Source organism: Marmota monax, unplaced genomic scaffold (assembly GCF_021218885.2).
Source record: "Marmota monax isolate L192 unplaced genomic scaffold, Marmota_monax_Labrador192_F-V1.1 WCK01_AAM20220418_F8-fsc00353, whole genome shotgun sequence".
NCBI classification, from domain to species: Eukaryota; Metazoa; Chordata; class Mammalia; order Rodentia; family Sciuridae; genus Marmota; species Marmota monax.
This window is the reverse complement of record NW_026692700.1, coordinates 398,509-511,246: the sequence shown is the minus strand read 5'-3', so window position 1 is coordinate 511,246 and position 112,738 is coordinate 398,509. Positions and strand designations below refer to the sequence as shown.

Here is a 112,738-nt window from a genome sequence, read left to right as displayed (position 1 = left end):
GTGCGGGGCTGGGCCCACCTGGAGCCAGGGGCCCTGTGTGATGGAATGAGAACCAGGCAGGGACGTGGAGACGGGCAGCAGCTCGAGGAAGAGGGAGAGGGAGGAGCAGTGGTCGGGAGCTTCCTCCTAAGTCCTGTGAGGGTGGATGGGACAAGGGACAAGCACATCTCAGTGTTGTCAGAACAAAAATTGGAAATAACCTAATCACCTACAAAGAAGAGACACATTTGTTGGGTTGGGTCAGGCAGGAGAGCGGTGTGTCCGGAGGAGCACAGGACCCCGGGGTAGTGGGAGGGGGTGGGAAGCAGCCGTGAGGCCCTGGGACGTCCTGAGGGAAGGCCTGGGCCTGGGCCCTGGATATCTCCCAGCACCAGCAGGAGTTCTAAGTGTCCCCGCTTCACTGTGACACACACACACAGCTGGAAGGAGAAGGTCTTGCCAAGCTCAGGTACAAGCCAGCCCTCTGGCCAGGTCTGAGAACATGCCTCTAGAGCCAGAGGTGGCACCAAGGTCATCACCAGGACACCCTCCGTCCCACGCATTTCCAGCAGCAAAAGCAGATCCCAAAACCTCTGTCCAGCCGAAGATGGCTTCTTCCCTTCCACTGGGCGCCCACCACTCAGGAGTGAGGCAGGAGGGTCACAAGTCCAAGGCCAGTGAGTGGGCAGCCTGGGCAACTCAGCAAGACCCTGCCTCTAAATAAAAAATATAGGGGTGTCTCCCAGGGGTCCAGTGGCCTTGGGTTCAACCCCAGCCCTGCAACAACAACAGTGACCAGATCTGAGGACCAATCCCACCACTGACACCTCCAAGCCCAGGCTGAGGGCCGTACCCAGGGGGTGAGGGAGGGGAAATGTGTGATGGCCACACTCATGACAGTGCTTAGTTAGCCCCAGGTCCACCTGCGTGACCTGTGGTGGCCACCGAGGTGTAAAGCGTCCGATGGAGCAGGGCTGGGAACACTGAGGGCAGAGTGACGGCCAGGCCCACGCAGACCTGGAGGCCCACGCAGACCTGGAGGCCCACGCAGACCTGGAGGCCCGGCTTCCCTCGAGGTGAAAGGCCTGCCGCAGTCTCTGGGGGCCCTGAGGTGCCAGGTGAGCCTCCTGCTGCCTGGGACCCGCCTAGGTGACAAGGCCAAGGGAGCCCTGTGGAGCTGCCCTCCTCCCTGTGGCACCTCTTCAGCAGCCGAGCAGGCCCTGTGGCCACTCAGGAAGGAAGAGCCAGCTGCGGTGGGGCCTTCAGTGGAGCGTCACGAGACCCCGACGCTCCTGCCCACAGGGCCACCCCACGGGTCTGCCCTCGTCCTCTCCCCCAAAACTCACTGTCACTCCTTCCACTACCTCCCTCCTTCCACCCCCAGACTGACCAAACCCTGAGCCACGTGGGCAGGTCAGTGGCGCTGCTCTCTTTCTCCATCCCCAGAGAAGGGGATGGAGATGTGCTGCCGAGCATCCTGCCCTGAGGCCACCAGCCCCTCCGCCAGGTGTTAACCTGTGGTGAAACCTGAAGCCCTGGGGCATCACTCCCTCCTCTCCCGAGACTCGGGACACCCACGAGGCCCCCGCGGAGGCACACAGGTGGCCTGGTGCCTGGAAGCAGTGCAAGCCTCGTGGGTCTCTTGGCTCAAGATGGGCTCAGCCTGGGAGGAGAGGCTGTCTGGGAAGAGGGCCGCTCCCACGCCATCCCCGGACCTCCCAGCCCAGGCCCCGCTGTGTCCCCGGCATTTCCAGCTGCCTCTCCCTGGGTGGCCAGAGCAGGCAGCCCCGTGGGCAGCGCCTGCCCCAGCAGAGGGGCACCGCTGAGCCTCCAGTAAAGGTTGTGCCCTTTATTAAGTGACCAGGGACACACAGGACAGCCCTGACCCAGGGGGATGACACAGCATGATGAGATGGCAGGAGGTGGACACAGGAGAGCCGGGTACTCCTGAGGCAGGACATGCGCAGACACGTAGGAGGGTGAGGAAGAGGGACCGTGACAGAGGGACTGCCCTCAGCAATGCTCCAACCAGGCTCAGGGGACACAGCAAAAGCACCCCGCGTCTCCACCCGGGGTCGTGGGATGATCTAGCAGGTACTACAGATGGCCCACGAGGGCCGCGGGTGGCTCAGAGGCAGAGCACGTGCGAGGCCCCGCCTGGCGCTCCCCGGCCCTGTCAGAGCCTCTCTCCGGAGCTCAGGGCTCAGTGGGTGGCCAAGGGCCTGTGGGGAAGCAGGGAGCAGGGAGCGGCTCCCAGTGCTGGGCACACTAGTCCTTTCTGAGATGTGCCCACCTTTCCTTCCAAGGGGCTCTGGGTGGCCGAGACGGGAGTCAGGTGAGGGCTGGACTCTTGGGTCGCCTCTGCTCACCGGGGCTGAATCTTCCCAGTGATCAGATCACTGAGTGTTTTTTGACCTGCCACCTGTTTTGGTCCCAAGCACCACACGGTCAGCTGGTGACCTCCTCCTGGTGCAGTGGGAAGTTCGGACCTACAGACACTAACCACGGGGCACTCTGAGGGGCTGGGGTGTCTTCCCCGGGCACTGGGGGACAGCTGTCCTGGTCTGTCCAGAGGAGGGCTGGTGGCAGATGGCACTGGGTACACACCTCAGGCCTGCTGGATTCCTTGGATTCCTTTCCCTGCATCATCCTGGGGAATTCACGGGCCACCAGTGAGTCTAGTTTCTGTCAGACGGTTGAGGAGATGACGGCAGCACTCCCAGCGCCCAGGCTCGGGCACAAAGCCAGGATGGCCCATGGATGCACCTGTGCTAGGTAATTTTAGCTGTAGCTTCATGTAATGAAAACTCAAAATAGCAATGGCTTATGTGAAATTTTTCATTCTTCTCTCAAACCCAAGAGAGAAGGTGGTCTCTCTAGAGATAGGCTCCTTCTCTCTTTACACTACCTTAGTGCATGACTGTCATCCTTGGGATTACCTCGTGGCCCACAGGACTACTGGGATTCCAGCCATCACTTCTGTCTTTCAGGCAGCAGGATGCGGGACAAAGGGCATTCCCCGCTGTGTATCCCCTAAGCCTGAGTGTCTCTTTAAGCTTTGCATTTAAGTCACCCTACCTGCTTCCTCCTAGTGCCACCCTACCCTGGCCAGCCTACGTGGCTTTCAGCCTTCTTAGTGCTGCGGTTGCATAAGAGATCTATTGGCATGTCCCCGGGTCCCTATGCTGCAGTCCATGACTTAGGATCTGAGCTTGTCCTCTGACCTCTCCAGTCCCACTCCAATGGCTGGATGTCCTTTGTCTTCCCCTGACCCCAGGGCTGCAGCGTGTCCTCCACACTCATGTCCAGCGGGAGCTTTATCCCGGGTACCATAGGCTATAGCAGCCCTTGGGCAACGGCAGACCTCCAGGAAGCAGTGGGGTCTTTAAAAACTGTTTTGTGGGTATCACATGGGCTGTGTTGCGGAGACAATTAATTTCTACCTCACTTTATTTTTTTTTGCAGAACAGGGTGTTGAACACAGTGCACTCAACCACTAAGCCAAATCCCCAGCCCTTTCTGAAATATTTTTGTTTTGAGACAGGTTCTCACTAAGTTACCCAGACAGGCCTTGAACTTGAGATCCTCCTGCCTCAGCCTCCTGAGTTGATGTGCCACCATGGCCAGCTTCCACCTTACATTTAGACACCCACCCACATGAATACCCCTCAGGTGGAAATGCTGGACAGTCCCCCCAACCCCGAAGGCCCCCGTCTCGCAGCCTCCCAACCACTACTCTGACTTCAGTCACTGTAGATGAGTCTTTCCTGTCCTTGATCATATAAAGGAAACCTGTGGCGCATACTAATCAGCAACAGTCTCTTTGTTGCATGTTACACTGTGAGAGTGACGCGCGTAGCTCTACGCAGCTGAAGTTGAATTGCGTGGTCGGACTCTGCCGGCATTTCCAACTGTCCTGCGGTTGGAGGGCACTCGGGCTGTTCTCAGTAGTTCTGGCATTTTGAATAAGGTTTCTCTGAACAGTTTTTAAATAGACATTTATTGAATTAGTGCTGTATGCCAAGAGATACGGTAGATGCTCCTATGTGGGTCATTGTTGTCCAGAGTCACTGGGCCCTAAGACGTGCTGGGGGACCTAGACCATCTGGGGGTGCCTTCTTCACGTGTTTGAGTGCGCTGCCCAGCTCCCCAGCTCTCGCTTCCCAGGATGAAGCTCTGTCCCCAGTCCACACCACTTGCTGTGCCCGGCCCCCCGCACCTGGCCGCCCGTCTGCTTTCTGTCTCTAGGAACGGGGCCGCTCTCGGCCCCCGTGTGAGTGGAGTTCAAGCCGTGGTTGAGCCGTGGTTGGGACTCCTTCCTGCCGCGGTGCGTGTGTGCACCACAGTCGCGTGTCCATCACGGAGGGGACCCTCGGTGGCTTCTGCCTTTTGCTGTGGCCAGCAGTGCTGCAGGAGCAGGGTGAACAGGCATCTGCTTGGCTGGGTACAGACCCAGGAGTGCTGCCCGAGCGCTGGTCCTACGCCTTGCTCTCAGGGGAAGTGCTGCGTGCTTCCTACAGGACGTCCAGCTCCTCGCTCCACCAGGGCTTGGTGCCTGCCGATTTTCCCGTTCTTTGTGCCGGCCACCCTATCAGACGTGACGTCTCCTGTTCTGGTGTGATTTGGCTATGTTTTGTGCTGGGGATTGGATCCAGGGCGGCTCTACCTCTGAGCTGCACCCCAGCCCTTTTTATTTTTTATTTTTCGACAGGGTCCAGGAACAGGATCTTAGACCTAAGAACACTCCCATGCCTACCCTCGTGGGTGTGCTCACTCTCCCCGGGGCAGGAGCTCAGCTTTCCTAGGGACCAGCGGCACCCACGACCGTCCATCCCTCTGTCCAGCGGGAGTCCCCGCTGGTCCTGCCTTCACCCACACTTGCTGTTGTCGAGGTCTCACAACTGGCCTTTCTAGAGGGTGTGTTCACAGGGGGTTCTCTCTGCGCTCAGTCCACCTCTTAGAGGGTCTCTTACTTAGAATCCACTTCAGGACCAGATCCTGCTGGCCAGGGTGCTTAGCAGCAAACCGCAGAAGCCACCTCCAGCTAACCCAGGCAGGAAGGGGGCTGATGGGGGGACGGGGACGCTCCCAGGACTGACGGGAAGAGCCAGAAGTGGGCTAAGGATCAAGCAGGAATCAAGGTCACGACGGCCACCGCTCCTTCTCACCTGGTCCCACTGGAGGTGACGGCCTGGGCTCGGCCGGGGTGGCCCATCCTGGCTCACATGCTGTTGGGGGGCTGCTCCGGCTGAGGTAGCCAGCCGGCAGGGCCCTCGTCTCCAGACGGTCCCTCCTCCTGCTGGACACCAACCTAGCCTTGGTCATTGGTGTCAGTGTTCCAAGACATGACACTCAAGGCCTCTTAAGGCCCAGTCTCATATCCCGTCTCAAAGCCAGGAGAGACCCAAAGGCAGGAGATAGATTCCACCTCCGATGGCATGTGCCACAGAGAATCTGTGGCCATCTGTAGCCGGACACAACCAGCATTAAACATTACAGGACGCCACTTTTGGACAAGGCTCCTGCACTGGGTCCCAACAGACCAGGCTGAAAACCACATGGAGTCACCCACGCTGAAGTTGTGTGTCAGCGACAGCTGTTTCCCTGACCTTCCAAGAAACCAGGAGAGAAAGAGCCAAATTTCTCAAACAGGCCAGTTTCAGTGAGCAACAACAGAAGCCACCTCCAGCTACCCTAGGCAGGAAACAAAGTCGCCTCTTCCCTAATCCTTAACGTAGAACGTGACCCAGGGAGGCCAGGGTGGACAACCTGTTGTTTTTCTCTTGTTCCGGCCCTGCCTTCCAAGTGACTTTGAGGTGACCAGTCTCTGGTCCTCATTCCTGATCTGCCCAGCCCTTCCTGTCTGTAAACCAACCGCCCATGCTCAGCCCACGGCACGCCGACTCTGCTTATGCAGTGGGGTGATGCCCAATTCTGGAAACACAGAATAAAGCCGATGAGGATCTTTAAATTAAATTGTTGTAACTTTGTCATTTGGCACCAGGAAGCTGAGGACCTCTGGACCCAGAATGGTCAAGTTAGAACTGAGCCCACTGCTACCCCCACAGAAGACAATATACTGTCCCTGTGGGCCCCCAGACTCCACCACATTGGAGCTGCCCCTGCCCTATGGAGCCACAAACGCGGGGTCCCCAGAGGCCATCTGCCAGCTGCAACCTGGCCCTTCCAGCTCACAGGGTGGCAGGCTTCCCACTCACAAGACGGAGACAGGAGGGTTTGGTGGCCTCCTCTGTATGCTAACTGAAAACATGTGCCAGACACAATATCAAGTCAAAAATAAAAACAAAAAGAATGGCATTTTGAGCTGTGCACGGTGGCACACGCCTGTAATCCCAGTGGCTCTGGAGGCTGAGGCAGGAGGATCACAAGTTTAAAGCCAGCCTCAGCAACAGTGAGGTGCTAAGCAGCTCAGTGAGACCCTGTCTCTAAATAAAATACAAAAAATCAGGCTGGCTCAGGGTCCAGTGTCCCTGAGTTCAATCCCTGGTACAAAAAAAAAAAAAAAAAAAAGAATGGCACCTTTCAGAACAATCCCACGGACACTCAGGGCTCTCTTGGTCTCCACTCCTGCTCCTCCCCCCAAACAACCTCCACACTCCTCTGAGGAACACCTCTGCCCCAGGGCTGCCCTGGGGATCCCGCGAGGACACAGGATCCCTCTCCTTTGCCTTTTCCTGGTCTGGAAAGGCTGGTTGGAGAGGGGAGCATGCCACCTGTGTTGGCTCCTAGGGTGGGCTTCCTGGACGACCCTCTGTCACCTGTATCTCTCTGAGGCAGGCTCCTCACCGTGTGAGCCTTCACACCCAGGGCTGGGCCACGGCCTCGCACACGCAGGCTCCTGACCTGCAAAGGCTGGGGTCCGTGGGCCTGCTGCTGCCCACCCCTGCAGCCCAGGGAAGGTGGCCGGCCTGGGCCTCGGTGAGGGCTGGACAGAGAAGGTTTGATGTGGCAGCAGCTGATCTTCTGAAAGAATGTCACTGGGGGGAGCCGTGGTGGGGGGGTGGGGGCAGGAGCTACAGCCAAGAATGTGGAAGTTGCAAAACAGCAGAGCTGGCCACCTCACATCTGTCACAGCGGCTGTGTGGGGCGGTCCCAAGTGCACCTCCTGAGACCAGCGCCCAGAGTCCAGGGCAGAGCTCGGGGCGCCAGCAGGAGGGCTGGGGGCTCCATCTGGAAGGTGCTCAGTCGGGACCATGATATTGTCACAAAGAAAGCACACAGGTATCTCGGTCCCCGTCTGGCAAAGAGCTGCCAGAATTTCAAATTTCCTGAGTGACGGGGCAAGAGGCACGAGTTTGGATTTTCTTAATAAGCTGCTCTCAATGTGGCCCGAGCTCACGCTGATGAAGGGAACGGGGGGGCCGTGGTGGGGGGACCCAGCCCCACAGCAGGAGAGCCGGCCCCCGACCTGCAGGCTGGGGAGAAGGCTGGCCTGCAGTGGCCCACGGCCAGGACCGAGGCCATCATGCCGGCATGGTGGGACCCTCTGTGAGGTCCTGGGGAGTTCCCAGGTTGGTGAACGTGCCCACGTGCCTGGCGGGTGGCACACCCAGCGCTGCGGGACCGAGGCCTTCTGCTCCTATCCGCAGTCCCTGTTCCTTTGGCTGCTCTTAGGTGCCCTTCCCCACAGCCCTCGGAATCGACAGTGGCAGGACATGACGGGCTTGTGTCCCTGAGTCCTGCGGACACTCCGGCAAATCACCGAACCTGAGGAGGGGACCTGGGGCATCCTCGCCCTGTCCAGGTAAGGCCGGGAGAGCCAGGCACGAGGCACGCTGCCCACCCTGACCAGGACTTGGCTCCGCAGGCACACCAGGGGCTGGCTGTGCCCCTGCCCCTGCAGGCCCTGGAGCCAGGGCCCAGCCGCCCAGTCAGGAGGCTGACTCCAGGGGAGGGACCAAACGGGCACTTGAATTAGTCTCCTGGGGCTGCCCAAACAAATCACCATAACCTGGGTGGCTTAAAACAACAGAGATTTCTTTTTCACAGCTCTGGAGACCAGAAGTCCGAGATCAGAGTGTCAGCAGGGTTTGTCCCTTCTGCAGGCTCTGAGGGACAGTCTGTTCCAGGCCTCTCCCCTGGCTTCTGGGGACTGCTGGCCTCCAGTGTCCTCCTCTGCCTCCACGTGGCCTCCTTCTGTGATTCTGCAAGTCTTCTAAGGACACCTCTCATGGGCTCCAGGACCTGCCCTAAGGGCAGAGTGACCTCCCCTGACACCCTTAACCTGGGCACATCTGCAAAGACCCTACGTCCAAATAAGGTTGCACTCACAGGTAGCGGGAGTGAGACGTGCACAGTCTTTTTGGGGAGACGCCACTCTGCCCCCGACCAGCCCCTGCTAGATGCTGGTGCTTGGGCAGAGCTTGGTGCCCAGGGGACCTCCCACAGTCCCATCCCTGGCACCCCTGCATGCCAGAACTGGGTGGGGCCTCCAGCACTGTTCCTCACCACAATACGCTCTCCCACTCGCCCCCTGCTGGCCGTGGGTGGGCTGCGGATTCTGGACACCTCTGGTGGTCGGTGGGAGGCAGCTCACCCTGGGACCAGGCTCAGCAAGCTGAGTTGGCCGAGTTGCTTGGCCAAGGCCACTCAGTGGACTGGTGCCAACTTCCACAGAAGGCATCAGGGAGTGATAACTGGTGGTGAAGTTAATCAGTGGAGGCTGTTCTTGGTGAGACTGGGGACAGAGCATTGAATGGATCAGTGACCACAACAACTTCAAAGATCCAAGAGGCCAAAGCAGAGAGGCCACAGAGACAGGTTTGGGCTTCACGGAAGGAAGACTGTCCCAACGGGGGGGGGGGGGGCAGTGAAGTGGCCAGCCAGTGACAGGTCTGGCGCTCTGTGAGTAGGAGGGGGCTGGACCAGGGTGGTGGGGTGGGAAGCGCCACCCTTTAGTGTCAGAGCTGAGCCCCTCCCTCTCCCCGCCAGACTCCTCTTCTGTGAGACTGGGCACCCTGACTCTAAGACCCCAGTCCGGCCCCCTTAGCCCAAAGCAAGAACGCCCAAGTAGCATTTTTGTCATGGTAACAGGTCAGGAGGCAAATGGCCCTTGTGCCCGCTCCTGGGCATCCCAGGTGACGTGGCTCAGCCATGTGTGTTTAGAGGGCCCCTGAGGCCACTGCAGAGGGACTCCAGGCTCCAGACCAGACTTGGGGGCCACAGCTGACTCTAAAGTGCAGATCTGCTCTTGGGATTTGAGCAGAACATGGAGTTTGGCCAAAAGGTAAGTCATTCCTCCTCCCCAGGACAGGAGAGGTGGGTGACTGATTGAGGGTCTGCTTGGCCAAACTCGAGGGGGCTCCTGAAGCCCCTCCCAGACCATCAGCGCATGTCCTTGTGAGACCCAGCGTTAGAGAGACCCTAGTGAGCCCTTCAGCAAGCAGCCCCCACCCTGGTGCAGCTCAGCACCCTCCCCCTCCCCCAGGAGGCTGCTGCTCCCCCCGCCTGGCTTCAGCAGGTCCTGCTGGGTGGGCTTGGGGTCCCCTCAGCCTGACCCCGCCCCCCCACTTGGCTCTGGCCCATGGCCCGGGCAGGGTGGGAGCTGGGTCATGGCTGCCCCCCTGCCAGACCCCACGTGGGACCCCTGAGCCTCTCATGAAGGTCCTGAAGAGCCGTCTGGCAGGGCTTGGCAGGTGTCACCGAGTGCTCTGCTCTCTACGTGACCCCTGAAGTCCTCCATCCTGACTGACCGAGGGGTGGTCACCCAGAAAAGGGGCCAAGAAGAGCCAGCAGCATCCCCATGGCCATCTCTTCACAGAGAGGTCCCCCCCACCTGGCCCCAGAGTCTGGCCTTGGATGTTCTTTCTGCTTCTGGAACGTTCCTCGCCCCCTTCACCAGGCTGTGGCCTCACGTGCCGAGGCCTCTGGGGCCTCCCAGCCCTCGTGGCTGCCTGGATCCCGAGGCTCTTGTGGAAATGGGCCTGAGCCCTGCATTTCCAACTGGTTCCTGGTGACACCGATTCCTGGTTCTCGGGCCACACCCGGGGCCAGGGCTCACCCTCACCACCTCTGGAGCTGTCCTGGGCACACAGCAGACTGTGTCCCTCCACACCTGCCCACAGAGCACGGCCGTCCCGCCTCTGCCCACCAACCGGCCAGCTCAAGGCGCCCTCCCTGGGCCTGCGTGGCTGGACGAGTTGCCGAGCCCTCTCAGGAGAGCCAGCGCAGACCCACCGCCCCACCACACCTGCACCCGGGGGAAGGAGCCCAGAGCCAGAATCGGGCACCAGGTGAGTCACCAGGGAGGGCATGGGCCACCACACTCCTGGGACAACTCGTCTGAACGGGAGCTTCTCACAGCAGGGGACGGCCAGGAGATCCACGAGGGCCCAGCGGAGTCAGGGCCTCGGTGGACGGCCATCGGCCTCCAGACCCGGCTGCCCACTGTCAGGGGCTGACCCCGGGGCTTGGCCTTGGAGCTCTGAAACGACAGGTGCCTTTGCCCACCGTCCTGCTCTGACCTGGTCAGCTCCATTCTGGCTGCCCCCTGACTCTCTGACCCTTTCCCCAGCCTGTCCCCTGTCTACCAAAATGGGGAGCTGGACAAGAGCATCAGCGGGTCGGCCGGGCGTCCGCAATCAGGTCTGCTCCGTCCCCGGTGGAGGAGAGGGCATGATGGCAGAGCCCGGCCCTGGAGCAGGGTGCAGGGCCGTGAGTGGACCTGGGCTCCCCTGGGTTTGCACTTGCTGAGCAGCTGCTCCTCCAGACCAGCCGCCGCCGTCCCTCCCAGGGAGCGGGGTGTAAGCAGCTCTTGCTTCACTCACAGCAGGCCCCTTGTGGGGACGGAGTAGGGTTGCCGTGGCAACGCAGAGACTGGGGGTGGCTGGCCATGGTAACCAGGGCTGTGTTGACCTCCGCCATCTCCCGGGCCGCCAGCTTTCTCGTCTCCCACTTCTTTACTGATGCCGTCCCCGAGCCTGGTGAGACTCGCTTCTGGGGGAGACCTTTGAGGGACGCTGACCTCCTGTCCTCTCAACCCGAGGAACGGCTGCCCTCGGAAATCAATTTCTCAGGAGGCCTAGAAGACCCTGTGCCCACCTTGAAGCCCCAGGCCAAGCCCTGCCTCCTCTGAACTTTTACCCCACATACCAGGGGCCACACCCGTGGCTGTCTGAGAGGGTAGCCAGGCAAGCCAGGTGGCTCTGAGTTCCAGAAGGGTGGGACACAGCTTGAAAGCCACATGGCCAGGCTGGACTCCCGCCTCTTAGCTGTGTGACCGCAGACAGGAGGCTTCCCTGTCTGAGCCTGAGCCTTGGTCTCTGTGAAAGGAGGGTGGCACGGCGCACTTCCCATGCAGACTTGTCACGGTCACTGAAGGCAGGGCAGCTGGAGGCTTCCGGTGGCCCGTTTCTCTTCTGACCACGGGGGTGACCTTGCGTTTCTATGTCGTGGTCCCAGCTCCAACCCCCGGGGAGTCCTCCCTCTTCAGGGCCTCAGGCTGGAATCCCAGGCTGGCCACTGCTTTCCTCTCACCCCTTCAGAATACAGTGTCCATGTCCGGGGTTCAGGCTTGTCATCGGGAGCTTTGCCCTTGTTGGGGTTCATGGAAGAGAAGAGAAGGGGACAGGGCTCCCCTGGCCCTGAGCCCACCCCAGGGCCAGGGAGGCTGGGTGGGCCAGCAGCCCTCCTTGCTGGTCCTGGGACGGCAGGTGGAGGCCAGGCCAGCATCTCTGAGCTCGGGGTCGCGTCTCAGGCAGTGGCTGCCGGGCTCCTCAGTTCCAGGATTTCCTAAAATACTTGGACTCTTCAGCTTGCTACAGAGGGTTTGCTTCCTGTGGGCACAGCAGGGGCTCCTGGGCGGGGGCTGCCCAAGCCTGGGGGCTCAGGAAGTGGCCGGGCCAGGAGGGCCTCGGCCATGGGCCCTGAGAAGGGGGTCTCTGGACTTCCTGAGCCCCCTCCCAGGTGCCCAGGCTCTGCCAGGGCGGTGTGAACCCCCGGCCCAGGGCTGGGCACTCAGGGAGGGGCTGCAGGGGTCCTGGCTGTGCAGACCCTGAGGGGAGGGACCTCGGGGCCTAGGGGGCACCCCTGGGGACATCAGGGAGGGGGTCCCAGGGCCCAGGAGGAGGGGGAACCGGCCCAGCCCTTGACGAGCCTGTAGCCAGCAGAGGGCCTTGGTGGACCCCTCTGGGCTCGCTGGAGAGTGGGCAGGGGACCCAAGAGCACAAGCCGGGGACAGTGGAGGGCAGCACCAGCGTGAGGCCACGAGTCTCCGGGGCCTGCCCACTTCCCTCCAGAGCTCCGCCAGGGCCCTCCTCCCAGCCAGGCCGTGTGGACCCAGGAGGGAGGCCTCGGGCCGTGGGCAGGCAGGCGGGGACGGGCACTGCCCAGGGATGCAGTGCTTCTCTGCTCCGCTCTTGCCAGAGACGGGCCCAGGACCCTTGTCCAGCCCTCCCCTGCCCCCTCCTACCTGGAAGGCTGCCAACCCCTGTGGACTCCCTGTCCAGCTCCCTCCAGGCCAGCCCCACAGGCCCATGGTAGTGTCCCAAGGCCCTTACCCGGGCATTTCCCTCTGCTCCAGCCCAGCAGATGCTTCCCCGCCCGCCACAGGAAGTTCATTTGCCAGGCTGGTTTAGGCTGTAGCAGATCAATTCACAGGAACCGACATTTTTGAGGGGGATATTTTTGCTCATCATATCTGAGAAATATAACAGCTGGGTGAGCTTCCCGGCTGGTCAAGCCTTGAAGTTCAGCTACATCCAAAGGACCGGTTTCTTTCGGGTCCACTTCTTTTACACGCTCGCTGTAGCGGCCACTTTATTCTCACATGGGCCTCCCTCTTGGTGGCAAAGCAGCTGCTTTGTTCCACATCTGAAAGGCAAGAGTGAGCTTTCTTTACAGAGCTCCTATTCCGGTCATCAATTTCTAATACAACAAATCACCCAAGCTTTGGGGCTAGTAAAGGTCCCTCATGGACAGGGCTCAGCAGGGACAGCTCATCTCCACTCTCCATGGTGTCAGCTGGGGCAACTCAACTGGGGCCTGGAGAATCCCTCACAAGTCAGAGCTGGCCGCTGGCCGGGCTCCTTCCCTGCGTGGAGGCCGCCTCGGCTCTCAGTGTGCTGCCTGGGTTCCAGGGCAGCGAGGCACAGGGTGCGGTGTTTCCATGACCTGGCCTCGGACGTGACACAGGACCCCACCCGTGGTCCCTGTCGGGAACAGCAGTCCTCAGAGCCTGTCTGGTGCAAGAGGAGGCCGCAGACCCACCCCCCGTGGGCGGGAGCAGCTGTCCGGCCATCGTGGGAAAGACCATCTTCCCCAACCTCCGGGAAGGCCGTGTCTTCTGTGTTCTCACAGAGCCTGCTCGGGTCCAAGGCCCAGCACTGAGCTGATACGCAAGGCCAGTGGGGGGACGGTATGTCCCTGCTGGAGCCAGGGGAAGAGTCAGCAGGGCTGTGTGGGAGGTGGATTCCACATCAAACCAGCGGGAACCAGATGCCGTGGCGCACGCCTGTGGTCCAGCTAATCAGGAGGCCCAGGCAGGAGGATGGCTCAAGCCCAGGAGGTGGAGGCCAGCCTGGGCAACATAGTGAGATCTGCCTCAAAGACAAACAAATCTATGCTCAAAAAAAAAAAAAGAAAAAAGAAAAGACAGTCATGGGAGCAGCTCAGGATGCAGCGGGTGACCCGGGCCAGTGTCCCAGGCACTTACGACACCCCATGGACCTGCTACGTGCTGACTGCTCATTTGCTCAATTACCTCTCACCACAACATCAAGACCAGGGCTTCGGTTCTCCAGTGTTTGTAACGTGCCCAGAGTCACAGGCCAGGAAACAGTGGAGACAGAGCTGAGGGTCAGCTCTGTGGGAGTCTGGGTCCACACCGTTGGCCTCTCCACAGCGAAGTTCACAGCTTCTGATCTGCAACTCAGTGTGGACCCATGTAGCCTGGTTGTGCTGGCAGCCATTTTGTGACCACGAGGTGATCCGATTTGAGAAGGCAGCAGACACCCACAGGAACGGCAAGCCCTGATCCAGCCTGTCAACATCTGCCCTCCCTGGGGACAGTTCAGTTGAGTGATCCAGCAATCTGTTGGGGACCATGGTCTGGTGCACAGTTACTTATAATTGAGATGATCGTCACCAGCTCAGGAGGCAGCTGGGACGACTTTGCTATCTCTCTGTGGAACCTGTGCCTCTGTCCCCTTGCTTTGACAACCGGCTGCCAGGAGCAGGGACAGGCCTCATGAACACCTCTGTCCCCAGAGCCTGCCACAGTGACCAATGCTCCTTTTTTTTGGTTCGTACTCGGAAAGAAGACAAGAGCAGGTGGCCGTCCATCTGCAATGTGTGGGTGTCCCATCAGCCCCCCCACACACACACCGGGGATCTCATTTACTCATCTTCAAAGCCCAGACCAAAGCCCACCCTGCCATGGCGTGCCCAAGGTGCCACTCGGGGACACGGGGGAAGAAGCCAAGTGCGTCCCCTGGGGGCAGCGGGCTGTGCGGGGGGCCTTGGCCCTGAGGGCCTCCTACAGCCCAGAGAAGGCTGCTGGCCGCTGGTGGCTGCTGCACCCCTGGGACCGGCCCCCCAACAGGGGTGGGGTGGGAGTAGACTCCTCCCCTGGTGGCCCTTCGCCCCGCACACAGCCTCCCTCTTCTGTATGTGAGGCCGACCTCCACAAGTGCCTCTCCCCCTCCCGGCCGGGCCCAGCCTGGGGCTCCAGCCTGGGGCTCCAGCCTGGGGCTGGGGCACAGGAGGCTTTGCCGCACACACCAGAAGGAAGCCCCGAAGCCCCAGGAGTGTCCGGGACGTGCCCGGGGATAGCACCTGCTGCCCGTCCTGCGCACCCTTTCCTGGCCTGCCCTCAGGGCAGCGTGTGGCGCCCCAGGTCTGCCCAGGCCACGGCACCTCCTCCAGGCTGGGAGTCGCGGGAAGTCCAGCCCCAGCCTGGTGGTCACCGTCCTCGCTGGCCGAGAGCGAGGAGCCGCCCAGCCACGGGGGCTGCTTCCGCCTCTTGCTCCGCCGCTGTCCCTGTCTGGTCGGCTTCTGGTGGTGAACGGAGAATCTGCCCAGCTGAGGAAGAAGGGCCCAGGCCTCCTCCACTGGGAGCCTGGATGGCGGGGTGCGGGGTGTCCAGTTGGCCTCTGGGACATCGCAGGTCCCAGGTCTCCTTGGTCACTGCCACTCTGGAACCCATGGTGTCCTGTGTCCTCTGCATCCCAACCAGGTGGGCGGCCGGCTTCACGTCCCACCTGCCCTTTCGTTCTGCTCGGGCTGGGCCCTCTGGGTGGGAGGGGTGGCCACTAGAATCTGGATGTTGCTCAAGACGCTGAGCCAGGGGACAGAGCTGCAGCCCTCTCCTGACCACAGTCCCCTGGAGGAGTCGGTGCCAACGGGCGGTGGGAAACGGCAAGTCCGGCCCGGCAGGCCGCGAGGTGTGCTCTGCGGAAATAAAATCATTTCTGCAAGAAATGACTGGACAGGTTTTGGGCTGGTTGCCCTTGTGACGGGGACGCTCTGACCTGAAATAGGCCCACAGCGTGAGTCCCCGGGGCCAGAGACAAGAGCGCGGTCACCCTAAGTTGGGTGGCGAGAGGCGGGGCAGGAGGGAGGGGTCTGGCAGCCAGGGTCTCTCCTCGCCTCAGGGTCTCCTGGCACTTGCTCACCTCTCTGCCAGGAAGCCACCTGCAGCCCAGAGCAGCTCCCGGCTCCTGCCCTCCAGGGGCCACCCCCGGGGCCTGGGTCAGAAAGAGCCTCTCCTGAGCCGAGGCCGGGGGACAGGCGTGAACCCTCTGCAGTCCCCTGTCGGGAGGGGTCCCAAGGCATCAGACCCGTCAAGAGCCCAGTGAGGCCACCGGTAGAGTCGAGGTCTGGGCTTGGGGCCACAAGGCCACCGCTGGTTCCTGGGTGACCTGCCCGGTCTTCTCCAGCTCACGTCACAGGGTGCTGGCGCTGGCCGGAGGTGCCCCGAGCTGCGCTGGGGAGGCCCATCCTAGGGTCCACGTGCGCACGTGGCTTTGCCGGGTCTCCTGTGGCTGGGCAGGCCCTGGACCCTCCCTGACCTTGGCCCACCTCAGGGGTGCCACACCTCGGATGGACGTGCCACTCCCACCCGCCCCCAGAGGATGCCTTGGCGTAGCCGGGTCACCCAGACCCAGGGCTCCCTGACCGCCGGGCTCTTCCTGCCTGCGGACCGCCCTCCGCGGTGTCGGGTCCGGTTCCTTCTCTGGGCACTTGCAGGCTCCAGCCTGGGGTGGAGGGAGGGTTTCGGCAGCGCTGACGGATGGCCAGGACAGCCTCAGCCTGCGGGCTGCCTGCTCCTCCAGGTCCCAACGTGAAGACCTGGGCTCCCCTTGTGGACAGGAGAGGAGCCACCCTGTCAGACCCCGGGCGGCCGGAAAGGAGGTGCAGCTGCCCCACCAGAGGCCCTGCCCATGGCCCTGCTTGTGGCTCACCGCAGCTGAGGCCGGTCCACACGGGAGGGGCGTCAGCTCTCTCTCCCTTGGGCCGGATGCTAGTCCACCACACGGGGAGACGACGCTGTACTGTCCCCTCATCATCTGGTGGACACTGGGTTGTCCCCTCCTCCGGGCTGCAAGGGGTCCCCCAGGCACAGGGCAGCCTCTCGGGCACCAGGTGGGCCCTGTACCCCCAGCCCCCAGGGACATAGCCCCTCAGTGGAGCAGCGCTGCCCCAGCCCCTGCTGAGTGCCGGACCCGAACCTGCTCACGGCAACGAATCCACTTCCCCCCAGACCCCGAGGGGCGCAGGTCCTTAGTGCCACTCTATGGATGAGGAGGCTCAGGTCTAGAGAAGCGAGGGGTTGGCCGCAGTCATGGTGGGAGGCCCTCAGCCCCCAGGCTCTGCAATGCCGGCTGTGGCCAGAAGGCTGCCATCCGAGTGGCTTCTGGACTCTTGGAGAAGGCCAGCCTCTCCTCCCCACCTGCACCTCACCCTTGGGACGCTGGCTGCCTTCCTCAGGTCACAGAAGCCTGCAAAAAGTATTTTCTTTGATGGCCAATACGAGAGCGGCAGCCCCGACGCGCCTCCCAGGGGACAGGCAATCCCGGTGGCTGCCACCGTCCCCAGCTGCCCAGGAGACGTGAAGGAGAGGCCAGGATGCTGAAGAGGGTTCCTTCCCTTCCCATTAAGGTCATCGGCCTGGGGGACGGAGCCCCAGGGACCTTCTGGGGACAGGACCTCTCAGGCCGATGGACTGTGGCCACCAGGCTGGCAGATGTGGTGGCCTCCAGGGCCCAGACCCTGGTGCTGAAAGACCTAAAGGTATTGGGTCTCATGGGCAGGTCAGCAGGGGCCCAGCCTGTCCTGTGGCCTCCTGGGGGGGGCACTGGCTTCCCTCTAGAGCAGGTCTGTCCTTCAGACCCCCAGGCCCTGGCCGCCCAGTTGGTGCTGCTGACCACACCATGAAGACAGGCCCCATCGGATCCCAAGAACATGACCTAGAGAAGGACGGGAGGGATGGAGGATTTGGACTGAGGGCTGGTGGGGGGGGGGGGCGGGAGGTCACAGGGCTGCGGGCGGGGGGGAGCCAGAGGGGCCGCGGCCTGCTGTCCAGCCCCCCACCTGCCTGTGCGTTTGCCTGGGTTCCGCGCGCTCCTGTGCGCTCTGAATAAAGCCACTGGGGTTGAACTTCCAAAGATCCGCACTCACCAGGGCACCTGCCTCCAGGTGAGGTGTCCCCCCAGCCTCTCCCTTCCCTTGGGCTGCCAGTGCCGCTGCTGCCCGTTCCCAAGGAAAGTGTCCAGGGTGAGTTCTGGGCAGAGAGGCCTCGGAGAATGACAGGTCGGCTGCGGCTCGGAGAACCCTGCCAAGGGTGTGCATCAGGCAGCCCAGGGGGTGCAAAAGTGGACCAGGGTCCAGGGGACAGGCGTGGGCCTGGGCCCTGGCTCCAGCAAGCGCGGAGCCACTCAAACAACCTGCTTTTCCCCGACCCCTTCATAGCCCTCGTCACTGAGGACTTGCTGGGTGCTGGACGCTGTCCTGGGACCTGGCGGGACCCCAGTTTCCACATGAGTGGGCTGAGACGGCGACCCAGAGGCCACACAAGCACACAGAGTCACACAGAGGTTCTGTGGGTCTGAGCCCAGTCCACGGCTGCAGTCCACTGTGCTGTGCATCCATGACACAGCGGGATTGAAAGCCGATAACGGAAGGGAAGGGCGCGTGGTAGGCATTCCATAAACCACAGGTCACGGTGACGCTCCAGGTGCCCCCTGGCCCACCCAGAGAGTCCAGGCTTCTGAGGAACTCTAGGGCAGAGGCTGCAAGACTCCAGTGAGGGAACTGGGCAGGAGGCGGAGGACTGGCCACTGGCCCTGAAGACTTCGGCACGGAGGCAGGGACTCAGAGCAGGGTGCTGGGCGCTGGGTTCTCCCCAGGAGAAAAGGCTGTGGCTACATAAAGGCTTTAGAGTAGGTGCTATTCTACCCCCAGAAAAGCAGTTCTCCCAACGTTTGCCTCTGGATAAGGATCTTCTGGGCAGACACTGATGAACTGGACCGGGGGAGATTTGGTTCCTGGGCGGGACTGTGCTCCTCTCCCCCCTTAAGACGGGGTTTGGAGGCTGAGGCAGGAGGATCGCGAGTTCAAAGCCAGTCTCAGCAACGGCAAGGCGCTAAGCAACTCCGTGAGACCCTGTCCCTGAAAGTACAAACTAGGGCTGGGGATGTGGCTCGGTGGTCGAGTGGCCCTGAGTTCAAGCCCTAGTTCCCCAAAAAAAGGAGGCGGGGGAGTTGGAATTTTTCATTTAAAAAATCAAGGCGTCAGAGGAACGATCCTGCCACAGATGGATGCTGATGCAGGGACGGTGGGCGGGGCGGGCCCTCCCCGCGGCTCAGAGAGGGACAGTGAGCAGCCCCTCCCTGTGCCTGCCGACCACGCTGCTCCCTCCCCACCCTCTCCCTGTCCATTCCCAGGTCCTCCAAGAAACCCCAGCGCTGAGTAAGAGATGGCCTCTGGCTCTTGGCGGGAACATGTGTTTCCAATCTCCCTGCTGTCCAGCTCCAGTACCACTGCTCACCTCGGACCCTGCTGGCCGCCGGCCCCGCCCCACCCGCCCTGCTCAGCAGGCAGGGCCCGGCCCAGCCTGTCCTGCCACCCTCAGGCCTCTGGCATGCTGGCCTCCCCATCTAGGACCCGCCCACCCGCGGCTGGCCCTGAGTCCACCTCCAGCTCTGAGCTGTCAGTCCGCCCAGGCAACCCACCCCAGCAAGGCTTTAGTGCCACCATTGTCACACAGGCTGTTCCCACTCCTTGAAACGACCTCTTTGTCTATCTTCCTGCTCAGGGACGGTTTGTGCTGTAGGATGGGAGGGGCCCCTTTTGTTCCATCTCTGTCCGGCTCCCACTCAGGTCTCCTGGTTAAATGAAGGAACAGATGAGCTACAACCTTTAGATGTATACCATTGGGCCTGGTGTGGTGGCCCACGCCCGTGATCCCAGTGACTGGGGAGGCTGATGCAGGAGGATCACAAGTTCAAGGCCAGCCTCTGCAACTTAGCAAGGCCCGTTCTAAAGTAAAATTAAAAAAAAAAAGGACTGTGGACGTAGCTCAGTCATAAAGTCCCTCTGGGTTCAGTCACCAGAACCAATAAAAAGAAAGAGAAAGGCAGTGACAAGTGCCAACCTCTTCCCGTGTCAGGTGACTCCATCTCCACTGCACAGGACCCAGATCCCACGTGGGCCTCCCTAGTTCTGAGAGGAGCCTGCCTAGCCTTCCTCTGGCCAGGCCTTGTGCACGCACACTCCGGGGAAGTGTCCAGGGAGAGCAGCCAGGCAGGGGCAAGGGACACCTGGGCTGGGACAGAGGCCACATCTAGAGCATCCCTGCTGCCCCAAGGCGTCAGAACTACAGACTGACCTGGTAGCGCACCAATGGGCACCGTGAGCACCCGCCACTTCCCCTGGGAGCCCTGGCTCTGGGCTAGTCCTCCACACCTTCCCCAGGAGCATCGATGGCCACATGGCTCTGTGGTCAGGGAGCCGGGAATCGGGGCAGGGAATGCCCAGAACCCTGAGTGGTGGCCAGTCATCGCCCCGGTGCAGGGTCACCAGGACAGAGTGAAGGAGGAACCAGTAACCTGGGCGAGGCCCACTGCAGCCCAGGGCTGGGAAGGCCAGGAAGCCCAGGGCTGGGGAGGCCCACAGCAACCCAGAGTTGGGGAGGCCCAGGGAGCCCAGGGCTGGGAGGTCCAGGGCCCAGGACTGGGAGGTCCGGGAGCTCTAGGCACTCACGAGTGAGCCGCTGCCCGGGGCTCCTCCTTGGCACTGCGGCTCCCCTTGAGGGGGAGCAAGGTGAGCCGCCGAGGCAGAGCCCAGGAGCAGCCCCCAGCTCCAGAACTGGTGGAAATGGCCCAAGACACAGGGACTCACTTTCCAGACGCTGGCTCCTCCTGGCCTTTCCCCTGGCCCCCTGACCGAGCCCTTGTTGTGACCGAGCCACCCCAAACCTGCTCTCTCTGGCTCCGAGCTCCAGGTTGAGTTAGGGCCTTCAAAGGCTCTGCCCCCCCCCCCCGGCCCCCTGCTCCCCAGGAAGGGCGCTCCCCCACCTCCTCCCTAGTCCTGACGCAGGGTCCAGAGGGAGGGGGTGGGGCTGCGTCTGGAGGTGAGGAGAGCCTGGACCAGGACTGATGGCACTGCGGCCACAGGTGACGTCACCAAGAGCCTGAAGCATCCCCAGAGAAGAGAGAACTGGAGGGAGAGCAGCGGCGGGCGGGCGGAGGGAAGGCCAGGCAGCTCGCAGGAAGAAAAACAGGAGCAGGCCGAGGGGAGGGGGATTCTTGGGCACAGACCTAATCACAGCCCTGAGATTTACTGCTGCCGTCAGCACTGGCCCGCAGCCCACACCAGAAACCAGCCTCCCTCCTGTTTGGATTAGCGATGACATCACGGCCACGGGCCATCACTCCCCAGCACCAAAGGAAGCGGAGGACGGCTGGAAACCCGAGCCTGGGCCAGGCTCGCAGGCCAGGGGAACCTGAAACCACCAACAGGCAGCCCCCAGCAGCCCGCTGAGCCGGCGGCCAGCCCCTGGGCCTGCCCCCTCTGGGCCAGCTGAGACCGCTTCCTGGAGAAAGCCGGGACGGAGGGGCACTGGCTTCCCATCACGGCTGGCTGGCCTTGGTCCCCAACCCGCCCATGAAAAGCAGCACATGACCACACGCCCAGGGCCAAAAGGAAATAGTCTGGGCATGAGGAAATCAGAGGCAGGCGGGGCCTCCCTCCCAGGCCTCCTGCACCCGCCTGCCCGCAGAATGGTCTGAAGGGTCTCAGAGCCCAGGGTGGGGGCGGTGGGAGGAAGGCAGGTGGGGAAGGGGAGGCAGGCAAGGTGGACAGAGCCCTGGGGTGGGACCCCAGGGAGGCCACTGCCTGGGAGCCAGACTCCCTGGACCCTCCCTCACTCCTGGAGGAGGGCTAGGGGCCCTGCCCAAGGCCGAGGCCGGAGCTACCAGCCACTCGGATCAGAGAGGAGGCCAAAGGTGGTGTCTGGGAGGAGGAGCCACAGCGTCCAGCTCCAGAGCTGAAGCTGGGCTGTGCGGATCAGCACCCTGGGGAGGCCACCCTGTCGCAGCCATCTCTCTTGGGGCCAGGCATTAAGGGTTCCTGCTGGCCACCGGACACCTCCCTCCCTCTCATCCTCTCTTTCCGGGGTCAACCAACACAGGCAGTGTCAGGGCTGCTGCCAGGGGCTGTGACAGTTGTGTCCCACACAAGGGTGTCCAGGGGCCCAGTGCAGGCAGGCTGGCTAAGGAGGGCACCCTGGCTCACGGCTGCCCTCGCCCTGAGGGGCGCCTGCCTGAGGAGGGAAGGGAGAGGGAGACTGGAGGACAAGTGCAGGGAAGCCAGGCCCTGCCTCTCCTGCACGCCCCGGGGCAGGGGCAGCACACAGCCATGGACGCAGAGGAAGAGACCTGAAAGAGGTGGGAAGAATGACATCACCTGAAAGCAGACCCCCCCCCTCCCCGACAACGGGGGGCGGCCATTCTGCCTGGGGCTGCCCCAGGGCCGACCCTCCCCTGAAGGAGCTTTGCTGCAGCACGGTTGGGGGCGGGGGGAAGACCCCATCCCCTCCCAGCCACTGCCACCCAGGCACGGTCCTGCTCACCTCTGGGCGACACCTTTGCCTGATGGGTCCGGAGTCACGCAGATACTTTATGTCACATAAATACTACTCTTGGACCCTTTTTAAGGTCTTGTCATATTCCCAGCCTTTCCTCTGCCCCTGACATGGAAGGCAGCACGGGGTGACTCCCTCCGGGGCCTCCAGGTCCCTGACCCTCCTCTCTATGCACTACTGTTCGCTTTTCAAAATGGCGCCTCTGCCCTGGGCCTACTCAGGCCCAGGATGTCTACCCATTTCTTCATGCGTGACTCTCCAGTGAGGGCCGGGCACACTTTTGGGTGCTATTGGCAGTAGGTAGGGTGAGGCCAGGGACGCTATCCAACATCCTACAACACCCAGGTGGCGCCACACCACAGAGCACCATCTGGGCCAAATGCCAACGCACCAAAATCATGACACTTGGCCCCAACTGAAGGGCACTGACCATGAAGTTCCTATTAAAATGTCCTCGAACGTGTCCTCCATGTGCCCAGAGATGAGTGGACTGGACGGTGTGAGAACGGCAGCTGCCTGCAGCCCATCACGTTGACTCACGGTCTTGTCATCCTCAGCTGCCCCGGGTGAACAGCCCACCAGGGCTCAGCGGGGACAGAGACCACCTGCCTACTGTGGCCAAGCTGCTTGGTCCCATCCCCTGGCTGCAGAACCCCCCCAAGCAGCCAGACCCATGGACACAGCCTCCCCTACAGCTCCCCGCTCCACTGCTTCTGGAGCTCTGGACCATGAGCCTGGGGTCCACTTCCGGTTTTGACGCCTGTTACTGACGAGAACGTCTGGCTCTCCCGGAACCTGCCAGAAAGAGTGTGGGGGCTTCGCTCTGCTCAAGCTGTCTCAGGGAAGACGGCCGCGTGCTCAGGGGAGATGGATCTGATTCTGACTGGGAGGGGGGTCTGGAGAAGCAGAGCTCTTCCTCCCACTGGGTGGACGTGGTTGGTCTCAGCCGGGCTCCTGCCCCACCCCAGGGCAGGGGAGGCCCGGAGAGCACCCTGACTCTGTTCACCTGGAAGGAGCAGGCTGCAGGAGGCCTTGGCACTTCCTCCTGGCCACGGTCACTGTTTGCAGGTCCGCCCTGGGACATGCTTGCTGGGTGTGCTCAGACGGGGAGGGACGAACGCACAGTCCTGCAGGGCTCTGTTCTGGGAAAGTCTCTTTGAGGGGGTGAGAGTTCCAGGTGGACTGGTGTCCCTAGAGGCGTGGTCCGAGTGCCCGGAAGCCCCCTCCACAAACCTTTGGCATGTTGGCCTGGCAGCCTGGCGCTTCCCTTCTGTCCTGAGCATTCGGGGGAGCTGCCCCCGGGGACTTGGCCTGGCAGGCTGGGGTCCCCGATGTGGCTCCTCTGTAGCCCTCCCACCAACACTGAGACCAGAGGTGAAGAAGGCTGGACAGGGTGAAGCTGCAGGGGTGCCTCCCCCTGAGCCCTCCTCCCTGGGCTCCTTCTCTCGCCCAGGGGTGGGGTGTCCTGATCCCGTCCTCCCCCAGGTCTGTGCTGCTCTGAGCCCTGCTGGTCCAGGCGCACAGAACGTGAGAACACCCAGAGCCAGCTGGAAGCTACTCCTCAGGGTCAGTAGATTCCTTGGTTTCCTGGGTGGGGAATGGGAAGATTCCAGGAGGGGGAAGGGGTGATCAGGGACAGAGGCTGGGCCCAGAGTGGGACCCCGTGGGCAGCAGGCAGTGGTAGGTGAGTGGGAGGGCCAGCCTGGGTGTCTGGGATGCTCCCTCCTTGTCGGCCCCTGCTGGGGCCACCAGCAGGACTCTACAGCCTGGGGTCAGCCATGCACAGCAATCCACTGGGAAGGGTTGGTCAAATCATCACTCCATGGCAAGGAGGCTGGGAGGTCAGCACAGGGGCGTGTGGCTATGTCCTGCCTGTTCATGGTGCCTGCTCCACCCCCACCCTGACTTCCAGAAGATGTGTCAGGTCTTGCCCCTCCCTCCTCCCTCATAAGAAAGCACACGTCCTCCCTGCCCTCATCTGCCCTCCCGTGTGTCCCCTCCCAGCCTCTGACCATCCCCGGCCTCCACCCTCTTTCCTCCCTTGCCGAGGCCACATGGCTAGCCTCCACCAAGGCAGGACAGTCCTGCCTCAGGGCCTTGGGGTCTTTCCACCTGCTCTTCCAGAACCATAGACTTTGGAGTGTCCTGCTCTTGGGACAGTGTCCAGGGTACAATGGATGCTCAAATTATTTGAGGATGGAGCAGAAGAAGACAGGCAGGGAAGAGGGGAGAACAGACTGGGTGAGGGAGGCAAAGAACAGGAAACTCGGGGTGTAGATGCTATTTGGAGAAGACAACTCGGGAGGGCAGCAGAGGAAGGGGGTACTCTGCTAGCAGAACTGGGGTCAAGAAAAGGTTTGGGGAGAGGAGTGGGGAGAAAGGCTAGCCTGATTGTGTGCAGGTGGGGAGGCCCCGGGGAGGGAAACCCACAGTCCAGGTGAGGGTGGTGGCCAGCCTCTAGGGGAGGGTGCACTTCAGGCCTCTCTGAGCAACGTGCATGGGCCCTGCTCCTTTCTGGGACACCATCTACCCTGCCACCAAGGTGCTCATCACCTTAACATACACCGTATGAGCCACCGGTCTGTCTCCTAAATGGACAGGGGTCTGGGCTCTGTGAAGTTCAACAGCGTTTTCTCCAATCGTAACAAAAAAAGAATGAAAGGAAAATGAAGAGGTTACAGGCAGACAACTTGCAACAACTTCCCAAAAAGTTAGCATCAAACACCATTTCACCAACAGCGCAACTCTATTTTAGGTTAACAAAAGCCAAAAGTGACTTTAGATTTGTCAGGGTGCTAAAAATAATGACTCTGCCTTTTTAGCTTTTCCAAGTTGCCTGTCTGAAAGCCCAGGGAAGCCACAGGAGCTGCTTTTCCATGCCTGCAGCGTTTTCTAGCACCTCGGGGTCTAGCCAGCAACTGCTGTTTTCTAACAGTGTCCGTTTCCTGGGCTTCTGTCCCCCTAGCTGGGTTGCAAACCTGTGTGCAGGCCAGGCTCACTGACAGGTAGACAGGGGCCAGCCACCATCCCCTCTGTCCTCTCCTCCTCCACACCTTTAAGTCCTTGGCCCTTCCTGGAACACAGAACTGTTTGGGGAAAGTCCTTCAGATGTGGGCGAAGGGCGGGAACTCCGAGCAGAGGCTCACAGATCCTGCTAGCTCCTGGGCTCTCCGGCCCTCCCTTCTCTCTTGTTGGCTGGTCTGAAATATGGCCAGTTGAAATCCTGTTTGGTCCACAGTAACCCCACCCCTCACTCCCTCCAACAACTGGCTAGGCACACTGAAAATTCTAAGGCCTCCATTTGAAAAAAATAATCCCCCCGGAGTTCACCAAAACCAGGAGCCCAGGGGGAAGGGATGATGGGGAAAGGCCCTCTCTCCAAAGGACACATCCCTTTGCTCAGTCAGTGGCTACAGTCTGCCCAGGGGGAAGGAGATAAGGCAGTGTAGACCTGAGAGCCAGGCTGGAGGGGAAGGGTGGGCGGTGGGTTGCTGGGGCCCTCGAGGGACAGGTCTGAGTCTCAAGTCCTGGACAGGGCCCACCACACACCGCGAATCCGGCCATTTGGGGGGCGGGGGCTGCAGGGGGGCCGCGCGGTGCGGCCCAGGCGGTGGGTGCCAGGTGCGCAGCGCCGGGTCAGGGCGCGGGGCGGGTGGTGCGGGAGGCCCGCCGTGCCAGGCTGGGCACAACAAAGCCGGGGCTCTGGGGAGGGCCGGGGAGGCGCGGGAGGCGCGGGAGGCGCGGGAGGAGGGGTGCTGGGAGCGCCGGCCTGCACTGGCCGCCAGCCACCGAGAGGAGGAGCAGAGGATCCTCGGAGCGCAATAAAACGCCCGGCTCGGGCCGAGCCCGCAGCAAACACATCCATAGAAGGCAGTCGGGGAGCCGAGCCGGGCCGCCGCCGCCGCCGCCCCGCTTTCTTCTCCGCGCGCCCGCTGCCCCCGCGCCCGGCCCGCGCCGCCCGAGACAAAGAGCAGAGAAAGTTTGCGCGGGCGCACGGGCAGGTGAGCAGGGTGCGCCGGCCCCGCCCGGCCCCCAGCCCGCCGCCGAGAGCAGCCACCGCCGGGGCGCCGGCCCGCCGACCCCGGCCCGCCATGGGCGCCGCGGCCCACAGCCTGCGGCTGGCGCTCGGCCTCCTGCTGCTGGCGACGCTGCTGCGCCCGGCCGACGCCTGCAGCTGCTCCCCCGTGCACCCGCAACAGGCGTTCTGCAACGCAGACGTAGGTAAGCGGCGCGACCCCCGCCCGCGCGCCCGCAGCCCGCCCGCTCCCTCGAGAGTCCCGCAAGTGGACGCCCCGGGCGCACTTTCTCCCCCTCCCGTCTCGCCCTTTCTTTCCCTCTCTTTGCCGAGATGCTTCACGACCTCAAAATTCCATCGAAATTCCGCAGCAGCTCCAGCCCCAGAAAAGGGAGCCAGGGAAGGCTTGGGCTTGGGTTTTGGCAGGCGGCCGCCCTGGGATGCCAGCGCTGGGGGCGGGGGACACGACGGCGGTGGGGGTGACTGGAGGTCTGGGGACCCCGGGAAGAAACTTGCACAGGTGAGATGCGAGCTGGGCTTCCCTGGGCTCCGGACTGGGTGGGGACGGGATTCCCTGCGGGGGCTCCTCCCACCAGCCCCTTTTGGGGGCTCAGACATTAAGCAGGGGGCAGGATGGAAGCCCCTCATGCAGCGGGGTAGGTTCCACAAGCTTGAGGGGGAAGGCGAGAAAGACATAGACCTGGCTCCTTGCTGGGTGCCCTGGCCAGGAGGCCCCACCAACAGGACCTGGCAGGGACCGGGACCCTGAGTGTTTTTTTTTGTGTGTGGGTGACTTTTTTCAGGATGTCCACAAAAACTGAAGGCTTTGGTGACTGGAGGGGCACTGGGATTTGTGCAGCAAATCTCCATCACCCTGGGGACTCCTTGCCTCCAAAGGTGGGGCTGGCGAGCAGGAGGGGCAAAGTGGTCTGATCCACAGAGGAGCAGGAGACAAGTGGGCGAGTGCCGCAGGCGGTGCCACCCAGGCTGAACTTGCTGACCCCTCCAGGCCTGGTGCTAGGCATGTTCAGGTGCAGGGCTCTGGGCCTCGAAGCCCCTCTGCCTTTCCTTTGAATTTTGCTCCTAGTCAAGTGCCCTGTGCCCTTGCTGTGAAGCTGGGCACCTCTCACCTGCCCTGACTGAGGCCAGTGCTTGTCATCTCCTGGTGCCAGCAATGCCCTCTCCATGCCCACTCTGTGGCTCCTGTCCCCACCCCAGTTGGCCTGCCCAGCCTGGGAGTTTTCAGCAGCTCCTGTCTGTGGGACCACGTGGCTGAGCCACCTGGTGCAGGGCGTGGTGAGGGCTTGCAGCGTACCCTCCACAAAACCTGGTGTGGGGGCAATGGGCCTCTTCTCCAGTTTGACTTTGTTGTGCAGCAGGATTTGGGGGTGAAGAGAGGCTCCTCCCCACAAGGGCACCAGGGTGGGCTTCCTTGGGGGTGTCCCTGAAGTGCAGGCCTGTCCTGAGCTAGGCTGCATTTCTGATCAAGTCGTGGGGCCCAGAAGGAAACTGGCCTGTAGGACCTGGGGCTTGAGCAAGAAGCAGCTGAGCTAGGGACCGCCCTCCATGCCCCGGCCGCGTGGGGAGAATTTCCGGGCAGCCACTTCTGTCCTTGCCCAGCTGGTGAAGGCAGCCACTGCGCCGGGCACTGCTTTTGCTTTGGTTTGGACCAGGGCTCTTGCTTGTACCTCGAGGCCCTCTCCTGCCTAGATTCCCTGGCATTGGTGTCAAATTGTTGCATGGAATCATCATAAAGCCCCAACTTGTAACCCTGTCCCAGTACTGAGGCCCAGTCACACTGCAAAGCCCAGCCTGTCTGGCTCCTGTGGCCACTGTAAAAAAGGACCACAACTGGGGGACTTAAAACACGGGGATTTATTTGCCATGTTCAGGAGGCCAGAGGCCTGAAACGCAGATGTTGGCAGGGGGTGTCCCTCTGGGGGCTCCTATTCCAGGTCTCTCCTAGCTTTGGGTGGCTCCTGGCAGTCCTTGGTATTTTGTGGCTACAGACACATCCCGCCAAGCTCTGCCTCTGTCTTCACACTGCCCTCTCCCCTGGGTATGTGTCTGGCTCCAAATCTCCCTCCGGTAAGGACAGCAGCCATTGGGTGGAGGGCCCTACTAAACCCAGTGCCCCAGGCTGTCCTCCTTGCTTATCCAACCTGGGATAAAAAGTGGAGGACACCCCAGGGTAGGGCCCTGGGTAAGCCCTGCTGGTCCATAGTGGCTGTCCTCTAGGATTTTCCTTTGAGGGGCACGGGTTGGTGACTTGCTCAGCAGTGGTAGTTCCTCATCCTGGGAATAGGATTACCTGGGGGGCATCTAAAGATTACTCTGCTGGGATCTCTTTGTAGACACAAAGGGCCTGGTTCAGACTTCCACTTTTGTAGTTTAAAAAGCCCCCCAGGCAGCTGGGCACGGTGGCACATGCCTGTAATCCCAGTGGCTTGGGAGGCTAAGGTAGGAGGATCAAAAACTCAAAGTCAGCCTCAGCAACTTAGCTAGACTCAGTCTTAAAACATTAAAAAAATAAAATGGGGAGGGCTGGGGATGTGGCTCAGTGGTTAGGCACCCCTGGGTTCAATCCCTGGTACAAAAAAGAAGAAGAAGAAGAAGCACCCCTCGGGAGAGTTTGTGCAACCAGGACTCTGACCGCAGGGTGCACGTTGGGAGCTGATGAAGGCCAACGTTTCTGGAGACAGGCTGGCTCCTCTCACTCCTGGCTGGCTGCAGCCTTGCTAACCAGCCTGGGGTCAACACGAGACACTTGGTTTAAGAAACAGAATGCTCTCTGCTGCAGAAGAATTTCTGGGAGGTGTCTCTCTGGCAAGGAGAGGACTGGAAGTGTGGTCAGCAAAGGGACTTCTCTATGAGGTCATGACATTCAGGAAGAGACCATCTGGCCTGCTCCTGGAGGACCCTCAGTCCCTGTCCTTTCCAGGAAGGTCAAGACAAACAGGAGGCTTTGTGTCTCCATAGCAGTGCTGCGCAGGCTCCGGCCTGATTCCCTGTCCTCTAGCGCATCCTTCGCCACCTGCTGCAGGCCTGTGCGGCGACCGTAACTCTAGCCACTCGGGGGGAGGCTGGAGCTGCTGAGCCAGCAGACCCTGGATGCCTCTGCTGATTTTTGGTGTCAAGAGTAAATCCAGGAGCTATTTGGACCTAGAGAATAGAATTCTCCCTCCAGCTGAGAGGCGATGCCCAAAGCCATCTTGCTCCCTGACTGCACCCTCTTCCGCTGGCTGCTCCCAGCTCCAGAAACTGCCTCCTCAAGCCTCTGACGGTCTACAGTCACAGCTGGAGATGGGCTGCAGTCAAGGCCAAATGGCCATATGCTGGGTCCAGGGCACACGGGCCGAGGGCATCCTGACTTTCTATGGGTCTGGGGGGGGGTCCGGTGTGTGCAGTGATAGGACCAGACAGGTAGGTGTGGCCACCCCAGAAAACTCACAGCAAGCCCTTGACAATGACTGTGTCCCACCCTCACTTGTGGAAAGCGAGGGGGCATCTGGTCTCAGCGGAGCCAGGCCTTCCGCGGATGGGGCTGCTCTTTGGATACTGTGGGTGTCTCTTGCGTTGTGTGTCCCCTGCGGGGACGGAGGCCTTCTGCCAAGGCAGCGACTGGGGCCTGAGTCTCTGGAGCCAAGGAGGCGAGGTGTGCAGGGGCCTGGGGTGGAGCAGGTGTGGAAGGCCACCCTCCCCACTGGCGCTCCTCCCGCCTGGGACAGCTCGGGCAGGGCGCCTGTCCGAGCTGTGGGTGGGCTTGGTTACCGCTGTCTGCTCCCCACCTCTGCTCGTCGCCTCACCCAGTCCTGACGAGGAACCCTGAGGCCAGGCCCCAGGCGGAGGTGGGGGGCTCTTGGGGTCAGAAATAGCTGAGAGATGTGCAACAGGGACCCCAGGAAGCCGGAAGGTTCCAGGAGAAAGTGCAGCAGGAGGAAGAAAGCGCAGGGGAGGAGATGAGGGAGGAGGAGGCCGGCAGGCAGCCTGGCAGCGGCAGGAGGTCAGGACCCACGTCTCCTCCCTCCCTGCAGGATGACTGGCACTTGCCCTGGATGATGCGTCCCCTACATGTCCCAGGTCCCCCCACCGGCTCAGCCTGGGCTCCCAAAGATCTGGAAGCTTCTGTTTGTCGTCTTCCACGTGGGCGCAGTTCCTGGGGAAGGAGCCCTGGGTGGGCAGCAGCTGCCCTTTCAACTCACACCTTGGTGGGAGGTGGCGGCACCCTGGGGTGGGAGGACACACACCCTACAGGAAGGGTGGGCCTGGGTGACTGCCTCAGGGACCTCCTTCTTCTTATGTAGGAGAGTCTCGTTTTGTGTGGTGATTGCTTGGCTGCCTTCTGGGGCCAACTACACACAGAGTCCTGTGGCAGGTGCTTCCGATTCTGGAGCAGTGAGTCAGTGCCCGCTCCTGTCTCCTGGAAGGGAGGGCGGGAGAGCGGACCTTGGGCTGTCTCCCCGTTGCCCCTCAGGGCCAGCCTGAAGGGCAGACCGCGTCCAAGGCAAGGGGACCTGCAGGCAGAGGGACATGCCCAGCAAAGACAGGGCCTGGTGGGCTGGGGTCAGGTGGGGCCAATGGACTGGAGCCGAGGGCGTGGAGTGGAGAGTGGGCGAGTGGACGGGAGCATGGTCAGCCTCGAGCCCGGGAGCAGCAGCAAGGCTGGAGGGGTGGCTGCTTCCCACTTCCTGAGAGCTGTTACCCAGGGTGGCGGGCAGGAGGGCCAGGCGCCAGGGCAAGAGCACTATCGGGGAGCAGGGCGGCACCTGCAGCTGCACCCAGGAAGGCCTGGGAGATGGAGATGGGCCTCGACCCGGGGGCCTGGGGCTCAGGGGTGCACCCAGCGGGAGGCCCCGTGGTGCTCAGGGCCAGTGTCCCCTCCTGGTCGGCTGGTCAGGCAGGGTGGGGTCTGGGCAGGAGCTGCCAGCGCTTCAGCAGACAGTGGGAAATGGGGGAGGGGCCGTGAGAGAATGGGGGAGGTACCACGTGGAGGGGGAGAGCCAGCGGGGACAGGGCACTGGCCTTGGCAGCAAAGCGTAGTCGGAGGCTGGCTCTGCACACCAAGTCCTGGCCCGTGACCTGGTCCAGCAGAGGGACGTGGGACAAGGGGCCTGGCCTCCACGTCTCCATCTCTGAAGTGGAGGCAGGAATCAGGCCCCCTAGGGTCATGGATGAAGGTGGGCTCCCAGGGCCCGAGCCTTGCTGTGGTCTGTCCAGGGGGGCGTGGGATCAGCTCTTCCTGCGCCTGATGCTGAGCTGGACTTGTCCCTGCATTCAGGGGACCTCCCAGCTGGGGCTGGGGACCGGGGCGGGGGGCGGGACGTGTTGTCCCACAGGTGGGGAGCTGAGTCTGCTCTGGTGCCTCCAGGGGCCAGGAGGCTGGTCAGGACGAGTCTGTGACAGGAGAGGGAGGTGACAATGGAGTTAAGAGCAGCGACAGTGGTGGTGGCACCGAGTGCCAAGTGCTAGAGGGAGCCACGTCCCACACGTCCCTGGCACTCACGCGTCACCTCCTCTGTTGTCATCCCATTTTACAGACGTCCAGGCTGAGCCCAGGCTCAGCAAGGCACTTGCTCAGGGCCTCGAGGCTAGAAGCAACTGGACAGAAGAGGGTCGTTGAACAAGAGGCTGTGAGGAGGGAGGCAGAGGCTGCTGGACTCCGGTGTGGCCGGTGGGCTGCCAGCCCGCTGTTGGTTCTTACAGGGAACAGTGGGCAGGCGTTTGCAATGGCACCACAGATCTGTGTGTCTGTGACCTGGGAAGTAGCCCGGGCGCACCAGTCCGCAGACGCGGTGTCCCGGTGTCTCAGTGTCCTGGTGTCGCGGTGTCCCGGTGTCGGGGTGTCCCGGTGTCGCCGTGTCAGTGTTGTCAAGTGCAGTGTGCATTTTCAGAAACCGCAACGCCCTGGTGTCCATTTTAACAAGGTTAATTGATCCAACACTCGGTGGAGAAACTCGAGGTTGCTGCTGCCCTGAAACCTGAGCAAACAAGGGTGCAGACGCCAAGCGCCTGTGTGGGGACGTAGCCTGGAGGAGGGCCCCAGAATCCTGGGCTGCGGGGAGATCAGGGTGATCTTTAAAGATCTTCTGTCTAAATGCATTTTCTAAAGCCTCTGCAATCAGCGCGTGTTGTGGTATAATTAAAGTCAAAGGCCGTGCGGGCTGGGGTGTGGCTCAGCGGTAGTGCCAGGGCTTAGCATGAACAAGGCCCTGGGTCAGTTCCCAGCACGGTCCCCAGCCCCCCAGGTAAAGGCATTTGGAATGCACATGCAGAGAGGAGGGCTTCCCGGGATGGCCAGGGGTGCAAGGGCTGACCCAGGAAGGGCCCGGCAGCCCGAGTTCCCCGCCTCAGCAGTGTGTACTGCACCCAGGTTGGTGTGACGGGGTCCCATGCAGGGCAGTCGGCCTGCGAACCCTTGCTGGCTCCTTTCAGAGTTTGGCGCACTGTGCGCACAGCCCTGGCACCTGCTGTGGTGGATCAAGTCTTACTGGAACACAGCTGTACCCATTGGACATGCCTGGTCTCTGGCTGTGTTTTGCCTGCAAGAGTGGAGTTGGGCAGGGGGGCCGGGGTGCTGGAGCCTCGCAGACGAAGCTGGCTGTGTGGCCCCTACAGAAATGCTTTCAGACCCTGTCACCAAGGGCAGGCTGCACAGGTGTGGGCTTCCTGGGCCGTAGGCTGGTACACCCCTCACCACTTCCTGCTCCCTGTTCTAGAGGCAAGCAGGATACCTGGAGAGGAGGGGACACCTGGGTCATTCTCTAAACTGACCTTGGAGATGCTGTGGATTCGCCCACCTGTTCTGGGCTCAGGGGAGGTGGGTGGGCTTCGAGGGGAAAGCTTGCTCTCTGCTGCGGACACACTTTGACAGCCGGTTCTTCACTGCAGAAGTGGACATTTTAGAGAAAAAAGGCGAAGGAGGGGTGTTGGGGAAACGGCTGGGCTCTGGGCCCGACAGGGAGGGTTCTGTCCCAACTTGGTGCCTCTTGGAGCCTGTTTCCCTGTCTGCGAGAGCAGGGCTGCTCTTCTCAGGTTGCACCTGCTCCGTGGCTTCTGACGGGGAGCGAAGGGTGCAAAGCCTGGCTGTGACATCTTGTCCCCATGGCCCAGTGGACTCCAGGGCGGGAGCGAAGGAACGACCCTAGGGTGGTCTCTGCTCTCTGCACCAGTTCTGGAAGGCAGGGGCCAGGCAGCCAGGCGACAGCTGAGAAGTCCAGGTGCTGGGCCTTCAGTGCAGGGGCACCTCCCGGCTCTTCCCTTGTCCCGAGGTCTCTGGGGGGGAGGCCGGAGGGCGGCTCGGGTTTGGACAGGGGGAAGCCATGACTTGCCTAAGGTCACCAGCCGAGCAAGATGCCAGAGTCCTAGGAGATGGATCCTGGCTCGAGGCTCTCAAACAGGATGGGTCCACCCCTTAGAGCTCTGTTGGCCAGGAGGCTGTTGTCCTTGACGTGGGGGCATCTGAACGTGAGCACTTTTTTAAAAAACATTTTTACACCTTTATTTTATTTACTCATTTTTACGTGGTGCTGAGGATGGAACTCAGTGCCTTCACGTGCTAGGCAAGCGCTCTGCCACTGAGCCCCCGCCCAGCCCTTAACGTGAGCTTTGGAGCCTCGGAGGGGCGGGTCGGCAGCCGTCAAGGGCTGTGGAAATGAGACTTCCTGTGTCTGGCAACCCCGTATCTGGGGACTTTTCACCGTTGAGCCTCTAGTTACAAGGTTGTCTTCCCAGCTCACCTTTCTCAGGGGGTGCCAGAGCCCCTGGACATGAAGCAGCGGGGCCGTGGCTGGGCAGGCTACAGTAGTGGACGCTCTGCCCGTGACAAGTGTGTAGGTTTCTAAGTGGAACTATAAGAAGCGTGGACGCCTGAGAGGCTCAGACGGCCTTTGGCAAATGCAGGTTTTCTAATTGTGCTGTGATGAACTCGAATTTGCTGCAGTGTGGGTCTCACCGCCGTCAACAGAGGTATAGACAGAGCTCCAGGCCTGGCTGGTTTAGGCCGATTCCACGCGCAGCGTTTAGCAGAGTGGCCTAATCCAGGCATGGGCTGTGTTCTAGGACCAGGGACTCGAGGGCCCTGGCTTGGCAGACATGTCCTAACCTCAGAGCAGACCTGGAGGCACCACTAGAAGTGGTGTTGGACGTTCTGACAGAGCTGCCGTCAAAGCCCTGCGTGCTGTGGCTTTGAGCCACCCTGCTATGTCCCTCCTCTCCAGAACTTTCTCTTGCTGAATGGTGAGTGTCGAGAGGAAGAGGAAGGAGAATTGGACCCCAGACTTGGTATCTTCAGTCATCAGGGTTCTCCAGAAAGCAGGACCAATGGGAAATATAGATGCACAGACGACGGAATTTATTATGGGCCTTGGCTCTCACGATTACGGAGCTGAGATTCCCACAATCTGCCGTCTGCAAGCAGCAGAACTCTGGGGGCGGGGGCGGGGGGGGCTGGTGGTGTGATTCATTCTGAGTCCAAAGGCCTGAGAGCCTGGATGTCACAGCTCAAGCAGGGAGAGAATTTTCCTCCCATCTGCCCCTCGGTTCTGTCCCGGCCCTGGACAGATGGGACGATGGCTGCCCGTGCTGGGTTGGGTCAGGCAGTCCATGGATTCCAAGGTGGCTCTCTTCCAGAATACCCTTCCCACACACCCAGAAATCCTGTTGGCCAGCTATCTGGGCAGCCCTTAGCCCAGTCAGTTGACGGAGAAAATTCGCATCATAAGGGCTGAGAAGAGGGACCAAAGAAACGGGTGGGTGGAGTTCGGTGGAGAACTTTCTCGTGGGGAGAAGAGCCTCACTGCCCTGGCTCAAGGGCCAGGGACCTCTCCCGGGGCCTGCCCAGCTCAGACAGAGCCTCTGGCCCCGGGCTCAGCTCTCCTGAGACTGAATCCTGAGATGCTCTCACTGTGGCCAAATCCAGCCGTTCACTTCCCCCTCACCCAAGAACAAGCCCCAAGAATTGGTTGCTTTGCCTCTTGGGACCGAAGCCATGTTCCCCAAACTAGATTTCTCCATGGTCAGGTTTGCAGAGGGTGCCCCAGCCCTAGAGCAAGGTGGAGCATGCTTGGTGTCTTGTTCTGTGGGGGGAAGGTGGAGGACGGAGGGGACGGGAAAGAGTCCTCCCCCCAGTTGGACTGGGGCTCTGCAGTGGCGGGCTGGAGCAGTTGGGAAGCAGAAGCTCGTTTCCCCTCCGCCAGACGCTGTCCCCACAGGAGAAGGGGTGGGAGGCCCTGTCGGAGCCCCGACCTTGAAGCAGGCTTCCTGAATGTCCTAGAAGCTCAGGGAAGAGCCAGACTCCGAGCAGGGCGGGGTGGCGCCAGGCTGGGCAAGCGCCCCCCACCAGACCCTCCCTCCACACGGCCCCCATCACCCCAGCTGCTGGTGCTCTCACCTGTGTGTCTGGCTGGCCTGTCGCTGTCCCCAACCTCACCCCTGCAGTGATGTCACAGCCCAGCAGCTCTGCCGTTCCCATGGCCACAGCCTGCTGTAGCCAGCCAGGGGGGGCTGCTGGGCTGCTGGAGAGGGAGGAGGTCAGTGGGCCCCCGAGATCCCTGCAGACCACCTGGGGTACAGGTTCTCCTTGTGTCTGCCCCCTTATCTGGTGTGAGGGTGGACTTTTCTATGCCCGGCTGTTTGAGGAGGTTGTGGGAAAAGGGCCAGTAGGAGGAAGCTGCAGGCCACAGGTCCAGAAGGCCCATCTGGAAGTCCCCACGCTCCGGGGAGCTCCCCCGACGGTTTGATGGGGGCAGGCTGGGCAGGGGAGCTGTCGGGATGGGACGGGGACAGGGACGGGGATGGGGCTGGGCTGACTGTGGGTTTTGGAGGAATGGACAGTGTCAGGATGCAGCTGGAGCCGCTGTGAGGGTGCTGAGCTCGGGGGTGCTCAGTCGGCAAGTGGATGATGGACACTGTCCTTATGTTTAGTGAGGCGCCAGTTGGATCTGCCATAAGAGGTCCCTCTGCGAGCTCGTGTCTGGACCATGTGTGTAGAGGTCAGTCCACCTTGGGGTCTGCCAGTGTGAGGCTGGTGGAGGAGGCCGCTTGCCCAGCTCACCTCCAGAGCTGCCCAGTCCTGGGGGACACTGGGGAGATGGTGAAACCCACAGAGTCACAGGCCCCCAGGATTAGGGCCTGGCTGGGACTCAGATTCTCCCCTGACACCCCCAGTCCAAAACCCAGTGCAGCGGCTTTGGGGGAACCACACACTCTAGGCTCAACCGAGTTGGGAACTAGCAAACACCAGGGTGTGGTCAGCACGCGGGGGCCCCCAGCATGGTTTTAGAGGCTAGAACTCAGAGGAGTGGAGTGAAGCCCAGTTTGTGATATTTATTCTATGTGGGCTTGGCTTGGATGCCTGCAGTGATGGGTCTCTCACTACCTACCCATGATTTCAAGACAGCCCAGTAGGAAGTGCTTCCTTCCAGCTGCCCATGTGCTGCCTCCCTGTAATGTGTTCTCAGACGTCCAGCTCCATCATCTGGAGACACACACAGTAAGTACCGCCCCCAAACGGCTGGCCAGGCTCCTGGGAGTCCCCGTGTGATGTGCACATAGCTGTCACCACCCTGTTTCACAGATGAGCAGACTGAGGCACCCCAAGTTGGGCAGCTTGCCCTGGGTCACACGGCCGTGTCCCTGTCCACCTCAGTGCATTCTGGACTTCTCTGTCCCCAGCAAACGCCTCTGCCTGGCCTCCTCTGAACGTTCCAGGTTCCTAGGACTCCTCCTCCCGTGCACGGCCTGTCCTGTCACTCCCTTCCTGGGCTCTGAGTCCATGGCCTGCCCTGCCCTCCTGACCTCTGCCCCTTCTTTCTGGGCCTCGGGCTCCCCTTGTTCTCCAGGCAGCTCGTTCTTGCCTTTCTCACTGGGCTCATTCCTGATCGTTTCAATGTTGTGCTGCGGTTTTGAAATGCTGACCCCACGACTTGTCACATGACCACTTCCAGGACAGACTCTTCTTCTCACCTTGTGAAAGTCAGTTAGACCTGCATCTGCCTGTCAGTTCCCTGTGGGCTCACCACTGTCTTCACATCTCTGAGGTGCTCTGTGCCTTGGCCGAGCCTCCCCGTGAGCCAGGCACCATCCTCCAAGTTCCTAGGACTGTCTCCTCTGACACCCCATCTCTGAGGCTGCATGGCTGATGCTCCATCTCCCCTGATGCTCCATCTCCTCTGATGCCCCATCTCTGACCTCCATCTCTGACTCTCTGTCTCTGACCTCCATCTCTGACCCTCCATCTCTGACCTTCCATCTATGGTGCTCCATCTCTGACCCTCCCTCTCTGACACTCTGTCTCTGATGCTCCATCTCTGACCCTCTGACCTCCGTTTCTGACCCTCCATCTCCGACCTCCATCTCTGACCCACTGTCTCTGACCCTCCATCTCTGACTTCCATCTATGACCTCCATCTGTGATCCTCTGACCTCCATTTCTGACCCTCCATCTCCTCTGATGGTCACACCCTAGGGACAGGCATGTGCTCTTTGGATGGCCTGGCTGCCCTCGGCACCTTGGTGTCCTCGTGAGGTGTGGCCAGTGCAGGCCTGGCTGGACCACCACCTGCTTGTTCTGGGTGTTCCTTTGAGTGCAGGTAAGGCCCAGGCTGCCTACGTACGTGTATTTGGGGACCCACGGGTGGTTTGGGGTGTGTTCCATACATCTCCTCTTGGTAGATCTAGCCAGGATGTAAGCTGTTAGACATCTTCCCACCTGGAGTTTTGTGGCTGACTTAGTGTCTTCCTGTGGGCCTCAGTGTCCTGTGGGGTCCGCATCTTAGAATGGATGAGCTTCGATGGAACTCAGGTGCCTGGTGCATGGCAGAGCCCGTCAGTGCCTCCGCCCCGTTTCCTCCAGTGTTCCACGCAGCGTGCCCAGCTTCCTGGTGTGGGTGCCAGTGCGGGCCAGTCTCGAGGGGCGGGCTGCTGTCGAGAGAGGCAGCCGTAGAGCTACCACCTGGGAGGACACGGGAAGCTGTAAGAAACCCATTTAAAAATGGGCCTTACCTGCACCCAGATCACATTCTGGGGTCACCTAGTTTCAGGGTCTCTGCTCTATGCATCTTAAAATCCCCGAAAGATCCCCATGTTATCATCCCAAAGAAATTCAGAGTCCTTTTATAACCAAAGGTCAAGTTACACGTAGTCTGTGTGCTCCCGGAAGACGGGGAATGTCCAGCTCCACGCATGAGATCCTAAGCTCTGCCTGTGTGGGAACGGCCTCGTGGTGGACGCCAGCTAGCCGAGCCTTTCTGTAGCTGACTGATGTGTTTCAAAGAGGTGCTCACTGGGCAGCCCTGTGCTAAGTCTGCTTGTGGCTTTGGAGGGCACTGCGTCCTCAGGGAGGGGGACTGGGCTGGGCTGGGGCAGTGTGAGGGGGACGGGGGAAGGCCATGTCCATCTCATGAAGAGGAGCCCATGTGGGCACAGTTTAGATGCTGGGCTGGTGGTGTGCCGGGGGGCGGCAGAGCCTGGCCAGCCCTGCCCGGGATGCAGCGTTCCCGGACAGGATGGGAGGGAGCCACAGGGATGGCTCAGTGTTCCTGGCCTGAGGATGACAGGGGACCTGGTGGACAGAGCACGTCCCTGCCCTGTGGCTTGGAGTGGGTAGGCTCCGTCAGGGGCAGGGCCAGGAACCTGCCCTCTCACTCGCAGCCCAGGTGTTTGTGCTGCAGGCAGCCATGGGCCACATCTGGGGACTTGCTGGTGAGGACCGTGGGCGATCGGCACAGGTCGGCTGGGTAGGCGGAGGCTGCAGCCGTGTTGTGGAAAGGGCTGCCGGCAAAGGGCAGGGCCAGAGGGAGACAGCTGGGGGCCTGGGGGGCTCAGGTGAGAGATGCTCAGGCTCAGCAACTGCTGGGGGAGGCGGGCAGAGCAAGGCATGGCCTCTCTGGGGGACACGTGTGCTGTGGTCTGTGGGCTGGGGGTGCACTTGGGACATGCAGAATCTCGGCCCCACCCCAGACCTGCTGAATCCGAAGGGACTTACCGAGAGTCGAGACCTGGCCTTGTAAAACACTCCGAGGAATGGAATATTTGAACCGGAAGTGGGTGGTCCATCTGATGGACTCTCAGGCCCTGTAGTGCCCCCGGCAAACACACTGTTAGGCAGCTTAGCCTCACTGTGACCAACACAACCGAGAACAACAACCTGGAGGAAGGAGGGTTTATCTGTGGCTCGGGTGTCCGAGGCCTCAGTCCATGGACGGCCACTCCACTGCTCCGGGCCTGAGGCGAGGGGAGGGGCAGCGGAAAGCTGCTCAGCTCATGGTGGAGTCAGGAAGCAGGGAGAGGGGAAGGGCCCAGGGCAGATGCTCCCTTGCAGGGGACCCGCCTCCCCCAGCCACACCCCAGCTGCCCAGTTACCACCAGCCAGTCCATTCAAACTAGGGTGGACCGACTAGACTGCAGCCTCACAGTCCATTCACTTCCCCAAAGATGCCTCTCATGGTCACTGGAGGACCAGGGAGGTCAGAGGTCAGGCAAGGACAGTGAAGCCCAGGCCAAAGTCCACTTGTGCTACAAAAGTGGCTTCCAGCTCTGGCTTCCCCGGCTGCAGATGAGGAGTCTGGGACTAGGGGTCTGCTTGCTCAGAGGTGAGTCCTTGCAACACTGCCCTTGAGCTGTGTGACCTCAGGCAATGTATTCAACCTCTCTGAGTCTCTGCTTCCCCATCAGAAAGCATGGATAGGCCCAGCCTCACCATCCACCCCTGGTGGGATAGCGAGTTGGTGTGGAAGGGTGTGTGTGTGAAGCTTGTGGACCTGAACACACACAGGTCTGTCATCGGCCAGAGTTGTGTGGTCACTGAGGCCGCGTCCTCCTGGCCAGCTACATGTGGCCCTGTCTCTCCCTGTATGTTAACTGGTTTAGTTAAATATCTACAAAATGGCACACGGCCTCAGGGGATCACCCGGGGGCAACGTTGGCATGGGTTCCAGCCAAGAAGATGGTGTGCGTGAGGCCCCTGGAAGCCAGAGTGGGGAGGACAGGGATGAGGGCCACCCGAGGATGGAGAGAGGCAGCCGAGTCCTGCTGCTGTCCCCACGATGGCCCCCCTCCCTGCTGTCAGCTCGCATTCGGGTAGGACATGGCATGGCTGCGTCGATTGTGTGCCAGGGTCAGTGTCTCCGAGGGTCAAGGGCAGATTTAGCCCCGTGGCTGTCACACTTGGGGGACCTGGCAGCATTGTCATAATTGCAGGGCCTGAGTCTTGGTCATGATGGCCACCACTTAGCTGTGTGACCATCCTGAGGGAACTGGCCCTGAGGTCGTGGGCGTGGTCTGCACCATGCCCGCCTTGCTGCCCCTGTGTGGGCAGCAGGTGCCTCTCCTGTAGAAGCGGGGGCCGGGCCTGTTCAGGGCGCCCACAGGAGCCTGCGTCCTGCAGCCAGCCCCGGGCCTCTCTGAGCACGCGCCTGTTCCTGGCGCCTTCCGCAGGCTCTGATCATGATGCTTTCCTGGACTCCACTGGGGCCTGCTGCAGACGCCCGCTGCCCGGGCAGCTCAGAGGCCCTGGGGTCTCCTCTGGGAGGGGGCCTGTGCTCCCTGCTACCTGTGCAGGGGGCGTCCTCAAGGCAGGGTTAGGTTCTGCACCTGCTGAAAAACTGTCCAGGCTGCGGCTGGGTGTGGCTGCTGGGGCCAGCTCCACCTGCTGGGGTCACAGGGCTGCAGAGAGCAGGAGAGAGAATGGGCCCAGGGTCCCGGAGGCTCTGGTGCCCCAGGAAGGCCAGACAGGTGTCCACCCTGCCTTCCTGGTGCCCCGAGGGCAGTGCCTGTGGGGAAAGGGCTGTGGTTTCCCAGACAGGTTGAAGGCAGCAGTGACCGGCAGCCCGTCTGCTCCTTGGCAGGGGCCACGAGGGGATGCTCAGAATATTCCACAGGGATGGGGGGGGCGGGAGTGTGGCCAGGGGACTACCCTGTGCAGGACGGTCAGCCAGCAGAGCACAGGTGGTCTGTGCAGTGGGCCTCAGCCAGAAGCATGACCTCTCGCCTGGTGAGTGTCCTTCCTAGGGCACTGGCAGCCTGTCCTGCAGGGCTGGGGAGCCCCTAGGAGACTGGAGGGTAGACACTCCAGGAGGGGGTGTCCAGGGGTTCCTACCCCTGGCCACCTCAGGCTCAGGAAGGCTTAGTGATCTTCCTGGCCAGACCCAAGTGGACCCTGTCCTGGTCCCACGGTGGTACATGGTGGAGGGCACGGGGGGACAGCAGGGGCCACAGGAGGCTCTGAGAACATGGCAGTAAGGGTACACCTTAGGGTGTCCTGGGTCCCCAATTTCTGAGCTGTGGAACTGACTGATTTCCCGACTTCACCTCAAAGCTCCCTAAATGTAGGTCATGAACTGAGCTTGGGGCGGGGACACTCCTGTAGAAGTCACTGAGGCCACGTCTTAATGGTTGTCACCTGCTGATAAAGGTCGGGAGTCGGTGGCTCCAGGCTCAGAAATAGACTTGGCTCCTTGGGGTGCAATGAGCCCCACTCTCTCAGGGGTCTCCTGAGACAGACAAAGGGACGTTCCCAGCAGCCCAGCTCCCTCCTCGCCTCTTTGGACACCCCTGTGGCCAGTCTCAGAGGAAGGACCCATGAGACCCAGATTCAAACCCAGCTCCTTCGTGAGCGGGAAAAGTCTCCCACCCCATGGAGCCTCGATGACTTCTTGGTTGGAAGCGCTTCCGTTTCTCCTGGGCGTGGCCAGGGATGGGCTTGCTGGGTCACGGGGTGAGTCTGTGCTGACCTTTTAAAGACAGCGCCAGCTGTTTTCCAAAGTGGCTGCCGTCTGCATTCCACCAACCCCTGGAAGGGTCCCAGTTTCCCCAGCTCTTCACCAACACTTGCCGTCGTCGTTGACTGTCCCTGGAACTGTAGTCACCCAGCATGTGAAGTGGGCTTCCGCTGTGGCTTCATTGGCATTGGCCTGAGGACTGCTGCTGTGGGAAGCCTACAGCCGGCATCAGCGTACATCTGTCTCCTTTGGTGAACGTCCACTTGGATCTGTCGCCCATTTGTGAATTAGGTTATTCATCTTCGTATTAAGTTGTAAGCGAGGTTCAGTGTTCTGGGCTGGAGTCGGCTCTTGGGTGCATGATCTGCAGATGTCTGTACATCCATGCGGGATCCTCACTGGGCCAGGAGTGCCTTTCGGAGCCCAGCGGTGTTAACTTTCCTGTGTGTCCATTTCCTCCTCTGCTGCTTGAGCTTCTGGGATTGTATCTGAATGTTCTTTGACTAAGTCAAGGCCTGGAAGGAGCCACCTGTGTTTCCTTCTGAGCACTTAAGCCCTGCGTGAAGGTCTGTGACCCCTTGTGAGTTCGTCTTGTTGTGTATGGTGTGATGAAGGATTGAGATTCCTCGTTTTGCGTGTGCATAGTTACAGTGTGATTTGTTGGGGAAAAAAGAAAAAAACACAAAGGGCTGGGGACACAGCTCAGTTGGTAGAGGGCTTGTCCCCCATGCACAGGGCCCTGGGTTCATCCCCAGCACCACACACACACACACACACACACACACACAGACTGTTCTTTTCCCCATTGAGCCACGTGTCACCTTTGTGGAGACCCAGCTTTCCCTCCTGCTGTCCTGGCCCTGTGGAACCTGACATCAGCCACTGCTCTTGCGTATGATTGCAGTCAGTGGCCCGATTTACCAAGAGGTGCAAGGACACCGCCCCCCCCGAATGTTCAGTCAAAGCCAGCGTCAGTGTGACCAACTGTGGTGCCGTGGTCTACCCGGACAGCAGTTGGCCCAGCTGTGTGACCTGCTCAAGTGTCCTCCTCCCTCCCTGCCTCAGTTTCCCCATCAGTGAACCAGGGATGATAACAGCTCCTTCCCTCCCAGGTTTACAATACAAAATAAATGAACCGTTGGGGTACCAGGTGCCCCCGGGGAGCCCAGGCGGTTAACATTGGCTGGAACATGGATGAGCTGCTACTTCCTGTGTGCCGCCACCTCTTTGGGCTCAAGTTGTTGAGCCTGGTTCCACAGGCTCAAAACGAGAGGGTTGGCCTGCAGTATCCGGGAAGCAGCCGCTGCAGCTCACAAATCCGGCTGCTTCTGGCATCAACGCCAAGTGGCCACAGACCTGGGGACATGCACTTCCTCCCCCAGGTAGGCCTAGCAAGCACAGGCCCTTCCTGGTGCCAGGGAGACCTATGGGAGTCCTCTGATAGTCACACGGAGAGAGAGAGAGCCGGGGACCTTGAAAAGACTTGGAACCCTGCTCCTCTCTCCGTTGGGTTTGTATTGGATTCAAGTACCAATCGTGCACACCCGCACCCACACGCACAGACACGCAGGCGGGTGCACACATCTGTCTGCACACACCAACCTGCACAGACGCACACAGGCGCTGCCTGGCGAGCTCCTCCCTCCCCCGCCGCCTCCTCTTTGATTCACAAGGTCCCTCCCCTCAAGGCCATGCTTCGTCCCTGCCCTCCCCAGGTGAGTGCTTCCGATTGCACCCTCCCACCCCCACCTGGACCCTAACATGTGCCTCGGCCTCCGTCTTGGCACTATTGACATTTTGGCCAGCTCCCCCTTTGGCACGGGGCCCATTCTGTGCCTCCCTGGCCTCTGTCCAGCCTAGAGCACCTCCTCTCCAGGTGTGACCTCCAAAAACATCCTCAGATGTTGCCAAATGTCCTCTGGATGCCAAACCACACCCCATAGAAAACCACTGTCCTAAAGGCTGTGACTTTTCAGTGATTGGGGACAGAGTGGGCCTTGGTGGGCAGAGGTCGGGGAGAGACCTGGAGCGCATGCTTCAGTGTATCCCCGACTAAGACTCCCGTGTGCCCTTGTCTCCAGGGTCTTGCCCACTCTCCTGAGAGCGCTCGGGAAGCTGCGTGTGTCCTCCTGCCCTCGTAGGTTCCCCGTGAACAGCAGTGGCCTCTATGGTCCCCGGTCAATAGAAGCCTCACTCTGGCTGCAGCCGCTTGCCCTTGGAAGAAGAGCTCACGGGAAGGCAGAGAACCTCAGAGAGAGCCCTGCTGCCCGGCTCCTCGCCCCACGACCCAGTCACGCTGCTGAGGCAGAAGCACACGATGCTGAAAGTCGGAGAACGCGAAGACGATAGCCCTCTGCCCAGGAGGCCCAACCTGCAGTGGAGAGCCCAGCAGCTGCTGCACCTGGCCCAGGAGCTGCAGGCGGAGTGGCAGGAGGCCCAGTTCCTCGAGGACCCGGAGCAGCTCTGCTCCACCCACGTGCTGGGGGGGGCCACAGCAGGGTGGGCGGTGGAGAACCAGGCCCAGGCCCAGGCCGAGGCCGACCTGGAGAAGCCTGCCCCGCGAGGAGCAGAAAGGTCCCCGAAGGTGAAGGAAAAGCACAAAGTGGCCCTTCGAGAACCCAAGAGTCACCAGGAAGAGCCGCCCAGGCAGCAAGCCCGACGCCCCAAGCCCCAGAGGAAAGCAGTGGGCTCCGAGAGGCAGGGGGACACCAAACCCCGGGGTCTGGGTCCCACCGAGAAGAGTAAACGGAAACGGGTGCCTTCAAGCAAGACCAGCAGCGGCCGCCAGCCTGTGACCCCTCGGGTGGGCAGAAGTGTGAAGCCACAGCTGGCCACGGGGGGAGAACTCAGGGGCCTGCAGGAGAAGCAGAGAGCCCGGGAGGGGAGGAGGAAGGCGGGAAAGGGCACCACCGTTCACTTTGCCAGAGGCCTGAGGAACATCTCCGAGAACCAGGGTCCCAGGGACAGACTGGAGGAGTTCCAGCGGCTGTGGCCAGCGAGCTCCACCCACAAGAGGGAAGCCGTGGCCCCCACGACTCCAGACAAGTGCATCACCAAGAACAGGTGGCAGAGAGAGCTGGAGTTGGCCTTCGAGCAGCTGTTTAATTCAAACAGGAAGCTCAAGAGGCACTTGAATCAGCACCTGGACTCAAGGTCCAGGACGGACCCTGACCCCCAGGAGCAGGTCTTTTCAGTCATGCAGGGGTGCGATAGTGACACCCCACAAGAGGGGGCGGCCGAAGTGGAGTCGCTGCCTGCTGGTGAGTCCGGGGATCCTGCAGAGGCCGAGGTCTCCCAGAAGTCATCCCAGACCGATTTGAAACAATCACGAAGCACGGACGAACTCCCCAGATGCCATCCGATGGCCCAGCCTGCAGTGAAGGACGGAAGTCAGACATCGTTGGCCGAGGCGGACACGGCTATCGACGAAGAGGACTTGCTCTTTAAAAGCACCGAGTGTGAGCAGGAGGCCTCCGAGCTGGCCACACTGATGGACAGCTGCCCCCAGCCTCACCTGCAGGAGCAGGCGCGCGGAGCAGACTGGATGGCCTTCGCACAGAAGCCGCCGAGGCTGGAGCTGGAGTGGAGGAGGCAGAAGCCCTCGTTTGAGTCCGTGGAGCTCCCAGACATGAGCTTGGAGATCCACTACTCGGCCGAGCTGGAGGAAGAGCGGAAGGAGCGGAGGAGGTTGCGCCTGGCCCTCCTGAAGTCCTACCCCAGCAGTTACCAGATAAAGGGCGGAGTGTCCCCGTCCCCGGTTAAGCTCACCTCCTCCTCGAACAGCAGCATCATCGAAGACGAGGACAAGCAGAACCAGATGATCCGCGACATTCAGCTGCAGATTTCAGAGCAGAACAAGTTGCACGAGCAGTTTCTGGAAAAGGCCAGGAAGCGCTTGCTGGAGTTTCAGAGAATATGTTAAAAGGCGATGGTCCACCCTGCAAAATACAGCACTGATCACGGTTCCGCCTGCCTGTCCCTGAGTCCATAGGGTCTTACGTCGAGGTGGCCTCTGTAGAGGTCAGTGGTGTCCTCACACCATCCTTTGCACAAACGTAGGAAGCTGTGGGGTCCGGGAAGTGAGTCCAGCCTGTCTGGGGCAGACAGAGGGAAGGCTGTGTCCACGGGCCCTGGGCACACATGGAAACTCCAGGGAGATTCTGCCCTTTGGATGTTTTAGCTGAGTAAATGCTGGGATTTGAGGGGCATCCCAGGTCAGGGGGGCCCAGTTTCAAGAGATACATCATTTGGTGCTTAGCCCCTGGCCAAGACGTTAACAGAGCTGACACTAAGACCTCTCAGCCTTTCAAACGACAGAGCCAACTTTGCTTAGAGTCCACCACACGCTTCATTCCTGTGACCTTAGTGGCTGGGGGAGGACGGCAGGAGCGGGCGAGAGAGACTAAGAAAGAGAAGGAAGGCAGCCCGGCCCTGCTGAGTGCGCCCTGCAGGCTGGCTGGGCGGGCATCTGGGTATTTGGTCAGTCTCCTGTTTGTTGGTTTTACCTTTGACCCAGCCAGGGAGACCCCCACAATGGGGAGCGGGCTTGTCTTTTTTTTCCCTGCCAATTGCAGACTTAGGGACAGGGACAGGGGTTGGCAAACTTTTTAGGCCAAGAGCCAGAGAGTAAATGTTCTGGATTGGCCAGCAGCTTCTGCCACTGCTGGACTCTCATGAGGGCACAGAAAGAGTGGCTTGATTTGCAGAGAGTTGTTGGCTGGAGGTGGCTCTGGGGCCAGAGTTTGGTGATCCTGGGGCTAGGACAGTGCTTGAACCTCCCCTTCTCTTCCAAGTGCCCTTGGATACCTCGGCACCTTGGTCTCATTGGTCCACCACCAGCCTTATTGACCTCATGTGTATTTTTCAGTCAAAGTAATGAACAAACAACTGTGAGCCTGTCACCCAGACCCAAGCTCTGGAGTACTTGCTGAGAAGCCACATATTGTGCCTGTGTGCTGCTGTCCTTTTCTCCACCCCTGCCTCCTCCCTAGGGAGGTCCCCACAGGGCTCGGGGTCAGCCCGGCTCTCAGCACGTCCGCGTATGATTGACATTGCAGCGGGTGGTTTGACTTGCTTCTGGACTGTCTACCCGGGGTTGGGTGTCTGTCCCACGTGGTGTCTGGGAGCTCCTCTTTGAGTCTGGGCACAGGGACTGGCATTCATCGGTGCCACACAAAGGTGTGGCTCATTTTCTCTGCAGGGCGGTATCGTCCCGAGGCTCCCCGGGCCTCCTTCCCAGGATCAGAGCTTCTTTTGTGCCTGTTTCTGAAAAGACAGCTGGATCCGCGGTGCCTTTGGATCAAAAAGTTGGGTGCTAAGTAGATGCTTTTGTGGGTTAATCCCAGGTTTGGGCACCAAGTTTTTTAAGTGCTTTTGGGGATTTAGAACACGTCAGTAGGGTGGGCGTGGTGAGATCCCACTCTCTCCATTGCTCCCTAGAAGGGGCTTCCTCTAATGTTCCCATTGATGAATCTTGGAGAGCCATGGGCCTCAGGGTCAGTGCAGGATACACGGAGTGGGTAGTGAAGTGTGTCACCACAGCTGACAGGGACCAGAAAACCCCATGGGGTGCCGGATACCCTCCAGGTGTGCGTGGCTCTGAGAAGCCAGAGCCAGGTTCTCGGAGAGCATCCAACACACAGAGCACTGCTGTGCTCACGGGGATGGCCGCGGTGGCAGCCCACAGATTTTGGGGTTTGGCGGTTTGTATCTTGGTCGTCGTGTCCCCTGTGCCCACTGGAGCTTTGGCTTTACCTGATGCCCAGGCTGGCCCTGCATGGGATGACCTGTTGGCCACATAGTGTCCTCCGTCTGAGACAGAGAGGGAGCTGTGGGGTCCTGGGCTTCATGCATGGCTGGCATGGCCCCGGGCGTTGTGAGGCCGAGGTCCGCCTGGCTTGGCCTGGAAGCCACAGGCTGAGGGTGGACGAGACTTCCTTAGCTGGGTTGTTTTTGTTTCCATTTGCAAAGGCAATATTTGTGGCCCGGGTGTCGCAAGGGAGGGGTCGCCCCTTCCTGGCCACACTGGAGCTAAACTAGGTGACTCATCTTTGCCAGGACTGTCACACCTACACTGTCCCCTGGCGGTGGGACAAGACACCCCGTTCTTTCCCAAGGGGAAAGGGCTGCCCTTGCCTGGGCCAGTGGTGTGGGTGATAAATCAACCTCTTGGGACTTTTCCTCCCCCAGACAGATGGCCGTCCTGTGATTCTCTGGGAGGGGGTCACGGGGGCCTTCCCACCCCATCTGCAGGAGCCCAGGGGGCTCTGTCCCTCGGTCACCTTGGGTGGCTGATGGTGGTGTGAAGGGCCACGGGGCAGCCTCAGCCCCCCCGGGTCCCCACTGCGTGCACCTGTCTCCACCAGGAGCACACGTCCTGGCGAGCACGTGGCCCTGCCGCCCGACAATTGCTTGGTGACTCTGCAGGGTGTGGGTGTCTCTGCTTCCTCCCAAGCCTTGACGGCACCCCTGGGCCCAGGCTCTCGCCACCCCTCTCTCCACCGCTCCTTCTGACATAGCTGCAGGGAGGAGGACACTTCCTGACTCTTGCTCGTGCCTCTCTGGTGCCTCTAAGTCTTCCCCAAAGTGATGGTCCCCGCTGACGGCCTCATGGCAGCCTGGAGCTGGGGATCCAGACTGGGTTCACGTGGCCCCTGCCACTTGCCTGGCCTCCCTAGCTTCTGTTTGGCTGTGACATGGGGCAGTGCTCTGGAAGGCCGGGCCCCCAGAAGGTGTCCACAGAGTGCAGCTGGGTGGCGGGGAGACCCGGACATGAGCTCTGCTGCTCCTGAAGCACCCCTGGGCCTCTCCGTGTTCCAGAGTTCTCTGCTGGGTGGTGCTCACATGCCCGCCCCTGGGAACGGCGTCCCTGTCCCCCCCTCCTTGACGCTCTGCATTACCCGGACAGCTCTCTGCTCACTTCCCTGCATCCCACCCTGTGGGTCCTTCTCCCCAGACCACAGTGACTCAGAAAGGCCTTCACAGCTGACCTGGTGGTGGACGGGGCTCCCTGCCTGCCCAAGAGGTTTGCGGAGGAGCAGCAGCATAGCTGTGTGCCCGCCGAGTTATCCGTCCGCGGGTTGAGGGCAGGTTCGATGCAGGGACAGAAGCCAGGAGAGAGATCTGGGGCCCCCTGGCTTTGAACATGGCCCCACCCCATGTGGGCTGCTCTGAGGGTCAGGGTAGGTCCTCCCTCCTCACCTCTCCTTCCCCACCAGCCGCCTGCAGCCAGTGAGCCTACGCTGGCACCCAGGACCTGACACGTGTAAGAAGATGGGAAAGTTGGGTTTTTAACGTTGGAGGTGGGGCAGGGGCCTCTCGGACCTGCAGTAGTTCCTCTAATGAGCGGAAAATGGCAACAGAGATCAGGTCAAGACCTCTAAAAAGACGCAGGTGTTGAGGGGCCTCCAGCTGGTCCCCTGAAGAACACGGGGTGGGGGGGGGGTGGATGAACGGCTCCTGGAACAGCCCCGCGCCTTCCCAGGAAGGAGACAGGGCTGTGTGTACTGTACCCCCTTTCTCCACCTGCTCAGGGAGGGCTGCACTGAAAAGGAGTGGTCGGGAGCTGGGACAGAGTCCACCCTCCCTCACGGCCGCCTGGGGGTGTGGGCCCTGCCCACGGGCCACATGCCTCAGGGCCCCAGGCACAGGCCAGGGCTCTCAGACGGTCAGCGTAGACCAGGCCTGAAAAAGAGTCCAAGGGTCCAGCCCTCGTGGGTTTGCTCCTGAAAGGAGTCAGCTGATGAGGAATGGTGACCGCCCAGGGCCGAGCTGCTGCCCGTCCCTTCCTCGCCTGCCGTCAGGGAGGGACTGCGGGGGGCGGGGGCTTCCCTGGGCGCCTCTCCAAGCTCTCTCTCCTCTGCCCGCTTGGGCTCGGGGCGTGGGGTTCGCACGGCTGGGCTTGGCTGGTGCTCAGGGTCCTGGCGGAGGACTGCAGAGCCTCAGCTCCTCCACAAAGCCCCACTGTTCTGTCCCAGGAGCACTGCATTTTTTTCAAATGATTCAGCAGCACGTGAATGGGAGGGCTGGAGCCCAGGCTCTGGCACGAGGTCTCGCTGGCCTGCAGGGAGAGGGAGGAAGGGTGGCAGGGCGTGGGCTGGGGTCCTGCCAGGGCTGCGGGAGGCGGGTGGCTGGAGGCTGGGCGGAGTCGCCGCATCTCTTCTCTGTGCAGCTGAATCTTAACAGACGCTCCCTTGCTCCCCACAGGGAGCCAAAGCAAATGGGCAGGAAACGGAGCCCGAGAACTGGTCTCCATGGAGACGGGCGTCCAGGGGACAGCTGCTCACGTGCACACTAGAATCTGGCAGCGGGCAGGCCTGGCAGGTCCCCAAGGGCCATCCTGTGGGTGGCAAAATGGCCCAGGGCCTTGTGCAGATCTGCCCCTGTTCTGCACCTCGCACCCGCACCTCCCTCCCTGCCTACCCTCAACCCATTCCCCAAATCCATCTGCTGGGAGCAATTCCCAACCTAGGCTTCTGTCACCCTGGCCTGAGTCACAGTGGCCAGGTCGTGTCCTCACCCTGGACAGGCACAGCCCTGCCCCAGAGCTGGGGTGCTGTTTAGAGCCTCCTGCGGGGGGCCTGTCTGCTCCGTTCCCCACTCCCCAGAAAGCCCAGTTGCTGGGTCCTGGGGATGGAGCAGATCTGGCGGTATCGGCAGGAGAGTCTGGTCTCAGAGCTGCAGGGAGGGAAGAAGCCCTGGGTCCCACCCATCACTGCGGGGCTGTTTTTAATTACTAAGTGACAGCCCCTTTCCCCTCATTTCCCTAAAAGGAATGGACTTGCAGGAGATCTGTTCCATCATTGACCCAAAAGGGCTGAGCTGTGAGGAGCCGGGGCACGCAGAGCTCAGAGCTCAGGGGTAGTCCCCAACTGTGTACTGAGGACACCTGGGGGTGGCGACACCGGAGGTGGCAGGTGAAACTGGACACGCCTGTGAACTATGGGCACCACGCCTGCACTGGTGTGTTCCTTATGACACCTCCGAGCCGCTCAGCCGCACCTGTGTCCAGGTATGGATCTGCCGAGAGGGGTGTGGCCTTGAGACCTGTGAGCCAGAGCAGGTTGGTCCTTACGACACAGGCCCCTGTCCTGATCACCAGCTGCCCATTCCTGGCAGTGCTGTGGCTATCTCTGTCCCTCCAGGCTGACAAGGTCAGCCTGTCCTGCTCACAGAGGTGGACACCCTCCCGCAGAGAGGGCCCAGTGCTCCTTATGATGCCTCCACAGCCCAGTGAGATGACTTGGTCACACGCCCCTCAGATTCCACAGCCACGGAGAGCAGCAGCCTGAACAATGCAGCCATTTTACTGCGAAGTCAGAAGCTGTGCGACTGGACTTCTGTCCCGAGCTGAGGGGTGGACCTAGGAGTGATCAAGTGGGGCACCATTTCCCTCTCAGACCCTGACCTGGAGGGTTTGTAGGTGGCTGGGGCAGAGGCATCTGAGACGCCCCCCCCCCCAAAAAAAAGAACTGGATCTTTGGACAAAGGAGTTCAAGTTCAGAGATCAATCAGCCTTGGCCAGTCTGGGCAGCCATTGAGTGGTGTGGATGTCCACCCTAAAGGGACAAGAGACTGATCCCAGGTGTCAGGATTTTGCTAGCTCTGTGTGTTTGAAGCAGGGCATGTGGTACCTCTCCTCTCTGGAGAGTTGAGACAAAGGGTATGTAAACTTGCAGTCCCCCAGTAAACCAGCAGCACCCCCACACTGCAAGAACCACCGAATCCTCACCTGGAGTGAGTGGAGGTTAGGTTTCATCTGGAAAAGACTTTTTTAAACTTTCTCTGAAGTGGTGGGCAAGGAAATGGACCAGCTGCCCGGGGTGAACGTCTGCAGCTGGGCCCATGGGGAGTTCTCTGCAGGGCTGGCCCCTGGCGGCTCGCTGCTGCCCCCTGTTGGTGTGTCGTGGGTCTCTGGCTGACTCGCACCCAGCCCAGCATCAGAGGGACACTACCGGTTGGTGATTTGGGCCAGCAGGTTCTTTGGCAAATGTGCTAAGACACATTGGGCTCCTCATCTCACCTCCAAGTGGGCCATGAGTGGGAGGGGGTATTTTCCCCCATGGGCACCCCTCCCAGGGAGCAGCAGGAGATTAAGTAGAGGGTGGGCAGGCTGGGGGGACAGTGCCCTCTGCTGACACTCAGCAAATCCAGCCTCAGGCAGCACCTGCAGGTGGACAGGTGATCAGGGCCCTGCTTTGACTTTCATTTGCACAAGTGTTTCTCTGAGTCCTGGAGATCCCTGCACTTACGGGGTAGACAGGTGGCTTGGAGGGACTGTGGGCCACTGTCCCTTCTTTTCCCCAGAGGCTCAGCCTCAGCCAGCCTCTTTCGCAAACTTGACTTTCCATCACCCGATCTTCTCCACCCGGTCTGGCCGGGCGCCCTGGGGATTGTTTTTGCAGGCTCCTCGAGAGGGGAAGTGACATCATGTGGTGTCCTTAGCCCAAGGGATGGGGGCAGGGGCCCTGCGGTTGCGTGTGCTTTGAATTAAGTCGATGGCTGTATGTTCCAGTAGCCAGCATCTGGCAGCGAACTCGTCAGCCAGTGTTTCACCCTTGATCTGAAACCCAGATGTTGTGTTGACGGCAGAAGGGAAAGAAGAAAAAGCAAGATCTGAGCCTCTTGTGGGGTGGGGAGGAGGCATGATTTGGGGGCACAAAGCAGAACAAGAATCTCAACAAAGGCTCTTGCTCCTCCTGCTGCCTCCTGTCCCCCAGTGGGAGGCTTCTGCAGGGGCAGGACATGGGCTGACCCCAGCACACAGCATGTCCCTGCCTTGGGTTTAATTCTGCCCAGGTTGGGGTCTCTCTGCAGTTCCTTCCCCAGACCTATCCTGTCAATGGCCCGGGCTCAGGGAGCACCTCCCTCTTTTGGAGTGCGCTGCTTTCCTCTGCTGGCTTGGTGGTCCGTCCTGGAGCCCAAAGTGATGACCGCTGCATGCACGTGGACAGACGCTTTTGGAGAGCTCTCTGTCTCCTTCCCTTTCTGCCACTGCAGTGAAACTCTGCTTCGCTGTGGCTCGACTCGGCTGTGGCTCTCAGCACCCTGTTTTCCTCCCTGTCTCCTTTCTGGACTGACGGCTTGTCTGGGGCCAGGTCTGCTGCTAATGCTTTTCACAGGCAAGACCCTCACCAAGCCCCTTCTCTACCTGTCGTTCCCAGATAGGTGCCTGCTGCCCTTGCAGGTCACCATTGAGATTCCTCTGTGTGACAAGTGACAGGTGCTCACTGACCAAAGCCATCAGCCTAGCCCATTTCTGGGGGCCAGTGCCTGGGGAAGGTTTCCACAGAACTGCTTTGTCTTGGCCTGGCTTGCTCCTCATGCTTTCCTTCTCATGGTCTCTCGTTTTGCAAAGTGGGGGGGGGGTGGTTTTCCACCAAGAATTCAGAGAGACCCTGAAGCACCTGAATTCGGGGTCTCCGTGGACGAGCAGAAGCAGCCCAGCTGGGAGTGGAGATTCTTGCAATCTGCTCCACTTCCCTGCAAGCACCTGGTGGCTTTGGTTAGCCTTCTAGTCTTACCTGGGAACTTCAATCAATTCTGACAATTGAAAAAGTTGTAATCTGCAGCCCCAAGTGGAGCAAGCACTCGGGGGGGGGGGGGCTGCATCCCATCCAGACCCTGGGAGTGCATTTGGCACCCCGCGACCCAGGCCCTCAGTGCCTGTGCAGCAGGAGGGCCACTTTCATGTAGTCTCCCGGCCTCCAACCCTCACCACAGCCTTATGAGCTGCAGGGATGGTTGTTAGCTCCCTTTTAGAGGAAGTCAAAGAAACTCTCTGAGGTCACACAGCTAAAAGTCCCGACTCGGGATCCACCCCTGAAACAGCCTCTTTCAAAAACCCCAGTGGCTTTTGTAAGAGGCCAATGCTTGAACCTTCCTACGAGGGAGAGAATGTGGCCTGTTGGCGGTTTGCGCAGCCTTTGGCTTGTTTCTGACTGCCTGTGGTGCATGTATGGAGCACCTTTGGGTGTTAAGCATCGGACAGTGTAGCGGACCACCGAAGCTCTCAAAAGCACCTAAAGCAGGCAGAGTTGGGTACTGTGCTCCCTGCGGACTCTGCTGGTCTGTTCCTGAGCTGACTGTGCTACACACAGGGCACCCTGTGACAGAGTTGACCTGGGTTGCTTACTGGTTCACGTAAGCATTTTTTTTTTGTGCAGCATTGCAATAAGATTTATGGATTAGGCAGGTGGCCACAGGGACCAAAGGCAGCCTTACGTGAGCTGCTGGCCGGAGGTGGTTAGGTTCAGCCCAGTTCCAGCTGAAGGGTGTGTACTGAGTACTGGCTGTCCCACGTCTAGAACCCAGCCTCTACTTACTAGGCCCTCCCAGGGCCCCAAGCAGACAGGCGGACAGGTGTTTACAGCAGAATGGATGAGCAATGCGGAGTCCCCCAAGTGCTGCAGGGCACAGGCCTTCCCAGAGCAAGACAGGAAAGGGCTGTTGTAGCTGGGTCTTCAGGGATGGTTGGGTGTTCTCCGGCCGGGAGGGGAGATGGCAATTGGGGCAGAGAAACTTGCCTGTTTAGAGGTGGGAGCACACCTGGGATTGGGCAGGAAAGTAATATGGGTTGGGGACATAGCACGGGCTAGCACAAGGATTATGGGTGGCGGCAGCCCAAGAAACTTGTTGGCACCAGGTTGCAAAGGTCTCATATTTTAGGCGAGGGCAGTGGGGAGCCAAGGAAGAGGTTTGAGCTGGAAGGGACACACACTTCTAGTCGTCCGGCTGCAGTGAATGAGGAAGCCTGGGAGGCACAGGATCAAGGGCAGGTCGCCCTGTGCTGGGGTGGCCTGTCGGGTGGCTTCTCCCAGATGTGGCTTTTCAGGGCGAGGCCTGGCTTGGCCTGGGAAACAGGAACCTGTGGCCTGGGCCAGCCGTGACTCAGCTCCGGCAGAAGAGGAGAGTGGGGCCCGATCCCAGGGCCGAGGTCACGGGTGTGGTGCGGGGCTCTGGGGTGAGACTGGGATCTGGAGCATACCTCTGGGTCTGAGGGACGGACACAGATGGGGCTCCCATGTGCCTGGACCTCCCTGCCTCTATGGGAAATGACAGCCCTGGCCAGGAATTTCCAAGACACTTAAGCCGACCACTGGAGGGTGGACGAATCTCTTCCTTATCTCTGTTTTTCTGACATGTAAAATAACAAACACTGGCCCAGAGTGACCTGTCCACTGCACTTTGGAAGACAAAGCCCTTAAAGTCATTAAAACAGACCATGCCACCCACGGATAACTTGAAATGAAAATAGGAGGGCCTGCCCGAGCGACATGCACTGCTGGCCCAGAGCTCTGGCCCTCCAGGAGGGACCCCAGTTCTGGCTCAATTGCTGGTAGAAAGCCCCGAGGGGATGGCCCTCAGTAGCCTCAAGCTCCAGAACATTCTAGAACCTTCCCAGCCTGGTCCTTGTTGCATCCGGGCTGCTCTTTCTGTCTGGCCTCCTTCCTGGGCATCTGTCCCTTAGGTTTGCCAGCCCCGCCTGCAGATGTTTCCTAACACAGTCCGTGCCCTGTGAGTTACAGCACTGCGACCCCTTCTCTGTCACGCCCCCGCGGAGAACACATGTCACTCTCAAGCATCCTCTAAGAGACACTTCCAGGGAAACTTGTTTTTCTGTTTGGGGTGTGTGTGAGTGTGTGTGTGTGTGTGTGTGTTTGCACTAGGGGGAGAACCAGAGCCTTGCACATAGTGGGTAAGCACTGAACCACCGGCCCTCTGGGGAAACGTCGAGGAGGGGCCCCTTTAAGGTAGAAGACTACTCCTCTGCCTCAGCTCCCCAAGCTGTTTGCCAATAGTGCACGGAGAGAGGGCGGTGGGAACGCCTGAGCCCACCTGAATGACAGGGGCTGCAGCCGGTCCTTTGTGCACCTGCTCCCAGCCATCAGGAAATAGGCATCAGAAAGAATGCGAGGAAGCCCCAAGCACTCAGGTGACACTGACGGGAGCTTTGGCAGGATGGGTGGTTGCACCCTGCTGTTGAAGAGACCACCTGGGCACGAGGGACACTGAGCCTCTGGCCCATCAACAGAGGAGGGTCTTGCTGAAAGACCGCAGGACAGGAGGGAGCCAGCACTGGGCAGGGTCTGGGGTCCTCTGTCCCTTGTTTTACAGCCAGGGCCAGGGATGGCTCACCTGCCTCAGCACCTCCCAGGCCTGGACACCTGGCCCCTGGTCAGAGCCTGGACGCTGGACTTCTCACCTCTATGTCTTTGTGTTTTGCAGTGATTAGGGCCAAAGCAGTCAGCGAGAAGGAGGTGGACTCTGGGAACGACATCTATGGCAACCCCATCAAGAGGATTCAGTATGAGATCAAACAGATAAAGGTAACAGCCCGGCCAGCGTCCCAGGTCCACGCGGGGGCGTGGAGGGCCAGGGAGGGTCAGCGTCCCTGGAACTCAGTCCAGCAGCCTGTGGGGCAGAAAGTCAGGCTGCAGGCAGGTCTGAGTCTCCTCAATCCATAAATGTCTGAAAAGCTGGGCAGAGACCGTATGTTCCCAGCAACTTCCATTATTTCAGAAACACGTCACCTTTATTTTGATGGGTGACAAATTGGTGGCACAGCCTCCACGCACATCACACAGGTCTGTAGTATCTACAGAGCCTTCTCTGAGCCTCTCCATGCCAGGGCTATTGTGGGCTGAGCGGCTGTAAAGACGTGGTCTTGCCTCCTGCCCCAGTTGAAGCAGGAGATACAGCCTGAGCACACGGCAGTGCCTGCAGCCCCGCATGCTCAGTTGGCTCCGGGTTCTAAGAGGAAGAAGGATTTGGGGAAAGAGGATCCTGCAGTCAGGTGTAGATAGGGAAGCCTCCCAGCCGTGGAAAGAAACGGAAACTCTGGTGGGACCGGCCCAGAGAAGATGGTATGTCAGATAAAGAGGCCTGAGTCCGGCTGCAGGCCCGTGGGCGAGATGGTGGAGTTTGTTAGTATTTTCAAAGGACCATCCATGTCCAGGAGCATATGGGAAGAGACCTGTGTTTGAGAGAGAGAGAGAGAGAGGGAGGAAAGACAGAACCCAGCCCTGGGAGGAAAACGTGATGCTCTCGTGGTTGACGACAACCAACTTGGCCCTCAAGAGAGGAGAAGACTCCTGGCTCTGGCCGGAGGGCCAGTTTGCAACATAGTGGTAGTTCTGTAGCCATCCGTATTTAATTTTGTTACAAAAATAAAAGGTCCTAGAAAATAAATGTTATCTGAAGACCAATGGAATGCCTGATTGTTACATGTGGCATATGTTAAGGAGGTGACCTAGTCTCTTAGTGCCCAAGTCTCTCTGTTATTGAAGCAGAAAAGCAAATCCACTCTCATGGTCTCATGGGGGGATGGATAGTAACACCAAAGAAGGGCCTTCAGCCCCTTGCCAGTGCCCTTCACGCCTCCTGGAGCCGTCCACCCCGGGCATTTCTTGTTTGGCCATGACTTTAGGGAAGATCCATTCCATGTGGGTTTGCTCACTGCTTATTAAGACTCTCTTTAAAAAGCTCCCTGTGGGCTTCTGGGAAATGCTCACACAGCAGCTGCGTTCCTGAGGCCACAAGTAAACCAACCCCTCTGTCCTTGGGGTTACATCCCAATTCCAGGGGTGCCTCTCTGCTCTTGTTCCCATCAGGTAGCCCTGGCTGCATCCAACTTCCTGGGGGTGTGTCGTTTGTAGGGTCATCAAAACCTTGGGCTCAATCCCCAGCACTAAAACCCAGAAGACTTAATATAAAAAAGCCAGAATATTTCTTTGAATATTTCTGGAAATATACAAAGGTCGTGGTCCTGGAGGATGGGCCAGAATCTCCAGGATTGACGCAAGCCCGTGCCCAGAGATTCTGAAATGACCTCCGGGGGTGCCCAGAAGTATTGTCTGAGAAAGTCCCTTCCAGGTGACTGAGATGTGCCCTGCTCTGCGATGGCCAGGGTAGGTGGCTGAGCGGCTCAGCAGGGCAGTGGGCTTCTGACCCCCTCCTGCGCGTTTCTGCCCTTGTCTGCGCAGGCAGCAGGCGGGAGCGGATTCCCAGCCCGTCTGACACGTGCCCTCCTTGTCTTTCCAGATGTTCAAAGGCCCTGACAAGGACATAGAGTTCATCTACACGGCCCCCTCCTCGGCAGTGTGTGGGGTCTCGCTGGACGTGGGAGGAAAGAAGGAATATCTCATTGCAGGTGTGTGGCAGGGAACTTCCTGCCCTGATGAGTGAGTGCTTCCCAGGGTCCCTTTTTGTCCTAGTCCCTAACAGGGTCAGTCTGGCCAACTGCACTGCCGCCCTCCTACCCAGGTCCTGTGCTTCGTGGACTGTGCGTGGGAAAGCCACGTGCTCTGGGCCACCGCCCACTTGCACACACACCCCACGGGGCCCACTCTGTCCGGGACTCTCACAGCTTCCCCACACGAGTGTGCTGTTGTGGTCCCCAGGTTACAGGCGTGGGAAACTGGGGTGAGGCAGGTGGCCCAGGCACCTGGTTGCTGTTTTCAGTCGGGCGAGCTGGTTGAGATCACATTGAAACTGGCCCAGGTGGGAGCACTTCCACCCAGAATTCAGCAAATGCCCCAAACTGAGCTTTTCCTCCAGGAGGGCGGTGGCTGGACATTCCTCAGCACAGCCCCGCGACGTCCCTGCCAAGGGCCGTGAACTGGGCTGCCTGCCCATCGGTGGGGGCCAGGTTCCCATCAGCAGCTTCTGTGGCTTTGTCCCTTTGGTTCAAGATTCGGAATTCTCATTGCCCCCACACCTCGCCCCGTGGCCCTCCTTCGACCGTCCACGGGGATTGCCCAGGAAGCTGGTAGGACCCCTGAGGCCCAGGCTGTGCGCAGACCAACCGAGCAGGACCTGGAGGGCTGGGACCCAGGTGTCCGTGTTTCACAGCTCTCCAGGAGAGCCTGGTGTGCGGCCAGGGCTGAGGGCCAACCTCTAACCAGAACCCTCGCAGCTCTCAGTCCAAGGCAGAGCCTCCTTCCAGAGGCGGCCAACAGCTGGTCAGCACACACTCGGGAGGCTGTGCCTCGGCAGCTAGGACAGATGCCTCCTTTGCAAAGGGACCCTCTGGATGCCATTTTCATCTCCTGGGGTCCTTTGCGGTCAGGCAGTACTGCCCCTTGCCCAGTGGTCCTGAGCATGGACCACTGCCCGCTATGGTGTGGGATGGAGAGTCCAGCCCACATGGCCCTTTGCGGCAGTTCCTGGGGAGGGACGGTGAGCTGGTTATGACCAGCAGTTGGGAGCCCCAACTCACAGACTCTGCTGCAGACATGGCTCCTGCCCTGTTCCATGGCCCCTGAGAGCTCCCAGAAGCTGCAGGCCACAGAGAGGGCGAGGGCAGAGCCGCTCAGGGCCTTGGCGTGTGGCTCACCACTGGTGATCCCTCTGTTTTGCTTACTTGGGGAACACAGTAGGAAAATCAGTTGGGCTCACTCCTTTTCTGTAAGGAACAGGCCTCTGAGTCCTATCAGAGCCTTGGGAGTCTGTTAGGACAGAAGGCCGAATCATTCCAATGGCTATACAGACGCCCATCCTCCACCTTGTCCATCAGAGCCTCCTTCACAACTGCCAAGTGTCCTGCACTGTCCCCACACACAGGCCCATCAGATTGTCCCCAGGCTCAGCAAGAAGACAGTTGTACAAATAACACAACACACTTGTTTTTTTGTTTTTTGTTTTTTTTTTTTGTACTGGGGATTGAACCCAGGAGTCTCCTAAGTTGCTGAGGTTGGCCTTGAACTTGTGATCCTCCTGCCTCAGTTTCCCAAGTTGCTGGAATCACAGGTGTGCACCACCTCGCTACAACACATATTTCATAGTCTTGCTAAAACCTGAATCTGTCCAAACTGTAAAAAAGATAAAAGCGCTAGAAAAGACAGTCTCGCAGGGAATGCATGCCCGTCACCTGGACTGCCTTCCATTTGCACATTACCCAGAGCACATTTTCATTTCCTCACTGGTCATGGATAAAAGACACTTCTAAAATGTGTTGTATGCTGTTTAAAATTGCAGTAAAGTCTATGTGATATAAATTGACCATTGCAACCACTGCTAGGTGTACCGTTCAGTGGCTTTAAGGACATCACAGTGTTGTGTGACTTTCACTATCCATTTCCAGAATTTCTTCATCATCCCAAACTGAAGCTGCCCCCATTAGCCAAGAGGTCCCCACTCCCCGCCCCACTCCTGCCTTCTGCTCTCCGTCCCTGGGAACTGGCCTGTTTCACGCAGCGCAGCGTCCTCCCCGCCCATCCCTGTTGTAGCGTGTGTCGGAAACTTGCTTTTTATGAACCTACATTTTTAAGTTTTCAAAACCTGTGATGCTCTTCTCTGTGGGACCCCGTGCACGGTTTCACCTTGTTACCATTCCCGTTGACTAACTGAGGCGCTGGCCAGCATCTCAGAGAAGCGTCCCGAGGTTTCCAGGATGATGCAGAATCAATGGCACCGCGTGGCCCGCAGGGGCTGGTACGACAGAGCCGGCAGGTGCATGCAGAGGGGGAAGCCAGGCCCCGATACCTCGGCCAGGTGACTACACCTGTCGGTGCCTCCCAGGCCTGGGGTTGCACTGGGGACAATGACAGCAGTGTCTGCCCCCATGGTGGTTGTGAGGAAGAAGGTGGGGGTCTCAGAGACGTGGGCACCCTGGGCGGGCCTTACTCAGAGGCAGCTAATAATTCACTTCTTAGATCCGAGGTGGCGACATCCTGTGCGCGTGTCCTGGCACCAAATGAAAAACTGGTGCAGCGCTGGTCCTGGGTAGAAGGAGCTGGGTAGCAACACGGCAGAATGAGGGGAAGGGTCTGCTGCAAGGACCCTCAGTAGGAAGATGTCCTTGAAAAACTGAGACTGATTGTGTCTGGGACAGCACAAGGTGTCCCTCTCAGGGCTCCGCTGGGTCTCTTCCCTGAGGACCATCTTTGGGACAGCTCAGTGACAAGACTGAGCCCATAACCCAGTCACTCTCTTAGCCAGGGCACTTGGCTTCGTCCTGCTGTCCATGGGAGGGAGCAGGAGTGAGGCCATCGCCCGCTGCGGCTCACTCAGCCCGTGACTGAGAAAACTCTCTGGTCCAACTCGCCACGTGCACAACTGTCAGGTGACTCCAGGCTGAATCTGGCCTTTACTTCCTGAGGCACAGAACCTAATCCAGTTCTCTGGAGTCAGGATGGGTCCCTTAGTCAGGGGCTAACCAGAAATCACGGGGCACAGTCAGCCACTCGGGCTGGCTGTGGCCCCAGGAACGACCGCAGGGCCCAAGACGGCCCATCTCCTCCCGGGGTGGTGACTCAGCTTCACATGCCGAGTCGGGCACCACGAGACCGCGTCCAGGAACTCCTACAGAATGGGCCTGTGATTTTCTTCTCCCGTCCTCTTCTCTGAGAGGAACAGTAAACATACAAGTCTTACTTACACATTTGAATTCATTCCTGTTTTTCTGTATCCAAGAATCATGCTTTGCTTTTTTCCAAGACAGACATAAATAAAATGTGGCAAGAGATGTCCAGGTCATGGAAGCCCAACCGAGTCTCCATCAGACTAAAGGGTGTCCTCTGACACCCCAAGAGTGCACCTTAGCCCAGCCCGAGGGCCACTGAACACCAAATTTGCATTTCATCTCCACTTCTCCCTTTGCCAGTCCTCCGAGGCAGGGGGGATTGGAGGGCAAGACGGAAGAGGAAGACAGCTGCAGAATGCAGGATAAGAAGCAGATAGTGGCCAGGGCCCACACCCCAGTCAGAGAACTTTCAGTGGAAAATGACCACATGCAAGGAACTGTGGGTCGAAAAGGGTCACAACACGATCCTGACCCGTTGCGCTTATGACCTGGCTGGGAGCTAGAAGCGTAGGAGACCAATGCTGTTGGAAGGTGGGGTAAGAGGCCAGCTGAGTGCACAGTAGAAGCCACCATAGAGGTTTGGAGGGCACGGCTGGAAAGGAAACTCAGCCTGTCTATGGTAATGGTGACCTTGGGTGAGAAGGGGCAGTGGTACACCTGTACAGGTGGTAAGTGCCAGAGGACACCGGGACTCAGGGATGGACCATTGGCCACCTCTACTTCACTCTTTCCTTCTCTACCCCCAACTCATAGAAAATGGCCCCAGGTCTAGAGGGGAAATAATCAAGTATCTATTTTCGACCTGTGCAAGGCCACCTAAATGGTTTTCTTTTTAAGTTATAGGACTTAGCATACATGACACAGTAATAATATGCTTTTTGTTTTGTTTTGGTCCTGTGGGCTGAACCCAGGGATGCTCTACCACCAGGCTATTTTCCCAGCTCTGTGTGTGTGTGTGTGTGTGTGTGTGTTTCATATTTTGAGACATGGTCTTGTTAAGTTGCTGAGGCTGGCCTCATGCTAGGGATCCTCTGCCTCAGCCTCCTGAGTAGTGGGGATGACAGGTGAGTGCCACTGAGCCTGACAGTAGTACTGCTTCCTGATCCCTCTCCTTCACAGAATGTCATATAAATCTAAACAGATAAAAGGGAAAATTGAGCTCCCAAAAGTAAGAGGATCAGCTTACACAGAAGTAAAAGCATGAGAATTCAGACCCAGGGGGTTTGCAGCATGGAGCAGCATGCCAGCCCCGCGGATGTCACCCGTGCCCACTCAACCCGAACAAGCCCATTGTATTTCCCAGGCTGCAGATGGCAGTCTCGCTATTCAGGATGGGGTGCGGCCGGCCAGCTGCACTGGTACTTTTCTATCTGTGGATTCTCCAGAGCTAGCTGTGCCCAAGGTCCTTAAGCTGATGCTGATGCTTTGTGGGCAGAGGTGCTCAGGGTACCTTCAGCTGCTTGCCTCTCAGGGCCTCTGTCGGCTCTGCCAGGCTCTCGCCCTCCCTGGGCCTGCGTGTCTCTTGACAAGGCGCCATGGTAACGGAGCCCGAGCAGTTTCTAAACGACCTCCAGAGGCGCCGTTAGGTTCCACACTCTTGTTGGTTCTTTTTCTCCTGTGTGGCTAATGCCAGGCTGTCACCAACAGTGATGTCTTCAGCAAATGGAGGGCGGGAGCAGAGTCCTGAGTCAAGGAACAAGCAAGGAACAGTGCCTCCTTGTGCCCTGGGAAGGGAGTTAGGGCAGATCTCTAATTTCTAAAAAATCCCACGAGTTTGCTCCAAATGCAGGATTACAAGCTCAACATCAAATGGGAGAAATGCTCACGAATAAATATGGCTTGGTGACAGTAAAACCGGGAGCAAGATGACCTGTAATAACACAGGCTGCTCGGTGTGTCCATCAGCATGCATTAGGGTGTTGGGAGGAAGTGGACCCAGGCAGCAGCAGATAATGAAGACAGGAGGTTTCTTTCCTTTATTTTTTTTTCTGTGAACGTGTATCATCTTAAAACTCAGAATATAACAGTCTGTGTATTTTCATAAAAACCTCAGCACCCAGAGCTGCTTCCAGATTTGGGAGATGGGTGGAAGGAGGTGATCTCTCCCTGAGCACGTGATTCCTGTCTGTCCACAGGAAAGGCTGAGGGGGATGGCAAGATGCACATTACCCTCTGTGACTTCATTGTGCCCTGGGACACCCTGAGCACCACCCAGAAGAAGAGCCTGAACCACAGGTACCAGATGGGCTGCGAGTGCAAGGTGAGCAGGCCTGTGTCCTCCACGGCTTCCACGGCGTCTCCAAGTGGACAGCTGGGGTTTGGGTCCCCAGCTACCCAGGCCCCTCAGTCCACAGGGTCCTGACTGAAGAGCTGAAGAGAGGCTGGCTGGGGACACAGCCTTGGACCCTGGTCCCTAGAGAGCCCTGAGTTGCATCTCTGACAAGGGACATTTGCAGAAGGGGATTTGGGTGGGCACGCTGAAGTTTGTCCCCGCAGCCTCTAGCAAGTCAAGTCTTGTAGGGAAAGGAATTCATGGGAAGGGCTGGTCCTACAGACCTACATGCAGAGCCTCGTGAGCCAGTGCCTCAGGCATGGGAAGGGCTGGTCCTACACACATACGGGTGCAGACCCTCATGAGCCCAGTGAGCCAGAGCCTCAGGCTCCGCGGGTTTCCCAGCATTCCTGGCAGTTCCCCACGGAGCTCCCTTTATGCGTGGGTTCTATTGAGAATGCCTGTCTCCTTCTGCTGCTGGGGGTGCTGGGCAGAACTGTAGCCATGCAAGCCCTCAGAGGCAGCCAAGGCGGGGGAGGGCTTCCCTGGGGCTCCAGGGCTGGGATTCTGCTGTCTCCAGTGCCCTGGCACCTCCCTGCCCCTTCCTCTTCCCCAACACAGGAAGCATTGCTGGGGCATCTCTCCATGTTCCCGGGGGTGCTGGCTGAGCCAGGCTGTAGGAGTAGCCTGTGCTGGTCAGAGCTGACCATGGGGCCTCCTGCCCTTCCTGCTGGTGCCCATCCCTTAGCTTGGGCAAGGTGCAAGGTGTGAATTGCAAACCCATGATGTCAGCTACATGCATACCAAGCACGGTGCTCTGCACCCAGCAGACATCAAAAGCCAGCTCTTCCTTTATCTCTGTACAGCCACAAAGGTGGTGACCCTCTTGTGGCTGAGAGTTCCATTGCGAAATGCAAGTTGCTTGTCATCTCGGAGCTCACGCTGGAGAGTAAGGAAAGGACCTTCTTATTTGACAGGGATCTGTCTCCAGGAATTTTTTTTTTTAACTGGGAATTGAACCAGGGGCACTCAACCACTGAGCCACATCCCCAGCCCTATTTTGTATTTTATTTAGAGACAGGGTCTTTCTGTTGTTGTTGCTGTCGCTGCTGTCCTTGTACCTCTAGGAGGGCAGGCTAGCTGTAGTTGTCTCATTGTTAAGTGCAGGTGGACAGGAAGGCAGGAGGGGGCAGGCTGGTCCTGGCCTTCCCCAGGTGGCCACCTGCCACTGTATGGAGAGTGTGGGACTCAGTAAGATGTTGTCCTTGAACACCTTTGGTGGCACACGGCTGGGCTCTGGATGTCCCCTGAGTGGCCTTGGCCTCTCTGATTCCTCAGTCCCCAACTAAATCTGCCTGCATGTGTCTCCAGATCACACGCTGCCCCATGATTCCATGCTACATCTCCTCGCCGGACGAGTGCCTCTGGATGGACTGGGTCACGGAGAAGAACATCAACGGGCACCAGGCCAAGTTCTTTGCCTGCATCAAGAGGAGCGATGGCTCCTGTGCGTGGTACCGCGGGGCGGCACCCCCCAAGCAGGAGTTTTTTGACATCGAGGACCCGTAGGCAGGGTGACCACAGGCCTGTGGCCAAGCGAAAAGCCTCCGAGGGTTTAGACTGGTCCAGCTCTGACATCCCTTCCTGGAAACAGCATGAATAAAACAGTCATCCAAGTGGGTCCACGTTAGTATGATTCTGCCCCCGCCCCCATTTTCCTTCTGAACACACTTGTGAGTCTGGAGGAAGAGATGGGCCAGGGTCCCTCCCACATTCCCTCCATCCACCACCTGGGCACCGTGTGTCTTGGTCTTCGATTTTTGGGCACAGGCAGGGGTGGGACCCACAGACTTCCTGCCCAGGCATCTTTGTCCCCATCACAGATGCCAGGCAGGCAGCATGCAGGGGTCTCCCCAGCCTGGTTAGGGCAGAGCCTGGAAATGTGCGTTTTGCAGAAACTCCTGAGGGTCATTGCAAGACTGTGTAGCAGGCCTACCAGGTCTTTGTCATCCTGAGAGGGGCATGTCCACCTCTGGCCTAGGGTGGCAGTCCCTGCCCCCTGCAAGTGTCCCCCATCTTCCCTGGGCCCATCACAATCTCCCAGCACGTGTGACTCCCTCGGGACCAGGAGTAGCCCTGGAACTGGTGGCTCGTTCTTGGAGGACTCGATCCTGGGAGTTTGCAGAATTCCTCCTTCAGGGCCTTGGAGGGAGAGGCCCTCACTGAGCCATGCCGCAGCTCTAGGCAAGGCCTTTCAGTCCTGCACTGCAGACCTGCGAAGCCCTGAGCTGGGGCAGGTCCAGGGCTGGGGTGTGCCCAGATGCTCTTAGAGTTCTGTCCTGAGCTTCTCGGGTTTCTCTGGCCTCCTTCCCACCTGCTTTCCCCAGGGCAGTGTATGGCTGGCCACCCGGCTCTCTGTTTGTGCAAACTGAGGACATGATCTTGCTGTGCCCCGGCAAGCTTAGTGAAATCTCCCTCCAAGACAGATAATCATGATTCTGTGCAGATTTCTCCAAGTGATGTGAGCTAAGCTTATTAAGATGTCCCAACCAGGGCACCCAGGCAGCTTGTGTTCAGGCCCTCGGGGCACTGTGGCCTGTTTTAACAGACATCTCATTTTTCTAAAGATGAATTCTCAGATAATATGTGAACCTAAGTGGCAGGTATGCCAAGGCCTGCTTGCTTTCTTATGTCACAAAGATTACCCACTTAAAACCCTTCAGAGGGAACTGGGGAACCGACTTATTCCCTAGAAATGGTCTTCTGATGCCAATAAAATAGGGGTTCAAGTAGGCAGAACTTTCTCAGTCACAATACAGTTGGCCTTCTTTCTCCTTCTACCCATGCTGTAAAGATATGCTCTTCTGGGGACACACATGATGCACACATAGACCTTATGCACACACACAGAGTGATGCTGAAGCCAGCCACCCCCCACCCTGGCCCCAGGCCCCTGTGAGAGTCCTTCTGCAAAATGCTTCCGAAGTCACCACCGTCTAAGCCTGTTCTATTCTGCAGCGACCCCAGAGCAACCGTAAGACTCCTGACCCCCGAGGGGCTGCAGCCCCCATGCCCACCCGGGACCTGGTCAGCACAGAACTTGTCGACTCCCCTTTCTAGGACAGACCGGGAGAGCATCCAGGAATCAGCCCCTGCCTTGGGGGCATTTTCATGCTGTACAGTGATGTCCAGTTGGTGAGATGTCACGATGGACCAGTCCGTGTGATTTCAGTGTATACATCACCACCAGACCCCTGCAGTCAATAGAACACCCCGCCCTGTTTGCTTCCTGTATGGTGATATCATATGTAAGATTTGCTCCTGTTTCTGCTGACTTCTTCAATGTTTCGGGTTGTTTCTGACATCCGCTGTAACCATCCCCATGATGATTTCTTTTTTAATTACCCTTGGTAGGTGTTAGACTTGCACTTTTAAAAAAAACGGTTTCTGCATTGAGGAAGCATTGGACCCAGAGTGGACATTGTGGCGTGTAGCTGGCCTACGGTGGAGGGTCCCTTCAGACCTTCCTGAGCATCTTTGCTCTTTCCACCGCCTTGCTTCTATTCTCTGGTTCAGATAATTGCAAAGTATCTTTGAGTAGGTTGGTCAGGAAAGATGGCCTTTATATTTGGATTTCTGACCATGCCGAGCAAAGTGCCCTGTGGCAGCGGAGGGCCAGGCCGCTCCACACCCTCACAGTGGACAGCCACGACATTTGTACAGGTGAAGAAGGATCTCATTTGGCATTGTTTAATTTATGGTGTCTTCTAAGCACTGCTCTTCTCTCCCTTTATTCTTTTCATCACGCAAGCAACTCAAAATATTTAAAATGAAGTTTACATCGTAGTTGTGTTCAAATCTTTGCTTGATAAGTATTAAGGAATATCAGACTTGCTGCCGTAATTTAAAGCTTTGTTGATTTCGTTTGTTTTTGTTTGGATTTTTATGTTGTTGTGGGGGGAGCAAAGTGTTCTTCGTGCTGGGATGTGAAGTCCGAGACCCCCCTGTGCTGGGAGCACGTGAGAGTCGTGGAGAGTCAACCTGCAGACTGCGCATGTCTCTGCTGCTTTGTATCATTTTTGAGTGACCGCTCCATCAATGGACAATAAACAGTATTATCAAAGAGACTGCTGGCTCTCTCTGTGTGTCTGATTCCGACGTTCAGCACTGCCGCTATCTAGCTCAAGGAGGGGGCCAGGCACCGTCTGGTGGGCACAGGGTCCTCTGTGTCTGAGGAAACCTGTGAGGCTAGCATGCTTTGAAGACATGGGCAGGCAGAAGGGAAGACAGCTTTTTTTTTTTTTTTTCTTTTTCTTTTTGGTACTGGGATTCAACACAAGGGTGCTCTACCACTGAGCCACATCCCCAGCCCTTTTTATTTTGAAAAAGAGTCTGGCTAAGTTGCCCAGGCTGGCCTCCAACTTGTGATCCTCCTGCCTCGGCCTCCTGTGTCAATGGGGTTACAAGTGTGCACCACCACACCCAGCCAGAACTATTTTTAAACATGTCCAAAATGTTTTTATCACACCTTAATCACCTACTTAGTATTTATTAATGTCGTCAAGTAACCTAGTCAGTGTTTTGACATCTCCAATTATCCATGAATGCCTTTTGAAGCTCTATTGCTCTGAGTCAGGACCCAGATAAGCCTCACTGGCTGCAATCAGTTCATGCTGTGGTGTAGGTTTTGTTTGAGCATGTCCTGCAAAGCTCTGTGTGCTGGTCCTCAGTGTGGACATTAAGAGATGGGGTGCAGTAGGGTCATACTGGCCCCTCCCTGCTCTCTGACCTCTCCCTCTTGCTTGAGTTCCCACCATGATGCCCTCCAGCATGATAGGATGCAGCCAAGGGGGCCCTCACCAGAGGCCACATTAATGCAGCTCCCCAAATTTCAGCCTCCCTAACTGTGAGCTAAACAACTCTCTTTTCTTTACAAATTAACCGTCTAGCCCTCATGCAGAATTTGTTATTCTGGAGCAATGGGAAGAATTGTTTCCCACTCTACACAGCTAAGCAGTACAGTCAGCAGAACAAAGTTTGTTCCCTCGTCTCTTCCATAAGACATGTGAACACCATCCAATTAACATCACCCACGCAGGGTGTTTGGATTGTTTTCCCCTGTGGAACAATACCTGGGGCACTACAAAGAACTAATATTTTTTAAAAAAATTAAAATATTAAAAAAATATTTGAGGGAAGTGGCTCAGCTGCACGTAACAGTAACACAGAGACTTTCAGTGTCACACAAATGGCTTTGCCTGGAGTTTGTGGCCTCTTCCAACCTGTAAGCCACCTTAGGGGTCTCAGAAAACAACACACAGAAGATGGCTACTTATTTCATTTATGTATGTATTTAGGTCAAATATGACTTTAAAAGAAAACAGCAAAGCTTCTTATGGAGATTTTCAAACATACACAAAAACAAAACAAAATCCCACAAAGAATGGTATAACAAATTCCATGTGCCCCTGATTCCAGTTTAAAAAAAAAAAAAAATCCAAGTTTTGTTGGTCTTTGTAAACAATTTTAAATCCATCTGAGACACACTGGGGTGCCCAGATGCTGTTAGTCCCCATCACGCTTGTTCACCCTGTGAAAGAAAGTAAGGGGGACAACTGGAGCAGCCAGCCAGCAGACTGTAGGTCCCAACTGCAAATACAAGATCCAGGCTAGAGAGCCAAGGGGCTGGTGGGGGTCAGGGGCCACCAAGACGGCTGGTGAAAGAGTCTTGAGTCTGGTTACTGCACACCATAGGAGAGCACCTATTTCTGTCCATTAGTAGGATTATAGGATGGGAAAGATTGCAGTCCTTTAAATGTCCTAAAAATATCTTTAAAGTACCCTACCAGTGGACATTTTTACCTTACTTAACTTTAATAAAAAAGTGTCAGTTTTTATCACAGGGGATTTGCTGTGACCACAGACTTTGCCTTAACACTGAAGTTCTTGGATGGGTGGTCTGCCTGTGGCCTTGGGGTCCGGCTGTGAGAGGACCCCCCCACTCGCCTCACTGCTGCCTTGAATCTTTTACAGTGAGAGGCAGAGCTTTGATATAGGGGAATTATTTTGGTCTCTTAGCAACTTTTCTCCTGCAAGAAACAAATTGACTGTTGAAAACAAGACATTCAGAAACAAAATGATATGGAGATTTTCATTCTGTGACAATCAAGAGGAGCATTCTAATGAAAATAGCCAAATAAAACGTTAGACAAATCCATGTTTGAGCCTGCAAAAGAAGTGGGGTTTGGGTCAACATCAGAGAAGGGTGTGAAGGTAGATTTGAGGTGGGGTGCAGAAGTCATGCTGCCTATCTACCTAGAAATAAAGAGGCTGGGCTGGGTTAAAAAAAAAAGTATGCAAAGCAACAGTTAGCCTGAATAAAACCCAGGCCTCCCCATTCCCCTGCCAGTTGCTGGCTTCCTAGCTCAGAACACATACAGGGAATCACCGGTTTTATACAATGTATCAGGACTTGAATAGGGAGAGTTGTCTCTGAGTCCTTGAATAGAGCCCACTCTGGTCAGGGGACAGGAGAGTGGTCAAGAAGCAAAGAGTAAGATCTCAAATTAAAACTTTTAGCAGAATGGGGTTTGTTTGTTCCTTTGGGTAGTGGGGACTGAACCCAGGGGTGCTTTACCACTGAGATGGCTCTCCAGACCTTTTTTTTTTTAATATTTTTAAACAGGGTCTCACTAAATTGCTGAAGCTGGCCTAGAACTTGCAATCCTCCTGCCTCAGCCTCCTGAGTTGCTGGGATTAGGAGGGTGGCCCACCTCACAAGGCAAATAAAGAATTCCTACACAGAGGACACAATTTTAATCTCAAACTATTGCAGTTTTGTTTTTGCTTGTTTGCTTTTCCAAAGAACACTAGCATCCAAGTAATAAACGTAAGGCGAATTTTGTTCAATCACATCTATTCCCTCTCTCCCTCTTCAGTCCTGGCTTATAGGTGTGTGGAGAGGCTGCAGATTAGCTCTGGGCGATGCGCTTGTGGTCTCACCTGGCTCATCACTCTTACTTATTGTTAGAATCTGTAAACAAGTCAAAATAACACCTGTTATTTTGTTCAGAAGAAGGATTATCAGAAAAAAAGTTGCAGCAAAAGGCTATTACTAAATACTTTTCGTTACCGGAGGGTGCGTGAAGCGGAGAGGCGGCTGCTGAGTGTGCAAGCCGGTCACAGCGCAGCAAGGATTTTCCAAGAGGCGGTGGCGACTGGCCCTTCCCCGCCTCCTGGCCGGGGAACTGGCTCTTCCACTGCTGCGAGCCCAAATCTAGACCTGACCTGGAGGCACAGTCTCGCAGGCTCTTGCTCCCTGTGCCCAGTAGCAGTTTGAGTCCGGGACACTCCCCAGGGCCATCTGGGGTTGCCCAGGCACTACAGCCAGCAGAAGATGCTACTGGTGTCCCTGATGTTTGGTCATTTTCAATGCCAATAACTAAACTACAATGGTTCTCCCACACCTGGAAGCTAATGAGTAATGAGCACTATTAAGGCTTATTTCAAATGTAAAAAACCTTGAGATAATGTACTAAATTGTTCAGAAGGTTGTTTTCTTAGTAGAATGCTATAGGATTTTCTTTAGCCATCCTGAGTTCCTGCCTTTGTCCCAGTGCCGGTAAAGACCAAGGTGGAAGAATTTCCAGTGTTGCTGAAAACCGGACAAGACTTCAGCTGAGAAACGGACAAGACTTCGGATCAAGCTAGTTGCCTGCAAAACTTACCTGGACTGTGATTTAAGCTAGCTGTCTGCAGAACTTACCTGGACTGTGATTTACCTGGACTGTGAGTTAATCTATTGAGACACTACTTTACCTGGACTGAGACAACAAACTGTAATCTACAACAAATTGTAACTCAGTATCTTTGCTAACAGAGTCATTGCTGGTATAATTTTTCCAAGGGCTTCTTGCATGGAGCCATCAAGTGGCTTGGTATTGTGGCATTTTGCATCCTCCCTTTCTGTTTGTAGCAGGTTATTTATGGTGTTTCTGTAAAAACCACTATGGTCGTTATTTAAATTAAACAAAAGGGGGAAATGTTAGAATCTGTAAACAAGTCAAAATAACACCTGGCATTTTGCCAGGGGAATGATAGAGTTCCTAAACAAGTCTGGATGGTGCCTGGCAAAATGCCAGAGGGAGTGGTTTGAGAAGTAACAAAAGCAAGCCATTAAGTGTGGAGATTACTGATTGGTTGACTGCTGTATCTAGTTTATGCTAATAGATAAGCTGTGTGGAATGTATAAATACTGCTCCTGTCCTGCACTAAACGGCTCCTACTCCTGCTGTATCAATGTACACAAGTTATTCGTCACCCCCCCGGTTATTTTGCTGCAGCCGGACTCGGCAACTTATCAGTCAAGGAACATAGGGATTATGTACGCAAGTTCTACCTTTTGGAAAAAATAGTTGATGCCTTTGCTGCTCTGGTAGCTCCTGAAGTCGGGCCAGGGGCCACTCTCTCCATCTGCCTTGGAGAACGGGGACAGGAAAGCCAATCAAGTCAAGGGTTAGGGGAAGTTTTAGAAATATTGCAAAGGCAATCCCTGTTTGTAACTATTCGGCCGAGGCCTTCACGTACAGTCGTGTAGGGAAAAACTATCAGAGGTGACAGCTGGAGTTGGAGGATCGTGCTCAGGTATCCAGAGACTTCGAAAGCTGAAAACCAAAACTGATCCCTCACCCCAGGAGCCACCTCCCTGGTACTGGGCTCATCGCGGGGGAGCTGCGAGCGTTCCTTCGTTTCCAATGGCACAAAGCTCCAGTCGGCCAGGCGCCGCTCTCTCCGCAAGGCCAGGTGACAGGCAGGAGCCCCTCCCGCGCGTGAGAGAGGCTCGGCGCCCTCCTCCGCTGGCCGGCCCAGGGAGCCCCCGCTCTGCGCCTCGGCTGGCAGCACCCGCCTGCCCACAGGCACGCCGTGGACCCGGAAGTGGCGGTGCTGCAAGAGCTCTGCGGAAACCTCCTGCGCCACGGCCCGGGGGCGGGGCGTCTCGGCTCTGCGCGCTTGCGTCACTGCGTAGGCTGGCGGGACCTCCGGACCGGGAGGCGACGCTGACGGCGCGTAAAGCGGCGGTGGGCGGATCCAGGAAGAGGGCCCAAGATATCCCCGCCTCTTAAAGCAGCCCGGACTTCTCGGTGCCGGCAAAGAGCGGCGGCAAAGTGCGACTCCTTTAAGCGTCCCTGTGACACGTGTGTGAGGCGCTGGAGGCCCGGATGGTGCGCGTGCGGCCCGGGCCGAGGAGACGCCAGCGCTGCGCGGGCCTGCCGCGGGCCGCTGGGGGCCAGGTTAGGCTGGGGCCTGGCGGGGCGGGGCGCAGGCCCGCGAGGGGGCTTCCGCCGGGCCTGGGGCGCGGGAAGGGGTGGCGGGGCGCAGGGTACTCGGGGCGTTCGGAGAAGGCGCGGGCGCGCGTCCGCCTGGGTCCGGGATGTCCGCGGTGCGCCGGGAGATGCGGTGTCCACGAAGGACTCGGGAGGACCCCGCGGAGGGCCACGAGGGTCCACGAGGGGCTCGGGGTGACCCCGCGGAGGGCCACGAGGGTCCACGAGGGGCTCGGGGTGACCTCACGGAAGGCCATGAGAGTCCACGAGTGTCTCAAGGTGGCCTGGGGGATGCTCTGTCCACAAGGGTCTGGGGTGACCCCGGCGGTGGCAACAAGGATTCACCAAGGTCCTGGCATGACCCAGGGAGCACCAGGAGGTTCGCTGTCTACGAGGGGCTCGGGGTGACCCCGTGGAGGGCCATGAGGGTCCACGAGGGCCTCAGGGTGACGTGGGGCGTGACAGGGGATGCGCTGCCCTCTAGGGTCTCTGGGTGACCCCACCGAGGGCCAAGAGGATCCACAGAGGTCTTGGGATGACCCAGGGAGCACGGGGGCAGGGGATACACTGTTCCGGAGGGACTTTACAAGAACCTCATGGAAGGCCCGAGGCCGAGCCTCAGTGAAGAGGTGTGAGGCCCTGGTCCATGCAGGGATTGGTGTGGGCCGGGGGAGAGCTGTGTCATCAGGGGTCGGTGGTGTCTTCAGAAAAGTCTTGGGTCCTGGATTGTGCAGTCCAAGCACGGATTTGCGGTGACCCTGCCGGGATGGAGGGCACAACTGGACCCAGGTAGGAGCCAAGGGCAGGGGAGAAAGTAACAGACTGTGTCCAGTTGGGCAGCCTTTACCCACAAAAGTATCCTTTATCCAGGGACCAGACTTTATCCAGGGCTAGGTCAAAGTGGGTTGAGAGCGTTTTGCGTGTGGAGCAGAGACGCGCTTCCTTTCACTGAGATATGCAGAAGGTAACCTTCCTCATGGTCACCATGGAAGAGCGCCCTGATGAGACCTGGCAGGAGATGTGGGTTTTAAAGTGCCAGTTGCTTGTGATGGGTTGGTTGTATGACATGCTCCCTAGAGCCCTTAGTACCAGAGTACTATCCTAAAACAGACAGGAGAGGGAAGAGTACCCCACTGCACACATAGTCCTGTTTCTGCAGTGGATGCCAAGAAGCAGGCTCCAAGGAGACATTGGCTCTGCCCAGGATGCATGGGGTGTCTGGCAGGCCCCCTCTAAGGGGCCCCAAGGAGGCCCCAACCCTCTTGTCTTGGGCTGGTCTTCTCTAGCTTGTGGTTGACTCTGTGAATCTCGAGTGCAGTTTATCTTGGAAGTGAATTTAAAGGGAAGAGGGAGGGAGAGAATGTATTTAAGAGGCTTTGTTACAAGGAGGCTGCACTTGAGTCATCTCAGAAGCAGAAATGTGTGTCTAAGCTGTAAGCTGTTCTTGGACTGCAGAGAGCGTCTGTGCTAACAAGGATGCACACCAGAGGCTGACTGGTGATTGCAAGAATATTTTTCTTGGTTCCTACACCTCAGAGAGTGAGCAGTTTTTAGGTCATTACTTAATGTTTCAGGTGGAGTTGGAGATATTGATCTTTCTGCCACAACTTGAAAAATTGTTGAAAATATTCGACTCTGCATTAGAGTAGTTTGTTATCCATGATGGAACTTGATTAAATTTCCTGAGTGTTTGCTTAATCCTCTAGCTAAGTAGCTTCTGAATGTGAGCTAGTGGACCCATATTGGTCCAGGACAGGATTCTCATCTGGCCATGGTAAGGTGTGAAATTGTGACCCAAAAAAATCCCAGTGACATTTTGGGGAGGGTTTTAGAGGAATGGATGTCATCGCTTTGCAGATTGTCCCTTATTCTGAGTTCATTCCATTATGGGGGTTTTTGGTGGGGGATGTTGATAGGGTTTTATTTAAGGATGGGATGGAAGGTATGAGATTTGCTGCACAGCAGCCTGGGTTGGGGGGAGCTAATCAGGATTGGTCAGGCAGCTACTGAAGCTGAGCACCGGGGCCATGTTCCCTCTATACTTTGTATGTTTGAATTTTTGCTGTAAACATTTCTAAGCACCTTAATTATATGTAAGTCATAGTAACTATAGATAGAAGTTAAAGTCTATACCAAGCAAAGTAAAAGTTTGACAACTTTATTATTACAATACCCTTACTCTTTGGAGATGAGATTTAGACTTTAGTGGACTGGAAGGTGTGGAGAGTGTCTGGGTAAAGATGTGGAGCAGGTAACAGTGTCATCCTTGTGTGTACATTGCAATAATTTGTGGTTGGTTAGCACAGTTCTCTGGACGTATCCTGAGCTTAGCCACAGAGATATCCCTTTAACCTTAATGATGACTTTGTCCTGGTAAAAGGTCGCAGTTCCCACACTGCATTCATGGAAAGACTGAAGAGACAGCAGGGAAGAGTCATCCTGGGTCATGGTCTCACTGCTTGCCCACAGGTGCTGACACCCTTTCTGGACTCTGCATGTGGCCGCATTGGCGACTGAACAGGCCATCCTCTGGGAGTCCCTGGATTGAAGTGCCCAGAGAACTTGATTCCCCGCTGTTGGGGGAGCAGCCCACCTCGGCCAGGCATCCCAGGTGAGCCTGCAAAGGTCTGAGTGCCTCTTTCTTGCCTGTTTGCTGAGTGTGCCCAGCTGAGTTGGTTGCTTTGGCAAGAAGTCTCAGATAACCCCCACTCAACAGTTTCTGGTGAGGACACCAGAGCGCCGTGCTTTCTTTTTTAAAGAATAACTTCCTTGGATTTCTCTTCTTGTATGGAATTAGGGGGCCCACGGTAAGAGATTTGAAAGACTTAATTAGAGATCCATGGATTCACTAGGTCGGACTTTGGGGTGTAACTAGCTAATTCCCTAGGCACTCCTAGTACCGGGTACCCTGGGAACCCTCATTTGTCTGGAGGGAGTGAGCAGTTTCAGGGACATGTTTTTTTGACTGGCTCAGTCTAAGCTTTGGCTAGGACAGGGGCCGGGGAGCAGGGTGATGTGGGTGGAGCTGGCTGAGGTGAGGGAGGGATTCCCCTCCTTGCAGAGTCTGCACCTGCCAGGGGTGGCAGGCCCAGTGTAATGAGCCTGCTCTCTAGTCCCTGCAGCCAGCTTCCCACCTATTTTTGTCTGTATTTTACAATCCAAGAACAGGAGATCTTGTAAAAAGTACTTGTCCCTGCATGGGTAGTTAAAGATGACAGAGTGACCCAAACTGGCTACCTTTAAAACCTGTGTCCCCTCCTGCCTACTTCTTCCTTGCTATTTGAAAGAGGTGGGAGAACCTTTGTCTAACATTAGGTGTCTTGTACATGCTATTCCAGGTCTGATCCTTTGTTCTTTTCTTACTTCTCCTTCACTTTTTAAAAAATTACTTTGTTTCCTTTTTGTTTTTCTTCCCTTAGTTTTAGATGATTTGTACATACAGTGATAGAAATATGATGAGAGCCACAAATGTAAAGTTAAGTTTTACTGCAGCCACATTGGAAAAGTAAAAAAGGGAGGTGAAGTTGATTTTCATTTTTTTAAACCCAATATATACAAAATATTATCATTTTGACATGTAACCAGTTTTTGAGATGTTTCGCATTCCTAACTAAGCCTTTAAGTCTGGTGGCGTGTTTTCTGCTGGGGACTAGCCTGATTTCCCGTGCTCAGGAGCCTCGTGATCCACGGCCTTCTTCTGAAGAGCATAGGTCTACAGACATGTGCCCATCCCCTTGTGTGCTGTTCCTTTATTACAAGGCTATATGTGTGTAAGTAACCAGAGCATGTACACAAATAAGTGTTTCCCTGCTTTTGAGCAGACATTGGGGCCCTGTGTTGTCCCTTTGAAGGAAATAGCCTGACTTGCAGACACTTGGTGTATATTGATTGAGGGCTCGAGGCAGGGTGGCCTAGCAGCCCAGATGCTATCCCTGGGCATTCTCAGCTCTTTGTGCACTTGTCTTGAATTTTTGGTACCAGGGATTGAACCCAGGGGTGCTTAACCACTGAGCCACATCCCCAGCTCTTTTATTTTTTACTTTGAGACAAGGTCTCACCGAGTTGCTCAGGGCTTGCTAAGTTGGTGAGGCTGGCCTTGAATTTGTAATCCCCAGCCGCTGGGATTATAGGCGCTTGCCACCTTGCCTGGCTGTAATGTATCTTGAGAGGTGAAGTACGGACTCTCGTGGGTCTGTGTCTTCCTGTCTCATGCTTCCTTTAGGATGGTAGCTGACCAGGGAAGCTTTTGTGATGGCTGGCATCCATGATGACCAAGCAGAAGCTCTTATTCCTTGGACATAGTGGTTTGTAGATCTGTGTTCCTTCTATCCCCTCAGGAATGCACCATGCCAATAGTCGATAAGTTGAAGGAAGCCCTGAAACCTGGTCGCAAGGACTCGGCTGAGGATGGGGAACTGGGAAAACTGCTGGCGTCCTCCGCCAAGAAGGTCCTTTTACAGAAGATCGAGTTCGAGCCAGCCAGCAAGAGCTTCTCCTACCAGCTAGAGTCCTTGAAGAGCAAATATCTGCTGCTAAACCCCAAGACGGAGGGCGCCAGTCGCCCCCGGAGTGGAGATGAGGCTCAGGCCAGGAGACAGGGTATGGACATGCGGGGCACTGGCAGGGAGGCCTCACTCGGTGTTGGCTGAGTGATGGGCCCACTGTGGGTACTAGAATGTCACAGGGAGTGCTGGACTTCACGTGGGGTCCATGGGCATCAGTTGTAGATGTTTCTAGGAAGATGGTGTGTACTTAGGGGTTCTTCATAACAAACTTCCCCTTTCCCCCCACCCCGCCACCTCCAGTGATCTCTTGCCCTGGGTTTAATAGAATTGAAAGCCAAGCTTGGCGGTAGAGAAATGAGGTAGACTGCATGTGGCCATAGCTGGGCACCGTGCCAAGGCCCAGATCCTTTATCTCCACAGGGGCCTGAGTTCTAGAACTGAGCGGTCGGGAAAGCCCCTGCTCTGACTGCTTACTCTGAGCTGGCTCCCTGGGGGTCCAGTCCTGGGAGTACTAGTGCCCTCCAGTTCTGACCAACCACATGCTAAGAAAATGTCTAGGGTTCTTTTGGGGTCTGCCTGTGTAGACTTATTTGTCTCCTTTTCTTCCCTTGTTCCTTTTTTCTTTAGGGAGTGAGCGCCCATGTGGTGGTGATGGAGTCCCAGCCCCACAGAAAGTGCTCTTCCCCACAGAGCGCCTGTCTTTGAGGTGGGAGCGGGTTTTCCGAGTTGGCGCAGGGCTGCACAACTTGGGCAACACCTGCTTCCTGAACTCCACCATACAGTGCTTGACCTACACACCGCCTCTGGCCAACTACCTGCTTTCCAAGGAGCATGCACGGAACTGTGAGTGGGGGCTGGCATTGCGGGGTGACTGAGCTAGTGGAACCACTCAGTCTCCACCAGAGAAACCCGTACACTCAGGCACTGTTAAAGATAACACCTGGATCACCCTGGTGGAGTTGCTGATGTGTAGTAACTGGTAAAACCCACCTGGAAGGGGAGCACACCTGCAGTCCCAGCTGCTCAGGAGGCTAAGGCAAGGGGACTGTGAGTTTAAGGCCAGCCTGGACGACATAGTAGAGCCTCCTCTAAATTAAAAAAGCCCACATTTTAATTGGATTTGCTGTAGGATAGGATGTGCAAGTTTGTTTGTGTTCTCCAAACTCTTCTGAAGGTAATTACCCACACAGAAATGAAGGTTTGCAAAAGATAGCCCCAAAATACATATATTCAATTATTTTGTACATCTGTATACCAGTGTTGTACGTACACTATAAAACATGTCTCGGGCTGGGGCTGTAGCTCAGTGGTAGAGCGCTTTCCTCTCACGTGTGAGGCACTGGGTTCAATCCTTAGCACCACATAAAAAATAAATTAATAAACAGATATTGTGTCCATCTACAACTAAAAAAGTATTTTAAAAAAACACGTTTCAAAGTAGAAGTTAAAATGATTTAAAATATGACATCAAAAGCCAGGTGTGGGGCTGAAGTTGTAGCTCAGTGATAGGTGGGGCTCTGGGTTCAATCCTCAGCACCACATTAAAATAAATAAAATAAAGGTTTAAAAAAAAAAAAAAAGCCAAGCATGGGGCTGGGGTTGTGGCTAAGTGGTAGAGTGCTTGTCTAGCATGTGTGAGGGACTGGGTTCGATTCTTAGCATTGCATATAAATAAATGAGTAAAATAAAGGTACATCAACATCTAAAAAAAATACTTAAAAAAAAAAAACAAAACTCCAGGTGTGATGGGGGTACCTCTGTAACACCAGCAACTTAGTGAGACCCTGTCTGTAAAGGAAAAGTTAAATGGTCTAGGAGTGTAGCTCAGTGATTAAGCACCCCTGGGTTCAGTCTTCAGTACCAAAATAAAAAAAAGTTTAAAAAAAGGATCAAAAGTCTAAGGAGTTTTTTTTAACTATTAAAGACAGTGAAGGGGCTGAGGTGGTGGCTCAGTGGTAGAGCACTTGCCTACCATATGTGAGCCACTGAGTTCGATTCTCAGCACCACACATAAACAGATAATATTATATATAAAGTAAAGGGCTGGGACTGTGGCTCAGTGGCAGGACGCTTGCCTATTATATGTGAGGCACTGGGTTTGATTATCAGCACCACATAAAAAATAAATAAACGTTATAAAAATATTTTTTAAAAATGAAGCAAATGACTTCAGCATCAGACTAGGATGATATCATGGGTAAGGGTTTTTTTTTTTCCCCCCTTTGGTACTGGGGATCAAACCCAAGGCCTCACATGCATGCTAGGCAAATGCTGTGCCCCTGAGCTACATCCCAGCCCTTATAGGTAAGTTCTGTGAACTAAATCATGCCGATCTTTCACAAAGTCATCTAGTAAATCAGAAAAGAAAATATTCCCCTCCTTGTTCTGGAAGGTTCTTATAACTTGGATTTCAAAATTAAGGATAATATGAGAAAGAAAATTTATAATCTCATGAACTAGGTGTAAAATTCTAGATGGAATACTAGCAGACTGAATGGTTTTTCAGAACATGAGCAGGGGACTATGAAGGCGTTTTGCTGCCAGGAAATCTCATGAAGTTGCAGGGCCACAGCACTGTAGCTGAGGGCCTGGAGCTGGCCTGCAGGCCTGCCTCCCAGTCCTGCTGGGAGTCTACCTGCCTTCTCTGTGCCCCCTGTCCTGGGGTGCAAAATAGCATCATCCTTACAGAGTTGTCATGAAGCTCAAGTGGCTATGTGAAATGCTGAGCGCAGAGCTAGGCACACAGAAAGTGCTGTATAAGTGACTGCTAATTTTGCTACCTATGCAATTAATTGCTTTATTAATGAAGTGAAAGAGAAAAGTCAGCTGAAAATATTCTTAATTAAAAGAAATACAACTCTTAGCAGAGTGGTAATACATGGGCATTTCCTTACCCTGATAAAAGCACAAGTGCTAAAAAACATAAAAGGCACAGAGCACCATTCTAAAGAAGAAAGTCCTGGAAGTGTACACTTCAGATCATGGTGAGGCATGTGTGGCTGCCCTCACCACCTCTGTTTAGGACCGTGGTGCTCCTGGCTGGGTGCAGTGGCACTCGCCTGTAGTCCCAGCAACTCGGGAGGCTGAGGCTAGGGATTGCAAGTTCAAGGCCAGCCTCAGCAACTTAGGCCTTGAACAACTTAGTGAGACCCTGTCTCAAAGTGAAAAATAGGGCTGGGGATTAAACTCAGTGGTAGAACACCCCTAGGTTCAATCCCCAGTGCCAAAAAAGAAAGATTGTGTTGCACCTGGCCAGAGCTGTGGCATATAGGAAAGGAGGGGAGAGTACCACAATAATTTGAAAACTGTTCTTACATGTGAAATCAAAAGAATATGTAGACAAATTAGCAAGGGGAATTTGGCAATGTGACTAGACATAAAATCAATATATAAAACTTAGCTGAATTTTTCTATACCAAATAAACAATTTACTGTCTTAAAAAAATAGCAACATAAGCAATAAAGGCTAGACCTAAATTTAGTGAGGTGCATGTGGAAAACCTTCACTGAAGGACATTAAATGACAGCCTACCTGAATGGACAGAAAGTTGCCTTAACAGGGGAGAGACTTCTTATTATAAAAATGTTGGTTTTCAACGGGTGTGGTAGCACAGAGACTCGGGAGATTGAGTCAGTAGGATCCCAAGTTCAATTCAGCAAGGCCCTAAACATCTTAAGGAGACCGTCTCGAAATGTAAAAAGGGCTTAAGATGTGGCTTAGTGATAAAGCACCCCAGGGTTCAGTCCCCAGTACTAATGAAAATGTTGGTTTTTCCCCAGATTTGTAGATTAATGTTCATCCAGTTGGTTCTAAGTTTAATAGAAAAGCAAGGGACCAAAAATGGCCAAAATACCATTTATTTGCTGGTGGTGTGTGTTTTGCTGGGGATGAAACCCAGGACCCGGCACATGCTAGGCAAGTGCTGTACCACTGAAGTAACATTTCCGGACCTCAGAGGCACTTCTGAAGAAGACAACTACGAGAAGGGATATGTTCTACCAAATAGAGGCTTGCTATAGAGTCTCGGAGGTGAAAAAGTCATAGTGTTAGATGTAGGAGGGATGTCCTGACCAGTGGAGTAGAATGGAGAGCCCAGAAGCAGGCCACGTACCTATGGGTATGTGGAGGTGCAGACTGACTGTACATAATCGTACTTGGGTCTGTCATTTTAATAACTGGAATCAAAACAAACACTTTGCTTTACCTAGGTAGACACTGACACAGGGTTTTCATATCAGATCATTTGCAAAAGAAAAGAGTGGATGAAAAACTTAGTATCAGAAGAAAAACTCAGTGCATTTAGAATAAATGTAGGTAAATAGTTTTTTTTTTAAACTCTGCTGATGTTATCTTTTGAGAGTCTCCTATCTAAAGTCTTTCTTTTTTAATATTTATATTTTAGTTGTACTTGGACACAATACCTTTATTTTATTTATTTACATGTGGTGCTGAGGATTGAACCCAGGGACTCGCATGTGCTAGGCAAGCGCTCTACTGCTGAGCCACAACCCCAGCCCGGTAAATAGTTTTTTGACCTTAGGGGATTTCTTAAAACTTAAAGCATGGATCATTAAAAAAATTTGGTAAACTCAGATGTATTAGCTTTAAGGACTTCTGTTTATCAGAAAACAAATATATCTTGGCATTGACAAAGTCTGTGTAGGGGATGCCAAGACATAGTGAGTTAAAGAAAATTAAAAGATCAGTTACAAGCCTGAAATGAACAAACAAAGCATTGGTGTTAAGAATGTATAAAGAACTAAAAATCAACATAAAAGATTGTTAAAAAATAGATAAAATTGCTGGGTGCAGTGGCACACGCCTGTAATCCCAGTGGCTCCGAAGGCTGAGGCAGGAGGATCTTGAGTTCAAAGCCAGCCTCAGCAAAAGTGAGGTGCTAAGCAACTCAGTGAGACCCTGTCTCTAAATAAAATACAAAATAGGGCTGGGATGTGGCTCGGTGGTCGAGTGCCCTTGAGTTCAATTCCTGGGAACCCACCACTACCACCCTGCCTGCCAAAAAAAAGATAAAATTGCTGGGCGAGGTGGCACACGCCTGTAATCCCAACAGCTTGGAAGGCTGAGGCAGGAGGATCACAAGTTCAAAGCCAGCCTCATCAACTTAGCAAGACCCTGTTTCGAAATAAGAAATTAAAAGGGTTGGGCGTGTGGCTTAGTGGTCAAGTGCCCTGTGTTTAACACCAGTACCAAAACATAAGTAGATAAGTAAAGTAAAATAATAGATAAAATTAGAAGAGGCAACTCAAGGTATCAAAGAAGCACGTGCCATGATGTTCAGCGGGGTAGTCCTCAAGGAGGTCATGAAAATCACAGAGGGTACCATTTCTCACCTTTGTGAGTCATAAAAGTTCAGAGGTTCAGTATGATTGTCAGGATGAAGTTCAGGGATTCTTTTTATACTCTCAGCCTGAACTAGCATGACTGCTTTGGGAAACAGTATGGCATTAACTTTCACAAAGTCTATCACCCGGCAATTCTGCTCCTACAGCCAGGATCTAGCATGGGTGTAAAAATGTCTGCTGGTATAGTCCTGGCTCCTTGATGGCTGAGGCAGGGGAATTACTCAGGTCTCACCTCAGAAAGTTTTAAAATGAAAAATAGAAAACATCATAAAAAGATCTGCAGCAAAAGACAGCAAGCAACCCAAAAGCCCAACCACAGAGCAAGGCAGAGCTGACAGGCAGCTTCTGAAGGTCCTGCACAGGAGAAATCCCCGGGAGCCGGGTGGCGTGACTCCTCCTCTTGTCGCTGACACGCTGACCGGGAATGGAGTATTGAGGTGCACGTGTATGTGGCGAAACTTCAAGGAAGGGAAGGCACCAAGAGGATAGGTGAACAGTTCAGAATCAGGAAATGAGAGTGGAACCAGAGGCAGGGGGATGGAGAAGGCAGGCGCAGAGCTGGGGCAACGTTGTGGGGCTGTGTGCCCAATGCAGGGGGTGGGTTCTCTTGTGAAAGAGCAACGGGAGGTGGCCCTGTGGTGCAGACAGCGTTAGTGAGCGCACACAGCCACGGAGGGCCAGGGCCGGCCCGTGCTCTTCGTGCTCTTCGAGGGTGGAACTGGTGCTTCGCACTGGGACCCGCCCTGTTTCCAGTAGTCTCCTTGGTGACTTGGAGGTTGTTCAGGTGGCCTTCTGAGTGCGCTTTGGCAGGTGTCCTTGTGTTTCTTTCTGGCTCTGGCAGTGAGACGGTGAGGTCGTGCTGCCGTCTTCCTCCTGCAGAGCTAGCTGTCTTCCATTCTGGGTTTCTCTGCAGGAGTATTTTTTGAGCCATTTTTCAGCTTTGTGATGATGAATTTAGCTAAACTAGGTCACGTCTCTAAGTCCTGGTGACGTGCACAGGTAAGTGGCACTGGATCGGTAGCAGGCCTATGAGTGAACAGTTGTGGTCAGTGCCTCTGGGTGGACTGCCCACTCTTCCTCCTGTGAGCAGCACTGGCTGCCCTAGTTGAGGCCACTGCCACTCTGAAGTATTAATGCGTGCAGTGTCCCGGCATTCTGTGTAAGAGGTATGGAGAAGAGGCATGAGCTTTTCTCCCTGCACCCCACCCATACCTGAGAGGGCCCCGTGTGGACTGGGCTGTGCTCTATCTCTCCCGGTGCTGCTAGAGGAGCCCTGAAGGTGGAGGCTGCACTGCACCAGGGGCCTCCTGGGCAGCAGTGAGATGGAAGACCAGCACGTGAGCAACCCCAGAGGGACACAGGCGGGCCCTGGTCCCGGCCTGAGCAGCAGTGTCCCTGAAGTCATGGGAGTCACTTTTGAGTTATGGTTTTATAAATTGCATGAAAAAGTGTTTTCCCTGTACTACTTAATCTCAGACACTGCCAGGGTTTGGGGAAACTGCACCTTAGGTTATACCTTGCTCTATTTAAGGGGTGTTGTGTGAGGCTGGGCATTAGTGGACTCCCACATGGTGAGGGGACACACACTTTCCATACGCCTTTCCTATCCTCATTAAGGTTAGATCTTGAACAGAAGGGCTTTTAACAGTTTTTAAAGTCCCTGTTTTGTTTTTAAATTACTAATTCTAGTTTATGAGTCCTAATTTTTGAGTCCTCCAACCATTACTATCATTTAAAAAAAATGTAATGAATGGATATGGTTTGACAGGTCAGAAGTCTACGGTGAAAACTAGGTTTGTGAATGTTCTTGGAGACGTGTGAAACAGCTGTTCACAGGATTGCTGTGCCATGGGGAGATAGTGGTGACAGGACTAGCACTGCGTCTACAGCAGTATTGTAAAAACCAGGCTGCTGATAGCGATGGAGTTTGTAAGCACACAACCAAACAGCAGTTATTGCTTATGGATACGCACCATGTGTGAACACTACAGGAATGGCCTCGTCCCAGGTAGTGCTCACGTGGATGAAGGAACCTAGAGATGGGATTGGGAGAGTTCAACTCTTACACTAGTGTTTTAGTTACAAGACGCCTAAAATGGAGTGGGGCTGGGTGGTATGATAGTCTTTGTACATCTTTTTGTATTTAAAATACATCTCAATTGTAGAGGTAAGAATGTGCCACTTGGGTCTGTGCCTAGTGAGAAGCCAGTTCTTTACATCCAGCAGGGGTCAGCAGGTGGATGTGGGCCTGACCTGGTTTGTAGTCAGGTTTTGTTGAGCACTTGCATACCTGTCATATTGTGTGTGGCTGCTTTTGCATTTCAGTGGCAGAAGGGCACCGTTGTGGTGGACATTGCATAGTTTACAAGACCAAAAATATTTGCTGTTTTGAGCCTCAGTTTTCAGCACTGATGAATGGCAGTGAGGTATTTACTGCACACAGCAGAGCCGAGGTACCTGCAATTGAGGTGCAAACTGAAGAACCATTAGAAAGCCTTAAAATACTTAAGAATGTTGGCCAAATGACGTAACTTAGAAATTAAAGGAGATATTTTTCTGAGCTTCCTGTTGAAAGTAGAGCTTATCCTTTGTGTAAATGATAATGGTGCGGCATGACCAGTGACTACCTGCAGTGCTGGTGTGCAGTGTGTAGAGCTACCACTGTGGGCGAGTCATGGCCACCCCCCAGCACTCTCCAGCAAAGGGAGCATTTTCCTTCTGATCCCAAGTCCATAGCCCTGGGATCTCTGCCACCCAGCCGACGACCTTCACAGGTCTGGGGAGGCCTCATTTGGAGGTATCATTCTAAGTTCTTGAAAAAGCTCTTGTCCTAACATTGCTTCTTCCATGTGGCAGGTCACCACGGAAGCTTCTGCATGCTGTGCGTCATGCAGAACCACATTGTCCAGGCCTTCGCCAACAGTGGCAACGCCATCAAGCCCGTCTCCTTCATCCGTGATCTGAAAAGTAAGGGTGGACCCATGGTGAAATGCCTGCAAAACACTAGCTCTGGTCGGCATGTGAGCCGCTGGACGGCCGAGAAAGTCATGCATGGGGTCTTAGGAATCCTTGCATGCTAAAGATACTGCATTTAGCAGTGTAGACCAAAGGGTGGGCTTTGAGAGGGGCTGGGTCAGGTGGGTGGAGAAGTCCTCCTGGTGAGGATGGGTCTGGCCAGGCAGAGGGACTGCTTGTGTGTGTGTTTAGTATTGGCAGGTGAGCAGGGGAGGGGGGCAGATGGGGACATGCCAAGTCTTTCTGGGCGTCAGAGGAGCGCGTGCTGTGGGAATCAGATTTCCCATTCACTTGGCAGGAAAGACGGACCCACAGTGGCAGTTTGAACCTGTGTAGGTTGTGGCGCTAAAGCAGGGTTTGGATGCATTCGTGTTCTGGGCTGCCTTGGGAAGCTAGTTTATTGGCGGCCCTTACATCTGAGTGGTGTCTGCTTCCTGCTAAGGAGCAGGGTTTAAGTCCTCAATCTCACTAAGGAAAGAGCTGCAACTTCCTCACTTGGCACATTTCCCCTGAGGTGCCTGGTGATTGGCAGTGGGGCTGGCAGCTCTTCCTACCCATTGTCTTCTCATTCAGAGATCGCCCGGCACTTCCGCTTTGGGAACCAAGAGGATGCGCATGAGTTTCTCCGGTACACCATCGACGCCATGCAGAAGGCCTGCTTGAACGGCTGTGCCAAGTAGGTCCTCCACTCCCCACTTCTCCTGGGGCTGCGGCTCCATGGCACTGCCTGGGGAGGGAGCAGCCCTCCGCCTCCCGACCTTCCTCTGCGGACGGCAGAGTTTGTTTGTGGACGCCAGACTTCCAGAGCCCAAGCAGGGGGCTGCCAGGGCAGGACTGTCACCCCAACACCCCTGCCCATGACAGTGACAGGATCAGGTGGCAGGGCGAGGCCATAGCAGTGCTGTCCTGGGGCTCAGGGGAGGGGAAGTGCTTTCTCAGGTCTCCTGGAGGAAGTTCTGGTCTTTCTAAAGTCACTTTGTTTCTTGGATTCAGACAGTGGCAGTTCATGGGTGAACTTGGAAGGGGGTGGGGCTCTGGTGTTCAATGTTTGACACTGTGTTCACTGCATCTTCACCTTTGTAGCAAGTGACTGCTTCCTCTTATGTGTCCTGAGGCTTCTGGTCACCATCTGGAAGTGCTTTTTTTTGGTGGGGGGGTACTAAGGATTGAACCCAGGAGTGCTTAACCACTGAGCCACATCCCCGGCCCTTGAGACGGGGGTCTCACTGAGTGCCTCGCTAAGTTGCTGAAGCTGGCTTTGAACTTACAATTTAGCCTGCCTCGGTCTCCTAAGCCCCTGAGATTACAGGCATGCACCACTGTGACTGGTTGGAGGTGCTTTTGGGTGCTCCCTGAATTCACTGGTCCTGAGACCAGGCTCCAAAGAGAACTGAATATTCTGAAAATACTTACCTAAACAATGTAGGAAACATCTAGAATGTTCTTTAGAAGGGTTAATTGAGTTGTAGCAGTGGTTAAAACGGGGAAACCACTGGTTTCAGTGGATGAGAGTCTTATTTATAAATAGTAATCTTTCTTGAGATTCTTGTATTCTGGTTCACTATCTGAGGGTTTGCTCATGGGCTCTTCCCTCCCTGCTGGAGGGACTTGAGCCCTTCCCTCCACACAGATAGGGTCTACTCCTTTCATGGAATCTAATTCAAGCACTAGTTATTTGCTTAATACCTTTGAGTGCCAAACTAGTAGCAGGTGCTGGGAATTTAGAAGTCACAAATGAGATCCTGAGTCTGAGGAGCTCCCAGTGTGGTTGGAAGACAAGTCAGTCAGCCAGCATTCACATCACCTGTGGGCAGTGCGGTCTCCAGGGACTGGACCACACCTTATGATGGGGAGCCACCCTGCCACCTCCTCTGGAGAAGTGACCCTAGAACTCATTTGGCTGAAGTCGAGAGATGTGTGACTGGGCCTGGGTGAGAGCGGCTGTAGGGTCTGGAGTAGTGGCCGGCACAGAATAGTCACTTGGCAAGTGCAAGACAGGAGCTGATGCCGGGCCCAGGCCTGACCACTCAGCCAGGATCTGCGAATGGGAGAGGCTGGGAGGTGTGGGCTGGGGGAAGGGGTAGTTTGGGTTCATGTGGCCCGGAGAGAGTCCAGGTATGTGGTTTGAACCATTGGCCAGCACTGGACGAAGGGAGGCAGATGAGGTGCCAGGTGGGATGTGGTGCTCACTTCCACTGGTCTAGAGAGAGGTAGGGGAGAGAAAGCCCAGTGTTCTGTTTAACATGCAGGTGGAAGGCCCTTTTGGGTTTGGTGGCATGGATGATTTGGGTGTGACTTGCACCGTGGTCAGAACGTATTCATGGGATGCCTCGGAACTTCCTGGCGCCTTCCCCATGACTGTCCAGCATAGAGCCATCCACAAGTTTGCATGTGCTCTGAGGTCATGTCCTTGCTGGTTTTTGGTTAAAACATACCTTCTTTTGATGAATCGTGGTGCTAGTAGATAGTAGCAGTTGACTTTACATTTTCTTAACTTTTTCTAACAATGTAAAAATCTGGTCCCTCAAATATTTTGGAGCTCCCAGAGTCTGGGAAGCATTAGGTCAGTGAAGGCCTGGCATGGACCTCATGCTCTATAGGAGTTGGCAAAGCTGCAGCGACAACTGTGCAGACACAGTGTGAAGGGAGCCCTGGAGGCAGCACCCTCTGCACCTGGCTCAGGGTGAGATGCCCCTGAGCAGTCTGGAGGGAGCCGAGGGCCTGGAAGGGGGCACTAGTCTGGGGACCAGGTACCCCAGTCTTCTATAGAAGGTTCCAGAGCTGTGGGATTAGTACTGCAGAGCCCTTTGGTAGTGGAGGAGGACAGTTTCATAGCCAGATGCAGAAGGTGGGCAAGGAGCCAAGAGCAGAAATCCAACGTGGGGTGCTGTGCATAGTCTTGCCTTTGCTGGCAGGAGTGGGTGTTCAGTGCCCAGGCTCTGCTGAGGAAGCAGTGCTGAGGGATTAGAATGCAGGATGGCCTGTCTCTGCTGTCCTCAGCTAAGAAGGGTATGGAAGGGCTTTGCTCCTGCCCATTCCATCGCTCCTCTGCGCAGCGGAGGGTGTGGGAGGCTTGGCCTCCAGCCCCATCCCATGTTTGGATCCTCCCTATCTTATTGAGACTGAAAAGAAGAGGCGAGATGGTGAGGATGCAGGGCATTTCTGAGCTTGTGGTTTCCTGAGAAGCAGGCAGCAGGGTTGCCTATTGATTCAGGGAGCTCTGTGGGAAGCCTTGGCACTGCTAGGAGCTCAGGCACAGATTAGGGCATTGAGTGGGGAGAGCCTCTTGGGTCCCGTGGGGCTGAGTGTGAGTACAGCTCTGTGTGTCATGAAGCGCTCAAGGGCATGTGGCCTCCTTTGCAGATTGGATCGTCAGACACAGGCTACTACCCTGGTGCATCAGATATTTGGAGGGTACCTCAGGTCACGAGGTAAGTGGGGATGTTTCTCCACCCAGCCTGATGCCTTATTGGGTTGGAGCGTGACTCAGGAACCTTGAGCCTCCAGGCATGCAGTCACGGGGCTCTCAAGCCCTGGTCACCTGCTGGGTCCACTGCTCACTTCTAAGCGAAAAAGTTTGGAGCATGCACACAGAGTGGTGGTGCTATTTTAGGTCCTCGGCTTGCGCTGTTGTCCTCCTCCTGAGAGGGCTCACCAGGCTGGCCTGTCGGCGTCAGGGCCGGCCCACAGGAGTGGGGCTGGCATTGCAGCGCCGCTGGTGAGAGGGAGCTCTCACAACTCTGACTCTCAAGGGGCTGGCATGGCGATCCTCTTCGCAAAAGCCAGTGGAGAGTTAGTTGTAGCCCTCAGCCTCCTCCTGGGTGTTGGAGCCTGGGTCCCCACGTGGGCTACCCACCGCTTTCTTGTTCTGTTGCAGTGAAGTGTGCCGTGTGCAAGAGCGTCTCGGACACCTATGACCCCTACTTGGACATCGCCCTGGAGATCCGGGTATGGGAGGCTCTGTGCTCACGTGTGCATCAGAAGAGGGAGCGCAGTGGGGGGCAGGCGCCAGAGCAGACGAGCGAGAGAGCAAGGAAAGAACCCTGGCTGCCGCAGGTGCAGCGCATCTGCATGTCTGTCCATCTTTCTCCTGTGTGTATTCCTTTCATTTGAAAAAAAAAGTGGTGAACTGAGCCTTGGGTGCCCAGCAGTAGTGTGCCAGCGTAGTCACCCCACACAACCTGCAGACTTCAGGGCATGCCTGGGGCCCTTCAGTTTGCTGGGCTTGCTATTGCGAGGCCTTGGGCTCTACCTTCACTGCAGTTGTCTGAACCGATCCCGCTGCAGTCTGGTTGAAAGGAATTGATTCACGTGGTACATCTGACGTAGATGTCACTGTCACCACCAGAGAAAGGGCACAGCCTGGCTCTCTACTCCTTTGTGGTGGACTTTCCCATCTCAGGAGTGGGCAGTTAGTGCACCAGTTCTATGTAAAATTAAGTTTTGTGATTTGCTGCCTCAGCCTTTTCTGGAAGAGACCAAATCCAGCATTTCTTGAGTCAGCCTTTTTCTTGCTGTTGATTCGAGTCCCTGTTTTTCTCCTTCTCAGCAAGCTGCAAATATTGTGCGTGCTCTGGAACTTTTTGTGAAGCCAGATGTCCTGAGTGGAGACAATGCCTATATGTGTGCTAAGTAAGTTTCCCTCTGCCCCTGGAAAAGCCTGGCTGTTCAGAAGGTGTAGACAAGTGCTGACCCGGCACATGTTGTCCTCTCGTGGAGTGACCCCTGCTTGTGTTTCTCAAGTAGCCTGCTGTCTCATGAACAATCCTGGAGTAACACAAACAAAGGCATGGCCCTGGTTCTACAGTGGCTTGTGCCCTGTATCTGCACATGTATTGATTTGTGAACTGGGGACCGCTATTATCCCCACTGCCCAGGATGGGCAAACTGAGGCACAGGGAAGGGAAGGGACTGGCTCGAGGCCTCACTGATAGTGAGTGGACGAGAACCACCTGCTAGCCTTAGAAGAGGCATGCTCCACACATAGGGCTCTGCCTGGTCTTCTGGTGTTGTGCAGTCTTGTTGGGTACATGTCTTTATGTGTAGGTTATTTTAAAGCTGTGATTGCTAAAGAATATTTCCTTAATTCTGCTTTTCAAATTTTTTGTTCTATGCCCAGTTTATTCCTCTCCAGCTCTGCTGCCCTTGGCTCTGGGAGCTGGTGACCTGTGTCCATTTCCTCTCCTTCTTTTACCTGTCTTCTGGCTTTGCTTGCAGCAGTTTCCCGCTGCCTATTTTCTTTTGGCCACATTTGCTTTACTTTGTTCTTCCCTGTGTTGCGCCAAAGTCGTTCTTTCTTGTGCATCTGTTTGGCCTCCTGGTTGGTAAGGGATCTTTGCTTTGGCATCTTCATCTTTCCTCCAGCCTTGGCTGCCCTGCAGTAGCTTTCTTTTACTTAGGGCAAGTTGGTTTTGGTGTTTGGAGTGTAGAAGGCACAAATCCCACTTAAGAAGACTCCCTTACAGACCGTCGTTCTTGTATTCACATAGTGCAAACAGGGTGTTCTTCAGAGTGTGAACTGACACCTTTTCACTCACCATCTCCATAGATGCAAGAAGAAGGTCCCCGCCAGCAAGCGCTTCACCATCCACAGGACTTCCAACGTGCTCACCCTTTCCCTCAAGCGCTTTGCCAACTCCAGTGGGGGGAAGATCACCAAGGTGCGTGCTCACTGCACTCCATTCTGCAGCTGGGCTGCTCTTTACCCTAGGGCCCGGGGACCTGTGTTTCATCAAATCCTGAGGTCACTGTTGTATGCAGCCCAGGTCAAGAGCTGCCATCTTACCAACCCCTCCCCATAGCTGCTGCTTGTCCTCAGGTGCTGTCAGTGGGGAAGGTCAGGCTTCCTGAAGAGCAAGTCTGGTGAACACAGGACTGTGGCTGTGGTCTGCCGTGTTCTGTCTCATGTCTAAAACAGGCGTGGTTGCATGCTGTGGCTTTTTGTGACATGTGGAGCAAAGACCTACTTTTTGCATAATGGCATTTACTGAAAGATGACTGTGTTCTTAGCTAGAGCCTGGCTCTGTGGTTTGGGGCAAGGCACTTGTCTTTGGAAAGATAATTTTTTAAAACATTTTTTCTAGAGTTCTCAAGTTGCTTGTAAAGCTCATCTAATTTAAAATATGTAAATATTCTTGGGGGGGATTTTTTTTTTAATGTTGGCATAAGTGTTGTTCTGACCCAATCTATTAGAAACATAACTTACCAGAGCAGGTGGCTGAATCCATTCAGCATCTTTTTTTTGAAGGCCTAGACCCCAGTACGCGTTCCTGTTCTTCCCTCGGCCATGCTCCTGTAGAGGAGAGGGGAAGGGAACCAGTTACTCTTCTCATTTTATAGGTGGGGGCCAGGTAGTGTGAGAGCTAGCTTAGATGTGTGACAAAGAAGAGAACAATTGTAATTCATTAAACGGCACAATCAGATCATTTCCCCTAGGTGGGTTGAACAGGGCTCACACCTTGGCTGCTTGACCTTTGTCATTGATCATGGACCAGTGTGTGTGTGGGGTGGGGCCCCAGATTGTTAAAGACAGCCAAGTGGTCTTCTTCCTTGAATTTTCAAACAGGATGTAGGCTATCCGGAATTCCTCAACATCCGCCCATATATGTCCCAGAGTAATGGCGATCCTGTCATGTATGGACTCTACGCCGTCTTGGTCCACTCAGGTTACAGCTGCCATGCCGGGCACTACTACTGCTACGTGAAGGTGGGTGCTACTGCATTCTGCCCAGTTTCCCTGGTTGCTGGGCTGGCGCTGCCTTCTGGGCGCAATCTGGCCTTGCCTGTGTAAGTCACACTTGGCCTCTGCACATTTATTCTGGAAAGTGGTGAGGTTTTACAGTTGTGTTCAGGTCCTTGTGGCCTCTATGCGTGGAATGGAAAGATGTTTTTAAAAATGGTTCCAGCCAGGCACGGTGGCACACACCTGTAATCCCAGCAGCTTGGAAGGCTGAGGCGGGAGCATCACAGGGTCAAGGCAGCCTCAACAACTTAGCAAGACCCTATCTCAAAATTAAAAATAAATAAATAAAAAGGGCTGGGGATATGGCTCGTGGTTAAGTGCCCCTGTGTTCAATCCCTGGTACCAAAAATACAAAAAGAAACCAAAACAGTTCCAGTAGAAGCTATAGTGTTCTGGGGCCAGTGAGACCTCCTAGTGCTGGAGAACTGGCTGCCTTGTCTCCTTGGACCTGGAGAAGTTTAGGGAGATGCTGTGGTGCTTAGATCTGCTAAGTCCCCTTTAGGAGGGACACTAGGAAGTAACTGGAACTCAGCACAATTTGGGGTCCCATTTGGAGGGTACAGACATTACATTGTGTGTGTGTGTGGGGGGGGTGTTGAGAATCGAACCTGGGACCTCACGTGTGCCAGGCAGGTCTGAGCCATGTCCCCCAGCCTCCAGGTGGTACACATGTAGCGAGGAATGGCTACTAGTTAGTCAGCAGCGGGGTACCCGTAAGATGCTTCATGTTGTTTTGTTGAAGTGATGGTTTTGTTTCCTACAACCCCGTGCTGCACAGGCAAGCAATGGACAGTGGTACCAGATGAACGACTCCTTGGTCCATTCCAGCAACGTCAAGGTGGTTCTCAACCAGCAGGCCTACCTGCTCTTCTACCTGCGGTGAGGAGCCCTATTCTCCTCACTTTTCCTGTGTGGAAGAAATTGGGGGTTTAGTAGGAGGGAACTTGGTTGGACAGATACTGTCCCTGAGTCAGGTGCCATGCTTCTGGTCCCCTAGGAGGGACCTCAGTGAGGTCCTCTGGTTGTGGAGTAAAGCCAGAGCCTGGGGAGGCAGGACGGGATTCTTTCTGCCCTCTGTTGATGCTGCCTTGAAGCTCCCTGTACAGTTATCTGTTGTCTTGTAATGATGCCCCAAATGATTTGTTGCCCTGTGGCAGCTGGGCAGCGCACCTCCCTGTGAGGACGCAATCCTGTGGGCATGGAAGGCCACTGGTGGTGGGACCTGTTCCTGGCCTGCTCCCTGACCTAGAGATTGAAGGGTGTGGTGACTGAGGTGTTTTTGCTGCTCTGTCCACTCTGCTGAGGTTTGGATGCACATATGAGGGGGTCTTTTGCCTTATGGTGCTTGAGCCTCTAATTTGGAAGACTTTTGCCCAGACTTGGCCCTGGCCCTCCCACATAGCCGTGTCTGAGGCTCTGTCTGGCCTCTTGTTGGTTAAGGGCAGAGTGAGTTCAAGAGACCTGTTAGGTTCCCTCGGGGGTTTGGGGGATTTATTTATTTATTACCTTTGCTCACCCTTCCTGAAAAAGAAACATAACCTCAACTTCAAGTTACCCCAATTCTCCCTTGCTATCCATTTTGTAGTAACTTTGGACTTCAGTACAAGTTTCTTGTTTCCTTCCTCTGCAGAATTCCATGCTCTAAGAAAAGTCCCGAGAGCCCCATCTCTCAGGCAGGCTCTACCCTTCCCAGCCGCCCAAGTGTGGTTCTAGATCATACCAAGAAGAACATGGGCAACGGCGTAGCTACCTCCCCATCAATGGCAAAGGTACTGAGATGATGGGGTGGGTTGGGAGCAGTGGTGCACTCCTGCAATCCCAGTGGCTAGGGAGGTGGAGGCAAGAGGATCTAAGTTCAAAGCCAGCCTCAGCAACTTAGTGAGGCCCTATCTCAGAAAGGGCTGAGGATGGGGCTGAGGTTGTGGCTCAGTGGTAGAGAGCTCACTGAACGCGGGTGAGGCTCTGGGTTCGATTCTCAGCACCACATAAAAATAAATAAATAAAAGTAAAGGCATTGTGTTCATCTGCAACTAAAAAAATGTTTAAAAAATAAAAAGGAGGGGCTGAGGATGTGGCTCAAGTGGTTAAGTGCTTCTAGGTTCAATCCTTGGAACAACAACAAAAAAAGATGATGGGGTGATGGGTGGCTCTTGGAGCTCCTGTCTCATGCATCACAGATGTCCAGTCTTCTCATGGGGGAACCTTAGCTGAGTGGAGGCGTCTCGGGTAGTGGTTTTGTATCTGTCAGCTTTGTTTTCTCAACCGGCCATCAGCTGACGGACGTTGGGTAGAGGGAAGAGAGGACCATGAGAGGCTGAGCCAGCAGCTCTTCACTGATGCCCAGGGGCATCAGTCCTGCTCTCTGGGCCTGCTGTTGTCCAGACATGCTCACTGAGAGCCCAAGCTGAAGTCCAGCACTGAGTGCACAGTGTGTGCCAGGCGACTGTCCTGATTCTGATAACCATCCTGGGGCTCTGTAGGGATCATCCTCCTTCACCAGCAGCTGGACACGTGGAGGGTGAAAGGACGTCGTGTCTGCAGTTTGCCCAGGTGGTTTAGCAATAGGGAAGCACTTGGGTCTGCACAGCCTAAGGAAAGCACAGTGAAGCCCTGTGGCAAGATGCCGGCCGTCAGGGAGCCCCTGGAAGCCATCTTTGTAGGTACCTGAAGTTTTCTGTTGAAGCAGTTGAGAACTCAAGTTTTCCTGGCAAGGTGATTAGCCGTTTCCGTTTAGAGTCAGTGGCCCTGGCGACTGTCACCAAGTGACTTCTTCCTTCTGGCCAGAGCTAAGCCCACACCAGGCAGGCAGCAGTGGTTTCCCAGTCTGCAGTGGGGTAGTTACATGTGGACAGCTGTCTTTCCCTCAGCATCCAAGAAAAGAGAAGTGGAAATGAGGCTCATGGGAATTGATGTAGGAATTGAAGTGCATGATCTAACTGCAGAATCGGCAACAGCTCTCAGGGTCAGGAGGTCCGCAGGCAGAGGAGTTGTACCTGAGGGTGGCTATAGGCACCCGGGATCCTGTGCGGGCACATCTGCAAAGCTGTTGCACTTAACCATTAGTGTTTTCATTACACGGAGCTTTTCCACATATGCTGCAGTTGCTTGCATAAATAGGATTGTGCGAGTTTTAGTGTTCTAGAACATTTCAATAGCAGTGCAATGGAAAGACTTATTCCTGTTAGAAAACAGCAAAGCATAGACTATTATAAAATATGGGCAGCTGGGCGTGGTAGCCCATGCCTGTAATTCCAGGTACTTGGGGGGCTGAGGCAGGAGGATTGTAAGCTCAAGGTCAGCCTTGGCAACTTAACAAGATCCTGTATCAAAAAATACAAGGGTAACAAGGGCTGGGGAGTACCCTACCCCTGGGTTCAATCCCCAGCACTAAAAACAAAAAAATAAAACCTAGGCCAAAAATCTCAAAAGAAAATAAAAGTGCATTCTAATTAAACCTCTAGAAAAAGGAAGACATTCTAAGCTTAAAATCGAGAGAGAATTTAGAAAAAGTATAAATTGGCTGAACTAAAACTGAATGTATAAAATCTTTTTTTGTTAAATTTTTTTTTTAATTGTTGATGGTCATTTCTTTAATTTATTATATGTGGTGCTGAGAATCCAAACCCAGTGCCTCATGCATGCTAGGCAAGGGCTCTACCCCTGAGCTATGTATGACCCCAGCCCAATACATAAAATCTTAAAAATAAACAAAGAAAACATTGTAGAACAAGGAGCTGGGGGCACAGTCAGCCGTAGTGTGTGCTATGCATATGTTGTAATGATCTGGGTTCGATTCCCAACACAAAATTTTTCTTTTCAATGGACACAATGAAAAATTAACATTTTTTAAGTTGTTGATGGACCTTTATTCATTTATTTATATGTGGTGCTAAGAGTTGAACCCAGTGCCTCACACATGCTAGGCAAGCACTCTACCACTGAGCTACAGCCCCAGCCCCAGAAGTTTAACATTTATAACATAAAAAGCTCCTTCAGATGGTGGCACCTCCCTGCAGTGCACCTGCCGTTGGTATGAAGGTAAAGTGGCGCAAGCCCACCGCAGTGCAGAGTGGAGAGAGGCCTTCTGGAGCTTTGGGGTCAAGCAGGGAAGGGTCCAGATGAAGCATTAAACACAGAGTTAAGAGTATTTTCATCCACTTGCAGTGAATGTAGGAAGGACTCATCTACTAGTGTGCTGTCCCCACAGCAGGAGACAGCACAGGCTGTACGATGACCACAACAGCAGCCTTCACTGAGCAGAACCTGGGGAGAGGCTTCAGGTGTGGCCTTGAGACAAAGGGGGACACACCTGTGCACCAGACCACTCAGAAGTGGCTGTTAGGGACCTTTTTTCTTTGTACTTTTTCTCACTTGGTGACAACATTCTGCTTTGCTGTGAAGATGGTCATGTGTACTAAATCCGGTCAGGACAGTAGCACTTTACCACACGCCCGTTCCAGCCTTCACCTCATGCCTGCTGCTGACTGCTGCTCTGTCCTCGAGGCGGGGCCTGGCCAGCGCCCGCAGGGGCCCTGACTGCTCTCCCCTTGCTCTCCCTCAGCGACCAGACCCTGTGCTGGTGAGGAAGCTGCAGGTCCCCGAGGAGATCGGCGAGCCTGTTTCCAGGAATGGCTCTGTGCCGGCCCTGAAGTCACAGAATGGATGTGTTCCTGCAAAGCTGCCCTTGGGGTCACCTTCCCCCAGACTCTCCCAAACACCCCCCCACACCCCCACCCTTCTGGAGGAGCCTGGGAAGAAGGTGAAGAAGCCAACTCCCCCACAGCACTTCTCCCCGTCCCTGCGAACTCCTCAGGGCTCCCCTGGTACCAGTGAATCGGGGAGCCGTCGGCAGGGCTCCTGGGCCAGCCGAGACACTGTCCCCTCTACCTCACCGAAGCTCCTGGCCAGCGCCACTGCCAATGGGCTTGGGCTGAAGGAGGAGGACGGGAGCACGGACCTTGAGAAGGGGGCTTCTAGCAGCTCTAGCCCGGAGCACTCTGCCAGCAGTGAGCCTGCCAAGGCTCCACAGGACCGCGGGGGCACGGCTGTCCGCATCTGTGCTTCTCAGGAAACAGACTGTCCCTCCGGTCCCTCCAGAGCACCACCAAGTGAAGCCGATTCTGCAGTGGTGAAGCTGAAGTCCCCCGCCCTGGGCAGCGCCACCACTGAGCCTGCGAACCTCATGTCTCCACCGCCAGCCAAAAGGCTGGCCCTGTCTGCCAGGAAGGTGGGCACGGGGGTCTCAGGCCAGCTGGCCATAGCGGGGCAGTGGGAGATGTCGAAGGCGGCGGCCTTCCTCATTCTAGAGGTACCAAGTGCCTTTTGGGCGTCCCTGGTGATTTGCAGGTTGCAGAAGGGCCGTCTGGGGGGTGGGGGTGAGGGAGTCCATCCTTCAGTCCTCCTGGGGCTGGGCCCAGGGTGGGCCTCCATTGCTGCTGCAGGTGGAGTAGCTCAAGTGGGCCCCAGGGCGAGAGCCAGGCTCACCCGGCCACGTGTGGTGGCAGGGGCACTGGGGCAGCGTGAGCCTGGGGGCCTTGTGCAGGTGGGGTGGGGTGCCTCTAGGGCTGGGGCGCGACACCGCGCTGTGTCGTGCTGAGGTTTTGTTAAAGTTCCTTCCTTCTTCCTTTTTGTTTCTAACCAACAACACTCTTCTGGTTCTTCTCCTACCATCCCTCCTCTCCCTTCCCCTGTTTTCTCTTCCTGTCCCCTTATCCTTTCTGGGCCCTGTTTTTCTGTTTTTGTTTCTTGGTTTTTTTTTTTTTGTTTGTTTGTTTGTTGTTTTTTTTTTGTTGTTTTGGTTTTTTTTCCCTCTTCACTCACGGAAACCTTTTTTAGACCACCAAGTTTTTATTTATGTCAATAACTGCAGGCCAGCACCCTGCGGAGGGCGACCGGCAATGACCTCCGTTCACCTCCCCCCTCACCATTCTCCGACCTCACCTCCCCCATGGAAGCTGCTCACCCCGTCGTTGCCTCCACCTGGGCTGTCAGTAGAACCAGGTGAGCTCGGGCGGGGGCCCCAATCCAGGCATTTGTCGGGTTCCATTGGTTCACTCCTATGGTGAGGGTGCATGGCAGGTGAGGAGCCATGAGGGTCCAGGATGGGGTCCCCTCCTGCCTGCTCCCTTTCCATTCAGCAGCAGACCCCGCTTGGTCGATGGCAGAGGGTCTCTGTGTCCTGGCTTGCTGTTTTTGTCACAGTCTTCGTCTGTCTGCCACACGTGTGTGGTGCTGGGTGTGCCGAGGGCTTCCCTGTCCTGAAGCCCCTGGCCAGCCCCAGGACAGAGCTTCACTGGGAAGAGAAAGACTGTGCGTGAACTCAGGCCTGGAGTCCTTCAGGGCCATCCGTTTTGCCAGCCAGGGTCGCATCTTGTTTTCCCAGCAGTGTGCCCTGCCTCCTCAACCCGCAGAGGGTCCCCAGGGGCTCCTGCCATTGGCTGGATGTGGCTTCTGGAGTAGGGAGGCTTGATTCTGCCTTGGGGCTTTTCAGACCTTCTGTGGATAGGCTTCCCAGTCCTCCCGCCCCTCCCAGTGGGCTCCCTGACAGGAGCTCGCCACTCTCGAGAATGCCCAGGGCAGAGTAGTGTCTCCCTGACAGTGGAGGCTGATGGACTGGAACCCCTGGGCAGCCGGGAAGGCGTGAGAGAGGGCACGGGTGAGGGACATGGCCTCTTGGACTCTCCCTGCGTGACTCCACCTGCCTTACCCTGGAGGCAGCCTGGGACCGTCCCCACTCGGGTGTGCACCCCTGACCCTGGCCTGGTAGTTTTGCACTTGGTAGTCTGCAAATATCCAGACATCTGTTGGGTATTTTCTCTTGGTTTCTTTGTCACATAACCTTTATGAAAACACTCCAGGGGAGCCGGGAATGGTGGTGCACGCCTGTAATCCCAGCTGCTTGAGAGGATGCTGAGTTCAAAGCCAGCCACAGCAAAAGTGAGGTGCTAAGCAACTCAGTGAGACCCTGTCTCTAAATAAAATACAAAATAGGACTGGGGGTGTGGCTCGGTGGTGGAGTGCCCCTGAGTTCAATCCCTGATTACTCACTCCACCTCACCAAAAAAAGAAAAAGAAAAAAAAAAAAAAACTCCAGAGAACACCTGGGGTGGCCCAGCCTTGGGGTCCAGGGGTATAGCTGCTATGGTGCTGTGGTCTGCCCTGGTTGAGGTGACGGTGACAATGACGATAGTCCTACTGATGCCGTTACCCTTTGAGGTTGGCAGCCTTGCTGCTCTGGCCAGATGAGCGCTATGGCTCTGGAGCTTGGCCCTGCAGGGCTGGCGAGAGGCAGGTCGCGGGCCCCGGCACAGCCCAGTCCTGCCCCGTGCACACCTCGCAGGACAGCTCGGCTTTACAAGTCGTGGTCCTGAGTTACTGGCCCAGAGTCAGAGGAAAATAACTGTGGTGCTGCGGGCCGTGCCTGCCCTCCTGAGAAGGCTGCTGTCTTCAGGGTTTGCCTTGCTCTGGGGCTGAAACGTGCATACCGAGGGGACTTTCCTGAACTGTTGCTCAACAAGCAGAAACAATAGAGTTTTAAAAAAAAACAAACCTGTGACCTCTTACTCTCAAGGAAGTATGACGTACAGTTCTCATTAACTCCCATCTAAAGAGATTTTGATTTTATTGTCAGCCTGTCTTCACATACGTGTGACTCATGTGTCTGAGAATTACAGGAAAGGACTGTTTTGGAAAGGGGATGAAGGTGGGCAGGGGGAAGAGCTCTGCGTGGGTTTTTCAGAATGACCTTTTTTATCATCCCCTGTCCCCACAGGGCTGTGTCACCTATCCCCCGATCATCCAGCCATCCAAAGCCGCCTGTTAGCCCTCCCTCTACATCACTGACCAGTAGTAGCCCCCAGTCCCCGGGGACTTCAGAGCCACAGAGCCGTTCCTCTTCCTGGACTGCCCTGCCTCAGGTCAATGGGGACTTCACGTCCCTTTCACACCAGCTGTCACTGGAGGCCAGCAAGGCCCCTCAGAGCCCCTCTAGGAAGAAGAAGAAGCTGCTCACAGGAGAGCCCCAGAAACTAGGCTCAGTGGCACGTCAGCCCCAGTGCCTCAGGGGAGAAGCTGTGGCGCCCCGCAGGAAGAGGAAAAGGAAGAAGAGGAAGTGTCCAGAGGACACGGCCGCTGTAGCCCCTCAGGAGGGTCAGACTCGGGGGCAGCCCTGGAGCCCCAAGAGCAGGAAGAAGCACCAGGCAGATCTTGCAGCTGATCCACAGGAGGAAGAGGGCACACGGCCACAGGCAAACGTCCTAGAAGCCCACCACCTGAGTAGCAGGAAGCGGAGGAGGAGAGGAGTGGAGGGATTCGGGAGAGTCGGGCTACCCCAGGACCCACCTTGGCCCAGGTGAGCACAGGTCAGAGACACGCCCCGGTCTCTCCATGGAGAAATCAGAAGCACGCCGGGTGTTGTGGCACATGCCATTATCCAGCAACTCAGAAGGCTGAGACAGGAGGATCCTAAGTTCAAGGCCAACCTGGGCAACTTAGCAAGGCCCTGTCTCAAAAATAAAAATGGCTGGGATGTGGCTTAATGGTTAAGCACCCTGGGTTCAATCCCTACTGCCAAAAAAGGGGGAAAAAATCAGGCCTGGGGCTATAGCTCAGCGGCAGAGCACTTGCCTAGCATGTGTAAGGCACTGGGCTTGATCCTCAGCACCACATAAAAATAAAATAAAGGCATTCTCTCCGCATACAGCTCCAAAAAATTTTTCAGAAAAAAAATGAGAAGTGAAATAATCCATTCCCAGGTGGGTGCAATCTACAAAGATATGCTGTTCTGGAATCCTAAAAATGTAGTCTGTGAGGCTGTTGGTGGACCTCGGTCCCTTGAGTGACTGACAGCAGAGAGGACAGGTGCTTCTAAGCCATGGCCATCACTGCATGAGCAGGGTGTCCAAAGATGCAGGGTGGTTGTGTGTTCTGGGGGCCACAGCAGCCTGCATGTGTAGTGAATAGGGCTTGTCCCAGCTGCACTAGCGTCACGCTGGTGTGGCTGTGGGCACCCAGCCCCCATGTACCCAGCCACTTCTCTAAGCCAGTGCAGAGTGAGCGCTGTGCCACCTAGGCGTCCTGTTGTGGTGGGGTGCCCGTCTTTGTGCATTGTCTCGACTTCTGACTTCTGCCTCCGACTCCCAGCAGCTGCCCCTCCCCTGACCCTAGAGAGCCTGCAGCCAGGATGGAGTCTCCAAGGAAAAAGAGGAGGAGGAAAAGAAAGCGGGAGGCGCCACGGGAGGAAGAAGAGAACGATCATCCGGAGGGCCCCAAGAGGCTGAGGCCTAGTGTCTCTGCAGTCCCCGTGTGGAGTATGAATGGCCAGGTTCCTGGGGACCGTCTGGGTGAGCACTGTGGGCACATTAGTCAGGTTTCTGTCACTGCGACCAAAATACCTGATGAAGGCTGCTCACAGTTTCAGAGGTCTCTGTCCATGGTGGGCAGCTCCATGTCCTAGGCCTGGGGTGGAAGGGTGTGGTTTAGGAAGGCAGCTCCGTTTGTGAAGCCAGAAAGCAGAGAGAGGGGAAGGGGCCAGGGACAGGATAAGTACCAGCGTGTGCCCCCCAGTGACCTACTTCCTGCCGCCGCACCCCACCTACCAGCCCCTTACCCCGTCTCCCAAGGGTCCACTTTGATGTCAATGGATTGAATACTGACGAGGTCAGAGACCCCATGACTTCCCAACAGCCCAAGCCCAGCCTCTGGACGGTGCCATTTTGGGGACTAAGCCTTCAGTGCATGAGCCTCTGGGAGATGCTCCACATCTAGGCACTACACAGGCAGCTTCGAGGAGCCCTGGTGGCAAAAGTGATGGGGGTACTTCCCTGTCCTGTGTGAGGCCTTTGCTGAGCACTGGCCCATGCGTTAAGTCTTTAACTTTACATCGCTAGCACAAATGCCTGAGATAATTAGGAGAAAAGGGGTGTGTTTTAGCTCACAGCTCTGGGGGCCCAGCCCCAGGTCTGCAGCATGTAGTGCTGGGAGTATGTGGCGGAGCAGGGCTCTCACCTCGGGACGTGGAAGACAAGTGGAAGGAGTTGGGGTCCCACTGTGCCCTGAGAACCTCCCCCTAGGCCCTGCTTATTACAGCTTCTGTCACCCCAGTAGCACCTTCCTGAGGACAAGCCTCCAGACGTGAGCCTCTGGGGAACCCTAAGATCTAAACTGTAGCAGGCTGTTTCTGGCCACAAGGCAGGGTCCACTCATGGTGTCCCCTCCTGCTGGCTGCAGGGCTGTGCTTTCTGGCCTCTCTTATTTTCTGCCCTTATCATTTTCATGAACTAACGTGGACAGCAGCCTTCTCTGTTGAGTAGAGTACTTACCAGCACTCGGGCACTGCAGTGTGGGTGAGCACTTACCGCTCACGAATTCTGCAGGTGGCTGTCAGTGACGGGTCTGTGACAGTCCCCTCGTCTCCTATCTGTAGGGCCAGGACAGGCTCCTCTTGTACCTTGGAACAGAGAGCGAGAACCCGATGTGGTCCAGGAGTTGCTCAGATACTCCTCTGACAAGGCCTACGGGAGCAAAGGTATGTCCAGACAGGACGTGGTACTGTCCTCTGCAGGTGGGCAAGCGTGGGTCCTGTTCCTAGAGGACTCTAGAGCAGCTCCAGAGGTCTGTGGGCATGACAGCCGCACACACAGCTCTAGGTAAGGTGGCAGTGTCAAGGTCCCAGCTAGGGAGGGACAGGGCGAAAAGCTCCTGACCCTGAATGCAGGCTGGGCTCGGAACCTCATTTGTAAGGCAGATTTTGAGAGCAAGCATGAGACGTTGTTTCTCAAACATGGGCGTGGATTTACAAAAACAGGTGGGCACAGTGGTGCACACCTGTCATCCCAGCTGCTCAGGAGGGGGAAGCAGGAAGACCACAAGGTGGGGCCAGCATGGGCAACGTAGCCAAACCCTGTCTCAAAATGAAAATTTTACAAAGGACTGGGGGTGGAGCTCAACAGTGAAGTGCCCCTAGGCTCAGTCCCTAAAGAAAAAGGGGGAAAAAAGAGAGCTCTATGATTGGTGATGCAGAATTCAGGGCTCACTGACTCACTGATGCTGTTCCCATGTTGACCGTCCTGGTCACTGTGCCCCTCCTTTTTCCCTCTCATGTCTGTCTCTGCCAAAAGGTGGCACTCACACGTTTTGAACATGTGGGGGTAGACAGGCTTCCCTGGCTCACAGGGTCAGAGTGGCCCACAGGGTCTGGGAGCCCACATGTGCTGATGGCGGATGTGTTGTGCAGTTCTGAGCTGGAGTGGGGAGCCGTCCGCGATCAGTCAGGATGCCATCGAAGACAGCAGATTGGCCCGTACCCAGACTGTGCTTGACCACTGGGATGAGGAGTTTGATCGAGGAAAGGTAGGACTCGTGACATGGCTGTGGGCTGACAGTAGGATGGTGTTGCTCAGCTTGGGCCAAGGGCAGGGATGTCTTGAACTCTGATAGCAGTTTGAAGCTTCGGAGAAAGTGGCTCGGCCAGCTCCAGGTGGTGTGTCTGGTGCTGTGGGCAGGCATTGGCCACGCTGCTGGGGTACCTTCATCAGTGCTGGGTGGCAGGCCTCCTGCAGAGGGTGTCACTCACTGTGTGGGGGCACCCCTGTGCCGGGGTGCTCCCGCGTAGGAGACTGGGCTCAGGGCAGCCCTCCTGAGAATTGTAACGCCTGATTCTTGATGTAGGAGAAGAAAATGAAAAAACTCAAGAGAGAGAAGAAGAGAAACTTCAACGCTTTCCAGAAGCTTCAGAGTAGACGGAACTTTTGGTCTGTGACTCATCCAGCCAAGGCCACCAGCCTCAGCCACCGCCGCTGAGCTCATGCTGTTGAGGTCCGTTGTAGGGGTGGTGTCTCCGGTGTGTGTCTGTGTGTGCGTGTTCTGGGCGTGGTGTCTGTGGGTCTGCTGTGGCGTGTATGGTGTGTCTGTGTGTCTGTCTGGTGTGCATGCATGCGCCTGTCCCTTGTAGGAGAGGACCCTGTGACATTTTCCAGCTCCCTCGAGAGGGCTGTACCCCTATCCTGCGGGGACTCACTCGAGGGTGTTCTGGGAGTATCAGGTCTCTCTCCTCACCAGGACATGTGCCTGTCCCGTACCCTCTAGGGCCGTCACTTCCTGGGAACTCTGTCTGGATCTGAAGAGTGGCCTCAAGCAGACTCCACCTCCCTGTCACCTCTAGGCTGCTGCACTGTGAGCCTGCCACGGCAGGGGACTCCTGTCCCCACCGTCTTAGGGGACCCGTGAGGCCTGGGCTTCTACGGCTCAGAACCTGTGGAGACATTCACGAAAGGCCCCTCACGCGAAGCCCTGGCATGTGGTGTCACGCAGACCGGCAGCTCGCTATGGGGCCTCCAGAAAGGCCAAGTGACCTTGTGGTCATGGACAGTGGGGTCTGGGTGGGCAGAGCTGTCTGTCCCAGGGGCTCTTCCCCAGTTGTCCTGTGCTCAGGGTGGCAGGGTGCCTTGGCTCTTCCTGGCGAGCACCCCTTGTTCCCTGCAGGTGGCGCTGTCTCGTGCTGCGCCCTGTGACTGTATGCCTTACTGTCTGCCTCAGAGAGGAAGGTCCTGCACTGACCACATCGCTGCCTTTCCCTTTCCTGCCTGGGGTTGGCCCTTCCGGAGTATCTCCTCCTCACAGGAACTCCGAGCTCTGTGGAGAGCAGAGGCTGGGATGGGAACCCTTGAAAGTAATGCCAACGCATCTGCTCCCGAGGCTGCTGCCTCTCCTGATGGTTTGGCTGTAGCTTCCCTTCAGCTGCAGTGGCCCGTGGGTCTCTGCAGAAGTGGTGATCTTGGGGATGAGGTCTCCGTCAGCTGATATCCGAGCAGGCCTGTGGCTTCCTGTACAGTATGTTTCCCTGATACGCAAACCCTGGCTTCGTGTACTCAGTCTTGGGAGCGCCGTGGAGTCTGGCTGATTGTACTGTTCACGCCCCTCCCCTGTGCAAGCCCTGTCTGCAGACGTGTGGTTGGACCGGCCTGGGTCTCCTCGCGGAGGTGCTCTCTGAGGAGGATGGCACCTTCCAGGCGCTGCTCACAGTGCCGGGCGCTGGCCCTCCCCAGGAGGGCCCACCTCTGCCCTTGGCCTGTGCCACCCTTGTTTTGCTCTGCTGCCACACTTGAGGCCTCACTTGATCCTGGTGTAGAAAGAAGACTTGCTTTTTCTTTATGGGGAGGAGATTCTTTTTGTTTTCTTTTCCTGTTTTTCGTATTTCCTTTTAAAAGAAGGTGGAGGGAAGAGTGGCACCAGGGCTGATCTGTTGGCTGCTCCCCATCCCAGCAGGAAGTGGGCCATGGCTTCGTGACCTGTTGTCTGGGGAGGCCAGGGCTTGCTTTCCTCTTGAGGCGCTGACGTTCTTGCCTGTATGAACTGCGTCCCCAGCCGTTTCGTTTCGTAATGCCTTGTAGTTAAATTTAGTTGTCTTCTAGCACACAATTGACCTCCCCTCTCGCTCTCCCCCCTTCCAAGTGGGTCTCTTCCTTCTCCGCTGGATTGCACGCTGCAAACCCTTGTCCTGGAGGGGCTGCCTCCCTCTCCCAGGTGGTGGAGTGCCTGACCTGACTTTTGACGGTGCTCATCGCTGTCCGGCAGAAGCCAGCCCCTCCCTTCCCAGAAAACCATCAGCCAAACAGGGACCAGGAAGAATGAGGCCCAGAAACCACCACCACCACCACCCACCCCCCGTTCTGGGTGCCCGTAGTGTGTAAGCACATGTTAGTGACCTCAGTTCTTGCCATGGTGGCCTCTCGGCACAGAGCTTGCCTTTGTGCTTGGGAGTGCAGGTGACGGCCCCTGTGCAGTGGGCCCTCACCAGTGTTCCTCACTGCCCCGTTCACCTATCGTGAGGAGCCACTTCCCACTGTGTCCTGGCTGTGTGGCCACACCCATGTGTGTACAGGCGTCCCTGCCCTCTGTACTTCCTCTCCAGTGGCCTGGGGAGCCCCAGGTGTTGCCAAGATCTTGGTGCAATAAATAATGTGCTGTTGTGGGTCCGTTCTGTGTGTCTTTTTTTTTTTGAAGATGTACACAAGGCCTTTATTTGCTTTATTTCTGTGTGGTGCTGAGGATGGACCCAGTGTCTTGCTCAAGCTGCGAGTACTCTCCCGCTGAGCCAGCCCCAGCCTTCTCGGTCATGTTTTTCCTTTGACTTCTACAAAGGCGCGAGTCCGCCACTCCTATTCCAAGTCAAAGGTGGGGTGCCAGTGTCCCCCACAGCCCCAGGTCCCTGCTAATGGGATGTTGAGGTGGGAGATTGCCTAAGCCTAGGAGTTCCAAGTCAGTCTGGCAGCGCGGCCTGGTCCTGTCCAGGACAGAATGACAACAGGAGGGTTTGAGACTGAGTGGTCCACTCAGTTCTGTGGGTAGTTTTTAGTGAGTACTCTACCAAGGATATTTGAAGCACTTTATTCTACTTGTTGCTTTTTTTTAGTTCTTTATATACTCTAGATATTAGACCTCTTTTTTGGGGATGGGGTGTAAACTGGGGATTGAACTCGGGGGCACTCAACCACTGAGCTACATCCTCAGCCCTATTTTGTATTTTATTTAGAGACAGGGTCTCACTGAGTTGCTCAGCACTTCGACTTTGAGGCTGGCTTTGAAGTTGAGATCCTCCTGCCTCAGCCTCCCGAGCCACTGGGATTACAGGCGTGAGCCACCATGCCCAGCTTCATTGCTTTTTAGGTTTTTAATTGACTAATATTTGCATCTCTAGGGAAAGATGAGAGAAATAATGGATTTCAGTGACCAATGACATTTCTCACTGTTGGCTAATACGGGGCAGGAAGATCTGGTGGGAATCTTGCCTGCTTTGCATGTGGTAGGATGGAGGGCAGAGTGGCCACAGGGCTGGTGCTGGCAGCCCATTCTGACCCAACAGTGTCTGGCCACAGCTTGGAAGGCGTGGTAAGACTTGTGTCCGTGTGGACTGGGGTTGTGGCCATCTGGGAACTTCATCTAGGTTCTCCTGGACAGCACTGGTCCTGAGCCCTGCTGCCAGCCATGGCAGGTCTGGGAGGAGCAGGCAAGGTCATACAGAGGTGCCCAGTGGCCAGGAGGCTAGAGTGGCAGGAGCAGCCCTGGGGAACCAGGAGAGGAGCTGACCTGCCTGGGCGGAGCCTGTGGGCTCCTGTGCAGTGAGTGCTGCTGCGTGCTGCCTGGCAGCTCCGTCACCAGCCTTCACCTCCCGCACCTCTTCAGGGCCTTTTCCACGCTCTCCACGAAGATGTCCCTCAAACCCAGTTCTGGACTTGGCCCCTCAAGGTTGGGTCAGACAGCTCAAAGGAGGAGAGGAGAGGAAGCCTGGAGGTGAGACTGCCACCAGGTGGAGGAAAGGGCACTCTCGGGCCTTGCTGCAGCCCTCTGACCAGCCAGGCAGTGGCCAGTGGCCTCAAACCACTGGGGATACAGTGGCTATGGGGAGGCCACACTGTGTTGTCACTGTTCTCTGAACACTGGCCACTCTGGGATGTGTGACGGCCAAGTGAGAGTCTCCCATGGTGCAATGGACCTTGCAGGCAGGGCTGAGGGATCCAGCCTGGGTGAGCACCACTGTGACTCACAGTCACTAGGAGGGATGCCCGGTGCCTCCTGATGAGCCTCAGGCCAGGCAGTGTGTCAAAGCACGGGCCACAGCGTGACAGAGAGAAAGCCTGGTCGTCCTGGTTGGCAAGCTGGGCACCAGGGCCAGGTTAACAGGATCTCATTTGCTTAGTGGACTCCTGGGCTGATAGTGTCTGCATCATAGCCCAACGGGGGTGCGGGGGTGGAGTACAGAGGGTGGCAGGTAAGGCTGACCGTCCCGTGAGCAGCCAAGTAGGGTCCCTTGGGCATTCATGAAGTGGAGTCAGGAGCACATACAATGAAGGTCTGGCCCGGGCAGTCAGTCGAGGAGGCCAAGGAAGTAGCCAGGGAGTAGCGGGCTGCTTCTGGTTTCAGGAGGCCGTAGGTGGGTGACAGTTTCAGTTTGAGACAATGGCGATGTTGGCATGTTGTAGAACGCCGAGCCTGGGGGAGTCCCAGCCTGGGAAATGGGCAGTAGGTGAGCTCTGAGTCTTCCAGTTAAGGACAAGTCCAGCCGTCGGTGCTCCTGGGGGCGAGGTCCTGGACACACTGCAGGGGGTCAGGGTTAGCAGCAGCAAGCACGACCCTTGGGCCAGTGCTGAGCTGTGTGCTGTGATCCCCTGCCCTGGGTCCTGGCAGGTGGACAGTGTGTTCCTGGAGGGTGGTGTCAGTAGAAGCAGGGGTGACTGGAGGAGGGCCAGTGAGCACAGGACACGGGCTTGGGGAGTGCAGTGTCCTCTGCCCATCAGATCCAGGGCCAGCTCCAGCACTGGCCCCTCCCAGAGCCCATACCCACACCTTTCCACAGCCCCATCCAACTCTCTGCCTCTGGCATGGCCCCATAGGGCTCTGGGGCTGCCCCGCTGCCCATCTTGCTTGGGACTTCTGCAGCTGCCTCCCAGTCCCGGGGGTTATTCCGAGGGTTTCCCTCCACCGTGGGCCCGACTCTGGTAGGTGAATGATTTCTTACTGGCTGCTGAAGCCGCCTGCTCTGTCCTCCCTCTGCCTGGTGGTCCCAGCACCCCAGAGCAGCAGACTCCCCGGCAGAGCTGCCCACAGAGGCCAGGGGAACTGGACAGAGGTGTCAGGCCCATGTCTCAGACTCCAGCAAGCACCAGTCACCAGGGGTCATTAGGGCATGGGTTCTCAGATGTCCCCATGTTCTGCTTAGGCCTTCCTGAGGACGTAGTTCTGGTGACTCCCCGGGGTGGCTGTGCTGGCAGGATCCAGGCACAGACCTGCTGTCCTGGTCTGGTGGCCCTCCAGGGGCTCAGGTGCTGGGATGGGAGTGTGGGGAGGGGTCTCGTGCCTGCGTGAAGAAGCACTGTCGCCCCTGACCCCTGTGGGGCCCGTGTGGGCTGCAGCTGTTGGAAGGAGCCCCGTGGTGGGGGTCGGAACTCCCTGTGCTCCTCCGGGGCTGCGCTCCGCCCTCCCCTCCTCCTGCCTGCGCCCTGCTTCATCCCCCTTCTCTTAGGAACTGGCCCCCCTGGAAGCCTGGCGTCTGCTGTGTTCCCCAAGCCACTCATCCCTCCACTAGGCTTCAGTTCACTCCCTCCTTTCACTCTCCAAACCCTGAGCCTGCTTCTGTCCTCGTTACTCCACTCCGTGACCTAATTCCCAAATCCAGTGGGCATTTGTCACTGGCTTCTTCCCAGGATCTCCCACTGTTTTCCCCTCCCAGATGGCCTCCTATCCTGCCCACTGAGGGTCAGTCTTGAACAATGGACACTCAGTCTGTGGATCTGGCCCAAACTGGGCCATTGGTTCACCCCACCACACGCCTTTCCCTACCTATCCTACTGGCAGACTCAGGGCCCAGGCAGAAATCAGACCTGTCTTTCCTTCCCCAGAGATGGTGAACCTGGCACCCCGGTGGGAAGTCAGAGCACCTGGGTGCCTCCCCTGCCACTCCCGCTCACACCCATCCTGGAGGTCGCCCTTCCCAGCTGCTGCCCTGGAAACCCCCCCCCCCCTGCTTCCTGCTCTCTCACCTGGAGCAGCCTGGGCCTGGCATCTTCCTCTTGGGCTTGAGTGGCCTCCCGCCAGGTTCCTGACCTGCCTTCCTGCTCCCTGTCCCAGGAATGTCTTCAAGATAAGCAACTGGATGCCTTCCACAGGAGCTCCGCTGCCCCCGGCCCCACCTCTCAGCTCTGCAGCCCGTGGCCTCAGGGTTCTGGGTCCTGCCCTGCTGACCTGGGAGGCCTGCCCCTGCTGCCAGGTGGATCAGGAGCGTGCTGGCCCTCTGTAGACTCTGACCCGAGGCATTGCTCACGCTCTTAGCTTCCTCCAGAGGAAACTGCAGGTGGACCCTGCCCATGAGGGTTGAGTGGGGTTCACTCATGGCTTGCTGTAGAAAGCTCAGGGTGTGGGTCCAGACTGGGTTCTGACGGGACCCGGTAGGAGTCGGCCTCATGACTGGAGTCAGTCGTACCGCCTCTCCGTGCTGTTTTTTGAAATGCCTGGTTGGATTTGGCTGGGCAACTGTGGCTGTGTCCTTACACTATCTGGACCCTCTCCTGCCTGCTTCAGTGAGGAGGGCAGTGGTTAGGGGGGCTGGCAGGATGTGGCTACCAATGCCCTCCCTTGGGCAGGCTCTGGGTGTATAGGTGGCTTTTTTGTTTGTTTGTTTTTTGGTACAGGGGATTGAACCCAAGGGCACTTAATTCCTGAGCCACATCCCAGCCCTTTTTAAAATTTTTATTTTGAAACAGCGTCTCGTTAAGTTGCTTAGGGCCTTGCTAGATTGCTGAGGCTGGCTTTGAACTTGGAATCATCCTGCCTCAGCCTCCTGAGCCGCTGGGATCACTCACGTGCACCCCACACACCTGGCTCGGTGCATCTTACCATGGATGGTCCAGGCTTCAATACACAGAGCCTAAGGACATGGCAAGTGCCTGCTGTGAGCTGTGTGCAGGGATCAATGTGTTACGTACATCAATGACTTTTTCATGGCTGTTTCAAAATGGTGTGAAGTCTCATCACCCCACGCTAAGAACTAGTATTGTTACAACGTACCTTCTGTGGGTTTTGCTCCTGTGATGGTAGACAATCCGTTTACAACTCCTCTCCCTTTCCAGTGTTTTCTTCTGCTTTTCTGTCATAGGCGGCCACATTTGGATATTCCACTGCAAGGGAGCAAGGCTGTTGTCTGGCCAGGCCCAGGATTGCCAGCCACCCAGGAAATATTTATTGAACAAGGGAACCTGAAAAGGTCGTGGAGGAAGCCTGGCTGTGACTGGCATTTGGATGCTGCTCAGAACACCGCCAGCCCACTGCCCGCCAAAGCCCGAGCTCAGAAATCCCCCTTCATGGACTTGGCTCTGTGTTGCCCACTCGGAGCTCCACCACCCTTTGTCTTTTTCACACGTGGAAACACTGTGGTGAAGTCGAGTGGGAATTCTTCTATCTGAAGCAAATGCCCAGACAGTGGCATGTGGCCAGCTGCCTTCTGGGTGGCATGGGAACAGTTGGTGACAGCTGGATACAATCAAGTTCCATTACAAACAGATTTTAAGTGCCACTCATACAAAGAAGAAATTGCAAGCTTTAGCAAAGTACAATCTGGGGTTTTCAAAGCAAGACAATGCCCCGTCGGAGCCGGCAAGTGGTTGTGTGTGCAGCCTTTCACACGGGTCAAGTGCGCCTTCTTCCCCAGCGCCCCTCGGCTCCTCACAGTCCTGCTGTGGAACTGGCACACATGGGCCCGGATGGCTCCCGCTGGGCTGTGGGTCCTCCTGCCTTGCAACTTGCTGAGGACACTGGATTAAAGGCCTGTACATACCCCACCCGGTGGGAAGTGTCAGAGGCTGGCTGCTGGGGGAGCTGCTGCTGCTCCCAGGCCTCTACTCTCGGCTTTCTCCAGGAAACGGACGGTCCCATCAGGGTGGGCACTGAGCTTGTTCTTTTTCAATGAAGCAGGTGTCCTGATGCACTTCTTAGCGCTTGCTGTCCCTCCCCGGCCATCTCTGGCCACAATCTGGCTTTGCAGGGGTGGGTTAGGCTAGCTGGCAGCAGCTGGCCATTTGGTGTTGCAAGTGGGACCTCAGATATATCTGGGCTTCCTCTGTGGTGCATATGCTGGGGGGTCCCTCTGCATTTTGTCCTTGACCCTTCTTCCTTCATCCGATCTTCTGGCACATGGCTCGGGTGGGTTGTGAGTTGACCCTTTAGTACAGAGCTCTGATGCAGTGCTCATGGGTCCCCTTCTCAGGAGACGTCTACTATACCTCTGCTTGTTACCCCTACAGCCTCGCTCATCCCAGTGGGAGAATGGAAAAGCAAGGAAAAATAACAATTTATAAAAGTTGAAAAAGGAATCAGATAAAATGAGCATTAGGAAAGATTGAGAGATTGTAAGACAGTACTTAGAGTAGTATCTGATATGGTAAGCAACCTCTAAAAGTTTTGTTAAAATTGGTTAGAATTAAAATTGGTAATGCAAGCTGGGTGCAATGGTTCATGCTTATAATCCAAGCTATTTGGGAGTCTGAGAGAGGAGGATTGCAAATTGGAGGCCAGCCTGGGAACTTAACGATACCCTGTCTCTAAATAAAATTAAGAGACTTGGGGATGTAGCTCAGTGGTAGAGCACTTGCCTAGCATATGTGAGGCCCTGGGTTCAGTCCCCAATACTGCATAAATAACGCAGACCTAAGGTACATGATTTTAACGTGATGTGTGTTAGTTTCCTAGAGCTACTGTAACAAAGCACTACAACTGGATGGCTTAAGTTTCACACTATTAATATGTTTCCTCCATGTTCTGAAATTTGAAGCCCAGCTGGGGGAGGGCCTCTGTCTCACCAGATTCTCTGAGAGACCCTTGCCGCTGCTCCCAGGAGGCTCTAGGCATTCTCTGGT

At 56.4% G+C, this 112,738-nt stretch overlaps 3 protein-coding genes and 1 long non-coding RNA gene across 6 annotated transcripts; 3 read left to right on the top strand and 1 right to left on the bottom strand.

Moving 5' to 3' along the window:
* Positions 1 to 25,937: 25,937 nt before the first annotated feature.
* Timp2 (TIMP metallopeptidase inhibitor 2) lies at positions 25,938 to 67,514 on the top strand. The gene is made up of 5 exons (XM_046446662.2): positions 25,938 to 26,302; positions 56,039 to 56,139; positions 57,854 to 57,962; positions 63,251 to 63,375; positions 64,759 to 67,514. Exons 1-5 carry the CDS (start codon positions 26,173 to 26,175, stop codon positions 64,954 to 64,956), a joined length of 663 nt encoding a protein of 220 aa, XP_046302618.1. The 5' UTR covers positions 25,938 to 26,172; the 3' UTR covers positions 64,957 to 67,514.
* Positions 41,005 to 45,778, top strand: Cep295nl (CEP295 N-terminal like). The gene has a single exon (XM_046446661.2). The coding sequence runs from the start codon at positions 44,130 to 44,132 to the stop codon at positions 45,732 to 45,734; it is 1,605 nt and encodes a 534-aa protein (XP_046302617.1). The 5' UTR covers positions 41,005 to 44,129; the 3' UTR covers positions 45,735 to 45,778.
* A 2,672-nt stretch (positions 67,515 to 70,186) lies between the features above and the next one.
* Positions 70,187 to 72,355, bottom strand: LOC124094076 (uncharacterized). The gene is made up of 2 exons (XR_006852122.2): positions 71,786 to 72,355; positions 70,187 to 70,420 (listed from the first exon to the last, which is right to left on the bottom strand). It is a non-coding gene; the product is annotated as an uncharacterized LOC124094076 (long non-coding RNA).
* A 212-nt stretch (positions 72,356 to 72,567) lies between these two features.
* Positions 72,568 to 106,309, top strand: Usp36 (ubiquitin specific peptidase 36). 3 transcript variants are annotated; one of them, XM_046446659.2, is made up of 22 exons: positions 72,568 to 72,677; positions 75,180 to 75,321; positions 76,326 to 76,480; positions 77,048 to 77,309; positions 77,843 to 78,058; positions 85,436 to 85,546; positions 86,168 to 86,270; positions 88,958 to 89,025; positions 89,472 to 89,542; positions 90,144 to 90,226; positions 91,143 to 91,254; positions 92,160 to 92,300; positions 93,115 to 93,215; positions 93,967 to 94,105; positions 96,898 to 97,563; positions 98,206 to 98,336; positions 100,108 to 100,686; positions 101,481 to 101,677; positions 102,760 to 102,861; positions 103,570 to 103,685; positions 104,004 to 104,150; positions 104,421 to 106,309. In XM_046446659.2, the coding sequence occupies exons 3-21, from the start codon at positions 76,475 to 76,477 to the stop codon at positions 104,133 to 104,135; spliced, it is 3,336 nt and encodes a 1,111-aa protein (XP_046302615.1). In that variant the 5' UTR covers positions 72,568 to 72,677; positions 75,180 to 75,321; positions 76,326 to 76,474; the 3' UTR covers positions 104,136 to 104,150; positions 104,421 to 106,309. The 3 variants fall into 3 exon arrangements, with proteins under 3 accessions (XP_046302615.1, XP_058435958.1, XP_046302616.1); XM_058579975.1 differs by having other exon boundaries at positions 101,478 to 101,677; XM_046446660.2 differs by lacking the exon at positions 76,326 to 76,480 and having other exon boundaries at positions 101,478 to 101,677.
* The last annotated feature ends 6,429 nt before the right edge of the window (positions 106,310 to 112,738 follow it).

Excerpts from the sequence above, each read along its gene's own strand:
- Cep295nl (XM_046446661.2), top strand. The coding sequence starts at position 44,130 with ATGCTGAAAGTCGGAGAACGCGAAGACGATAGCCCTCTGCCCAGGAGG.
- Timp2 (XM_046446662.2), top strand. The coding sequence starts at position 26,173 with ATGGGCGCCGCGGCCCACAGCCTGCGGCTGGCGCTCGGCCTCCTGCTG. Across the intron at positions 56,140-57,853 it reads ATGAGATCAAACAGATAAAG|ATGTTCAAAGGCCCTGACAA; the intron begins GTAACAGCCCGG and ends TTGTCTTTCCAG. Across the intron at positions 63,376-64,758 it reads AGATGGGCTGCGAGTGCAAG|ATCACACGCTGCCCCATGAT; the intron begins GTGAGCAGGCCT and ends ATGTGTCTCCAG.
- Usp36 (XM_058579975.1), top strand. Across the intron at positions 94,106-96,897 it reads CCTCCCCATCAATGGCAAAG|CGACCAGACCCTGTGCTGGT; the intron begins GTACTGAGATGA and ends GCTCTCCCTCAG. Across the intron at positions 98,337-100,107 it reads TGGGCTGTCAGTAGAACCAG|GGCTGTGTCACCTATCCCCC; the intron begins GTGAGCTCGGGC and ends CTGTCCCCACAG.